This window comes from Delphinus delphis, chromosome 18 (assembly GCF_949987515.2).
Source record: "Delphinus delphis chromosome 18, mDelDel1.2, whole genome shotgun sequence".
NCBI lineage: Eukaryota > Metazoa > Chordata > Mammalia > Artiodactyla > Delphinidae > Delphinus > Delphinus delphis.
Window position 1 is genome coordinate 72885047 of NC_082700.1, and position 144179 is coordinate 73029225.

The following is a 144179-nucleotide window of genomic DNA, read 5'->3' on the forward strand; positions in this document are numbered from 1 at the left end:
GAGGCCTTCCTGAGACCTACAGAAATAACACCCAAATTTCCCTCCAATCATTTCTTAGTCCTAAGGCTTTGCCACAAGCTGAACGTAGAAAATCAAGCACGCCATGCGCTAAGAAGTTTTCAGGGCAAACATCCTTCTCCACGTTTCCTTGGCTCTGGAGACGTCTACCCAGTCCTTAGAAGCCAGCCTCTCCTTGACCTCACCCCTTGAGAAATGTCTATTTTTATTTTTACTCCATTTTCGCTCCCAGAATAAACTGACAAGCCTTTCAGGCCCCAGCCTACATTTCTATCACTACAAAGCTCAGACCCCTTTCCATAGTTCAGAAGAATGCAGGCCCATTTTTTCGACATTCTGGGCCACGTGGATAACTTGAATTCCAACCTGAAGGCATTTCTAGTTTGACTAATGATGCAACGGAGACTCAAGAGTAGTAAGAATGATTCTCATCGACACACTCACTGCAGGTTAGAACCTGGGTCTTCAGACACCAGATCAAGATAGTCTTCCAGCATGAATGACTGCCAGCCACTCCCAGCTCAAGGGCAGCAGTGAGCGCCATGGTGTGTAATGAACATCGCTACCGCGGGGAGTGTCCACGACAGAATAGTGTGAAGGCAGGAAAGGAGCTGGTATGCGCTGAACGGACCATGCATCCTGCTCTAGCATCTTCACACACCCCACTTCAAACTGTTGCCTGTGTTCTCAGAACAACAAGGTCTCACCTTGGTTCTCATTTACTGCGCGGCAGGGTCCAAGTGCTCTTTAGACAAGTGATTCTTTCTTTCTCTCATTACAAAGAGCTCCAGACAAGTACTGTTTATATTGAACAGTTAGCAGATGACATGCTGTCTACCACAAAAGGACATTTCCTGGTGAATAATCGGTAGGATGTTTCATAAGTGGTTTTAGGGAGATGCTCTAATCCATGTACAAAGTGATGCTAAGGAAAATACCTTCCTTTAGGGCTTTATGTATAAAGAACTTTCACAGATATCATTGCATTTGTAGGCAAATTATTTAGCCTCTTTGATCTTTATTTTCTCCACATGTATAAATAAAGGAACAAATGTTTAATGATATATAAACATATTTAGAAGATTATAATTCAGTTATAGGACTGACCTGACAATTCAAACACCATTTATACTATTTCTATTGGTAATGCATTTGTTTTAAGTGAGAAGTGAGTTTTTGGTTATCTGCCAATTGTGAACATCAAATATAGTCTTTTAAAAAGTCACTACATATAAGCCACCTTTAGAATATTGCTAAGGATTTAGCAAACTATTCAAAGTTCTCTAAGGATCTTATTTAGTCATGATAAAAATTATAAACTTTGAAGGTAGCAGAAGGAATAATTCCTTAAAGATAGATATTTTAAAGCTAATCCCACCTGATATTGAAAGCTTTGTTCAATCTGACATATTAAGTCATCTTATGGATGGGGTTGTCTACTGATTGTATAGAACATTCTTTCTGAGCGATCTAATCCATTCACTTGGCTTAAAATACCACTTAGCTCCCAAGGGCAACCAACTTCCTGTCTCTAGCCCAGACTTCTCAGAATTCCTGGTGCATCCACCCAATGTCATGCTTAACATATTCACTTAAAATCACTTCTTAGAATCATTTCAAAATTAAGCTATGTGAAATTCATCATAATTTGATTTTCATGCCAAAAAAGTCAACCTAGTAATATTTAAACTATCTTTTGGGGTTCTAATGAATGACATTTTGTTATAGTCAGTGGCGTTTTCTGTAAGTTACATTGGTTATTTTTTTTCCTAATGGCTTCTTTCAGAAGATTCCTGCAATTTATACACACACACACACACACACACACACACACACACACACAAATGCTCACATATGCCCACTAACATGTATAAACATACATTCCCAGGGAGGATTTTTACCCAAAGAGAAATTTTGTCAGTTTAATAACTCTGAAATTGAATTGTTAAAAGGTTTAGAAAACAAGGGCTTTTCAATCATTCTAAGGCTGATTTAAATATTGGGGATAAAGGCATTTGTGATGATGCCCCAGATCCCAAGCTGCAGGTAGGATGTTTTACAGGTTGAGTGAAAGGTCAGCAGGAGTACATTATCAGCCAAGAACAGATTTCCTGTTTGTTAGTTGAGGAACCGTTCTTGTATGTGTTGGCTGATCGCCTATGAGAAGCAATTATTTTATTAATGAAAACACAGAGGAAATAAAATCATCCATCATTATGTGTCCTAACGGTGTCTCTCAGCTTTATCATCACTTTTGCATAAGACATTAAATTCCGTGGACTGGCTATTGTCCCTCACAGACCAACAAAGGCAAGCCACGCCCTTCTCCAGCCTTCCAGAAACACCATCACACCAGGCAGCTCAGACTTTTTTCTCAGTTCACTGAGATCGTTGGGGTCAAAGTGGGGGATCATTTTACACAGAGCAGGATGTTCTTTGAAAAATTCCCAGTAGACAACCAACGAGTATGACTCCATTTTGTGGGAAAGGACACAGGATCAGAGAGGTTAAACGCTGTGCCCAACATCACAAAGCTAATCAGCGATACAGCCGGACTTGAATCCAGCTCTGTCTCCAGAGACCCTGCAATTAACAATTCCATCAAGCTCATAATGATACACCCCTGAGTTTTAAAAAATAGGCAAAGTTCACTTTGTAATCTAAGAAAGGAGGCAGAGCGCAATACCATTTTTTAAAGAATTCTCATCATCAATTTAACGTTTTGAAAAACGTAGCCTATTAGTTCAAATTTAGAAAGGCAGGATAATTGATTGATTGGTGGTCAAGAGAGTTAGGTTCTCCTGCCTTGACCCCCTTCAGACCGCAAGTTCCTCATCTACCAAATAATGGGATGAATGGAAGAGTTCTAAGATCTCTCCAAGTCCCTGTGATGAACTTGGCAGGACATTTCCTTGCCCAGCAAGCATGAGGAGGGGAAGGGTTTTAGGGCAAATATCAACACTCTCCCCATCGTAGGCACGTGACACGTATTCACACCTACAAGGGAAGCGTGGGAACAGACAAGATGTCTCCTCACCTCCCCACCTCTCATCCCCTGACCCTGGCTCTATAGACCATCTGAGACTCAGAGGTTCATACTTGCTCTTGTTAGGGATCCCTAAAATTCCTTAAATTCTTTGTTGTGCAGAAGAGAAAACTGAAATCTACTAAAGTAAGAGCTACATAGCTGGGGTCACTGCTCAGCTCAAGGCTCCGTTTTCTGGTCCCTCCAGTTGAAAGCTCATTCCGCCCCCCATCCAGGGCTTGAAGGCTCAAGCAGTGAGAATTGAGAACAACAGGAAATCCAAATTCTAAAACTCCCAGTGGGTAGCAGAGAAGAATAGAAAAGCTACCTCAACTCACAGGTCAGGACACAAGATCAGGCCCAGAGATCTTACAAAAGAGGCAGCTAATTCAGAGGCCAAGCGTTTTTAAAACTTTGCTGAAATGGGACCTGATTCCAGGGTGACTACCCTGTATTTTGCAGATGGTGACATATAATTGCGACCACATGTATGAAGTGGTCATCCTATAAGCAACAAGAAATATCAGCTTCCAGAAAATATAAATGACTTAGAAAATGGTCCTCTCATGAGACCCCGTGCATCCTGCATGAAATCCAGGAGGACAAAGGATGTGTCTGATGCAACCTTTATGCCCAGCCCCTAGCTTGGTGCCCACCAGAGTGTAAACAGTCAGTAAACATGTGTTGAGTGAAAGAAGCAAGGACCAGTCATGACTATTCTGGTAGGTGAGCGTACCAACTGTATGCAACGGGTTAACCAGCTCTCAATATGAGTTTGTTTAACTAATGACTCAATTCTTTTATTTCCTCTGAATTCCTCAGGCACGTATATTCATGTATGTTGTATAAGCTACGCTAGCTCATATTGACTTAAAGATCGCTTGAGTTATTTTGGACTCATTTTATTTTTAATTTTTTAAATTGGTTCTACCAAAAATAAGACATTCTTAATGATAGAGAGGAATTTGACAATTGTTTTGTGTGTCCCCAGTAGGAAACTGCAGTAGTGGAGTTGACCCTCATCAGATTATATGATTCATCCGTTTGGTTTTGTCTCTGCAGTGTTGGGGTACGTCAATTCAGAGACGTATTCTCAGTGCTTAAAAGAGTGCTGAGCACTTAGCAGGCACTCGATAAATATGAATGTACATGTGATTATGCCAGGTCTTTATAATCTAGCACCACTCATGAAAAACTTTCTAGTAGTCATTCTGTCTTCACACAAAGATCCCCCTTAAGAGGAACTTTATAGTGTAAATTGGGAACACGCGTGGCAAACTTCCAGTGATTATACAACAGACCACTCCTCTTCAGACACATACACAAAATTTTAATTAAGAAATGCATAGAAACAACTCCATGAATTTTGGTGTCATTTGCTGAGACAAGGAAGATTAGGGGAGGGACAGATTTGAGGGAGAACCAAATGCTCTATTTTAGACACTTTAAATTTGTCACGTACAAACTTAACAGTCAAGAGACAGTTGGATATACGGACTTTCTTTTTTAGAAATTGATTTAAAATTTGAAAACTATTCTGCAAAATATCAAATGTCTGCATACAGCATGACCCAGTCGGGGATCAAAGACAGATTTTTTAATAAGTCTTAAGTGTGCAAACTTTTCTTATATATGCTATTATGAAAATTGTTTGGGTGTATGGTCCCAGAGGAGACATCATTTTTCTTCACCCACACATTCACGTATGCATGCACTCACACACACACACACACAACTACCCAGGTGTCAAAGTAATAAGCCCTTTGTGATACCCACATACACATAGCCTAAAACACTAACATCTGTAATTCCAATAACACACCTTAACTTCACGAGCCTTCCCTTCTCAAGTGAAATTGGCTCTAGAGAAAATATTAATTCAGCCCTCTTAGAAAACCTTAACAACATATAGTGAAGGCAAGTTTGAAAAACCAACTATCTGTTCACCTTTCACAGAATTATACACATGCAGGCACATTTTGTTGTATTTTGTAGCACATTGATTTTTCCCAAATACACAGTATCAAAAACATATACCTTCTCTATATCATGCATAAACCATACATGTACCACCTGCATGAAAGAATCCCAGAAACTTCATGCTGAATTCGAAATTGTTCTAGCCCCTTTTTAAAAATACACCTACTTTGTGGTTACCTTTCATTAAATAAGGATTCTCATTTATTTTATCATAAGAAATAGCAACAAAATATCTAGCTATCCATATAAGTCTGATAAATACATGTTTTTTACAGGCATTTACAATTAATTTTGTCCTAATTTCTGAGCTTTCTTTCCTCCCTGAGTTAAATTATTGATGTAATAGCCAATCTATGTGTACTTTGTGATAATAAAAAATATATACTTAGTTTTCTATTGATCTCATGTAAGAGATACCCATGTAGTCATATTTACAATTTCTCCCATGCTTCTATTTGAATATTCTGACTGCAATTTCTGGATGTGTTTGCTTTAAATTCTGAAATAAACTGTATCCAATAGCAATTCTCTATCATTTCAATATCAAGTTCCAGGCCCTTAACCTCCATGCCAACAGCGCTACAAAGAAAATACTTCCTAGAGCATGGAGAGAAGAGTCAGCTTCTCCACTTGGCAACCGATCCTGTGTTGATGATTTTTAAAAGAATAAGTGTTCAGTTCAAGGGCCCTGGAAGAGGCTGATGATTGTATCTCCGGTCATTTGAGGGAAAAAGGAGAGAGATTTTTCAAAGCTGGGGGCAGGGGCATAGAATAAAAGACATCTCCTTCCATTCAAAAAAAATTTTTAAAGCAAAAACAAGTTTTGAGTAAGAACATATGTAGTTCCTTATAATTATATTAAAAGCACATAGATACATAGATTCATGTCTTTGATGTGTCTGGATTTCAGATCAATTATACACATGCTAATGTTCAATTTCCATAAGAATAAAGCAAATGACAATTATATGTTGGCTTAATTTTGTTACGACAAAGACACTCTTCAGACCTCTTAGTAAGAAACTTGGTTTTTTTCCAATGTGGGTTCACTCCTAGAATCTATAAAAGTCCATGAAGGAGAAATTAACTAATTTGTATAATAAACAGACCCAATATTCTCCCATCAGACTTTGGGGTCTCTTTGGTCATAAAATTAAAAGTGGAGGAAGAATCACTGTTGGTTTGTTAATCTCCCTTCAGAAGAGGTCTCTGGAGAATGGATCGGGAAAGGCACTTGGACCTTTCAGGTGCCCTGGAATGATGTTCAGGACGTATGACTGACCCAGCCTCTCACTGGCTCCTTTCCCCGACTTCTCTTTGTCTCTTCTCAGGGAAGAATGTAAGGTCGTTTTCCAGGATAGAAAAATGTTACCTAATGTAACTTTACCATTTAAAAATAATTAATTAAAAAATTAGGGATAAATTAAGAGTTTGGGGCTAGCAGATACAAAAGACTATATATAAAAGAGATAAATAACGAAGTCCTACTGTATGGCACAGGGAACTATATTCAATATCTTGTAATAAACCATAATGGAAAGAATATGAAAAAGAATGTGTATATATATGTATATGTATAACCAAATCACTTTGCTGTACACCTGAAACTAACATGATATTGTAAATCAACTGTACGTCAATAAATAAATAACTAAAATTTTCAATTACTCTGTTGGAAAAGGATAGTTAAAACTTGAGTAAGGGTGGGTTGACCCAACCCCCCAGAAAAAAAATCCCAAACCTTGATGTAATAATGAGAAAATCCTGGTTTCTGGCTAAATCGATGTGTAGCTTTGATTAGCTCACAATCTTCCTGGTTGATACAGTAGAGGGCTTCCACTAAATAACTTTTTGGATTCTTCTAGCTCTAAATGTCCAAGTTTCTAGGCATAAGGAAAGTTGTTTGCACTCAAGGGCTGACCGGCCAGAGCTGACGAGCAGTGGCTGGAAAATCTCGGCGGAACTGTGGCCTCCATCTCCAGGACAGATACAACTCAAAGCACAGTTCATCTCTGTTTCTTAGTTCTTGAGAAGGTGGAGGTTACCACTCACAGGCTCCAGAGAGAATGAAATGGACAAGGGGATGCCTTGCTGATGGAAATCTCATCTCAACACCTGCACATCCTTCTGTGTATATCCTTATCCCCTCCCCGTAGGTGAGATGGCAGTGGGTGAAGTTGGGACAGGGGGCCCTCTGCACAGGGGTTTATTTGTGTGGTGTGATGTGGACCTGCAGCCATGGAGTAAAACAGAATGTCAGCGGAAACTTTCTCTGCCCAAAGAGTCCGATACTGAGACGATCTTTGGACAAAATCAAAATGATCGCCCCAAATATAAAATGATGGGTGAGCAGAGAACCAAAGAAGACCTCAGGGATGCACACATCTCTCAGACACTCAACCCACGACGGCCACCTGGGCTCCTGTTCCAACACTAAAGAGTCTCTGCTCTTTCAAAGCCAAATCCTTCATCGTCACAGGACAGAATGCAAGTGGATGTGATGAGACTGAAACTGAAAGGCAGCTTGAGAGAAAGGCATCTCTACTTCTTTCAAACTCTGTGCAAAGAGTCACAAATCTCTGGAGGATGGCATTCATTTCCTCTCATAATAATTTCTCGGTCATTAAGTTCATTGCCTTTTACTTTACACTTTCTTTATCACGTATACAAAACCCTGTGCGATTTCCCCCAGGAGTCCGGCTGCCATATCAGAAAGGCTCACACTTTCAAAGGATTAATAACACCTCTCTGGTGCTTTTAAAAATCCCTCACTAATCTGCACACTTTCCCTTGGATGGACCCTGTCCGGTCAGTCTTCTGTGTGCTAGTGTACACTGGTATGGTCCACGGAGGGCAGTGTTCTAGCTCACCACAGGTGAGGGGCAATCACACCAGGGCAAAATGGATAAGCCAACTCGTATACTTTTTATTTCTCCTGCTCCTGGAAGGGATAACAACAGCAACAAAAATCATCCCCAGATGAATAAAGTGGCCTTTTAATGAAAGGCGTTTGAAGGGATTTGACGTCTTGTAACAGGCATCCTCAGTCAATGGACCACTATAACTTCATCCGATCATGTTAACTCAGCATACATCACCCTAAGAACTGGCTTGAGGGGCAGAAGCAGAATGACCGTTTTAAGCTGCATCCTTCTTAATGATGCGAAACATCCGTGAAGTTGATATGGACAGATCCATCTGCAAACCCTGACTATTATTATTCCAAGATGGAGATGTTACTTATTGATATCAACCCCAAATCCCCCCACACATAGTTCCTGCCTCACACATACTGGATTTGATTTGTTTCTCATCTAATATGTTGTAGTGTTTTATGAGGACATTGCAAATTATTAAAGTTTCTTTTATTTGTCTTGGTCATTATAACTCTGTTAGCAGGTATATCTTAATTAACTTCATTGGAATTTGTTCATTTATTAATCATCCAGCAGGTGACGTAGTGAAGAAAAGAGCTGGAAAGAACAAGATGGTCATAGACGTCCCCTGCCATCATGGTGGGCATCCTGGGAGCAGTGTCAGGCTTCAAAAACTGTACAACTGGGGAGAAACTCCCTCCATTCTGCTCTAGCTATGCCTTCCTATGTAATACTTTTAACATAGATACTAACTTAGAGATATGCAAACATAAACATAACAACATGTAGTAAACACATTACTTCCCATGCATTCAGCGTGGGTAATTCTTGGTTGAACCATGTTTTCTTCAGAAACCTTAGAAAAGTAAATGAACCTCTGTACTCTAATCGCTCTTTCACCCATTTATACAATCTATAAAATGGGCTAATAGTCCTCTGAGACCTTGTAGGATAGAGGTGAATATTTTCACAGTTTAAAACAAAACCCTCCCCCCAACTTTGCAGTTTCAAAAGGGTTCACAAGTAGTGTGTTGCAAAAGTAGTTAACATACTCAATTGTGCAAAGAAAGGGAGGTTTTTGTATTTTTCTGTAGTTGGCCACATACTCCTTGTACCCACCCACTGAGGGGCAGAGAAGCAAATAGGCCACCAGCTTCCAGTGCATTCTCCTCTTAGTTTACCACAGTACCTTCCAGGTAGAAAGTCAAGTCTTCAAAGCGTCACCCCTCCACCGCTCCCCACCAAGGCAGCTGATCTGTGCCACCAGGGAAGTCGCCATGCCTGTCCTTCTCTGGATTCCCACTGACCATTGGGGCAAAAGCATCCCCAGTGCCCTGCATGGCTCAGTCTGCCCTCATGCCAGGGATGCCTGCAGCTGGTGGATTCCCAGTCTGTTCTTTCTGAGCTGGATCAGAAGCAGGCGGAGCCCCCACTGGCTCAGTCCCACTGAGGCCACTCACACTGTGGAGAGACTCAGATCAGCCTGAGAATCCCATTCTGTCCCTATCCTGGCTGGCCCACGGCGCCGTGACCATGGCAACGTCCCCAGCAAGCATCATCAACTCCTTTGCACTATTTCTCCAAGGACCACAGGCCTCCTGGATACTGGCCACCTGCATGCCAGCTGACGGAGCTCAGCTCAGGCTCTCCCGTCAACCTCGGCTATGGAATGGCCAGTTTTTCTAATAGTCCCAAACTCTGTGAGGACAGAGCCTTCCGCTTTCAGCCTTCTCCATAGCCCTCGGGGATGTTAGCTTCGTACGCCTCCATCTAGTACCCTCATTGCTGCCTCTTAGCTCCTAGCACCATGCATTTCTCACTCAAGGACACTGGGACACCCCTGTGCAGGACCTCGGGGTCTCTCCAGAGTGAATTCAAGTTAGAAGAGAGGCCATCTTTCTTTTATTTGCATTCTAGCTCCCATAGACAGACTCAGCTATTGATCGGTCTGATAAAAGCCTCATTTTACAATCCAGATTCAGTAGCCAGGTCCCTGTGAGGTCTAGTTCCTCATATTCTCAGTGGCCGAGATTCTTCCACCTTCCCGGGAAATAGGCTTAGCTTATCCCAGCCACACCGAATCTCAATTCCAGCTCACCATGCAGTGTAGACGATACACATCATAGTTTGTAAATGGATCAAATGCTGTGGCTAGAGCCGTAAGGTGGCCTTGAGGGAGGGCTAGAATACAGATCCGTCAAGAAAGAGAGAATCCAAATTCCTGCCAGATGCCTTTTTTTTTTTCTTAAAGCTAAGCTGTTTCCCATCTTTAAATATAATTGTCGATTTACTTTTTTCAGAAACGTTTTGAAGTGGCAACTGTTAACGGAACCTCGTGCTCGATCTCATATGTTTCATTGACAGATGAGATACTCTTTCATTTCCTCGACTTTGGAGTATAAAAGAACTCTTTCAACTGAATGACTTGATGATAAAGTATCCTATAGAACGAAAACTGCCATTGATTCAAGCTCCCGCATTTAACTTTAGAGAAGTTAAATGTATCTCTAAGGAGAAGTTCTTCCCTAATGATGATGAGTCTTCCCTCCCCAAGACATTTAATTTTGTAGAATTAAGGGAAATGATCATCTGAGAATAATCAATTAATCAGTGAACATTTATAAACATTGGATGATCCCAGTGCTAAGTCATGGAAATTCAGAGAAGGACAAAACAGACCCCATCTTTGTCTTCAGGAAGCCTGTAGTCTGGCAGTCATTTACTAGAGAGAGAGCATTGGCTGCAAATTTAGAATAAATGGGGTCTGACCTGCTAGCCAGCCGGTTAGTATCTGTGTGATCTTGGTTGATCATTTACCCTAGGACTTGGTTTACTCATCCATAAGATAGGGGTAATGCCACCTGCCCTATCTATCTCAAGATATTATCATGAAGCTGAGATGAAACAAACCACAAGCATAAGATAACCGAGTGAAGGGCAGATGTCTCTCCTGCCACCAGAGGATAACAGAGGGTGTGCGGAAACTAAGCGGGCTCACCGCCATGCTGACAAAGTCATTCTGTGAGCCAACTCCGAAAAGGCAATTCTTGCTGGGACAATACATTTTCTTGTTCTGGTCGATGCATGGGACTTGAAGCCCTTTATAGACATTAAAGAAAGGTTCGTTTTGCTTCCAGCCAAATGGTATTGTCTCTAAAGACAGACGAAACCAAAACTATAAATCAAACCATAATGGAATACTACACTGCCATGCAGTGTTTACAAGTTTTCAAAGCACTTTTACTCCTTTCCCTCATTGAGTCTCATTTCATTCCAATCTCCCTGTGTTTTTCTGGAAAGCTCATTTTATTCCTATGTAATTTCTTTACAATGAATGTTTAAAAATGTAAAATGCAAAAAGCTTGCCCAATTACCTTCCAATGGTGTTGTGAAAATAAAATAGTTTGGCCAATTTTTAGGAACCTACACATACAGGACTGCCTCTTTTTTTTTTTTTTTTCATTGAACTCTAGTCTATTTACAATGTTGTGTTAATTTCTGCTGTACAGCAAAGTGATTCAGTTATACATATATCTACATTCTTTTTCATATTCTTTTCCATTATGGTTTATTACAGGATATTGAGTATAGTTCCCTGTGCTATACAGGATGACCTGGTTGTTTATCCATTTTGTATATAATAGTTTGCATCTTCTAATCCCAAACTCCCAACCCATCCCTCCCCCACCCCCCTCCCACTTGGCAACCACACATCTATTCTCTGCGCAGGACTGTCTCTTTTTAAAGGCAGCCTGTTCTGTACAATGCTGTGTTCTTTCACATTGCATTTCCCCAGGACTCGCAGGGCTGCCCCTGGGCTGTATCCCACTGCTGATGAAGGCTCTTGACGCTAATTTAAAATGCATCAGCAATGCCTCAGAACCTTATGGTGGGCAGACCACCGTGAGGCTCTCAATCACTTGACCCCTTGTCAAGTGGCGAGGGCGGAGGAGAGGCTTTTCTGGGGACACTTTAGTTGAGGGAAATGCAACAGCAGAAAAGACTCACTACTCTTTCTAACTAACATGGGAGAAATCAACAAGCAGGGAGTGCTGACTTAGTGGAGACGCTTGGTGGAGAGGAAGGAGGAAAGGACACAAACAATCAATTCTGTATTACACTCTTCTTGGTTCTTAATTGAAATAGAATCCAAATGCCCCACAGTGTTTGCTCTGATGTGTTATCTCTAGTTTATTTGGTTTCTATAGGAGATCTGTTTAAACGATGCCTTGAAAATGTTTCGCGTAAAAAATGAAGAGGTATATACATCTAAGTTTATTTCAGATTTACTTTCATTCTGTATTAAATCTATAAGCTTTGGGTCAAAAAGCTCTGTATTTTGGCAATATTTTATTTTCTTAAGTAATCAATAGCTCTAAAACTTTTCCTTAGTCTCTCTAGGATAAGCTAAGGCCCTTAAGAGTAGAAAATGATCAGATATCTTCGCAACCTCATGCACCCAAGGTGGTTCTTCCACATAATAAGATATTCAGAAATTGCTTGTTGAACAGAAGATAAGTTTTGAATAATGACTTTAAATACTTTCAAAAATGGCCGCTTCATTTTGGACTGCGTTTCTAAAAATCATCACAAGGAGGATGATTCTGAGGAGGGGGAAGACTTCTGAGAGTGCTTTAGGTGATTTGAGATAAAATAAGGCTATAAAAAGTGGAGGGCTTCCCTGGTGGCGCAGTGGTTGAGGGTCCGCCTGCCGATGCAGGGGACGCGGGTTCGTGCCCCGGTCCGGGAGGATCCCACGTGCCGTGGAGTGGCTGGGCCCGTGAGCCGCGTCCGCTGGGCCTGCGCGTCCGGAGTGGAGTTCTAAGGAGTGATGTTAGAACTGGAAATAAACTTACATTCCTGATCTACTTGCTGGAGATCAGATTTGTCTATCAAATCAGAGAAAAGGGAATCAGAAGTCAGAGCTCACCAGCATTAACTGAGTACACAGATGGTCAAAGCAGAAGGGGAATTTGTAAACCCGACAACCTGACCTGAGAGAAGAAAACTGAGACTCAGCAAAGTAGGGTGATGGCTCAAGACTGCAGAGCTAGTTGGAGGCACCAAGAAGGAGAAAACTGTTCATCATTGATACATCCCGAGGCACCTTACAGTATGTTACAGCCCTGATGAATTAATTGCTGCACTGGAAAGCTGAACAATTTAATGCCCTCCTAAATACTCTCAGAATCACTAAATCAATGTTAAGTTTGATAGTATTTTCATAGTTTCCAATGGTCATAGCAACATCTGTCCTCACTATACAGTGTGTTGCCCAAATTCCAGCTATTGATCTTACCCAAGTTACTCAGACTCTGATGCTTAGATATCCCATTTATTAAATGAACAAAATAATACTTCTTATGCTATGGCTGTCCCTCCACTGCTGAGCAATATTCCAATTTCCCCCTCTGGACACACAGTAGGGCTCATTGTACTTCCCATGCTCCTGAAATTAGGCAATGGCCACATCATTTATGCCAGTGGATGTGAGCCTATAGGACATGTGTCACTTCAAGGTAGAATACTCTAAAAGCCAGCATGCAATTTGCTAGTCCTTTTTGCCCTGTCAAAGTGATAAGTGACCTGCCAGGTGGTTCCAGGAGCCTCCCACAGCCTGCATCCCTGAGTGGAATGATGTGGAGAAGAGCCCTGGATGACTCAGAACAGACACATAGAATGAGCAATAAAAAGAAGAACAACAATGTTATTGTTTTCAGCCAGAGTACTGGGGGTTATTTGTTACACAGCATAAACTCATCTGCCCTGACTGATCCACCTTTGAGATTCCTCTAACACTGAAACTGTTGTGTGTAAAGTGGACACCATTTTGCATCCAACAGGCACTCAATCCAGTAGTGTCACCTATATGTGGAACCTAAAAAGTGATACAAATGAATTTATTTACAAAACAGAAACAGACTCACAGACATAGAAAACAAACTTGTGGATACCAAGAGGGAAAGGAGGGGAGGGAAAAATTAGGAGTTTGAGATTAGCAGATACAAATTACTATATATAAAATAGATAAACAACAAAGTCCTACTGTATAGTACAGGGAACTATATTCAATATCTTGTAATAACCTATAATGGAAAAGAATCTGAAAAAGAATATATATATATATATATATATATATATATATATATATATATATATATATATATATGTATGTATAACTGAATCACTTTGCTGTACACCAGAAACTAACACAACATTGTAAATGAACTAAAACTCAATAAAAAAAAAAAAATAGTGTTACCTAGTTCAAACACCAGTGAAAGAATTTTTATTTTTAAACTGGAAGAAAGAAATTTCTGAAACAAATCAGTGTTGTTTTCTTTTTAACATCTTTATTGGACTATAATTGCTTTACAATGGTGTGTTAGTTTCTGCTTTATAACAAAGTGAATCACCTATACATATACATATATCCCCATATCTCTTCCCTCCTGCGTCTCCCTCTCTCCCACCCTCCCTATCCCACCCCTCTAGATGGTCACAAAGCACCGAGCTGATCTCCCTGTGCTATGAGGCTGCTTCCCACTAGCTATTTATTTTACATTTGGTAGTATATGTAAGTCCATGCCACTCTCTCACTTCATCCCAGCATACCCTTCCCCTCCCCATGTCCTCAAGTCCATTCTCTATATCTGTGTCTTTATTCCTGTCTTGCCCCTAGGTTTTCATGACCATTTTTTTTCTTTAGATTCCATATATATGTGTTAGCATATGGTATTTGTTTTTCTCTTTCTGACTTACTTCACTCTGTATGTCAGACTCTAGGTCCATCCACCTCATTACAAATAATTCAATTTCATTTCTTTTTATGGCTGAGTAATATTCCATTGTATATATGTGCCACATCTTCTTTATCCATTCATCAGTCAATGGACACCTAGGTTGCTTCCATGTCCTGGCTATTGTAAATAGAGCTGCAATGAACATTGTGGTACTTGACTTTTTTTGAATTATGGTTTTCTCAGGGTATATGCCCAGCAGTGGGATTGCTGAGTCCTATGGTAGTTTTATTTTTAGTTTTTTAAGGAACGTCCATGCTGTTCTCCATAGTGGCTGTATCAGTTTACATTCCCACCAACAGTGTAAGAGAGTTCCCTTTTCTCCACACCCTCTCCAGCATTTACTGTTTGTAGATTTTTTGATGATGTCTATTCTGACTGGTGTGAGGTGATACCTCATTGTAGTTTTGAGCAAATCAGTTTTTTAAAGTTTGAAAAATGTGAAAAAACAAAGAAGACAACTGTCATAAGTAATGTGCCCGGCTAAGCACAATCCTATGTTTTATATTTCAATTGCTCCTAGAAGTGACAGAATGGATTTTCTCACATCTGAGTTCCATCAGATGTGGTCAATCTGTTAAGTAATAATACTAAATAGTACTCACAACAAGTAATCACACCCATTATACACAGTGAATTACACAAAAAAAGGAAATAATGATTTCATACAAGTAACACACAGCATTTTCTACCAAAAAAACTACCACGTAAGCACTACTAATTCATCTGTGTAGAGGATTTTGTCTGTCCAAGCATTTTAAAGTCTGTTATTTCACTTGATCAAAATAATTATGAAGCATAAAATCCTTAGGTGAAGAATGCTCTTAACCTATTGTGGGGCAGCTGTCCCTTATAAGAAGTTAACAAAAGTTAGCAATTCTCTTTTTGAAAAGTTACATATAATCACCAATGCACACTTTGCACATTGTTGTAGAAGACTTACAAATTCGATAGCAGAGATCAATAAAACTAAAAGCTGGTTCTTTCAGAAGATAGACAAAATTGATAAATCATTAGCCAGACTCATCAAGAAAAAAAGGGAGAAGACTCAAACCAATAGACTTAGAAATGAAAAAGGGGAAGTAACAACTGACACTGCAGAAATACAAAGGATCATGAGAGATTACTACAAGCAGCTCTATGCCAATAAAATGGACAACCTGGAAGAAATGGACAAATTCTTAGAAATGCACAACCTTCCGAGACTGAACCAGGAAGAAATAGAAAACATAAACAGACCAATCGCAAGCACTGAAATTGAAACTGTGATTTAAAATGTTGCAACAAACAAAAGCCCAGGACCAGATGGCTTCACAGGTGAATTCTATCAAACATTTAGAGAAGACCTAACACCTATCTTTCTCAAACTCTTCCAAAATATAGCAGAGGGAGGAACACTCCCAAACTCATTCTACAAGGCCACCATCACCCTGACGCCAAAACCAGACAAAAATGTCACAAAAAAAGAAAACTACGGACCAATATCACTGAGGAACATAGATGCAAAAGCCCTCAACAAAATACTAACAAACAGAATCCAACAGCACATTAAAAGGATCATACACCATGATCAAGTGGGGTTTATCCCAGGAATGCAAGGATTCTTCAATATATGCAAATCAATCAACGTGATATACCATATTAACAAATTGAAGGAGAAAAACCATATGATCATCTCAATAGATGCAGAGAAAGCTTTTGACAAAATTCAACACCGATTTATGATAAAAACTCTCCAGAAAATAGGCCTAGAGGGAACTTACCTCAACATAATAAAGGCCATATTTGATAAACCCACAGCCAACATCGTTCTCAATGGTGAAAAACTGAAAACATTTCCACTAAGATCAGGAACAAGACAAGGTTGCCCACTCTCACCAATATTATTCAACATAGTTTTGGAAGTTTTAGCCACAGCAATCAGAGAAGAAAAGGAAATAAAAGGAATCCAAATCGGAAAAGAAGAAATAAAGCTGTCACTGTTTGCAGATGACATGATACTATACATAGAGAACCCTAAAGGTGCTACCAGAAAACTACTAGAGCTAATTAATGAATTTGGTAAAGTAGCAGGATACAAAATTAATGCACAGAAATCTCTTGCATTCCTATACAGCAATGATGAAAAATCTGAAAGTGAAATTAAGAAAACACTCCCATTTACCATTGCAACAAAAAGAATAAAATACTTAGGAATAAACCTACCCAAGGAGACAAAAGACCTGTATGCAGAAAATTATAAGACACTGATGAAAGAAATTAAAGATGATACAAATAGATGGAGAGATATACCATGTTCTTGGACTGGAAGAATCAACATTGTGAAAATGACTATACTACCCAAAGCAATCTACAGATTCAATGCAATCCCTATCAAACTACCACTGGCATTTTGTCACAGAACTAGAACAAAAAATTTCACAATTTGTAGGGAAATACAAAAGACCCCAAATAGCCAAAGTAATCTTGAGAAAGAAAAATGGAACTGGAGGAATCAGGCTCCCAGACTTCACACTAGACTACAAAGCTACAGTCATGAAGACAGTACGGTACTGGCACAAAAACAGAAATATAGATCAGTGGAGTAAGATAGAAAGCCTAGATAGATAGAATGCCCGCGTACCGCAAAAAAAAAAAAAAAAGTAGCCAGTAAAATATACAATGACTTGAAATCATAAGGAAAGCAGTGTTCATGGTTCTGTTCCTTTGTACTATATAGTTCTTAGCTTCTTCTGTTTTATATTATAGCCCACTTAAAAAACGGATGCTCTTCCTTCCCCCCATGAATGGAAGTTCCGTCATTAAAGATAGAAAAAAAGTTGCTTTTTTTCTTTGAACTTCCTCTGGGCTGATCACAATACATTGAATATAACGTGTATTAATTAAATGTCACATGAATGATATGAATGTATGGATCCAATGCCTTATATTTTTACTTGAAACTTCATTTAGCTCCCAAAGTCAAAGACAAAGTATGCCATTGGAAGAAAGAAAAAAAAGAAGAAACAAACCTTTTAAGATAACTCTACTGAATTTGTCACAAATGTTTGTCATTGGATCCAGACACAGCTAGACCAATGAAATAACAAAAGATAATGATCTTGAGAATTCATTCCCCGGTATGTATATCTACTATATCATACATCTCTTTTTTTCTATCTATCTATACATATCTATCTTTTAATTAATTTATTCATTATAAGTATATTCATAAACTAGTTATGCCTATGCAGTGACGATAAGCCTGGAGATAAGATGGAAAGCTGTCACTCACAGAGGCTCTGATGGATTTTTATTCACGACATTGAGGGAAGACTTCCTACAATAATACACAAGCCATGCTAACCTAAAGGCATGTACGCAGGTTTAGAGTAGGAAGCAGAGGACATACACAGAGGGTTTGGGAATGATGCAATGATGCGTCCAAGGCGAGGCAAGAGAGCTGGTTCTTGAAATAGAGGAAGCACATTCCAGGGAGAGGGAAGAGTGGACAACTGGTACTGCGGATGAGCTAAACAACAGAAAGAAAATCACTGTTGGTTAGGGAATGAGTCTCCTGGATTTAGGATTAGGAACTGTGTGTTTCATGTTTCACTGGTACAGCTTGACGTATAGGGGTTTTTCCCCTCCTCTCTTTTTTTACTTCTATCCTGGCAAACATAAGTTCAGAGACTTTTCCAACTTTGCTTCTGTGCCACCCCGTGTATTTAAGCACATACAAAAGAGCGGCTCAGCTTTGTTATTCACCAGCCTGAGACATGGAATTCCTATTGAAAGGAGGAGGAAAGGCTTTCTTTCAGAGGCAGTCGCACTTTATTTTACAAGGTAAAAAATAACCATGTAATAGCAACGTAAATACACGACTGTTGACAATGTGAATGCCATGTAACCATCGAGTAATTATCTAGTTCTCTCCTTTTTTAAAACAAAGACCAAGCTGAAAGTCTAAGAGCTGCAAGTTGCATGATGATTATTCCGTTCATTACTTGGTAACTGGAAGTATAATTATCAAGTAATCTGCATGAACATAATTACGTATTTACATAGTCTTTGCCGTGTAATTATAGAGGAGTTCAGTGATTATACAGTACACTCCTTGAAAAAGAAAGTAATACCAAAAACAAAAAAATAAAATCTGTGTGAAGTAGTCATCTCAAACAGAAAGAATTAAACATGAGGATGATTTAACTTAGAAAAGTCCTAAATTATAACATAAGTGAACAATAAAATTAGATCAGTTTCCAATTGTGAAATCAGTCAGAGACCGTTTCATGAGTTATGGATCCCTGCTGACACAGTCAAACCATTTCATCCATTAAGGGCTCAAGGAAAATAGTAGCATTTGCTTTCCTATTTCAAAATAAAGGTTTTTTAAAATATATTTATTCATCTAATCATCTTTACCTTGGTCTTCTTTCTCCCGCTATTCAAATCACAAATATCTCTTTTAAATTCCAAGATGTTTAATAAGTAGGTAAAGAAAACTGAGAAGGGACAAAGTTGAATAGTATTGATCAATTAACAAAGTTCTGAGGCTTTTTCTCGCTACAAAAAGAGCATTAAGTACTTTGTTTTTGAAGATCTTTAATAGGAATGGTTTATAAAATGATGTTCTGGAATTTTTAAGCATTTTGATAACTACATCCTTATTTTTAAAATCTCTCTAGTGACTGGTAACTGACCACAATACCTTTGCTGTTTCTGATGGATGTTCAAGACTATAGTCAGTAACTGGATAGCATGTTCTGCAGAGTGAAGATTACCCCCTTTTAGGTCATTGTCTGAAATCACTCACATAAGACAATAGTTCAGTCTGAAATGAATGAAAAGTGACTTCTGTTGTATATTCCATATATGGATAAGAACCTGTAAACTGCAAAATATACACATGAAACCAACACAAATGGAAGCTTGTGATCACTTCAGATTACTCATTGTCCTCTAAACAGGACGTACACTGGCTTATGTTTGAGTCTAACAAGCTTGGCTTGAGGGCTTCCCTGGTGGCGCAGTGGTTGAGAGTCCGCCTGCCGATGCAGCGGGCACAGGTTCGTGCCCTGGTCCGGGAAGATCCCACATGCCGCAGAGCGGCTGGGCCCATGAGCCATGGCCGCTGAGCCTGTGCATCTGGAGCCTGTGCTCCGCAACGGGAGAGGCCACAACAGGGAGAGGCCAGCGTACCGGAAAAAAAAAAAAAACTTGGCTTGAATCTAACAAGCTGACTTTTTAAATTCTCTAAATGCTATTTAATACACCCACGGAGTAATTTACTGCTATTTTTCATAGTTAAAGCAACCTCTGAAGGTTGGTGACTAGCAATAAGGAAGTCATTTAAATAGGAGACAATTGGAATGTGAGGCTTTTGTGACTCTTCATTCCAGAAGAGTATATGGGACATTTGATCTGTAGCCATTTTGGCTGAAAATGTTACAAATTAGTTTTTATATTTTGGGTGAAAAAAGCCGACATCGAGTCTTTAAAGAACTTCTCCTAGATTCACAGCATAACAAATGTTCAAGGCCTGTTCCCTGTTTTCTATCAAATGTTTGTTTCTTCTACAAGGATAGAATCTTCTCTCCTGGGCACAGTAATGATAGCCAGAGCACAGAAAACCTCCAAATAGGTTGGAAGACACTTCCTAACTCCTTGGACGTCTGCTGCCTAATTCAGAGACTCATTGTACCAGCCAAGGAAAAGTGGTGCTTCCCTGAGAGCCTGCCCCGGGCTCTGCGGATCACAAACGCACGCTAAAATAATTTATACATTAACACACAGCGGTGGCTCCTTGCTGGGGATTTGTCCGTGACTCACACCATTCCAGGTCCCTGGAAACACTTCTTCACGGCTCTTATTCTGTATCTTTGAAACAGGATTCAATTTCGTTTGAATGCTGTAGTGGTTTGTGAGATGTGCCTCTGCTCTGCTCCAAGATAGGCAAAGCTTGGAGGTGCAGGGAGGAATTAGACAGCAGAGCAGTTTGGTGAAGAATAAACACATGAATAACATGTGGATTTCTTCCTCTGAGATTGCATACAGATGCAGTAGATCCTTGTACATGTAACAAAGTACCAGCAAATTAATAGTAACATATCAGATTCCAAATCCACATAGGAGACAGGGAAGAGCAGAATTCACACTGAAGAAAATGAAACCGGTAGCATGGAAGGCAAACTTGGAAAGCTGCCCAAGGATGGAGAGGAAAATGACAAGGAGATGGAAATCTCTAGAGAGGGACAAGTAGCCCTGCGAGACATACAACATAGACATGATTCGTACTCCAGGATATTTTTTTTAATGAAAAGGGAAGGAAAATGAAGAGGAAAAATTTCTTGAGCTAAAAAAAAGATCTACAATATTTGGTTGAAAGAATTCACTGCGTTGTCTGTAAAAACCAAGAAAACATTTACTAAACCTAAATATATCCTGGCCAAAAAGATTTAAAAATAATGACCAGAGGGGGGAAAAAAATCCTATAAACATTGGGCAGAACTGAAGGTGGAGGGAACACAAATGCAAAAAACAAGAATTAAAGTCATCATGGACTTCTGGATAACAAATGCCAAGACAATAGCTAGAGTTCTCTGGAAAAGAGGCTGTGATCCACCAATTGCTTCCAGGGCCAAGTTATCTTTCATGTGTGGACTCAACAGAAAGACATTTCCATACACATAGGGACTCTGAAAAGGCATCGCTTTGTGCCCTTTTATGAAAATAAAACTACGTGTGAGACCATCAACATTCAAAATTCACCACTGGCCACTCGGACGATCAAGGCAGAGAGGCCCTAATGCTCTGCCCCACATCGTGGTCAAAGGCTCAGAAATGAAGTCCCTCAGCCTGATTTCAATTCCTGACTCACATACTAGCTTTCAACCTCTATAAATCTAGTTTCCCATCTGTAAAGTGGGGATGGTAGTGTCTCCAGAAAATCGTTGTAGGCTTTAGTGTATGTAAAATATTGATTATAGAGCCTATCAGATATGGAGTACTCAGTAGGTGTTCAATGACATTGTTTTTGTCTCCACTCATGTATAATATTTAAGACTAAAGAGAATTTGGGAAGGAATAGATACATGTATATATATAACTGAATCGCTTAGCTATACACCTGAAACTAACACAACATTGTTAATCAATTATGCTCCAATACACAATAAAGATTAAAATAAATAATTAAATAAGTAAATAGCAAAAGCCAACCAACCAAACAAACAAAAAAGACTAAAATTAATTGGCCAGCCTTTTGAAGGAGCTACTTAAATATATGCCAATCTCTTCCATGTTTTATGTATGGAGACCTATCTTTTTACTTCTGAAAAGTACACTTGCATGATCTCCTCTTATATGAATATTTATATACATGTGTGTATATTTTGTGTATTGTTGTAAGTATTATTACTTATTATTATTGTATTATTATGTAAATATAGGCAAAGGAATAGGATGTAGCAGACCTCTTATTAACTAATCAAGGTCTATATCAACTGGTCACAAAACTAACCACTTAGGAAGAAGTGGATCACATCTTTATGGAATGGGCCCAGGGCCATCCCAACATGTACTCTCTGATAACCGAAGCTTCTGTGAGCTGCTAAGGTAGACCAAGGTAGCCTCAATCAAGATTCTCGCTCATTGACAAAAAAAAGGCAATAAAAATGATGGAATGTAATCCCTATGTTTGTCTGTGTTGGTGGTTCAGAGTCAATAGAAAAGCTAAGTGTTGAGTGATTGTCTTTGGAGCCCCACCGAGGGGTACCACCTGGCTAGTGCAGGAACCTGGACCAGCAATTGTTTCCCTGCCATGATGGATGGGAGTGGCCTAGGGAGACAGGCCAATCCCCAAAGGGACACTGTCTCAGAAAAAATAAACAGTAGTTGCTGACGCCTGGAAACAAGAATGATCTATTGCTTTGGAAACCTCAGCACAAGAAAGACACTGGAAGCTCGAGAGTAACCGGAAGAAAAGAGGATGCGACCTCATGTGTACATACCTAGAGTTGATGAATCAAGTCATACAAGTTAAAAGTGTTTGTGAAATTAACAAATACATGATAAATGTCATGAGAGTTAATGTGTCCCCACCATCCACAGCTCTTCCAGAGAAGGGTCCTGGCTAGTTTTCTTAGTTTAATAAAATCATGCCTCCAATTTATACAGTCCCCACAGTTTAATTAAACCTGACTTCTTGCCAAGACTTTGTGTTTTCCAGAGCGTCACTCTTTTTAAAATGTTATGAGCATAACACCCATTTAAAAAACAATTACAATGCACTTCCTAACATAAACCCAAACGTAGTATATTAATATACCAATACTACTGATTCAGAGTTCAAGGATAATATTCTTCTTGTCTGCAATGGATTACCTGTGTTTTGAGTCCTTTCTGAAAACCTGTCACAACTCAATTACACCCATTACATCCTGGAAAACCTCCCACCAGTTTCTTTGTAATCCATTAAACGTCGAGTCAAAAGAACTCCCAAATCCATTAAAAGTAGCATTAGACTTTACCAAAACTGAAATACAGTTTTCTTCAAATTCGGAAACAGAATTGCTGAGAAAATCAATTACTGGAATTTTCATGTTCTTCTGTGATGAAAAATGTAAATATAAGCCAATCCTGAGTGAAATTGTTAAACAGGCAAAGTATCTTCAAGACTTTTCCATTTTCAGGCACTCAGTGTTTTCATGGTGTCTAGTCTTCCCCCATCACTAAGAGAAGAATTTGTCAATTTATTCATACCAAGGTGTTGTGAATTGATATTTAGATAACCTCAGAATTGAAATATGTGTCAGAGGCCATCCAGCCCAGACTTCTACCTAATATAACAATCTGTTCTTCAATACCCTGGAAAAGCAAACACCTCTGTCACTTCCAAGGATCAACTCACTCCCCATCCCACTGCCCGGCGAGCTCTCTCAGAAAGCTCTGACCTCCTATGGGTCAAAGTCACCTTCTTTAACTTTCATCCATTACCCACCCTTTGACGCCACAGACTAGGTCCAGCCTTATGTGTGACAGCTCTCCGGGTATTTGAAGAAAGTTATTTTATCTTATGTGATTCTTTCACTGACTTAATTAACTCCAGTAATTTCAACTTTTCCTCTTATGCCATGGTTTCCAGACAACTACCAACTTGATCACTCTTACTTGAATGTTTCTTAATTTGTAAATATTCTTCTCCAAGTATGTCACTCAGTAAAGCTGCATTCTGATAACAGTTTCTGGAGAGGTGTCACAGTATTTTTGGAAAGAGCTCAGACATCGAAACCATATAGACTCTCCTAGTTTTGAATCCAGGTCTTACACTTACCAGTTGTATGATCTTGAACAAGTTACGTAACCTCCTTGTTTTCTCATCTGTAAAAGGGAAATTGTACCACCTGATAAAATATAGTGAGAACTAGAGAGAATCAGAGTGGCATCAAAGCATAGCCCCCAGCACAGGGTGGTAAACCCTCAATTAATGACAAGCATCATTATTACATATCATTTTTGTATACTAAAAAAGGGTGACATTAAAAGATTACTAAGTTGTCATATATCCAGACGGGTATGTGAATATTCTAGAAGCAATAAACTGAGTTTGTACATCCCCCAAGGATGACTTCTCTGTTTTCAGTATTCTTTGTCCTGGCTCTAATTCAAGGATACAGATTAATCCATTGTTTTTTAGTAAAGTGACACTTTCTATATGTCAAGTATTTCAACTCTGGGAATTGAACAGTAAAGTTTTCCAAAATCCCAAAGTAGTACTTGGGTTTTTAAATTTTATTTGAAATATATGATATCCCAGGTCATAAATTCTCTCAATCATCAACTAGTTCTGCCCACAGGTACTATGGGAGAGATTTGTGTTATTGCTGACACTAAATCTACACCAAACACCTCTTACCTTTGCTATAGAAATTACCATGAATATGGAACAATTTAGGAGTTCCACTTCTAAGTGTTCCACGATAGGGCTAGTGTCCAGAGAAAAAAGTCAGAGAGAGAAAGAGAGAGAGAGGGAGAGAGAGAGAAAGGCACAGCGCCATTTGATCTGCTCACGCAGTGGAGATTAAGAGCCCTCCCATACCCATACTGGTCCCTGCACAGGTGGCCTCTGTGAGACCATGATCGATCTAAATTGGCATTGAAATTGAGTCAACTGGATTTTTAAACCCGACGTGCTCTGGAATGCAAATGGATCTCATTTCAAACTTGATAGGAAAAATCTGACCTTAAAAACCTCTTCCTTTTCTAATTTTCCCGTCTTGGGATCTGCTGGTTTAGAGTTCTGAGGGCAAATGGGATGTAGAGGAGGTATCCTAAGGTTGTGAAATCCAGAGAGCTAGTCCCGGCGTACACAAGAGAGAGTAATCGGTTGGAAGGGGCTGGAATGATGGCTGGATCCGTGCAGACAATCAGAATCATGTCCACTGGCTCCAGTTCCATGCCCAGGGAAACAAGAGGTGCCTACCACCACCAGACGTCAAGGCTTCTGAAATTTCTCACAGACGTTATCTTAACATGTCTCTGAAAATACTTAGCAAACCTCCAAGCAAGCAAGACTTGAGAACTTATTAAGAAATATGAGTGAAAAGAGCAGAGTCATAGAAATGCTGTGGACTTCAGGGAGGATCTCAAGCAGAAGAATAGAAAGTGACAGAGAGGACAGTGACCAAGAAACCAATCTCCTTCCCAAAAGAGGACGTTACCACAAATAATTCATGTCTAGTTGGCACATGAGGGTTTCCAAAGTCTTTTTCCATTCCTAATTTCATTTGAGGCTCACAAAGTACAATGGGGCACAGCCCGCAAGGTACTTTCATGAATGAAATAATAGAGCCATCACAGTGGAGTTCAAGCAGACAGGGGTTCCTTCTGTGTAAAATCAGGGAGGAAGGGGGCCTGGGAAGGCTTTACAGAAATGGCGCCCAGAAGCAAAGGTCTATGTTTAAGAAGTCCTGGGTGACTTCCAAGGGCACAATAGTTATGTTCCAGAGTCTGCGATGAGACCCTTGCACTGAGAGCTTAGGTCTGCCTCCTACTGGTTTTGCAAACCGGGATGCGTCTGTACAATACCAATCACAATAGGGTCCAACCTTTCCTAATGCTCTTGGTGCTCTGAGCTCCCAATCTGCCCCTTCCCTCTCACATCAAGCCGTGTCCTATTTAAGACTCAGGTTACAGATAAACTCAGAGCCATAAGCTGGGCATAGAGGACCAGCCCCTCCTTCTGTCTGGAGAGCCAGAGCCGCTACAATGAGGCCTCACGCATCTCATGAACAACCGGACAGGATTCATGTGTCTCTAAACTTCAGGTGAGACTTAATTCATTGGCTTAAAACTTATTTATGCCCTTCATGCATGCATTTTGAGCAGATTAGAAAACACGGGTACATATCATTTTTTTCAAAAGGAGACATTAAATATCATGAGAAAATATATGCAGGGTAGGATAAATGTTAGTATGTGGAGGGAATTGCTCATTGCTTCCCATCCCGCTTGCCCTACAATTGCTTCTTGTATTTGCTTTATTCTTATCAATAAAAATATTTGGGAAAATTTTTTACCACATCCCTCATTTCTCAATTGTTTCTAGGTATTCTCTAAAAATAGCCCAATTTAATTCCTAGGAGTCAGATGGTTGAATCAAAGGGTTTGTACGTATTTAATTTTATGAAACACTGACAAAGTCTTTCTCAAAAATGTAAGATAATAATGTTCAAGAACTCTCTCCCCCACATTTTTGCCACCACTGGGTGTTATAACTATTTTTAACTTCTGCCAACACAATGGGTGAAAATTGGTATTTTGCTTCTTTATTTTCATTTTTTTTATGTTTTTTGTTTGCATGTGCATTTCCCTAACTACTGATGATATGAATGTCTTCATACACGTGTTGGTCCTTTGCATTTCTTTCGCTATAACAAATCCTATCCTTTTACCTAGATGTATGTGGAGTCATTCTTCTTTTTCCTGTTCATTTGCTTATTTTTCCCTATAAAAACAAAAGTCCCAGCCCATGAATTTACATGAATAAGTTTGCTCCTTTCAGCACTGTTGGTAATGATGGCAAACCAGGAGCAACCTGAAGAGCCATCAGTCGGGTTATATTGTTTAAGTTATGACGCACACATCTGAAATGCTTTTGGGGCCTTCAAAGATTAAGGTAGATTGATACATACATACTTGGAAGGACTCCATGATAAAATTGTAGGAAAACCTACTAATTTTAGAATGTCATATACAGAATGTTTTGTAAAACAAAAAAACAAAAAATATCTGGACATGTTTGTACATAACGTAATACGCAAAGGAAGGAAAAGTACACAGCAATTGTTACCAAGTTACTACAAGGGGTTAACACTGGAAAAGGAAAGGAGGAGATAATTTGTTTCAATTTACACCTACAACAGCTTGTGAAGTCCCTAAAATGAGCACATATTATTTTGTAAGGCAAATGACTGAAATAAATTTTAGATTATAACATAATTAAAACATAGAATTGTGAAAATTTTAGTATAAGTTTTCTGTACTTATATATGTTTTATGAGAAAGAAAAAATTGAGTGTAGAGATAGAAAATAGTGTATTTTCAAACATTGAAATATTTTCCATCAGAAAAGGAAACCTCCTTCCACTGACAATGGACCATTTATGGGGAAATATGAGAAAACTAGTTTCACAAGGTGAGCATGTTTAGAACATTGAAACATTTTTTAAATACAAAGACAAGTATCGACCCATCACAGACAGGTACATTTTAGCACCATGGCATTGCAAAAAAATAACTAAAGATTTGCCAGCGAGATAAACTCTCTGATGGGAAAGTCAAATGTCATTAGTTAATAATATCAAAGGAGTTAATTTTTTAAGACATTCAAATGATTAGTATTATCGTGACAGAGGATCCAAAGAGCCTGGAGTTTCCTCATACAAGTTTCAATCTTTAAAAATTTAACTCCCTTAAATTTGTTTATGTAATCCTGGTTTGGTATGGAATTTTCTATATTAATCATCAATATTGTTTTGATGAGGATCTGTATATGAGATGGGTCTTATCGGATCTGATAGGCTCAATTACCATCCATTGTATGTCCTGTTCAGAGCCCCCAACCCACCCCCTCCAGCCTACCCCACCCCCTGCCTCCTTCCCTCTCTCTCTCTCTCTCTCTCATCTCTCTCTCTCTCTCTCTCTCTCTCTCTCTCTCATCTCTCTCTTTCTCTGATCCCAGAGTCCACACTACCCATCAGAAACTATCTCACCAGTGCCTCCAGCTCAGCAACTGAACCCTTCATCCTCTCTCCACAACTGCTCTTCCCCCCATGTAGCTCTCCTCCTCCATGAAAGAGCAAGTTGGGGTATTTTATTACATCACTATATAGCAAAAATAAATAAATCTCCTAGGAAAGTGTGAAATGAAACGTAATACGAAGCTATGATTTTGTAGGAGATTAACACCACGATTAATTGCACATCCGTCTCACCACAGCTGCACAAGCCAGAGCCAGCCCCTCTGACCTGACCTTCCCTGGCTCTCCGCCCCGACATCCAGTCCATTGCCAAGTCTTGCCATTGTGACCTCCCAAATACCGCTCCATCCCACCCACTCATATGTCTCTCCACCGTGGCATGAACAGGACACTGTCACGTCCTAGGTAGCTCTCCCTTGTGTGGTCTGGGCTTCCTCTAAACCACGGCCCTCATTGCGCTCGGTGACCATTCCATGCACTAGTTCTCTTCCTCCCTGATAATCTCATCCTGCGGTTCTGTCCTCCCAACATAGATTCTCTCCCACCTCCAGAAATCGCAAGGTTTCTCCTCTGCCCCCAACGGCCTTCTTTCCCTTAGCTAACTCCTGTCTCTCTTCAGGTCTGGGCTTAGATGTGACTTCCTTCCTGGCCCCTTAGGACCAGCTACGTGCTCCCCAGCTGCCCTGCAGTCAGCCCTCCCCCTGCGTTTCCCCTTGGGGAAATTGTACTTGAAATTCCTGCTAACCTGTGATTTCCTCCAGGCAGGGGCTGGGTCTTGTTTACGGTTGGACTCTCTACACAAGACATAGGAGGAGCTCTAGAAAAGTTGGTTAAACTGAAGGAAAATTTACCAGAATATCCGGGGTTACTTGTACAATATTCTTTACACACAGAGGTGAAGCTTAGGCCATATTATTGGTAAGACACATGCTTTGCAATGACGCGTTCGTGAGCTCATGACTTGGGCCAGGTTTAATTCTATGACTATGGAACAGGACAAATCCATGTGTCCCTCCTGACTGGCGCTGACACCGGATTCTATTAGCATACGGAAGATAACCGCAACATCTAACACTTGTACACTGCTTCACAGTTCACAAAGTCCTTTCAAATCCGCCATCCTAATTAATTTTACCAACGTCGTGTTCCTCTAATTGTTCATTAGAGCGCCAGCGGTGCTGTAGCCTCATCCTTTTCCTCGATCGTTTCATTTTCCTCCTGACTTACCTCTCTGCCTCTAGCCCGAGGCCCTCTCATTCACTCTCCTCTCTGTCGCTGAAGCGATTTTTCAAAACCAAAAATCTGGGCATGTCACAATCTGCTTTACTACCCTTCAGTGGTTCCAGCGCTCCAAAGAGCTGACCCCAGTGTGCGATGCTTGTGATGATATGGCCTCCATCTTTCTCTGGGAGCAGCTCCCACTGTCCACTTCGCAAGCTCCCTGACCCCTGCATCCCGCACTCCAGCCACATCAAGCCATTAATCGTTTGTGAGCGCATCAGGCTGCTTCCCGCTTTCATCTGTTTTCAGACTTCTCTTTATTTGAACTGCACTCTCAATGAACATGGGCAACTCCTACTGACCCTCCAGAAACCTCCCGCCCTGTAAAGTCCTCTTTTCTCTCCAAGACTATCCCCAGTGGAACCGCCCTGGTGCTTTGTCTTCACTTGTTATATTGTGTCGTGGCCATGCGTTTACACATCTGTCATTCCTTTCCAGCTAAGAGATGCTAGAGGATCGTTCGGGTTTTATTTTCCCGGGCACACTGTAGGTGTGTTGATTACACGAATGAATGAATTAACACATCAATCATCAGAAGTAGCAGAAACTCAAACCTGTTAGAATTTTTCCAACCACGTTATAAAGGCACTGACTCTAGACACTGGCTCAAAGCTTTCACTTGGTTTTGATTAAGGCCGGAGGCCCGGTGGCAGGACCATCTAAAGAAAAATCCTAAAAGTCATTAATCTCCCTGAGAATTCCTAATTTTTCCTGCCAGTTGTTTTACTACGTCTTAGGAGTATTCACCAGTCTGGCCCATTAAAACTTATAAAGACCCTTACAAGCTGAATACTGTTCTAACTTGTCCTAAAGCACTGAAGTTACCATATAAGATGCCGTGGAAAGTCCACCATTAAACAAAGTGATACACGAACAGGAGGAAGATTACAAAGTGAGGTCAAGAATTGATCTGAGGAATAAAATGTACATTTGTCTCAGAATTCAAGACACTTCTTAAAAGGAAAAAAAAAAAAAACCTCCCACACAGAGCTCCATCAGCTAACCTTGCTGATGAATTTGTTTTCAACGGCCCTGGTACCAAGGGCAGAGTTAATGTCTATCTAGGAATTTAACATGACAGGGAGAGGGTGGGGAAAAACAGAAGCTCCTAGCTGTGTGCTTCAGCTGACACAGCTTTCCAGAAATTCCATTCGATGGAGAGGAAAATCAATCGGAGATTCCCCATGGCGAATGGTATCGTGATTCTGACAGGACACGTCCACAGGAAAGAGAAAAGTACACACCCTGAGACTTGCTATCTGCCCACAAACTCTGAGTCTTAACATCCCGTGGCAACTCACTTGGTTTAATAAACTACAGCAACTTATTCAAATGTCTAAGACGCTGCTAAGTCAAAGGAGATGATTTGACTGGAATAACGAGTTCTCACTGCTCTACAATTTAAGAGAGGGTTTACGCCACTTTCCACTGGACCCAGTGCATTCCACAGAGTCTGCCCCCAACTGTGCTAATGGTGTGACCGTAAAGCTTATACAACATTTGCTCTTTCAAAGTCCTGTTGCATTTAAAGGGAGAGTCCATCAACCAAAAATGTGTTTCGCCTGATTAGTTTATCTGGGAGGTTTCTACCTTTTTATATTATAATACATTAGTCATTGTCAATATGTGTCATTACACAGACATAGGAGATTTTCTATCAGCTCATTATAAGAAAGTTTTGTATTCACATCAAATTATTTTATCCTATAGCTATTATTGTTACCTAGGAGAAGGAGAGAGGGATGGTCAGGGCTAAGATATCAAGGTTTACCAAATCTTTCCATACTTCAAAACAGGTTTCTATTTCAGCAGGAAAAATTTTTTTAAAACAGACAAGAAAATAATTTAATATCAACAGTGAGTCAAGGCTCATCTATTGTCTAAACTCTCAACCTAGAGAGTGCAGCCTAGAATCTATGATTTGGGGCTCAGCTGACTTACAGAAGCTTCATACAGAAACCAAGGTCATTTCCTCTTTGCCTGCTATGCAAGAATATCAGTGATAACCCACCTCTGCCCATATCATCGTCCAGGTCACCATGAAAGCCCCTGCTCTTAGGGCTCATCCCAGGCTCTTTGGAGATGCCAGCAGGCAAGCTATAAAATAGTATGCATTCATTTTCTCTTAAGAATAACATATTTAATTAAAATCTAGGAATAAATCCATCTGTAACAGACAATTAATACCTTTGCTGTCAGAGAACCTTGCAAGGTGCCAGCTCCCTTGTATGGCTCAAGCTCAAAAATGACCCAAAATACATTACAAAGGGATGCAATAGACCTTATATATTCTGAGCTGCCATGGTGTGAAATCTTGAAACGATTTGCTGTCTCAAGAGGAGAGAAGGTAAAAATAAAGACCACCTTCCTTAACTTATATTTCCATGAGGAGATTCAACAAATGATAATTATTTAGGGGAAAATAACTACTGGTCTTTCATAAGCCTAAAAGTTACATTATTAAAAGTCAAAAGCTGAAATGGATTTCTCTTTGAATCTTTATTTTTCTAATGTACTTCAGATAAAAACAACATTTTCTGGTTTTTTCCAACTATAATCAGCTGCTAATGAATATGATGAATGAAACTTGCTATAGTGAAGAATTCCAGGATAACATAGATTTAAAGTTGGAAAAGTCTCAGTCTTCCAATATCAAGAATGTCATAGAATAATCCCTAACCTACATTGCATCATCTCAGGTGTAAGTGCTTCTACTTCTTCCATGTGCTTTGGATCAATAATATGAAAGAATCAGATCAATGTTTTGTAGGGTTTTTGTTCTTTGTTCTTTTATTGAGATATAGTGAATTTACAATGTTGTGTTAGTTTCAAGTGTACAGCAAAGTGATTCAGTTATATATACATGTATATTCTTTTTCAGATTCTTTTCCATTATAGGTTATTACAAAATATTGAATATAGTTCCTGTGCTATACAGTAGGCCCTTGTTGTTTACCTATTTTATATATAGTAGTGTGTAGCCTTTAATTACAAACTCCTAATTTATCCCTCGCCCCCGCTTCCCGTTGGTAACCATAAGTTTGTTTTCTGTGTCTCTGGGTCTGTTTCTCTTTTGTAAATAAGTTCATTTGTATCATTTTTTTTAGATTCCCCAAATAGGTGATATCATACATTTGTCTTTCTCTGACTTATTTCACTTACCAAATCAATGTTTAATACTCAGAAAAGAATTAATTTTTTTTAACTAAACGTTTATCATAGAACTAAAATGTGAAATAAATTAACTCAAACCTTGGTTTTTTTCTCCTGCTTTGAGATTTACAATAAATATAAAAATGTAAATAAGTTACAAAGTAGAATTTTACTTAAGTCCATTCAAAGCCTCATACTGAACAAAGATTTTAAATCTATAGACCAAAAAATAACTCACAATATTTCCCATCCAGGCAACACTTAGGTTATAATTAGGAATTTTTAATGAGTTAAAAATGAATTTTTACTTGCTCTAATGCGTTCATAAGAAACACGCACTATTGCATGTAGGTAAAGCTCTATTGATCTGAAAGTTTTGCTGATGTTGTTTTCTATATTAAATAAGTTCCTGTAAAAATAAAACAAAGGAGCAAAATCAATATTATATCATTGTGAAGTTTTAGGTAACAGATACTAACTGAAATTAGAATTCAATCAGGAAAAGCCTTTCAAGGGAAATTTAGTACAAGACTTTTAAATAGGCCCAAGTAATAAGACACTCAGTAAATTTGCTTTCCTTTGTTTCCTTGCTTTCGTTCACTATACTTATTTTTTAACGAAGATAAGAGAAAGAGCGACAACTGCCCAAGAGTAAGAGAAAAGGGACGTTAACAGTGTTGAGAAAGTAAGACTGTGGAAAAGAGAACTGCAAAAACGAACTGCACCTTTTGGTAAACATTGAGTTTAACAGAAGAGATTTCTGACATCTCTAACTTGTAAATCAAAATTAGGTTCTTCATCCTATATTAACATAAAATAAGAGATGCCTAGGTTTAGGTGGGGCAAAATAGGAAGACACTGGTTCTGGTCCAAGGAGAACTGGGCAACTCTTTTAAGCAATAAGAACACAAGACCCTCTATGTCAAAACAAGGAGGTTGTTCGTGTCCAGTGAAAAAGTAGGTACTGGACTCTATTTTTAACATTGCCAATGTTGTAAGGAAAGCTGCCTGAGGATGTGATAATAACTAAGAAAATGTCCCAGATTGTATTCACTAGCCAATAAGGTGAAAAAATATGAACCTCGATGATTAGCTCACATTGTGAAAAATGGACCGTGGAAGGAAGGTCAGCCACCAACTGACCAGAAGCTCTAGGACTGCATCCATACCAAGACATGAGCAGTGGGCCAGGTGTAATAATAAGGCTGAATCCACTTCAGAACAATACCCCTGGCTACCTCAACTACAGAGCAGAAGTGTATCCCGCCATGTTTGCAACCCTGAGTGTACAGTGTGTCCCAGTGGCAGCAGAGAACAGGTGAGCATAAAAACGTGGGACTTCCACATGAGAAAGAGGCAACTGGGAAACACACCTCTCCCTAATATGATTCATATTTTCCTTCTATAATTTAATTCAGTAAGTTAAGTAATTTAATTCAACAATGAGACGGCACAACCAGAACCTGTTTATGAAATACTACGTGTAAGAATTTAGTAAAATATTTAGTAGAATAACTAGGTAAGTAGCTAAACGTATCTTTTTAGTAAATTATACATATATTCACACATTACCTAATAAAATATAAAATATACTGGAACGTGATCCTACAATAGGGAATGTTTGGACTCTTTTTTCCTTTTTTTTTTTTTTAAATGCTTCTCCTGCATGAGATGCGCCTATTATCATACATAAAGAACATTTGCCTTTTCATTCCTGGTGTACGTCAGTTACTCATATTAAATATAAATCTATTAGAATGGAAAATACAATCTGAATAGCATTCTTGTCACCTATGAATTAATTGCAAATTTAAAACTATATGCTATTGTACTACAACACATGAAAGTATTTAGTATGCTAGCCGAGTATTTTTTAAGTCCTTACAGTAAAAATCATTTTACTTAGTACAAAAAATTTGCAGTGGAGTCTACATAACTATAATTATTCATGCAAAATACTTCATACAGCTTCTTACAAAAACAAAGTGATTAAAAGGCTGCCATTGTGCGGGGGAAGAAAAATATGTTTATAAGCTTAGTCGTTTGGTTAAGATCAAAATGTATATAAATTCCAGACTTAAAAATGAAAATTTTGATTTAGTGAAGTCGAAGCTTTGAATCGTGTCAGACTGATGCTCCTTAAAATTTAAGACACATTTTTTCCAAAAATCAGTATCAGAGAAACTCCCATCACCTTCTTCTCCCATCACACACTTACTCTCCAAAGAGCAGAGCTTTCAAGCTTGTCATAATTCACTTCCGGCCCAAGACGCTCTTGAATGTAGCACTGGCTGGCATTACTAAATCGATCAGGAGTTGCATTTAGAATGCTTAGTTACTAGCAGGTAATGTATTACCAGGCATTCTTTCACCCAGACCAACACCACCAGGCGATTCTGACATAAATCCCACCAAGCTTTCCTCTACATCACTGGTTCTCCAAGTGTGGTCCCTAGACCAGCAGCAGCAACATCACCTGGGACACTGTGGGAAATGCAGACTCTCAGTTTCTACCCAGACCTATTGAATCAAACATTCTGGAGGTGGGTCCCAGCAACCTGGGTTTTAACATGCCATCCGTGTGATTCTGCTGAGCTAAAATTGGAGACCCGCTGCTCCACATCATATAACAAGCAACCTGCGTAGGTCCTGAGAATGAAGTTGGGATGAAAGATGAGCTATAGGAGGCACCTTTGATTTGGTTAAGAAATTCGAGGTTTTGGTTTCAAGGTAGCCACAGCTGTTTGAAGCCGATTCCTCCCTTATAGAAAAGAACTAATGAAATGTTACTGGTTTGCCCAAAGCCCACTCCGGTTGGTATTCCCATGACCCATATAACCCTACTCTCTGCCCTTAATTTCTCATTCTCATCTAGAAAAGAGGCCTTTTCAGGGCCATGCACTATTTACCTGTTTCTCTCCTTTCTCCAGTCACGTACGCCAGCACAGAGAAAGCTTCTGAGGGTCGGCTGGTTGGTTTAATTTAGCCTGTCTTTCTAACTCCGGGGAGAAAACGGGTCTTCTCAGTTTATCTTCTCCTGCAGACACAAGAGACATCGGGGCCTGACATAAACCTACCTCTGCAAACCCTATCCCACCCCCTTCTCCTCCACGACCCTCCAGACCCAAATGTCCCTTGAATGTCCCAAAATCCTCCCCCCTCAGACACTTAGTACTCACTTCCGTTTTTCTAGATACGTTTCCACGTATTAGTAGAAATACTGTCATCTTGACATAAAAACGGCAATCACTTGGATATGAGTGTGGGTTCATGTAGAAGACAGAGGAAGGATGTTTTTCTATGAATGGACATGTGAGGGGAGCCTAGGTGGCAGACTTCAGGTTCATCCTCAGGGATCTCAGGGATCTCCTGCAGGACTTTCTCTTCATTACCCCTTCTTGCTGACGGGCCAGGTCATCCCTTGTGGACACAGAGACGAAGTCTGTAAAAGCTGCTCTAGACAGAATGGTTCAGAGACATACATGAAGAGCCTGTTTCTCCAGTCCTAAGACTAAATAAATGATGGTAGCCCAGAGAGAAAAGGAGGAAGAGAAGCATGGGGACAAAGGAGGCAGCAGGATCGCCTTGAAGCTGGGAGGGAGCAGACCCTCAACAAGGCCCAGGTGGGACATGGGAGAAGACGCCCTCCACGGCCGACTGTGCCCTTTCTCCCATCAGGGAGATCCTAACTCCCAAAGAGACATGAAGGGCAGAGACACAAAGGGCAGCCCCATGGGGACTAACTTTCGCCACAAGAATTCCACCAACCACAGCCCCCATACAAACCCTCACCAACTTCTTGATTGACCGTCTATCCATTGGGCACTTGGAAGCATGTCCAGAACTTGGACCCTTTCTTTCTGTAGATCTAAAATCCTTCAAAACAATTTCCAACAGCTAATATTTTCAGGCCACACAGAAGATATGTGATTTTTTTTCATTCAAGAATTCTTCATTAATATCATAAATTTAAGCATCTATTAATAAATCACATGTGCAGATGTAACAGTATTTGAGAAATTGCCACTATCTGAAGCAACAGGACTCTCTCCTCAAGTTATAATAATCTGACAAAATAAGAGGCTCATAATAAATGCAGTTAAAAATAGGATTGTCGGGCTTCCCTGGTGGCGCAGTGGTTGAGAGTCTGCCTGCTGATGCAGAGGACACGGGTTCGTGCCCCGGTCCGGGAAGATCCCACATGCCGCGGAGCAGCTGGGCCCGTGAGCCATGGCCGCTGAGCCTGCGCGTCTGGATCCTGTGCTCCGCAACGGGAGAGGCCACAACAGTGAGAGGCCCGCGTACCGCAAAAAAAAAAAAAAAAAAAAAAAAAAAAAAAAGGATTGTCGTTATATATTTTTTAAAATAATCAAAATACCTACCTTGAAGTTATGTTCTCTTATCACTGGACATGCTCCAGAATTTACTGTCAGATACAGAGTGATATTTTTTAAATATTTCAGTATGTGGCCAGGAAAACATTGTCTCATTCTTTCCAAGTCATGCAAGACCAAAGATGCTGAACTTAAGGCAAATTGATCTAGTTTCATCTGTTGGCCCCAAACTCCTGAAACCAAGGCTGCTCTTGCTGGCCCAGACTTGATTTCCCATCGGCCACTCAACTCACAACAGCTTGGATTTTGAGACCTTTTACTTCATTGTGGCGCTCTGTTAGTATCCACCCTCTGCTTCTCTGGAGCATGACTTTGCCTCTGCTAAGAGTTACACCAGCTGAGTCTGTATTTTAACGAGAATGTGTGATTCTGTGCTCCGCTTCATCCCCATCTGAGCCACAGCACTTCACAGGCGTGTTGCAAAGGAGAATTTCTGCTGAGGGGATTGGGTCTAAAATTACCTTCAAAGACTCTTTAAAAACTAAGATTTTTATGTGCCACCGAATGCATGAATAGTCAAGAGAAGACCCATTCAGTTGCTGGTGATATGAACAGACTGTGTCCAGGTACCACTCCTCGTAAAGTTGCAGAAAGCCAAGCGGGAGCGTTCCCTGAAAAAACGTGGGTAAAGTCATTCCCTAAAGGATCAGCTGTATCTGGAAACCATAAAGAAAAGCCAGGCATCAAACTCACATCTGTGGTAACTCCAAAGATTAACTCTGTCATCATTGCCCTCTTTAAATATGAATAAAAATACAAAGCGTGGTTGATATTCATTTTGCCTTATAGAGTCCTAGGGAAGATGAGATATATCTTGTTTCTTATTATACATCAATGTTTTTAACATGACTTGCAATATTGGATTACCTCATTCTTGAAAACATGCAAATGTCTGCCAATGACTAAAACATTTTCCAATTTAAACGTTGTACAAATATTTATGAATAACCATGAAAAATAATAATTTTAAAATTGAGCATGCCTCCTGGTTGGTCACATGGAAATAACACATTGACGTTAACAATGCTGTGAAGGACCCTAAACACAATAGATTATTTGAATTTACAGTAGCAACTCAATAGCTGTGCAATTCAAGAACATAGTTTTAATATAATTTTGTTTTCTTTTAGATCCTCCAGAGGTATTTCTGCACCACAACTTATGTTTTAAAAAATCCCGAAGTTGTCATGATACATACCGGAGTCGTGAGGCATCTCCCACCTGGGGGTTTCCGATGTGTTTTGCTGCATATTACCGTGTCTCTTCAATGAACAAAAATTCATTTGATTTTCCTTATCAAATCCTGAGTCTACAGAAGTGGGGTGAGGTGGCCTGGGGGGAACCTTTATATATTCCTGCCCAACAGAGCAAAGTACAAGTTTCATCTTGAGCAAAATTCCACTCCGCCTTACCCACCACACTCCCAAATTTTAAACAAATGTGTGAGGTTTATCCATGAACCTCCAGCTAAACACACAAGGCATAATCATCATTCCTAGGCAGCCAACTGATGAAATTGCTCGAGAGTTTATTTGTATTGCTCTTATTCTGCTTAAATAGGACTGAGTATGTCAGTTCCTTCTTGCTTCCTAATCTAGAATGCTGAAAAGCAGTTTCTGCTGCAGTCAACTCCGTTCAGTGTAAAACTACTGACAGCCGAAGAACAGTGTACAATCCAACTGCTTCAGCCATTAACAAAAGTTGCCCTACCAGTATGCAGAACCATGGACCAAGATAACATATTTGACTGTTTACCTGGGTAACCGTTGTCAGGATGAAGATAACGCATGTTTTCTGTAATGGACACAACCTTAGCCAGAGCAGAACGGAGCTGGATGGGTGTAATTACCCCACTTACTTTCCCCCAACTTCCTTACAAAAATCACACATTCTGGTTAAAATACAGACTCAGCTTGTGTAACTATATATATTCCACATTTTCTGTGATCAGCCAGCATATCATATTTTGAGTGATCAGAAGTATTGGCAAGCAAAGGATTTCATTTTTCTGGGCACTTATATCCATTTCTGATCACAGAAATAGAATTTTTAGAAAGTACTGTCCAAAAACGTATTGTTAAAGAACAACCTATAGAAAGGAGCTATTTCTACACAATCGATTTGGTCACAGGGGTTAGTTTTTTGCATGTAACAACATGAAAACAATTTTGATAGTGCCTTGGAAAATATCATAAACAGGCAACGAATTCATAAACACACAAACCTTTTCTAATATTCTTTTCTATTGTCATGTAGTAGGCACTCTTATGTTTTCTCCAAACCAATTTTGTATCAAATATTTCAAAAAACATATTCTAAACCTCCAGAAAATACCTCAGATGCTTCTATTTAAAACCAGCTTGGCCACTAGGGAACCGTTACTTTATAGTGGCTATTGTCAAATAGAAATTTGAATGACCTTGGTACCCATTTCAGGAGACTCCATAATAGTCAGATACACATGACTTTCCAAAGTTAGTTTACTTTGGATTACAGCTCGATTCCCCAAAGGTTTGGATATTTAACAAGGAATTACTACTGACTTAAACAAGTTTATGAAAGATACCAAATAGGCTACGTGTGCTCCACACACAAAACACAGTCAAGTATCTGCGATGGCCAACATTCCAATAAATGTGCGATTCATTTTAGTCTAATTAGCAACGGTTTTCAAAAACGGCTTCATTAATCCTTACACCACCACCTCCCACCTCAACCCAGAACCAGGGAAATCTTCAGCTTGTTTAAGCTTGAAACTTGAGAAAATAATCTTGCACTCTATTGGAACCCCAAATGCAGCTGTACGTATCCCTCTGAGACTTTCACGGGGCTGGTAGACACTTCAGTAAAAGAGTTTTATTAGCATTTAATTTACTTAATTTTGAAGGGATTAGACGAAATGTTAGCATAACGGACAGCCGTCCACATTCCACCATCACCAACCTTCTACCAAGAAAATGACCGTGTATTTTGAGAATGCCTTTCTATAGTTAGCAGGTTTTGCAACTTAGGGTTTCTCTGCAAGGAAAAAGAAAGGACGAATGCTTTGAGGTTTTTCAGCTAACTAGCTCCTTAAGAAGGAAGCAGTCATAAGCCAAAACCTCAGTGAATCATGTCAACCTGTTTCAAGGCAAATCCGTGTCTTTCCCATTTCTAGCTAAAAACCTTATTCTTCTCAATTTATTATACAAGTTTATGTTCATTTCCATGCATCATAAGGGTTACGTACAAAATTAGAATGCATCGGGAAAAAAGAAACCTTCAGGTTGTAACTGAGCATTTAAACAGCTTTTGCGATTTCACTGGCATAGTAAGAAAAGCATTTACCCTCGCAATAAAGCCTTTCGGGTTCAATTTTTCAGGAAGCCAATCGGTCAGAACACACATGAGTGATATATCTCACACACACAAAACAATCTTGATGAAATGCATTTTTTACTGATTGCTTCCTACGTACCTGGTACTTTATGTACCAATGTATCACGGACACAGTATTTCTGGAGAGTGTTTCCGGCCAGAAAATTAATTGTGAATCATGAAAGGGGAAAATAAAATCATCCCTCCAAACAAAGAAAATTACCTGCTGGTTTCATACAAATCAGAGCTGGCATTGGAAGCACAGGATTCTGGCTTTTCTGGGAGCATCCAGTTAGGCTGGCATCTGACGGCGGTGAGCCCGTTGCCAACATCAGCCTCACGCCAACCCCATCACTAGTCAGGCTGGCAGCCCTGAAATAAAACAAAGACCAGATTACTGGCCTTGAAAATATCAAGAGGGAGGAACTGCTGCTTAAGAGACATTTGAATAATCTTCTTCTGTTTCTTAACGAGATTACCCCTAAAAGCCCCTGAGAAGCCAGCTCCTTCCTGCCCCATGTTTTGTGCTCTCCTGGTTAGAAAGCTTCACTGAGACCTATTCTTAGCACACCTCTCCTCCAAGTGTAGAAGTTAGACCCCACCAGCTTGGCTTGTCACTCTTAATAAGGATGTTGTCAGACAACCGAAACCCATGCCGAGAGGCTGAGGCGTAATTCACCTCTCATCCAGCCAACAGGAGGGACTTGGCTGGCTGGTATACTCCGGGGCCGAACACAGGTTCCTCTTATTGACCTAGCATTTTCCTTTTATGGGAATGCATATCTTACCCAGCAAACCTATGAAGCAAAATGAAGGTTATTCTCCCCATTTCCAGTTGGAAAACATTGGGACGGTAAGAGCCAGGTGGTTTGCTGGGAAGTGTTTTTTTGCACTGAGCATCACATCTCTACCTGGGAGCTCCAAGACTTCTCCCGGTACAGTTGCGAATGGAATCGATTCACACAATGTCTCGATGGCAAGTGCATGAGAGAATCATACATTTTAGTCATATTCGACATCAAGATGGCTGGTGCTTCCCACTTTAGGTTACAAATGTCAGCTTAAAAGGGCTACTGGTATACCACTCCGTGGAAATAGAGAACTCATCCCGCAAACCATCTTCATGCAGGATAGAACTCCCCTTCCAAATCCTGGCAACTCTGTTAATTACTTTTAGGATTAACTAAATCCCTATCCTTTTAAATGCCTATCGTTCTACCAAATGATTTCTCAGAAAGAATCTTAAATAACAGAGACTCTAGACCGTTCATGGGAAGAGCCATATCACCTCCAAGTTTCCTAACATGTTCTATAGAATACCATAAAGAATTGCTTTTAGGATGATAGCACATGACTATAAACCATGAGAATGGAGTTCAGGTCATTTTCTATACACACAGCCATAGCCTGTAAAATCCACTAATGAAAACGCCCCCCTCCGCAAAAAAGATAGGACATAGACTCTAAAAATATAGAAACATAGATCAAGTCCGCGGTGGGATATTGAATTTCTAAGATTAATGTTAATCCTCAATTGCTCAGAAACATTGTTTGCCTTTAATTATTATAATATTCTCATTCAATTAAAAAAAATTAGGTGCTATAATTCAAACTTTTAATTAAGCGAATTAGCTTTTGACATTTTCTTGGAAAAAGATGTTCCCAATGTGCCTTTTTCCCTTTACTTGCAATTAAACCTTCCTTAGCACTATTTAAATACTTTGGTAAGAAATATGCAATTTATAGCAATATGCCAACTTTTTTCAGACACTGACGAGGCAGCTATTAACCTCAGGCATCATACATTTTAGGGACAGGTGGAAACTTGCAATGAATCTGAATGGCTTTTTCATAGTGATGGATGCAAACAGCACAGCAGTACCTGTAGCAAAATCGTCTTTTGATTCTCCATACAAATGCTACTGGCCCTCCTAAAACTGCTGCCCCGTTTACTGAGGCGTATCTTGCCGTACCTAAGGATGTCTTCACTTTGCTTTCATGTCTCAACCATACATTTCTGCTGCCACATCCTGTTGTTTCTCTTACTTCAAGTTGTCAGAGGAGAAAGTTAACTCTGTCATGGAACAAAGGCTTCTTTATATTTGCCTGAAGTGTAGCTGAAGGAGTCCTGTGAACTGAGCAGTAACTGCAGGAGAAGGATTGCTTTGGCCACATGTGTTATAAGTCACATGAGATCACACTGCCCCTCATAATCGGTAGGGGACAAACAAAACCGGCCATCAACTGTGGAGAGATCATTAGCAATATAGTCTCGCTTCCTCTGTCATTCGAGTGTTGGCTTTTATGTTGGAGCTAATAAGTTTCATTCTTGGAGCTCACCAAAGGTAAGTCTTCGTATTTTAGCAAAAAAAAAAAAAAAAAAAAAAATCATAATAATAATACTTTATTTCTCTTGTGGTAAGTAACCACTCTGACATTTCTCTAATTAAGAAGTTAGACTCCTAGAACATGTTCTGTTTGCCGCCTGGGTACAAAAGCTTCAACAGAATGAGGACGGTTAGTGAGGTGTGGTCTTGAAATAAACACTTTTGCCTCTTGCCCAAGCCTTTCATTGAAACGCCCGTTCCATTTGGGTTACTTGATTCAGTTCAGGAGCACGGAGAACTGATCTGTTATGACTCATAAAATATTTGCTCCTTCAAAAAGAATGAAGGAAATAAAACACAAGCGATGGTGTAGATGTGTATTTGTGCCTTTTTGAAATCAAGCTCTTTGATATACGATACCGATCTTATCACCAGGGAAAAGAAACAACATTTTAAAGAACTCTTTTTTTAAAAAAAAGGTCCCACTTCGTTTCATAAAACGTAAAAAACTCTAGAAGTCTATCTAGTTATTGATCTTTGAAGTCACCTGCTCAGTCAAACATTCTTCGCTGTGTATCTCTGGTTTCAAATGTTTGCTTTTGTAATAAAACAATTCTAACCTTATGAGACTGTCAACTCTACAGAATCAGATCAGCTAACTGAAAGCTTTTGCTTTAGCTCTTCAACAATGCAGTAGAAAAAAAAAATGAAAAGGAAGACGAGGACAAGAATCACATGGTATTCAAACGACTCGAATGCATATGGCAAAAGAAAATTAGACTACTGAAGCTATTGAATAAATGGTCTGTGATCTTATCAATTTTCATAAATTAAGCAGGTTGAAACTGGTCAGTGTTTAGCTAGCAAATCTGAGTGACCAAAAAAGAGACTGATGAAAAGTAAAAACCATCAACTCGATTTTATCTGTGGGCAGATTTACCAACCTGTGGGTTAGCAATGCTATCTGATCTCTCGCCCACCAATGGGCCCTTGTATTGTTCTGAAATCCCAGCCACCTGGGGCTACCAGGAAACCTCTTGTCTGTCCCCACTGGACCACACTGGCTATTTACACCAACTGAAAAGCATCTCCCCTGGCCAATCACTGCAGTGAAAAGAACGAAGGGAAATTACTTCTCCCAATTCAACACCATAGGCATGATTCCCCATGTTTTGGTGTGACACCTCTCCTTTTAAAACAAGTCAATTCTTGCACACTTCGCGTCAGGCACTTTGCCAAAGACATATGTATGTATTATCTCATTTAATCCTCACAACAACACTGTAACAAAGAAACTACTATAACTTTTATTTTAGAGGCGAAGACAGTAATTTCAAATAGAGTAATATCACACAAATAGTGGATGGGAAAGGGAGGATTAGAACCCATTTGTCTTATTCCAAAGCACTTTTGAAGAGGACATCTATAACTTTGGCCCATTCACAATTTCTTGGCCCTTTCTTCTGGTACCTCCCACTTTCCTTTGGGAAATGATATCTTTCTCCTTCTGTGTGGTAGAACCCATGGTCTCAGAGGTGGCTCATGGCCCAGGCTGGGCTAGCCGGATCCTCCTGGGCATTTGTATGCAGAGCACAGACCTTGGGGCAAGAAGGGAACTGGAGGTTAATCACCAGGTGACTGAACGAAGAGAGTCAAAGAGCCGTTACAGGGAGATCAATGAATTGCTCTGGTGATCATCTTCTCGTGACCTGGTTGTTCACCTCTTCATTTGATTCCAGGAGCCACTCGGGATCTTTCCACTAAACCCCTTTTCTTGTGTTATTCAGCATTGGTTCTGGTACTTGTGAGCAAAGGGTACCTCCCAGAGGCTCTGTCATAAGGATGTTCATAGCACATGTACTAGGTACTTGGTACCCAGGAATAAGGAAGACGTGTTTCAGCTCCTCAAGGAATTCAGAATCTAGATGGAGAGACACACTTGGGTCTAGTCCAAGCTCTCTCAGCTGTATGAAAATATATTATCTGAGCATACTTGAATCAACAGCTAATTCTGCTTAGCAAACTTCAGAGAGAATGCACAGAGAAAAACTGGTGGTTAATAGAATGTAATAATTATATTCTCCTTAGTACATGAGATCCCCTGGCTGAAATATCATACCTCTTTGTCTGGAGCAGCAATAGAACTTGTTCATTGACTTATTTTTATATATATATTTTTAATATTCACATATTGAGCAACTCTTTTTTTCTCTTGGATCTAGTACTATAAGAACAGGGAATGTTAAAAATAAATAAATAGCAATAAACAAATAAACCTACCTTCTGGTCTCAAAGAGAGACACACATGTATCAAATACTTCCAGCCTACCTGGTAGGCTGAGAAGCCATTGTAGAAGGAGAAAAGAGGACAGATTTTACAAGACAGGCCTGAGTTCATGGGCTGCTCTGACATTAGCTCTGAGTATTTAGACAAGCAACCTAAAAATCTCTGAGTCTTGAATTCTTCATTTGTAAAATAAAAATCACAACCCTTGCCCCGTATACTTGTTGAAAGATTCAATGAGAACACCCGCATCTGTAGGTTAGATGTCTGACAGGTCTCACCGGGCTGAAATCAAGGTGTTGGCAGGACTGGTGTTGGCATTCCTTTCTGGAAGGTCTAGGGGAGAATTTGTTTTCTTGCCTTCTGGTGTGTAGCAACTTCCCACATCCTTGGTTCAAGGTCCCCTTCCATCTTCAAGCCAGCATGGTTGGTCAAATCTTCACACTGTATTACGCTGACTCTCTCCATTTCTTCTTAGTGCCTCCTCCACTTTGAAGGACGCTTATGATTGTGGTGGGCCCGCCTGGATAATCCAGGATAATCTAAGATAAGCTCCCCATCTCCAGGTCAGCTGATTAACGACCTTAATTCCATCTGTAATCTTAATTCCCCTTTGCTGTGTAACCCCACATATTCACACCTTCCATGGAGGATAACATAAACATCTTTTAGGAGCTGTTATTCTGTCTACCACAGTAATGAAAAGTATAAACCACAAGCAAACCGGTACATATTCTAAGAATTACGTTTACCATTGCCAGATTATCTATTTAAGAGTTATCAATATTTAGGAAGCCTGCTTATTTTACCCATGCATGTGTGCTCACTCATACAAGTTTTGGACACAGTACTCTAAATAAATTTTGCATTGTAGAAAGACACTAGCACCGATTTTCTATCACATGACTTAACTGACGGTATGTTTCTGTTCTGAAAGTCTATTCTTTCTGTGTGCACATATTAAAACTGGTATCATACAACTTGTCTTTTGCTTTGTTGGTTTGTTCATCACTTTGGTCTAATCCACTTTCCTGCCTTTAGGAAATCTAGCAGAACTACAATTATCATATTTCACCATTCCCTAAAATACACTTTGAAATCATTGAAGTGCCTAATAAGTAGCTGAAACAAAAATATTTCCTTCAAATGAGCTTGACAATTGGCCCGTGTACTGATAAGACATGCTAAGGAAATTAATTAACAATGTTTTCTTGATTAACTCCCAAATTGTAGTTTGCCATATAAAACACAGTCAGTTGCATGTGGTCCTCAGAACACTTTGCAGAATGGGGAAATGATCATTCCCCATGTATAAGGGGAAGATTTGGGATTAACATATATGCACTACTGAATATAAAACAGACAAACAACAAGGACTGTATAGCGCAGGGAACTTTACTCAATATCTTGTAATAACCTATAAGGGAAAAGATTCTGAAAAAGCCTCTGAAACTGAATCACTTTGCTGTACACCTGAAACTAACATGACATTATAAACCAACTATATGTCAATGAAATAAAAAATTGTCACAAAGTTTCAACTTTGCCTTTCTAAGTCAAATAAGAAAGAAGATTAACCTTTGGCTTAAAATTCTTTCCCTTTATAAGGCAAAACACTATTACCTGTTTAGTAGCTTTTTGCTAATCAATGACACATAGGGCCATGGTATTATTTTAATATCACTCTTTAAAACTGAAGCAGTGAATACTTCTTATCGGATGATTATAATGTCTTTAAATACCAGTAAGTCCCCTACATATGAACCTTCAAGTTGTGAACTTTCAAAGATGCACATGCCTTCACATGTCCAATCACGTAAGTTAGGGTCTGGTGTACATTGTCACATGCATGCATCCTCTACAAGTGGTTGTGCTTCTGTGTACTTTACTGTACAGTACAGTATAGAGTACAGTAGTAAAGTATCTTTATTTAAAGCCTAGGGTGTCCGGAAGCAAGTGTAAAAGCAGTGGTATAGAGCCGATTGTGTTAGTTGGGTAACTAGGCTAACTTTGTTGAACTTACAAGTAAATTGGACTTAAGAACACACTCTCGGAGTGGAACTTGTTCGTATGGAGGGGACTTACTGTATTGGTAATAACATTTCTAAATGGCCAAAAATTCAGCTGAAGTGTTTAAGTAAAAAATAAATACTAAATACGTAACTATTTATACAATTAAATCTTTATCAACATAGGATGTTAAAACTAGATATATGATTCAACATCATACAGTGTTGCATCTTTTTCTTTTGCCTCCTTAATTCTCTGAAAAAATAACTTAGAATAAATATGACTAGTGCTATAAATATTCAATTAAAAGAGACACACCTGTCTTTTATTTTTTTAATTATACTTTAGAAATTGTAATATTAGTTACAATTAGTAACAGAAAAATCGTAACAGGAAAATAAAGCTGCTCGCCCCCAAATTATATCAAGTCCATGATTCATTTGTCCCGGAAATAAAAGTTACTTCTCCGTATTTAAAGGGAAAGTATAGTACTAAACTTCAATACAAAACTTTGATCAAGTTCCTAGTCCCACAGCAATGCTATATGTGGTATGAAAACATCTATGGATGAACAAAAATGAAAGCTATCGTAATACATTCATCTCAACGTCTGTCTCAATGTTTTTCTCAAGCATTTTTTCATTATCACCCCCCATCTAAAGAAACTTTTTAGATTCCTTTTTTCCGTAAGTGCCCCCCACCATGAACTTGTAATGCAGCAGGTACACCGTATATGTTCTATATGTATACCTGTGCTTTATACATAAAAAGAGTAAGCTCTTTCTGCTCCCCTCCCCCAACCCAGAACTGGTACTGTCTTGTGGAGAAAGCATGCTTAGGTGATGCCTACCTACACTCACTTGTTAATTTACCCCACAAGTGTGTATTGGATGCTTCCCATGTGCCAGGCACTCAGTAGTAAACAAACCCCATATTCTCATTTTAGTACAACAGTCAGATTAAGCACATCAACATATAATGAATCCTAATGTTGATTTTAAGAAGAAACTGTCAGGAGCAATGAAATGTTCCTGTGGGCAAATCTCTTGGACAACAAGGTCCTACGGTACAGCACAGGGAACTATATTCAATATCCTGGGATAAACCATAAAGGGAAAGGATGTATATGTATGTATAACTGAACCACTTTGCTGTACAGCAGAAATTAACACAACATTATAAATAAACCATACTTCAATAAAATAAAATTTAAAAAAAAAAGAAGTTGATCGCCTGCCGCACTCCCTTGCTATTATGTCTAAGGAAATAGTGGATTCTTGAAAGTAGCAGGAGGCTGACACTAAGAGGGGTTTCTCAGAGCTCTGGATTTGTGAGGTTCCCCACCTCCTGTTCGAGGCTGGCTCTGTCACGGAGGGAGGGTCTTGGTCCAGCCCATTCTGGAAGGCACAGAACTTGGAGGGACAAACAATTCCTGAAACAGGACGGTAAATAAGGTTGAACTCTATGACGCCGGCCAGATTCCTCTTTCTTCCTTAACGATGTTGAAGACAGGACAATGAAATCTATAATCTATCATTAATTTTTAAAATAGTTGAGAACTATCAGGAAGACAGAATCTGATATAAAAAGAAAAAATGACCGTATTTTCGAGTGAACAACCTCTGGCATTTTCCAGGGTTTTTTTAAAGTGTAATACATGAAAACGTCCATTCCCTTGATAAAATTTAGAAGATAGAGAGAAGTAGAAAAAATGAGTGATGACCTCAGAGTCCTAGTCCACTAATAGAAGCAAATTTAATATTCAGTTTGAAGCCAGGGAGAACGCACATCATCAGGAAGCAGAAAGCAGGAGGCAGAGAGAAGGGAGAGGACCCAGGAGCCAGTGCGGGGAAAGGGACATGGCCGGACGGGCTGAGGCATGAGCCTGGTGGGACACCGCTGGTCACCGAGCATCATGGCCACTGCCAGCTGTGGTCAGTGCAACTGCGGTGCCCTAAACAGCAATGAGTCATGTTTGGTTTTCCCGCAGACTAGCCATGAGGGTGCTGAAATGTCCTTTGTCTTGATGGGGTTAATCACCCATTAACTGAGATACCCAGGCTGTTTCTCTTCCTTGAACCCGTAAGTGATTAACGCAACCTAATTTGTCAAGTGATTCCTCTTCTAAAGGAATCCCATTTCATTCAACCATTTGACTCAAGATATGAAAAATAAGTTGTGTTTCTTTTCCCTCTTTCTTTCTTAAAACAAACTTCTTTTCTGATATAGTTGAGTACTTTCAGCACGAGCATCCTCCCTGTCTGGGCATGTGGCCAGCCAGCTAGGGGGAACACTGAACCAGTAAGAGAATCAGGATGAGTTCTAAGTGGGGAAACCTAGAAATGAGGTGAACTGGCCTGAACCTCCGGGGTGGGGAGCAAAGGGTGATGAAGTCCAGTTCCGGGAAAGTCTAGAAGGATGATCTGATGCAAACTGACTTAAAAGGAGCCACAAAGCCAGACAGAATGAAGAACAGGCAGCATACAGAGTCACTTAGAGGGTAGGTAGACCCTGGGCCCTCACCATGCGATGGATACTACCTCTCACACTTATCATCGCACACACCTGGACAATTTACCCAACTTGTGTACTCAGTTTCCTCTTTTGCAATATGTGGATAATAGATAATAATAATTCATCTCATGGTGTTGCTAAGTAGTAAATACTATGGATTCATTAATTATTAGTAAATTACTTGGAACAGTGTCTTGTACATAATAAATACTATGTATAAGTGTTAATTAAATAAATTACACTCTGTGGTGCATGATAGCCCGTGGAAAACAGAAGTTTCGTTGAAAAGCAATATACTATTACAATTATCACAATGATTAAGATAGCTTATTATATCTTTAGATTATTATATATTTTAGATGTAGAATATGTGTGTGTGTGTGTGCGCACCAGGCTTTGTTAGCATTAAATAAACCCAAAGAAAAGTTCTTCTGTTTTAATTAATACGTGTAGGATAAAAATCTGATGAGGAAATTTTAAGTGTGTTTCATTAAGGGGAACCTGTCACAATTTTTTTCAGGTGCTATTTTCAACCTCCCCTTCTTGCTCTGAAGCATCTGGTATAAACAATATCCTTTCTCTTCACACCTTTCTTGAAGCTTGTGAGAGTGAAGGTGGAAACAGATCTAGGTGGAGGGAGCAGAGATGTGCAAACCTCCTTGCTTTCCCAGCCCTGATTAGAGAATGGACTTGAGGACACAGGGAGGGGGAAGGGTAAGCTGGGACAAAGTGAGAGAGTAGCATTGACATATATACACTCCCAAATGTAAAATAGATAGCTAGTGGGAAGCAGCTGCATAGCACAGGGAGATCAGCTCGGTGCTGTGTGACCACCTAGAGGGGGTGGGATAGGGAGGGTGGGAGAGAGACGCAAGAGGGAGGAGATATGCGGATATATGTATACGTATAGCTGATTCACTTTGTTATACAGCAGAAACTAACACGACATTGTAAAGCAGTTATACTCCAATAAAGATGTTAAAAAAAAAAGTAGTGTTCATTTCACGTTGGCTCCAGGAAAGACAAGAGCCCATTTTGCCCACACAACCAACGCGACTGACGTTAATTGGCTCTTCACCGAGCTTAAGAAAAAGAAAGCTCAGGAGTCAATTTAACTATTGTAGGTAAGTTATATCTTTCCTAAGGTCCAAACAACTTCTGAGGTTTTCAAACTTTGAAGTAATCCTCAAAGCTTTTCACTTTATTTTCCCATCCGTTACTTTCAGAAAGAAATATATATTTCCTGTGAAGCTAAAAGTAACCTAAGGATTATTGTTTTAAACAGCAGATTAAAAATTATTTATTAAATGGAAGAGTCCAGAAAAGATCATCCTTTGGATGAAATAATAATTTAGAATTAGACATGGTTGAATAAACTTTAGAGCCTTCTGTCGAGTTTCTCTAGGAAATAAAATGAAGTTCAGCACCCATTGTACCTAATGACTTTTAAGAGTGCATTTTGAAAAAAAAAAAAGAGTGCATTTTGCAACTGTAGCTTGGTTATTAATTTAATTTGAAATAAATTACAATAATGGAGTTTCTTCAACCTTATATACGTTAGAAACTTTTTCCATTGGTCTCAAAATGAGAGTTTACAACCATTCTTATAATAAAAAATTTGATAAGAAATGAAGAGCTTAAATTTCATTATGTATAAATCAATTTCTTTCTTTATTAGAATTTCTCCACAAAAGGTAGTAGGTAATTACCCTGTTGTATTATAACTCATGCACATAAGGCATCTCAACGATGAAGGTTAATTGAGGCTCCCTCCTCATCTTTGTAAATGTCTCTAAACTGCTTTGTCTTGGGCAAATTAAAACAAAAGATATTCTTTAATAAATGCTCAGAGAAAACTGATAATGGAGCAATACTAAACTCATAAATGATATTCCCTGATATATTTAAAGTTTCATTTAAACTTTTATTTTCCAGACTTGTTTTATATCAAACATAATGCATGCAGACAGAGCAAATAAATTTATGGGTCACATTTTATTTTCTTAATATAAAAATCCAAAAGAGAAATAAAAATTACTAAGTATCTTTCTAACAGTTGGATTTTACCAGGTACCATTTATTTCCCTTTTTTCTTTTGATTTTATTCGAAACTTGTGCAAATAATCAGCATACACTAATATGTATAAAATAGGTAACTAATAAGAACCTGCTGTACAAAAAATAAATAAAATTCCAAAATTCCAAAAAAATGACTTTTTCTAATGTGTTAACAGTTTTATCATGTTTTCCTAACTTTTGTTATTTCGTAGTGGAAACTTACTTAATTTGTTATTTTCTTGTATTTTGTGAACTTTTTAAAAGTAACCCGAGTAAAAATGTATAGTGATTTGTCCTTTTACTTAGAAAAAAAAAATATTAGCTGCACATACATTATTTGTTAACATGTCATTAGGGGATGCATATATTGTCAGGAACAAATGTGGTGTTATCTGTCTCTTGGGAGCAGGAGGGATAATTCATCTAATATTATGCCTTTGGAATCTTTTTGTAATAATATATCTCTCCCTTGCTTATTATAAAGGCTGCTAGATATGACTCTAGGAGAATAAAGCAATTACAAAAGAAAATCACAAAGAAATAATTACAAGTTTTCACCTATTACATAAGATTAATTTAAAACTGAACATCAGTGGAAATAGAAATATAGGAAATGTCTTTAAAGATTCCAACTCAAATTTCAAAGAATTGACAAAAATAACCAATCCAGGGAAGTAGCTGGGTGTGGAGGAGGGGCAGGGAATCTTTGCCTAGATTGTCACTTGAATGGCTAAAATAAAACAAGGTCCTCCAAATCGCTGTAGATTAATATTATTAATAAAGTTACTTTTTCCGTCTTTCTCTCCTCTGATACCCAGTTTTATTTCAAGTCCTGATGAGGTAAAAAAAAAATGCCTGAATTTAACACGAGAATAAAAAGAAATAAGTTCTCATTAACCAAAAGAAACCCAGCCGTCAGTAAGACACTGCAATTCAGACAGAGATATTTCACTCGTGATTTACATTCGTTAAATTTGAAGAGCATATATTTTCAGGCACCTCTGTTGTCAAGGTTTATTTATGAAGATGTGGCCTGCTTCTCAATGGAACTTCAAGCACTTTTTTTTCCTTTTAACTTAATCCACCAGGGCCAGGAAGTGGAATCTTGATTGGAAGTTTCTGTCAAAGCTCGTTTGAGTGATAGCTGCACTTTTCATCAACATATTCCATAATCCCCTTTTCCATTGGCTGCCATAATTCATTGTCACAGACACACACACACTCTCTCCTGGGCTCAGGGAAGGAGCCCATCTCCCAAAGAAAACATGCTTCTGCGTCCAATTCTGGAGCCATTTGCAAGCTCCTGCCGCTGATATATAGGCTGATGTTCACAAATGATCTAGTCAGAGCCTTCCTAAGAAGCACCTGCACGCTGTAATTCACTGCCGAATTTACAGCTTGTCAGGAAAGCCATGCCCTTACCGTACTGTGTCAATCATGGCCTGAAACCTTTTACTCAAAACCTCCTAGCTGTTTCTCACACCACCCAAGGAAGTTTGACATCTCATAAAAATCCAAAATGAATTTGTGTCATAGAGAGAAAAAAAAAGAGACAGGAAGGCTTCCTGATTCAATGAAGACGAGACCCATGAGTTTCAATACCAAGTCCATTCTCTTATTTCAAATGCTAAACTTGATAAAATCTTGATCACAGGTTCGTCTCTTTTCTTATTTTATGTATTTTATTTTACTTTTACTCTTTAATAGCGAAAGGGGAGATATACAGAACTACACTGGGTCGCAAGTCAGAATTCTATTGAATGTGATGAGTTGGAATTACCGATAATGACAGAACAAGTGGTTGTGTGCATGTGTGTGTGCATGTGAGTGTGTACCAGAGTGAAGACAGACACACCTTGATATATGCTTATTTCGGGGGAATTGAAAAGGGGAAAAATGTTTGCTGTCCCTCCCAAAAGCAATGTTACCGACATGAGAGTTGCTGGCTTTATACCCTCGGGCTTTCTAACAGGAAGTGCTACCATATTGTATTTCGCTAAGTGTCCCATCAAGTGAGAGACTGGGACAGGACAAAAGGTGAGCAAGTGCCAGCATCACAATTCCAATTAGCAGAGTGGACGATGCAGCCAGGGACCCAGGGGTTGCTGGCTGCTTGTGGGCAACTGAGGATCCAGGAGCAGCAGAAAGAGAGATCTGAATGGAATACAGAGGAGGAGACCTGGGGCCACAGGGCCAAGGCCCTCACCTGAGCCTCCTGCGAGAAAGCAGCTCCTGGGATATCCTCACCTAGAGTTGGGAAAAACGGAGCTGCCAGGCAGCAGGACTTTGGCTGACTTAAAGGGATAAGCTCCATCCTCAAAGTGACCTCTCCCTCAGCACAGGGTTCCGCCAAGGCAATCAACATGCAAGAGAGCGTCCCAAAGGAGGGTGAAGGCTGAGCCAGCTCCCATGGATCTGCAGCTATTATTCCCCGGAGTCCAGGCAGCCTCAGCTCTCTCATCCAGTCCTCGGAGGGCAGCCCAGTCACAAAAGCCCGCTGCTGATGCACTAGCGCTTCAGAGCTGATGGATTAGTGGACGCCTCGCTGGAGCATCTCGGAGGAAGGAAGCAGCAGAAATTCCCCTCCGAGTCACCGATTTTAGGAGGAAGTGGCTCTAAGACTCCTGATCTGGGCTTGAGGGCTTTGATTTCAGGAGCTGTCCACCGCCAAGAAAAAAGACACTTTAAGTCTTAAAAAGACAGAAGTGTGTAATTAAGAGGCTGTGTGTCTGGGTTGTCACCTTGACGGCTAGGATGTCGATTTTTTTTTAAAATAAATTTATTTATTTATTTTTGGCTGCATGCGGGCCTCTCATTGTGGTGGCTTCTCCTGTTGCAGAGCATGGGTTCTAGGCACGTGGGCTTCAGTAGTTGTGGCACATGGGCTCAGTAGTTGTGGCTCGCGGGCTCCAGAGTGCAGGCTCAGTAGTTGTGGTGCACGGGCTCAGTTGCTCCATGGCATGTGGGATCCTCCCGGACCAGGGATCGAACCCATGTCCCCTGCATTGGCAGGTGGACTCTCAACCACTGTGCCACCAGGGAAGCCCCTAAGATGTCGATTTGACTCATTGCTGAAAGGATGCTCTGGACAGAGCTTTTCCACCAGAATTCTTGTTTTTCTTTTTTCTTATTCCACATACTAGTGAAAAGCTTTCATTCCGTGTGAACTTAGGAATTCTAAATTATTGTGTGGCATCAATTTGAAGTTTTCTTCCTGGGTTCATGTAAATCTGTTTATAAATATATTCAAAAAGTAGTTTTACCACAGAGCAAATGGCTCAACACAGGTTCTCACTAAATATATTAGTACAAAGAGCATGGCTAACGCTCAAAAAATGCAAAACTTAGTAGTTGTGGTTATAAAACCTAAATACAATTTAAGAGCTACCTGTGAATACATCTTTCTCATTTCTTTGAAAAAAGGTGTCATTCTAAATAATAGTTGTGAAGGAGAGAATATACCATCATAATTAAATATAGTTAAATATTAGGCAGTAGGGGATAAACAATAGGTAGATGAGGCCAGTTTAGTAGCGAAAACCACATACTCTAAAGCCAGACAGGCTGGGTCCCATCCCAGGGCACCAGTTACTACTGTGCAACCTTGGACAGGTGACTCAACCTCTCTGTGCCTCAGATTCCTTATCTGTGAAACCATAAAAGCAGAAGACTCACAGCTTTGTTGTGAGAATTCAATGATGAAATATATGTTCCAACACTTAGAACAGTTCCCTAGATGAATTGGGAGACTGGGGTTGATATATATATACTAATATGTATAAAATAGATAACTAATAAGAACCTGCTGTATAGCACAGGGAACTCTACTTCACTTCGTTGTACAATAGAAACTAACACAACATTGTAAAACAACTAGTCCCCAATTTTAAAAATTTTAAAAAAAGAACAGTTCCCTAAATCAACATTAAATAAATCAGTTTGGACATCTTTCAGGGAATCCTTTCAGGAGACCCAGGAGGTCAAAATCCTTCATAATGATTTGAAGATATTTCCCTTTTCCATTGTCCTGACAATTGCACTGATGAACCAAAAACAAGGGTGGGTTAAACTGCTGTCACCTTAGCCTGAATCACGCCACTAGGACCCAATGGTACCAGCAGACATGTTATTCTTCACCACGTGCCCTCACAATAAAAGAAAATTACGTTTTCGTCTCTGGTGTACTTGACGGAACAGTACAAACTATTAACTTTATAAATCTCAACCTTTGATTACCTGTCTTTTTAATATTCTGTGCTGCAAAATGGAAAGCACTTCTGTGGCAGACCAAAGTACAATGGTTGTCTCAAGGAAAAGTGCTCAACTAGTCAGTACTTTTTTCAGGGAAGACAATTTTACTTTAAAAATGGACAAAAGAGCCACTCAAAGTGCAAGACAGACCAATAGGCTTTGATGTAACGTCTCAGGAAGTTCATTTATGCAGTTTCAGATTCCACATGATAAGTAACTTGTACGTCATGACCAGCTGTTGAGTTTGGTGTAGCGTCCATGTAGATCGATCCTAATTACCTGTTCCCACCACACATCTGGGTGAGGCTGGATTTTCTTCATATTCTTCAACCAAGACAGCATATGGTAACCAGTGAAAGAGAAGCAGATATGAGAATTCAGCAGTTCTTTTCTTCATCTCGACATTAAAGAGAGGTGCAGATATGTCAAAAATGTCATTCTTCTTACCATTTTTTTTTACGTTAGAAAATAGTTATTTTTTCTTAGAATTGTGTCATTATACCCTAAAAGTCTCAAATTACTTGAATCACAGGGAAAGTGAAAACACTGACCATGTGAATGTGGATAGTGTGGAAGGAAGCAGTAACAAATACTGCCAAACCCCCAACAAGTTTTTCACCGGTTATGAATTTTTGCTATTATCACGAACAAAGGGGCATCAGTCTCTTAGTTTCATTTATTAATGAATTTTCTTTTTATGTTTCTGATCTCTAAGCACAGCAAAAGTCCCTCAAGAATGAACTGAAATGACCTGATTTGCTGGTTTCTGAGTCTCAGTGTAAGAATGTTTGACGAGGCTGGGGGGAGGGTGAGGAATGTCCTTGCAGTCCTGGTCCCTCATGCAGCTTCATTTCAGACAGCTCTTTTTCACTGCAGGTAAAACGGTTTAAGCCCATCCCCCTGTTATGGACTGAATTTTGTTCTTCCCCAAATTCATGTGTTGGAGTCCTTACCCCCAGTACCTCAGAATGGCACTCTTTTGGGGCCTTTAAAGAGGTGACACAGGTAAATGAGGTCATATGAGTGGCCCTAATCCAATATGACTGGTGTCCTTATAAAAGAAGATTAAGACACAGACAGACACACACATAGGAAAGACCTTGTGAAGACACAGGGAGAAGATGGCCATCTACAAGCTCAGAAGGGAGGCCTCAGAAGAAACTGATCCTCCTGACATCCTGATCTCAGACACCTAGCCTCCAGAATTGTGAGAAAATGAATTTCTGCTGTTAAAGCCACCCAGTTTTTAGTCTGGTGTCTGTTATGGCAGCCCCAACAAGCTAAATACACCCCCTTGCTTTCTCTTCACAGCTGAGACCCATCCAGCACCACGTCCTAAGCAGACTTTGGAATGTGGAATTTTCACAGTTAGAGATTTATCTAAATGTCTGGTTTAGACGTTTGTTTCCCTGATCTTGGAATTTAATCATAAAAAAATCATCATAAGCATGTATAAATTCCAAATAACCCCCATTCATTTTCTGTTCCATATAGTGTTTCCTATTCAACTTAACCTACCTTTTTCAAAGAATTAAAAATGGCTTAAAATAAAAACCGTGTCTATAATCTTGCCAATGGTGAAGAGAGGAGATTAGAAGTCATGGAGTAGGAAGACGACAGTAGACACGATAAGTAAGGAGACTTGTAGGAACTGGGCAGAAAATCAGGGCTCTGAGCTGTTGTAAACACAGAGAAGTATAGACTTCAAAAAAAATCTATCAGATATTACAGAACCCCAAAGATTTCTTTGACCTCAGGGGGATTATAAATTAATATTGTTGAAATACTGAAGCTTAAGTTTTCAGTTCCCAAATTATTAGCACTAAATGCATAACCTTCAATTCAACAGGTTTTAGTACTTTCTTGGAATAAATAAATCCAAGAAGCCTAAACATTTCTTCAACCTGCCACACAGACCTCACCATCTCTCTCTGGCTTCAGAGAATACCTGTCACGTTTAAAATACCCTGTGCTACCATAATACAGCAAAACAAAGTCCATTACGGTATAATATCCTAAACAAACATGCCTTTGCTTGTCCAAACAGGGCAAGTGTTCCTTAACTTCAGTTCTCATCAGATGGTTTCCAAATGGTTTCTCATATGTATGATTAAAAACAAAAAATAATTTGATATTGACCTTGACCTCCAAACCTCCCTGCTTTTCCTTCCCTCTCGGATCATGACAACTCCATCCCTCCAGCTACCTTGGAATCATCCCTGACAACACAATTCCTCTCATACGTGGAGCCAATCCAAAATGAAATTCTGTCGGCTTCACCCTCAAAATATATCCCAGTGCTACCACTGCTCTTTACCTCCATTGCCGCCATCCTTGGGTAACACCATCTCCAATGGGGTCTATTGCAATTGTTCCCCAACAACATGGCTCACTGCTTCCAACCGCAGTCTCCTCGCAATATGTTCTCCATGCAGCAGCAAGAAAGATCTTGTTAAAATATGTCAGATCACGTGACTCCTCTGTTTAAAATCACCCAGTGGTCTCCCATCCCATTCAGAGTGGACTCCAAATTCTCTTTCACGACCTACAAGACTCTACCCAACCTGGTCCCCTGCTACCTGTCTACCACATCTCTTTAATTCTTCCCCCACTCACCCATTCCACTCCAATAGCCAACATGTTGTTCCTGAAGTGGTCAGGCTTGCTGCCAGCTCAGCAGCACATTCTTGTCCTCCTTTGTCTGGAATCATTGTTTTCTCCCAAATGTGCATAACCCATTCCCCTACCTCCTTCAAGTCTCAGCTCAGAGGACACTTTCTCAGTGAGCCCCCTACCCCTTCTGTTTAATAACGCAACCTCACCTCTACCACACATGCTCGTGACCTTCACTCTGTTCTTCCTTTAACAGCACTTCATAATTCCTAACAAACTCTGTAATTTCTAACATACTATGTAGAAATAATGTATATTTAGAAATAATCTCTTGCCCACTATGTACTTTCCTCATTATAGTCACCGTCTATCTTCACCCACTAGAATGTGAGTTCCACAAATGTAGGAATTTTTGTCTGCTTTATTTGCCAAGGTACCCCCAGAGTCTAAAAGAGGGCCAGCACACAAAAGAAGCTAAGCGAAAAATTGTTGAATCTGTTCAACCTTTCTATACGCCACTCAAGCTCAGTTTTTCATCACAACAAGAGTTCCCGCAGAGCAGAAATCAAATATTTTATTTGTTTTCTTTCCATAGTGCTTTCTGAACAATAGGAAACGCCAAACAGCCAAACACATCCATGGAAACTCCAACAGGCATTCAATTATTCAGATGACTGGTCTGTCTCAAATAAAAGTGACACGAAGTATGATTTTTCAGAAAGAATAAGATCCTGGGCAAAAATGTCTTCAATCCCCATGATGTAAGTTCTTTGCTACTTCTCCAAATATTCAGGATTTTTCAATTTCTATCCGGTTGTATAGAGGCCAACACATTGTAGCTCAGAGAGCTGTCTCTCCTCCAAGAACCTCCAAGTAACTCTTAATTCTTGGCAACACCCTCCCCTTAACCAAATGCCTTTGTACTCAGGGAAATTGCACTCCCTAAGGTATTTTGGAGAAAAGCAGTCTTTTCAAGAGTAGCTATTTTAAGATGCAAATGACTAACAGGGTTAACCCTTTCTTGCACAGATGTATTTTAAAAAGAGAATTTAAAAACCCAGCTAAATGTCTGCTTGTGCAGACAGGGGACAAATTTCTGATCGTCCTTTCTATTCCTGGCCCTATCTGGTATGCCAAAAAATAAGTTTTTCTGACATAGTATGCATTTCTAGAAAATTGCAAGTCTCCAAAAACTATGATCAAACTTGGAAGTCTGGATACTTGGAAGGTTACCTCCTCTTTGATACCATTGCTAACATGATCACAGCAATGAGAAAAGTATCTCATGCTCATATTTGAGCTTGTTGGGGGGATGTTTATATTTGCTGTCAAAACATCGTGAAGTGGATATATTCTTTCAGTCTGATAATTGGTCTACATTTAAGTATCAAAGGGGAGAGAGAACGGGAAGGCAAAGTAAATGTGAAAAAATATGGTGTTTAGTGTGAATTGGGGTGAATCATTACAGTACTCACCTTTAAACTCTAGTGCATTGACATTGCATATAAACCTAACCACACACATTTGTGCACCTGACTCTTTTAAAAGTTTTAGAAGCCTTTCTTATTGGCATGATTTTGCTGCATTCTAAACAGCCTTTCAACTTACATGTGTTTTAAAAAGGTCAAATGAAATGCTTAATCGTGGTAAATAATATGTTAACAACATTATATGTGTATTAATTAAATAACTACAATACAGAAAATGCAAGTCGAGTATTCATTTCTTCAACAACTTTTATAGTTGTTAGTAGTCTAGGTGCTAATCAGTGTCTTTGGGATTGTTAAAGGTATTTTTCCATTCTTATGGTTAGGATATTGTTGATTTGATTTATTACAATTATTTATTTTCTGTCTGTGATTACAAAATGGCATATTTTCCACCATGCTGTGTGACAAAGGCAAACAAGAAATCCAAACTTGAATTTGTCTTCACTGGAATTTTGTTGAGGCTGGTAGAGTTCCTTTTTTAAAAAAGTACTATATAAAAGTGGGGAATTTTACCACACAGAAAGGCAATGCGATATTTTGGTGAAACAGCTGAGTGTAGATATACTAACCTAGGTTCACAAGATGGCTTTAGCAATAGATAGGTGATGACAGGAAAAAAGGCTGTGAACTTGAAGATAGATAAATAGAAATTATATAATTAGAAAAAGAGAAAATAGTCTAAGAAAAAAATGAACAGAGCCTCAGTGACACATGCCGTAATAGCAAGTGGTCTAACATGCGCATAACTGGATCCCAAACAGGCAGGGAAAGAGAATGGGGAAGAAAAATATCTAAAGAATTAAGGCAAAATTTCCCAAAGTTAATGGAAAACATCAATTTATAGTTTTAAGAATCTCTGTGAACTCCAAGCAGAATAAACACAAAGAAAACTACACTGTATGAGTTTGCTAGGGCTGCCATAACAAGATACCTCTACTGTGTGGCCGAAACAACAGAGACTGATTTTTCTCAGTGTTCTGGAGGCTAGAAGTTCATGATCAAGAGGTCGAAGGTTTGGTTTCTTCTGAGAACCCTCTCCATCATTTGCAGATGGCTATCTTCTTGCTGTGTACTCACATGGCCTTCCCTCTGTGCATGTGCATGCCTGAGCTCTCTCTTTATGTGTGTTTCCTCTCCTTATAGCGATACCAGTCAGACTGCATTAGGACCCACACTAAGGGCCTCATTTTAACATAATCACCTCTTAAAAATGCCCTCTCTCCAAATACAGTCTCTTTCTGATGTACTGGGGCTTAGGACTTCAATACAGGAATTTTGGGAGGACACAATTCAGCCCATAACCCACCCCTAACCCTTTTATAGTCAAAATGCTGAATACCACCAAAGATAAAGAGAAAATGTTGAAAGCACTCAGAGAAAAAAGACACCTAATTTATACAAGAGCACTGGTAGAAATGGCAGCTTACTCTTCAGTTAAACAAAAAGAAGCTAAGAATAATGACATCTTCCATTATCACCTCAGAATTCTATATGCTGTAAAAATATCCTTTAAAATGAGGATAAAATAAACAGTTTCAGATAAACATAATCTGAAAGAAATTATCACCAGCAAACCAGAACTGCTAAAGGAAGTTCTTCAGGTAGAAGGGAGATTTGGACCTACACATAAGAATGACGAGCACCAAAAATGGTAAATATTTGGGTAAATATAACAGCTGAGTGTTAAAAGTAAAAATATTAACACTGTATTGTGGTATTTTTTAATGTATTTGAAGGCAAGTATATGACAACAAGGGAACAAAGGTCTAAGGGGTAAATGAAATTCTGTAGTTGTAAGGATTTGATAGTTTTTGTAAAATGTTATAATATTAACACTAAGTTAAGGGTGAATATTATAATTCCCAAAGCAACCTTTAAAAAAGAACGTAGGGCTTCCCTGGTGGCGCAGTGGTTGGGAGTCTGCCTGCCGATGCAGGGGACGCGGGTTTGTGCCCCAGTCCGGGAAGATCCCACATGCCATGGAGGGACTGGGCCCATGAGCCATGGCCGCTGGGCCTGCACGTCTGGAGCCTGTGCTCCGCAACGGGAGAGGCCACAGCAATGAGAGGCCCGCGTACCGCAAAAAAAAAAAAAAAAAAAAAAGAATGTAAAGAAACACAGCTTAAAAACCAATAAAGGAATTAACAATGAGAGCTAAAAATATTCAATATTCAATTAACCCATAAGAAGAAAGAAAAAAAAAAAAAACTAGGAAAACCAAAAATGGATGGGAAAATTAAAAAATAAATCACAACATAGACATGAGCCCAAATATACCAATAATTACATGAAGTGTAAGTGAACTCAACAGTCCACCTGGGTCAGAAATTCTCAGATGCGAGACGGGGAAGGGGAGGGGTGAGCAAGGACCAACTCTTTGCAGCCTGCAAGAGACACACCTGCATATAAAGACATAGGTTAAAAGTAAAATGATGGGAAAATACACCAAACAAATACCAATCCTAGAAAGTTTGTGTAATTTAGGAGTTGAGGTCCTTTTTCAACATATATTTTTGAAGTTTTTCCAGGTTTTTTTTGGGGGGGGGGTGGTAAAAACCTTTCCTTTTCCCATTTTCTCCGGTGGCTGCCTATGAAACATGGAGACTGGTGGTGAGGAAGCATGAGAGAAATCGGCAGGGGCATGCTCTATATCTTGATCGGGTATTGGTTAGGAAGATGGAATATGTGTGTAAAAACTCATCACATCACCCATTTAAGATGTGTGCACTTCATTGTATATAAATTATTCCTCAGTTTTAAAAAAAGAGAGACTAGAAGACATATCAGCTGATCCCAATGGATAGACTTTATTTAGATGCTGAGTTAAAATTTAAAAACCTAACAATTGGCATGTCTAAGAAAAATAGAAATAGGGCTCTTAGATATCTGATGACATTAAGAAATTTTGGTTTGCTTTGGCCGAGTAGTGGTATTTTATTTTTGCTTTTGTTTTTTAGGGTCCTTATCTATCAGAGAAACATTTTGAATATGTAATGGTGAAGATCTAATGTCTGGGATTCAATTCTAAATAATTTGAGAGGAGTTAGCTGTGGATAAGAGTATATACGAAACCAGATTGTTCAAGAGGTGATGATTGGTGAAGCTGGAAGACAGACACACACACACCAGGGTTTAGCATACCATTATCTTCCTTTTTACAGTTATCTGTAATAAAAACATTTAAAAAGAACAAACCAACCACGTCTTCTTTATTCGTTCATCTGTCGGTGGACATGGAGGTTGCCTCCATAACCTGGCTATTGCAAATAGTGCTGCTATGAACACTGGGGTGCATGTGTCTTTTCAAGTTATGGTTTTCTCAGCGTATATGCCTAGGAGTGGGATTGTTCGGTCATATGGTAGTTCTATTTTTAGTTTTTTAAGGAACCTCCATACTGTTCTCCATAGCGTCTGCACCAATTTACATTCCCATCAACAGTGTAGGAGGGTTCCCTTTTCTCCACACCCTCTCCAGCATTTATTGTTTGTAGACTTCTTGATGATAGTCATTCTGACCGGTATGAGGTGAAACCTCATTGCAGTTTTGATTTGCATTTCTCAAATATGTGGGATATACATATATATATATATACACACACACACACACACACACACACACACACACACACACACACACACACACACACAATGGAATATTACCCAGCTATAAAAAGTAATGAAATAATGCCATTTGCAGCAACATGAATAGACTTAGAGATTATCATACTAAGTGAAGTAAGTTAGACAGAGAAAGATAAATATCATATGATATCACTTATATGTGGAATCTAAATGATACAAATGAACTTATCTACAAAACAGAAATAAACTCACAGACAGAGAAAACAAACTTGTGGGGGAGGAATAAATTAGGACCTTGGGATTAACAGATACAGTACTATATATAAAATAGGTAGGGGCTTCCCTGGTGGCTCAGTGGTTAAGAATCCGCCTGCCAATGCAGGGGACACAGGTTCGAGCCCTGGTCCGGGAAGATCCCACATGCCACAGAGCAACTAAGCCCATGCGCCACAACTACTGAGCCTGCGTGCCACAACTACTGAAGCCCACGTGCCTAGAGCCCGTGCTCTGCAGCAAGAGAAGCCACCGGAATGAGAAGCCCATGTACCACAACGAAGACCCAACACAGAAAAAAGTAAATAAATTTTTTTAAAGAAATCTTTAAAAAAATAAATAAATAATAAAATAGGTAAACAACAAAGGTTTACTGTATGGCACAGGGAACTATATTCAATATCTTATAATAACCTATAATGGAAAGAATCTGAAAAAGAATGTGTGTATATATATATGTACATATATATATACACACATATACCTATATATATACTAAATCAATTTGCTGTATACCAGAATCCAACACATCATGGTAAACCAACTATACTTCAATTAAAACGTTCAATTAAAATTAGAAGGACCACAAATACAAAACCTCTGCCTTTGTACCCAGTTTTTTCTGACTAGCAGGTCTTTGCACTCACTGTCCCATTTAAAGTGTGGCAAAATGCTTCTCCTGCTTTAAACTCACTCTCAGGTGTCACTTCCTGGTGAATCATTTATTCTCTCTTGTCCCCATTCTTCCTCGAGCATAATCTGTGACTGCTCCCCAATGGTTTTCATTACTCCGAGTTAGTGGGGCCCTGTTTCCCTTCAAACCAGCACTTCATTCAAAGTGAGGAAACAACCCCAAAGAGATTCTTGAGTCCAGATAAAAAGCTGAATGATTTTTTATGTTAATAAATCCCTACATGCATCATCAAGAAAACTCTTCTTTTAATAAATATCAAGTATCACCTATATGCTTGACTGCAGCCATGTTTCAGAACTAATCCACAAGGTTCAAAGTCAGAGTTACCTGGGAGTCCAAACATTTCAATAATGTAAACACACACATTCTGGGACAGATGTACACAAGCACACTCACACTCACACACACACAGTGTTTAATGAATGTTACCAGTGTGGATGATGGGATTCCATCACTTTTAAGGTCTTCGCATCCTTTCTCTCCCTGAATGTTTGTAACTATTATTGACCACTTTTATAATCAGAAGACAGAAGAAAACTAGTTTTTAAAGTCAGATGAATGTTTATCTTTTAATCAGTTGATGATAAGAATAAGGCACCATTCATTAGACTCGAGATAGGAAAGAGGTTGAAATACAGTTAAAGACAGTTAAACAAATCCAATGTAATGACGGATCTTAGCATGGCTCATGCTGGGACAGTCATCATGATGTGTCTCCTATGTGACTTAGTGTAAGGTCACGATGTCATCTGTGGAAAATCTCTTGCCAAAAATATTTCATCTAAATGCAATTAAACCTTTAAACCTAAATTTCAGTTAATAGGATATACAGTGGATAGAGAAGCAAGTTCAACACCCTCATGAGGAATCAGTCAGACAAATTCAGAAGGTCAGATATTCTATGGGAAAGCAATCCAGGACATTTCAATGCCAAGGGGAAAGGAGAAAGACGGGGAGCGGAAGCATTCACATCAAATGGGATATGGAAACCTTGACTGTGAAACTATAAAAGACATTTTGAGGGTGAATTAGGAAAATATGGGCACAGACTGGTTGTTAGATGCTATTAAGGAATTGACGTTAATTTTGTTAGGTTATGGAATTGTGATTATGTAGGTATATGTTCTTGTTTCTCTGGGATGCAACCTGTAATATTCAGGGGTAAATGTCACACTGTCAATAACATAATATATACAGCAGAAACAATAGGGCAAAAATTAAATGTAGGTTATATATTGTGGTAGGCTGAAAAATGGCTGGTCCCTTGAAATATATATCCACATTCCAATCCCTGAATGTTACCTTATGTGCCAGACAAAGGGAGCCCTTAATGATGTGATTATGTCAAAGGTTTTGACCCGGGGAGATTACCCTGCATTATCCAGGTCAACCCTAAATGCAGTCACATGTATCCTTATGAAAGTGAGGCAAAGGGATATTGACACTCACAGAGGAAAGAACAATGTGAAGAAGGAGAAGAAGAGATTAAAAGATGCTGGCCTTGAAGACTGGATTGATGTGGCCACAAACCAAGGAATACTAGCAATCACCAAAAACTGAAAGAGGCTAGGAACAAACTCTCTCCTGGAGTCTCCTGGCAACACCCAGATTTCAGGCACGTGATACTGACATCAGACTTCTGACCTCCAGAACTATAAGAGAATAAATTTCTGTTGTTTTAAACCACCATGTTTGTGGTAATTTGTTACAGCAGCCCTAGGAAACTAATACATATATTTATAGAAGTTTACTATGATTTTATCTCTTTCTGAATGATTGAAATTATTGATAATAAAAAGATTTAGGTCTGTAAATGCTTCATTTTTAAAAAAGCAATTGTAGCTGTTTTAGGGAGAAACAATTTTAAAACTCCTTCAAAGAGATGATACTACATACACCAAAATACAGGCATTAATAACATATCACTGTCTAGATTACTTGTTATTAATGACACAAAAAATTTTTAAATCATCCTTTTCTCCGTTATTTTTTTATTTATTTATTTTTTTCGCGGTACACGGGCCTCTCACTGCTGTGGCCTCTCCCATTGCAGAGCACAGGCTCCAGACGCGCAGGCTCAGCGGCCATGGCTCACGGGCCCAGCCACTTCGCGGCATGTGGGATCTTCCCGGACCGGGGCACGAACCCGTGTCCCCTGCATCGGCAGGCGGACTCTCAACCACTGCGCCACCAGGGAAGCCCTCCGTTCTTATTTTTAATACATCTTTCTTATTTGACAATCATGAAGTATGCGTGAGCTGGTGAACCCCATATTATGTCATGGAGATGAAGTATGAGGAGCTAACCTTTCCAGAGCCAATTACACCCAAGTGATATGAAAAATGGCATCTGTAAGCTTTCTGGGTTTTTTAATATTGTGGATTCCAAGTCATTCTTAATTTGTAAACTGTGTTTTTTGTGAATTTCCTCTCCTCCAAAAATTATAACATAAGTTATCCAAATTTACTGCCATAATCCGAGTGTATTTTGGCAAAGAAAGGTATTGGCATGAGATGAAAATTGTGGCTAAGGAAAGTTTGGAAACCCCTTCATGTGATCTATCATATTTTGCATGAGCTTTTCTCCCCCCCATCACAAGATATTTTGGCCTGGAATTTAATAACCTAGCAAGAACAGATGAACCGTTATATCATAACACACTAAAGGAAGACAGAATAGAATACATCTAATTTATAATGAATTTTCAAATTAATTTCCTTTTTTAATGGCACTGGATTTTGCAATGTCGATTACTGGTAAGAGGTTGGCACAGATGTACAAGGGTGAGCCACTAGAAATTTAGAAGCAGCTTGAAAAGAAAAATTATACACTCACCCTTTTTTAAGCCAACTGTTTTTTCTAAGAAAGAGCACATATTTTAATCTGTGTATGAAACAGTATTATAGGTAGGGAATTGGGAAAGAAGGAAGCTGGAAGTGGAGTGAAGTTGTGGAAATATTTAAAGACAGTGGATAATCTCAAATGTAACTGAATTTAGAATGCAAATTCACTCTTACATTTTAATGTAAATGTGTCTGATGTCCTTGTAATTCACAACACATAAACAGAATTACAGATGCACATTTTGCCAGGACAACTAAGTCTTGAGTTGCTGGGAAAAGGCCCCCCTGTCTCCACTTTCCCGTATTTTCACCTTCTCTCCACTTTGCTGTCTACGTTAGGAAGGCTTAGCCCATCTGTCAGGTTGACATGATGCATTAGGGAACCACTCCCCCCTCCAAGATCACTGTCCCAGACCCTCCGTTTATGATAGGTAGAAAGAGTAGAGAGAAATTCCCGTTTCCTGACACACAGGGTTAACAGTGTTTGACTGGACTTATGCCACAAGCTCTGCTTGATTCGTTATGTATGTAGTGACTTAGGGGCCGCTCACGTGCAAATCAAAATCCATGCCAAAGCATCGCGTGGACACGTGCATGAGGGCTCTCAACATTTCCAAACCATCGTGGAACCGCCTCGTACAAGGAGAGGATTACAAATTGGCAGAAGCAAAATCTTCAAGTCAAATTCAATTCTGCTGCCATGTCTGAATATTCTGTAAAAAGAGTCCCAGTCTAATGTAATATGAAAGTCCAAGGCACCAGATCAAGCACGCGATACAATTCTCCTGAGTAACATATAAAAGTTATCATTTGTTTATGAATAGGAGTACTCAATATTGTGAAGACATAAATTCTCCACTAATTAATATGATGGTGAAGCATGATCATGGTCAAATGTCTAAAATAATATATTTTTAGAATTTAATAAAATTATTCCAAAGTTTATTTCGAAGGATATGTTCTCAAATAATCAGAAAAATTCTGAGGCACAGAGAACAACAGAATTCTAAATAATAATTAAAATGGCACAGTGGCGATACAGAGCAATCGTGATGGGAGAAAATAGAGAGTCCAGAAACATCTACGTATATGGATATAGTAAACAATCAAGAAAGCATTGCAAATGAACTGGAGGAAAATGCTTTTATTTTTACAGTGTTGACAGAGTTCACTAGCGATTTGAAAAATAAATGAATAAATCTGCATTTTTTTTACCTCACTTTCTTACGCTAAAATAAAATCCAAATGGAATTAACACTTAAAGGTAAAGCATTAACATACCGGAAGAAAAACATCTGAATATTTTTGTTATTTTGGTGAAGTAAAAGTTTTCTACACCCAAGGCAAAGCTTCTAAAGTAAAAGATGTATATTATATAATTTATATAAATAGATCTAAAAATGGAAATTAATTCCGCGTCAAAGAATAAACTTTAAAAAGTGAAGGGAAGGACATCCCTGGTGGCACCAGTGGTTAAGAATCTGCCTGCAGGGGACACGGGTTCCAGCCCTGGTCCGGGAAGATCCCACATGCCACAAAGCAACTAATCCCATGCACCACAACTACTGAGCCTGCGCTCTAGAGCCCGCGAGCCACAACTACTGAGCCCGTGCGCCACAACTGCTGTAGCCCGCGTGCCTAGAGCCCATGCTCCACAACAGGAGAAGCCACCGCAGTGAGAAGCCCGTGCACCACAACGAAGAGCAGCCCCCGCTCGCCGCAACTAGAGAAAGCCCACGTGCAGCAACGAAGACCCAAGGCAGCCAAAAATAAATTAATTAATTAATTAAATTTATTTTTAAAAAAAGGTGAAGGGCGAAACTGAGAAAAAATATTTACAACACTTCTGACAACAGCTAATTTTCTTGATATTATGAAACCTTCTTATAAGTCAATAGAGAAAGGATGCCTGATCTATTTTTAAGTGGGAAGGGATATAAAGAGTTATTTCACAGAGGACAAAACAGAAGTGGCCATTAATCATTTGAAAACCAATCAAACTCACCAATGATTAAATTCAAATAACAATGAGAGATCATTTTTCAGCTATCAAATTGGCAGTGGTTAAAAGATTAATAATTCCCAGGGTTGGCAAGAATATGGGAAAACAAGTTCTGTCATATGCTGCTAGTGGGAGTACAAAAATTTGCTAATTTTTTGGAGGGGGAAATTGCAATATCTATTAAATGTTTAACATTTGCATTCTTTAACAATTTCGCTTCTAATCATTCACCCAGTTGAAAAACTCACACAAAGTTACAAAAAAAAAAATGGACGCTTTTTCCAACATGGTTTCTAATGTTGAAAAAAATAGAAACGATTTGAATTTTTATCAGTAAAGGATACTTAAATACGCTGACACAGAATGACATCCAAGATACAATGCCAAGTATAAATAGTTACCGAACTAGATAACCTCTATGAAACCATTTTTGTTAAGAAACTGTATGTTTGAATGTTTATGTGTATGCAACATACATATATTCAGATCGGAAATAATACACACCAAACTCTTAACAACAATGGTTTCTGAATCTTAAAACTGTGAAAGATATTTCTGGACAAACTTGGAATGTGGAAATAGAAAGTATAAACTAGAAGACCATGCAGGAAGGTGAAAACAACTAGACCAGGACAAAGGCAGCCCCCCAGCACAGATAAGAACAGAGACCTGAGTCAGCACCACCCTCCAGCCCTCACCCCCTGTGTGCCCTTGTCCTGACCTTCCCCAAAAGACGGAGCCTTGGGCTGCCAGCTCCGGGAGGCACTGGTGGGAAACTGGAGAACAAGGAGAGAGAGGTCAGGCTACTTCCTGCCCACTTCCTTCCTGTTTTGGGGCTGTGTCTTACCAAAATTAAAATAAAATAAAATAAGTAACTCATGAGAACAGACTGTATAGCACAGGGAACTCTACTCAGTGCTCTGTGGCGACCTAAATGGGAAAGAAATCCAAGGAGCAGGGGATATATGTATACGCGTGGCTGATTCACTTTGCTGTACAGCAGAAACTAACACAACACGGTAAAGCAACTCTACTCCAAGTTAAAGAAAAAAAACAAAAACTGGATTTAGTAAGGAGAGATTTTATTCAGAAGCGTCACTGCAAGGGGTCAAGGAACTGTTGCCATGCAGAGAATGTCCTGGTAAGAGCTCCAGGTATCGCCAGAGTTGAGCAAAAGGGGGTTCCCTTTTTTCTAGAAGGGCGTAAACAAGGCTAGGAAGACCCAGGTGTCAGGGGAAAGGGGGGCTAATCAGATAGGAGATCAGAGAATGTTCTATGGGGGCCAGCCTGTTCTCAGGAGGAGCCGTCTGTTGGCTCAGGCTAGGGATGGGCAAAGTTCAGGCCCCTGGGGCAGGAGAGAAGCTTAACCAAAGTTTAACTAACAGACATTTTGTTTCCATTGATCCATGGGAATAAGCAGTTCGGCTAATCATTTATGAGGCAGAGAATGGGCCTCGGAGGGTCTGCATCTGGCCTTGTCCTGAGCAGACAAAGAGGCATCTGAGCCTTATCTAGTCCCATCGGGAAGGAAGCGGCTCCCAGAACACAAAGGGTGGAAGATCTCTTAACTTTTGCTGTTTCCCAGGGTCGCAGGACCTAGTTAAAGTTCAAGACTGTGGGCCCCTGGCAGCGTCTGCATCTCTGCAACCAGAGCTCTCCGGGGGTCCCCCTCCACACCCGGGCTCACCAAGCCTTGAGGACGTTTCCTCTGCCTGCCTCCCTGGCCTGGAGATGGGAGGCTTCCCCTGATTGCCCATGCCTCTGCATCCCTTTCGGCTTCCCGAACCCCGTCTAGAACTGTCCTCCAAGAAGCCCTCATCATTTGTCTGGGTTTAATCACTTGTGCTGCTGTGGCCCTAGCGGTTTGTAACAAGCGCTTGCAAAACTGATGCTGCCCTCCATTTGTGGCATGAAGTTTCTTTTGGGAGGGCAGCCAGTTACAGGAAAAACAAGGTTGAAGTTGAGGTGCCAACAGAGAGAAGAACCTTGTTTCATCTATTCCGGAAAATTCCCTAAGATATCACAGCCGTATCATGGTCAATATATTGTAGAATAGTCTGAGAAGTGGAATGTTGCCTGCCACATCTGTAAACAAAGGATGTCACAGTGCTCAGCGATTGCAGCCGCAGCCTGCAGGGAGCTGGTGAGCCCTGAGGGAACACAGGAAGGAAAGAATACCTGCCGTCTAGCAGCCATCAGACTGCAACCACTCCCTACCATGAGCCCTGAGGAAATTCAGGATGGGAAGACACAGGGTACTGGCCCCAGACAGCTGAGGGGCATATCAAAGGAATGATTTCAGTGAGCCCAGGCTCTTGCATCTTCCATATGTAGAAAAGCCTGAATTCCTTAACTTGGGAAATCTGGTTTTCTTTAACAAGAATCTTTTGATGTTCCCAGCTACCTGCCCTTTGTTGCAAAACTTCTATATAACCCTAGCTCCCCCCTCACCTCCTCGGAGCAGTTTTCTCAGGGTTACTTGAGATGCTGCCTCTGGGCTTGAAGTCCTAAAAATTTCCGCTGAATAAAACATAACTCTCAATTTTTAAGTTGTGAATAATTTTCTAAGTCCACAGGTCCTAATTAGCTTTCTGCTTAAATACAATACTTAACCATGAGCTAGCTCATCATTATCAAAAAGTGTTATGAGACGCCTATAGGAGACACTATTAATTAGAAGCATAAAAATAAATGAGTAAGTAGGGCACTTTAGGAATGATAGGGTTTTGTTGTTGTTTTTCAATGCATCACTCTCCCCAGACTGAAGCCAAGGAGGGGGGAAATTGGGAACCACCTCTGCTGGCTTACCTGGCCTCCACCCTCTCCTTCCTCTCCTGCTGCAAGAGGGAAGAGGCCCTTCTTTCCCATCTTTTGCATCATGCCCTCCTCTTGCCCCCAGAAAAGCCTTCCTGGTTTTTCTAAACAGCAAGAGACGCTATCAGTCACAGTCTCCAAGCTCAGTTGTTAACATGGCCAATGTGGAAAGAGGTGAATTTGGAATTCCATTCTCAAAATAACAGCCTGTCTTACCAGGCTATCGTTTTCCGAAACGCTTCAGTTCTGAACATCAAGAGCTGAGTGTCTCCTTGGTCTTTCCCTCTGCATCCCTTTGGTAACAAACCTTCACCTCTATCCAAGCAGAGGATGTCTCAGGTGATGCAGACTCAGATCATACTCATTATGGCAAAGAAAAAGCTGCGTACATGATTTTTAAATATTACCGTCATTGCGTATCGCAGCGAAGCACAGCATCTGAGTGGAAATGCGCTGGTGGTAATTATTACAATATGAGGATTCAAGAACACTCCAGCTACGTAACAGAGGGCAGTGCAGGCAAGACACACACAGCTCATCCTCGCGTGTGATGCGGGATACCTGTGTTTTTTAATTGAAGTATAGTTGATTTACAGTGTTGTGTTAGTTTCAGGTGTACAGTAAAGTGATTCACTTATACATATACATATATTATACACACATATATATATTCTTTTTCAGATTCTTTTCCATCATAGGCTCTTACAAGATATTGACTATAGCTCCCTGTGCTATCCAAATAGATAAACAACAGGACACCTTTTGTTGTGATCAATTAAGGAAGAAGAAGGAGGTGTCAGAGTAACACACAATGGAATTACAATTCAATTACAATTCTATTTACACAGACAACAATTACGTACAGAACTATCCCAGCTAAAGTTTGTGTGGCATGTTTTTGTTTGTTTTTTTTGCAGGTACACGGGCCTCTCACTGTTGTGGCCTCTCCCGTTGCGGAGCACAGGCTCCAGACGCGCAGGCTCAGCGGCCATGGCTCACGGGCCCAGCCGCTCCACGGCATGTGGGATCCTTCCAGACCGAGGCACGAACCCGTGTCCCCCGCATCGGCAGGCGGACTCTCAACCACTGCGCCACCAGGGAAGCCCTATGTGGCATGTTTGTATTGACACAGCAGACATAAACCAACAAGAATTACCAATCCTTAGTAGATATGAAACAATTAGACAACAAAGCCCCCGGGAACCTAACATCATATTACAAGACACTTCAGGAAGCTTGAAAATGCGATGGGTTTGTGGCCTTTGAACACACAGCCTTGGAGGCATCCTGCATAGCAAACTCACCATCACTTTTGGAAAGCTTTTGCATTCAAAGGGAGCAAGAGATTCACATCTCTCCACTTGTCTACATAGTTTTATGCAACAGGAAGAAGAACAGAACAACAGAGCAATGGAAATGAAGTTTATTAAGTTTTATAGTTGTGACAAAGAGGATCTGGATCTGAAGACTGGACTTTAATCTTCTGCAAACAAGGCAGAAGATCGTGCAAACCAGTGTGAAGCCAGAAAAAAAGAGAAGCATGGACCAGGGTTATTATTCATCCAAATTCTGAAAGCTTCAGTGATCTTGAAACTATGTCTCCTTGATGCTCACCAGTCAGTCGTCAAGTGGCAACACCCAGTTTCAGAAATCCCCTTCTGTGTGGACTTCCCTGGTGGTCCGGTGGTTAAGAATCCACCTTCCAATGCAGGGGACATGTGTTTGATCCCTGGTCAGGGAACTAAGATCCCACATGCTGCAGGGCAACTAAGCCTGCACGCTCTAGAGCCCGTGCACCAAAACTAAAGAGAAGCTCTCACGCCGCAATGATAGATCCCACGTGCCACAACTAAGACCGGACGCAGCCAAAAAAAAAAAAAGAAAAAAGAAAAAAGAAATCCCCTTCTGTCCAAAGCGCCATCAGTAGGTGATCTTCCCAAATCCCTCTTACTCGCTAGCAACCGAGGACCTATTTTATCAAGTTGAACCGTCAAGGAGTTTTGGCAGTTTCCTTGTGAGAGACGGCCTTCCGGTTCTGCAAATCCACTAAAGCTGCCTCAAATCATGGGCTCCTGTGAGTCATCAGTGTCAGGGTCTGAGAGCTTATAAGTAACCTCAATGTTGGAACATCCGTTTCCAAATGATCCTTCTTGGTAGAGGTTAGTTGCTGTAACAGGACACAGCGGACCTGTCATCTCACCTGAGACACAGGCTGCTCTGGTCGTCTATTGAGACACCTTGCAAGTGAACACGGCAAACTGAAGACAGAACGAAGATGACCAAAGACAGAAAGCAACCACCGGACACAATCCTGGCCGGTGCTGTCTAACAGTTGCACGGATAACCACGCAAGAAGAGAGGTTTTTAGTTAACCTACGATCTGCGAGGTAATTATGCCATAAATTATGTATCATTTTCTTCAAGTATTTGTACATGATTTAGCTCTTAAATACCTCTCTGGAGTTCTATGCGGTTCATCCCCGAACGGGAATTCAGTTCTTCACGACTAATCCTTTTGTTTTTCTTTGAACCCCAAGTTAAAAGAAGCTACTTGGATATTACAACAGAAAGTTACCTCAACTTCTGGCACCATCCTAGGGTCCAGATTAAAAACACAGAGTAGCACCCAGCCCATAGACAAGGGGGCTCAATTCAAGACTGTCCCTCTTTTATCAGCGCATAGAATTTCAGGAAAGAAGAAACTCAATCAAACTTATGGATGTTTTTAAAAGCTATAATGAACATCCAAAGCATTAGTGCTATGACCCAGTCACTAATTTCTTTCCGCTATTTAATTTCAGGGATTATCTTCAAAGAGTTTTGATTCATAAATAACCCCAAAGTGGAGAAAACTGAAACACAATTCATAGCTATATCATCATTTGCATATGATGAGAAATTGGGCAAAACAACTCTCTTAACCAACTTCTGAATAAATCAACCTGAGGGACTTGATAATTGTCTGTGCTTATTTCATGTAAAAATAGGATCAGTAGTCAAAAAAAAAAAGAAAACAGTACTGAAATGTTAGGCCAGGTGAGTACTCTTATTCATTATAAAACATTTTTTTGGCTGCGTTAAACAATGAACTTGTCCAATTCTCCCACTAGCCATTACTATCTTATTTTATAAATGGAAGAACAAAACTATTCATACAACTTGACATCAACCTGGCCAGAGAATGTCACTCTTTTAACAAAGATTGAAATGTATTTGATTCCTAGTCTTGCGTTAGGCCATCTCTTAATACAAATGCATGAAGAGCATATCATTTGAAATCTGTTCTGATGCGTTGAATGTAATGATCTAATCACACTTTCGTCCTTATTATGAAGACCTAACACTTGTCAGGTAATGGAATTAAATTCAAATAGAAATGCTCATATTTTTAACTGCTAATTTGGAAGAATAGGGTTTTAAAATTCAAAATTCATTTAATAAAGAACTATTGAGTAATTATGTTCATGAATATAGCACTCTAAGAAACACGTGAGTGTTTTAAACATTGAACATTTTCGAGGCACACACTAAAAAAAAAAGCCATCTGTTTTAATACACCTGCCCACTATTCGGTTGGTTTCTATCTCAAATTTTCCTACGGTCTGACGGATCTTGCGACCCTCTTTTTTCCTTAGAGCGGATCTGCGCAGCTCCTGAGTTCACTTTAGAACCGACTTATCATCCACTTATGCCAGTTTCTCGTGAATTAGGTCAGCATTTTCGTATCTCCAATCCGAGTCCTTTTCCCTCTCTTGGGCTTCCTTCCTCATCCACTATGGGAGATGGAGGTTATTAAAACCCTGAGTCTGTTTCATGCAATGGGATAGGAATAGATGACAAGTGATGCGGTATCACAAAGGGTCAAAGCTAAGGTAAGAAGTGTATCCTTGTGCTGCAGCTGACTCATTTCAGTGGCTCGCAAAAGCCAGCTGGTAAACTTTCAGGAATTTTGCAAGCAGGCTGTTAAACCATTGGTAGCTTGAAATTGAGCATAATAGGAATATTTAGACAATTGTCCGCGTGGAAATCAGCAAGCATTACAACCAGGGTTTGAGCGAGGGAAGGGGAGCCCATTTTTAAGCATTTACCAGCACACCACTACGTTAGAGAAGCAGCAGTTTAATGAGTGTCTACTATAGAATGTGCCACTGTCATTAAAAAATCATTGTACTTAATTCTCACATTGACACTGCAAAACAGGCACTGTTACCGCCAATTTTTTTTTTTCAGTTTTCAAACAAACTGAAACTCAGGGAAGGTACTTGCCAGAATGTAAACTACTGCCCGAAGGGTTATAATGTCTAAACTAGCTGTCTGCTTTGCCTCACTAATTTCTATCGGCTTCACCCTTTATTCCCATAGGCTTTTGGGACTTGAAGACACCTTAAATGTTCTCTGGTCTGATCAGCCGGTCACTCAGATCTGCATTATAATAAATCCCAAATGGTTGTCCTGCCTATGCTCCGACACATACAGGGACAGAATTCACATTGAGAGCCCCTGTTCTTAGAAAGTGCTTTCTTATTTTGAATAAAAATTCCCTTTTGCCTCCACCCATTGGTTGCTGTTTTTTATAACATCTTTATTGGAGTATAATTGTTTTACAGTGGTGTGTTCGTTTCCGATGTATAACAAAGTGAATCAGCTATACATATACATATGTCCCCATATCTCCTCCCTCTTGCATCTCCCTCCCACCCTCCCTATCCCAACCCTCTAGGTGGTCAACCATTGGTTCTTGTTCAACCCATAGAAAATTCCAGAATGGTAGACGCTCTTCAGGTTTCTGTAAGCCTAGCATCCTAGGAGACCAACAGATAGAGCAGAAACAAAATACCTTGTCTAAGCTTCACACCTGCCTTCACATGCTCCCACCACCCATCCTGCAAACATTTGTTCATCAGCTAATCAGAGACATTCACCAGACTACGTGCTGATGTACAAAGATGAGTACGATAGTGCCTGGCTTGAGAAGCTCTCCTGCCGAGACCCTGCCGCTTCAGATGTGGTCCTCAGATGAGCAGCAACAGTAGCGCTGAGTATCTTGTGAGAAACGCAAAGTCTCAGGTTTCTCTAAGACCCCCAGACCTCGTGAATCAGAATCTACATTTTATACAACACAGACGAACTTATCTACGAAACAGAAACAGACTCACAGACGTAGAAAACAGACTTGTGGTTGCCAAAGGGGAAGGGGTTGGGGGAGGGATGGAGTGGAAGTTTGCGATGAGCAGATGCAAACTAGTATATACAGGATGGGTAAACAACAAGGTCCTACTCTATAGCACAGGGAACTATATTCAATATCCTGTGATAAACCAGAATGGAAAAAAATAGTTTAAAATGTATATATATGTATAACTGAATCACTTTGCTGTCAGCAGAAATTAACGCAACATTGTAAATCAACTCTACTTCAATAGAAAAAATTTTTAAATGAAGAATCTACATTTTTTTTTTTTTCTGTTTTTGTTTTTTTTTTGCGGTACGCGGGCCTCTCACTGTTGTGGCCTCTCCCATTGCGGAGCACCGGCTCCGGACGCGCAGGCTCAGCGGCCATGGCTCACGGGCCCAGCCCCTCCGCGGCATGTGGGATCTTCCCGGACCGGGGCACGAACCCGTGTCCCCTGCATCGGCAGGCGGACTCTCAATCACTGCGCCACCAGGGAAGCCCAAGAATCTACATTTTAACAAGATCTCCAAGTAACTGTTTTGCACCATAAACGTTGAGAAGTCTTAGCCTCGGCTGAACGAAATACTTTACTTCTCTAAAGCAATTTGCTTCCATTATTCTCCATCATGAATATTTTCATGAGGTATTTTTCTTCAGGTCCAAGAAGCACCTACGTAACTGTGGAGCTGGTGGTCTGTATCTACATAATTCTCTTTCTGTTTTGAAAGCGGTTTTGAAAAGGTGACAAACTTATTCCACAAGCGTTTCACCTAAAGTTCACATCATTTGTCAGAGTTCATGGACAGTTTTCAAGGACCATCGTAAAAAGCACCCAAGTGCTGTGATTCCGATATATGATGCATGGATCAGGGGTATTTTTATAGCTGTATTTGATTGCATGGGTATGTTCACACTGCAGTTTGCCTTTGAGGGTGTCCTGCAGGGAAGGACACTGCAAACGGGGGAATTCTCTTCTTTATCACACAGAAACTGTCAGCCCTTCTTAAGGAAACAACGGCAAGACCCATCCAGAGTCAGAAGAGACCGGTTTTCTTTTTTGCTCTTCAGGAGTTACTAGACACATTTATCTAGTCTTTGAAGAAATGGCCTTCGACCTGGGAGTTCACCCCCTAAGAGGTCAGAAGTCTTTTCAGTCTGTGATGGTTGACTTAATACTGAAACACGGAGATAGAAGAAAAAAAATCCACAGTAAATACACATGACAAAGCAAGGCAGGGTTCGAGGTGACATATTAACCTGGGACCTTTCAGCACATTTTAAACGTACAGGTTTGCTTAAAAACCTAACACATCACAAGGAACTACCCTCAGCTATACACACACATCACTGTTATAATAAAGGTCATCTGCTTTCAAGCCTGAACATACACACGCGCTCTGCACCAGTAATAACATAACCAATAATCTGCCCTTTCCTCTAAGAAGGAATTTTTATTGCTAGGATTACACTCCTTTTTCCTCTGATACATACTAATTAAATTAGTCCTGAAAAGTAAGAACATCACATTTTGCATAAGAAATCTTCAGAAAACTAGTCATTCTAAATGACTAAATTTTTAGCCCAATTTACATCCCAAACCACTTTTTGGTTTGTTTTTTATTCAACTCACTTTTGCTTTCTTTACCCCTTTTCATTCTTGAAGTAAACGAAACACAATTCACTGGCAATAATACCAAGCCCTCACTTTGCTATGTGGAGTGGTCTACTAGGGCCACCATAAACAACACGCCACAGACTGGGAACTTACACAGCCGACATTTATTTTCTCACAGTTCTGGAGTCACGAAGTCCCAGATCGGGTGCTGGTGGGTAGGGTCGTCCTGTGGCCTTTCTCCTTGGCTTGCATTCGGCCACTTTCTCTGCTTCTTCACACGGTCCTGCCTCAGTGCATTCGTGACCTTGGCATCTTCCTCTTCTTATAAGGACGCTACTTATGTTGGATTGGGGCCCCACCTTAACAGCTTCGTTTTAACTTCATCACCACTTTAAAGACCCTGTCTCCAGATATGGTTACATTCTGAGATACTGGGGGTGGAGACTTCAGCAGATGGATCTTGGGGGGACACAGTGCAGGCCCTAAAACTCTGCCAGGCACTCCCTATGCTTCACAGTAGGAGCCCATTTAACTGCTTGACAATGATTGGAGGTAGACACGGTGAGCGCCGCCACCTCACAGACATGAGACCCAGCACAAAGGCATACAACCAACCCCAAATCTGCAGGGCCAGGAGCCTGTTCTGGGGTCGACGCCCTCAGCCACGCTGGCTTTGATTTTTATTCAGAGCATCAACCGCATGTAATCAACGCCTGTGTCTACACTGAGAAGAACAGCTATTGGCTGCCATGTTAACAAGTCCAGAATGCTGAGGTCTCTGTGGCCTTCGGACAGTGCTTATTGTTTTCTGGCTCCTTCTTCAATGTGGTCCATTCTTGCTACTGTCTGTACAGAAGCCTGTGGGAGCTCCTGGTGCCTCCTGGAAGCTGACCACGCCCTTCTCTTCCCTCCCCACCTTCAGTGACGTCATGCTGGCAACGTGAAAGAGGCCGTGGAATGAATATTTACACAAACACCACAAATCGGGGCTCATGCTTTGCTAGAACGCAAACCCTTTCCCCTTGTCATTTGCTCATAAGAAACGTGATGATCTCTAAGAAGAGCCCCTTGTGATGAATCCTTACCCTGAAAGTGTGTTTATTTCATGCATGAACTTTGCCACAACTTTTAATTTTTCTCTTTAGAGATGATTTTTTCCTACTTCATCTGTTAGTAAAATATATAAATATTCATGGTGCTGATTACAAAATGTTACAGTGTGTGTTCCTTAAATGCTATTTAACTACCCTTTGTTACCTACAGATAACCAAAATGTCATGATGTTACAAGCTTTTCATACAAAAATTTACATGTTATGTAAATACATGTACATAAATACATAGGTACATGTGTATAATATATGTACCAAATTCATTTAATCACGTTCAGTTAATGTAGAGTTACGTCACTGAATATAATCCTAAATCGATTACATCAGAATTATCAATATAAATTTTATATCACAAATGACTATGATGAGGTTTTCTTCAGTCTCTGATCATATACACTGATTTCTCTATTAATAAAGTAGACGAACATCCCTGACATTTTTGGGGTACGTGTGCATTACTACAGAAAGAAATAACAATGCCCCACACTGGAAGTATGATTCTAGGAGGGCGCCAGAAGAGAGGACCTCAGATATCCCATTTGGCACTATTAGGCTAAGATTTTCCCATTGCGGAGCACAGGCTCCGGACGCGCAGGCTCAGCGGCCATGGCTCACGGGCCCAGCCGCTCCGCGGCATGTGGGATCTTCCCGGACCGGGGCACGAACCCGTGTCCCCTGCATCGGCAGGCGGACTGTCAACCACTGCGCCACCAGGGAAGCCCTAAGATTTTTATTTTTCTTTTTAGATCTAGAGTCCTTCCTATCTGGTCATGATACTAAGTCTTGTTTCTTTCCCAACCCACATTCCATGAGGTCCTCCAGGGTAAAGGAAACAGCTCAGAACCCCTGGCCTAGGATGGTTCCTCATCCCAACCACCGGTGTCATGCAAACTCCTTGCTAAGTTGCCCCTGGTACTAGCCCCACACTAAGTGCCCAGACATACTCCCATCTGTACACACACTTTATTAACACACACTGGGTTCAGAGATATTGTGTTTAATTAAGCCATCTGTATAATAACTAAGCTTAAAAAGGAAAACTGATCTCAAATATTGAACTTTGTAATAAGAAAGGACAGAATTTCCAACTCTTTTTAAAAAATATTTTATTTATTTATTTATGGCTGCATTGGATCTTCATCGTTGGGTCTTCACTGCTGCACGTGGGTGGGCTTTCTCTAGTTGTGGCGGGCGGGGGCTACTCTTCGATGTGGTGCACGGGCTTCTCATTGCAGTGGCTTCTCTTGTTGCGGAGCACAGGCTCTAGGCACAAGGACTTCAGTAATTGTGGCTTGTGGGCTCAGTAGTTGTGGTGCAAGGGCTTAATTGCTCCATGGCATGTGAGATCTTCCCGCACCAGGGATCGAACCTGTGTCCCCTGCATTGGCAGGCAGATTCTTAACCACTGCATCACCAGGGAAGTCCCATAATTTCCAACTCTTTAGCTTGTATTAGAAACCTACCAAAAGGCTGGGCCCTTGTATTTTGGTCACAGAGGGCAGGCAGGAGAAAATCCACTTTCCATCTCTGCCACCTTCACAAACAGGCTACACTCACTGGCACGTTTGCTGAGCACCTACCATGTGCCAGGCTCTGGGACCAGGGCTTCCTCACATCATCTCACTTGGTCCTCAACGCAAGCACATGAGGCAGAGATTACATTTTCATCTCGTGGAGGAAGAAACTGCAGCTCAAATGAACTGACTTACTTGTTCCGATTCAAACCCAGAATTATCCCGTTCCAGAGCCCGACCTCTCTCCCTCAGTCACATCACCTGTAATTCTAGAATCCAAGGCAGAATTTTAAAACTGGAAGGTCATCAAGTACAAGATCCTGGGGTCCAGGAAAATCAGAGGTTTGGAGGGAAAAATCCCTGTGGATGGGATGAAATGGATCTCTTTCCTTACACCTTTGAACAGACAGGGGGGTTCCTGCTCTGTCATTACCCCCCTGTGAACCTCAGTGGAGTCCGGCTCTGTATTCCTTTACTCATTTGTAAACAAGATTCATTCTTACCCCCAACCTGCTTCACGGGTGGTGCAGATGAAGTATATAATGTCTGTAAAAGTCTTTGAGCACATCAAAGACAGCACTGCATAAATACTATATTATTATACACGTTCCCATAGGAAGCATCTCCAGGACCCTTTGATCCATAAATATTTCATTGACTCAACCCAGCCAAAGCCATCTTAGACTCTGAGGCATCTTAAGGTAATTGACCACAGAAAGAGTTCAAAAAGTAATGCATTCTGCACCCGTCTCACAGCTGTCTCTCTTCTTAACTCTTTAATTTCAACTTGTTTATTTATTTTAAATAATTTTGTATCATTTTTCATATTTGAGGGTAAGCATGTACCTACACATAATATATGTTCCATGAAAATACAGTGAGTATGATGCTAACACATAAAGTACATACAATACAAAGGGTGCTGACACACAAAAAAGTATTCATATTTTTAAGGGGTAAGAAATCCTAAAATATTCAGGTCTCTGCCCTCAAAAGTAACATTTGATACTCCTAGATCTATTTTTTCTGCTTTTATAGCTTTGGGGATTTAATTTCATTCCATTTCTAAAGGAAAGGCAGCAAATAGATTTTCACATCATTTGAAGAAGGAATAAATTTAAATTATACAATTTCTTAAGAATCAAATTCATTGTTACTTTCTCGATATCATTATTGGGATGCTCTAACTTATGAGAAAAATATAAAATATGTTATATTTAACTAAATTAACTTCATTTAGTTAAGCTCCCCCCATCTTCAAACCCAAAAGGAGCCCTGGAACAATTAGCAGTTGGTGATAATTTTTAGAGGTGACTATTCTTCAGCAAAAATGACAAATTTTAGTGAACAGATTTAAATGCAAGTCATTCTTGAAAAGTACTAAATATTAAAGAAAAATTTCAGAATTTTGAAGTAATATTCTAGTAACAGGTTAAAAACAGTCTTAACAAATACAAATGTCTGCAATTCCAGGAAAAAAGAGCATAACTAAAAGCTACAGTTAGCTGGTTTAATCTTTTCATCTCAACCATTTATCTGGCTTCTACTCTGCTGACTCAAAAAAAGAAAAAAACAAGGAAGAGGAACTGATGAGGGTGAGTTCATTCCCCTACAGCTTACATCAGTGGGAGTAAGAGTTCCCACTCAGCTTTGTAGCAGATGCGGACTGATGCTTGTAAAGAAATGTTAATCATCAAGACCATTACCAAAAAAAAGGAAAAAATTAATTTAACAAGCATGTATTTGCATATGGTATTCTATTAGACCAACATGGCCACAGAAAATACAGATTTCTTTTTATCTTCCTACTTTGATAAGTATGGAAAGTTCTAGAAGAATATTGTATTATTAATATTAAGAATATTTTATTCTCCTGCCCCCACCCCTGTTGGTCTCCTGTTTTATTCCAGCAATACCTGTTCTTTGTTCTCCCAGCCAGGATACCCAATTTAGAAGTGTTTAGTTACCCATCGATTCACGGACGTATCACCAAATCCATTACGACAAAAGGATCATGCTTAAATAAACGATAACATTTTAAGGACATGAATGAAACTTCACATGCAATTCACAAGCCACTCAGGCTCGCATGTGCATGTTGGGAAATCTCCAGCAGTCCTGTGAAATGTTGCCTCCTCCGGGACTTAGAAATGCTGCCTCGTGGTCTCAGCTCTCACCTTGGACCATGGCCAGTATAAAGAATAGTCATATGTTCACCAAAACGTGCTCAGTATACACCAGACACATCAAATTTGTCATTTTTATTAGCCCCTAAAACACATCCACTCAGTCATTACACAAATAACCATTGAGTATCTGCAAATGTTCTGGGTGGTAGAGATATAACACAGAACATGGAACCACCTTCCTGGATAAGGGCATGGGTCATTAGCAAGCAGATAAATTGTCAATAGTATAAATGCAGAGACTTGGATCATTCACGAAGGAACTAAAACATGATCGGAGGATATGGACTGTCTGATGGGCTGAGGAGGTTTTCAAGAAAACTTGCCCAAGGAGGTGACATTTCAGTGGCAACTTGAATGGAGAAAAGGACCAGACTGTACAGAGATCTGTCGGAAGAAGTCCGAGGTCAGGCAGAGCTGGAGTCCCACCTAGACAAGAGCGTGATGACAAAGGGAAGGGATTAGGTTGTAGAGGAAGACGAGGATTTGATCCTGTAGATGCATTAAGGTTTGAATTTTCATTTCAATGTAATGGAGACCCTTTTGAAGCTGTATGCAGGAAGTGAAAGAATCTATTTTACGTGTTCGGAGAATCGTGATCTGTGTGACAAATAGACTGTCCAAGAACAAGGATGCTTGCCAGAAAACTATGTAAATGTTACTGGAGGGAGCGGTCCAGGAGAGAAATGATAGCAGCCTGAGGAGGGAGGTCACCGTGGAAACTGGGGGCGTGTTGATCTGGGTTTCAGAAGCAGAGGCCAAGATGGGATACACTGAGCAAGGATTTTTTTTTAATTTTTATTGGAATCTAGTTGATTTACAATGTTGGGTTAGTTTCTGCTGTACAGCAAAGTGAATCAGTTACACATATACATATATCCACTCTTTTTTAGATTCTTTTCCCCTATAGGCCATTACAAAGTATTGAGTAGAGTTCCCTGTGCTCTACAGCAGGTCCTTATTAGTTATCTATTTTATTTATAGTAGTGTAAACCGGGCAAGGATTTTATCACAGGAAATGCTTTCATGGAAGGCAACGGAGAGGGAGTCAGAATAGGCTGGGAGGGTGGTCAGAGGGCCATACAAGTGACAGTCTGGGTGGAAGCATCCCGGACCCCGCAGTCTCCGGGAGGCGAGCCTGCGAGGAATCCTTGAGCCAAAGTCAGCCGGCAGAGAAGCTCATGTCTCCCGGGAACGGCTGCTTTAGTAGCTCTGCCCCTCAGGCCTTAGCATGGAGCAGCCCTCAGAGGCTTGGTTTTGGCACAAACACAGCAAAGCCCAGCTGGGGCCCTTGTTCAATTACACTCCCTGTAGGAGGTCTGTGAGATGCGCTCAGGGCCACCAGGGCTAGAGGTCAGGGCCAGTGTATGGGGAGGGGGTGGGGGGTAGGCCAGGGCTTGGGCTCTGATTCCAGGAGACGTTAAATGATGGTACATCCATACAGGAGATGACTCACAACAGTGGAGACAAAGAAAACGTTTCCCGCAACCTGGCAAGGAAGGATTTATTGCGTGAGAAAAACAAGGTGTGACATCCATACGACAGAATGCTATTCATCAATAAAAAAGAACATACTACGGATACCTGGTCGATCTGGATGGAGAGGTAAAGCACGCTAAGTGCAAGAAGCCAGCTGCTCCAGATCCTACATCCCCTCTGGACCAGGGCAAAACCGTGGCAATAGAATTCAAAGGACAGGTTGCTGGGGGAGGGCTCACTTCAAAGAGGCACGATGGAAATTTTATAAAGGGTGATGGCCCATTCGATATCTGGATGGTGGTGGTGCTTACACAATTGTATTCATTTGTCAAAATTCATTAAAAAATACACATGTTCAAGGTCCATTTTACTGAATATAAATTACACTTTAATAAAACTGACTTTAAACGAGGTGCAGAAAAAGAAGACGTTTCATGTGCTACCTTTTGGGTAAAAAAAAAAAAAGGAGAAAATTAAGAATATAGGTTTTCATTTTCTTACGTAGTTATATAAAAGTCTGGAAGTATAGGTAAATGAACAAGAGTGGTTATTTGTTGGAACCGGGTGAATAAAAGGAAGGTCGGGTCTTTTATCGTTATTGATCAAAGGGATAGTTAATTTTATATGTCAACTTGCCTGGACTAAGGGACACCCAGATAGCTGGTATAACATTGTTTCTGGGTATGTCTGTGAGGGCGTTTCTGGAATAGATCAGTATTTGGTTTGGTAGACTGAGTGAAGATCACCCTCACCAAGGCAGTTCGTGTCATGCAATCCATGAGGGCGTCAGTAGAACAAAAAGGGACCCTTTGCTTGAGCTGGGACATCCATCTTCTCCTGCGCTCAGATGCTGGCCTTCCTGGTCATCAGATCTTCGGACTCAGACTGAATTACACCACCAGCTCTCCTGGGTCTCTGGCTTATAGGCAGCAGATCGTGGGGACTTCCCAGCCTCCATAATCGCGCGATCCAATTCCTATAATAAATCCCCTCTTATCTCTGTAGCTCCGTATCCTGTTGGTTCTGTTTCTCTGGGGAACGCTGACTAACTGCGATGCCTGTTAGACTTCGGATGGGGTGGGTGAACAGGTCGGGATCTGTACTCTCGCATTCAGGGGCAAGCTCCAGGTGGGAGATGATGTCATGAGCATATTGCTGGTGTTTGAAGCCACCAGACAGGATGAACCCTTAGAGACAGGAGATGTAGAGAAGGAAGCTGAGGCCTGAGGCAGTCTCCCAGAAAGCATGCATGGACGAGGATCTGCTGGTGATGTCAGGGAGAGAGCTGTCCCGGGGTCAAGTGAAGACTGTGTCTTAAGGAAGAAAGTCTGGTCCAAAGTGTCAGATGCCTCTGAGATTCCTAACCAAAGGAGAACCAGAGTTGATGGCTGAATTTCCCGTGACACTCATTGGTAATTCTGACAAGAAATGTCTTAGGGCAAGAGGTCGGGGCAACACTGGGTTGGAATGAATTTATTAAGGGGAAGATGGGAGGTAGAGATTGGTGGCAGTGAGTACACACCACAGAGCTGTCCCTGTAAAGGGATATTAGGTTAAGAAAAATTGGTTTTTGTCTGAATCCTGTCACCCCGTGTCTGTGCACTGACAGAAATACCACAGTGGGGAGGAATAAGAGTTTGCAAACAACCTAAAATTCCCAATTTGAGTGAAGTTATTCTCAAGATGTTGTCCCATAACTTTCCATATGTAAGTTCTGTGTACCCAGTATATTGCCTGAAAGAAATATTCTGCTGTGGGTTTAAGTATCTATTTGTTATGGCCTAAAGCAGCGCAACCTCAAGCTCTTTCAAGATGTGAGATTCCGTACAGAAGCAGCTATTAATTTTCAAAGTCTCAAGTTAATTAAGGTCTTTCCAGCTATTTCAATAATATAATTTTCATTTGCTTTGAATACATCTCAGCGTTTTTCTTTCTTTGAAACTAGGTGACCTTTTAGGATATATCCTCCTTGGGCACAATGGGTCTACAATAGCTGTCAAACCCTTTACCTAAAACCAAAAGTATTCATTGTAGTGTGGCTTTTATAATAGTCCTTTTAAAAAATATATTTATTTATTTATTTGTTTGTGTTGGGTCTTAGTTGCGGCTCACTGGCTTCTTAGTTGCAGCACATGGGCTCCTTAATTGCAGCAGGTGGGCTCCTTAGTTGTAACTCACCATCTCCTTGGTTGTGGCATGCAAACTCTTAGTTGCGGCATGTGTGTGGGATCTAGTTCCTGGACCAGGGATTGAACCCAGGCCCCCCGCACTGGGAGCGCAGAGTCTTAACCACCGCCCCACCAGGGAAGTCCCTGTATTAGTCATTTAAAAAAATCATTCTTTCAGACAAGGAGCACAAGAAACGTAAAAACAGGTAAAACAATATCTTCCCATAGGAAATTTATCATCTGAAAATGGGAGCTAAAATATATTCATCAATCCCTAAAATATGTTATGTGTTAGGTTCCATAAAAGAGGGACAAATCACTCCAGGGACTTGGACGGAGGAGAGATCAATTTCCAGCCAGCGTGAGGAAGGAAGATGTGGCAGTAAGTGTCTCTGGAGAAGACAGGGCTTGCAAGTTAGGGAACTCTGAGAGTGTTTATTTACAGAAGGAGCTCTGTAAATAGAGGTGTGGGTGTTGGGAAACCACAACCCGGTACCCTGGGGCCAGCAGCAGGAGCTGTTACCGCCCGAGCTCAAAGGGACAAGCGTTCACTCAGAGGTGAACAGAGAAGGATGGACTCCTGCAGAGAAGCAGCGATCTTTAGTCAAAAGCTATCACCAGCCAGAAGTGACCTCACAGTGGGAGCCAAGGACAAAATACCCTGACCTCCCACCAGGGTTCCCCACAGGCCTGGGGCCCTGTCCACGCAGCCCAGACAGCATCCTGAGACCCAGAGATGGGGGACTCGGAAGGGGAAATGGAAATAGCTGGAACAGAAGATTTCATGAAGGAGGTAGCATGAGGCCTGAGATGTAAAAACGAATAAAGGGAAGGAAATGGGAGTTTGGGATGAGCAGAGGCAAACTATTATATATAGGATGGGTAAACAGCAAGGTCCTACTGTATAGCACAGGGAACTATATTCAGTATCCTGTGATAAACCAGAATGGAAAAGAATCTGAAAAAGAATGTATATATATATATATATATATATGTGTGTGTGTGTGTGTGTGTGTGTGTGTTGATACAAGTGAGTCACTTTGCTGTACAGCAGAAATTAACACAACATTGTAAATCAACTATATTTCCATAAAATTTTTTTTTTAAAAAGACCTTCACACACACACAAAAAGAATAGAGACTAGGTGTGCTCTTCGTCGCAGAAGTCATAGCCTGACCAAATGCTGAAAACTGCAAACAAGAATTATGGTTTGCCATCAGCTTTGAATACACGAAGGGTTAGATACAGAACGAAGAATAGGAAATACAGTTCGGAGGATTTGGACAGGGCAATAAATACTGTGCTCAGGGTTTGAGCTTGATTTTGTAGAAAATGAAGAGTCACTGAAAATAACTAGTCTGCCAGTGAAGCAAAGAGAAAAGGAGAGAAGCAAGAGATTAGAGGCCGAGGAAAGAGAGAGAAACTACCTGGGAAAGTGCCGAGATGTGGACCATTGTATTTCTCTATTGTTCTCCATAGAATAATCTAATTAAAATCATTTTCATCTGAGCAATAATTTAAATGAATTTCCCAGAATACCAGAGATTCAGCTATAATCAGAACATTTCCATTACCATTAGCATGATGAATAAGAAATATTTGGAGGAAATAAAATGACTACCTTCGTTTTACGGCAAAATGAACTTTAGAAGTTGACCAGATTCAGAATCCACATTTTCACTCTACAAAAATGGTACAGTTGCTGTGGAAAACAGTGTAGCAGTTATTTAAAAGGTTACACGTAGAATTCTCACAAGACCCAGCAAGTTTACTCCCAGATTATAGAATCCAAAAGAGGTGAAATTAGGGGCGCCAGTAGATATTTGCACCTCATGTTCACAGCAGCATTATTGACAAAAACCAAAAGGTGGAGACAATCCAAGTGTCCATCAACAGCTAAATAAATAAACAAAATGTGGTATGTACATATAATGGAATATTATTCAGCCATAAAGGGAATGAAATTTTGATATATGGTACAACTTGGATAGACCTTGAAAACATTACACTTTGTGAAATAAATCAGACACAGAAGGACCAATATTTTATGATTGCACTTAGCAGAGGTATCTGAATTGGCAAATCCATAAAGACAGAAAGTAGAGTAGAGGTTATAAGAAATGAGGGAAGGGATTTTGACTGTTTAATGAGTACAGAGTTTCTATCTGGGACAATGAAAACATACGGGATATAGATAGTGGTGATGGTTACACGGTATTATGAAAGTATTTTATGCCATTGAACTGCACACTTACAAATGGTGAAAATGACAAATGTTATTTATATTTTACCACAATTTAAAAAGTAAACTACTGGGACTTCCCTGGTGGTATTTACCACAATTTAAAAAGTAAACTACTGGGACTTCCCTGGTGGTATTAACCACTTCCCAGTGGTTAATACTCTGCCCTCCCAATGCAGGGGACTGGGTTCGATTCCTGGTCAGGGAATTAGATCCCACATGCATGCCGCAACTAAAGATGCCACGTGCTGCAACTAAGACCCAGCACAGCCAAATAAATAAATATTTTTTTAAAAATAAAATAAATAGTAAACTACTGACCCATATAACAAATATATGCATCAATATTTATTTGTGCAACAAATACGTGCAACGAGTCTTGCAAGCAATATGGATATAACATTACATCAATATTTCTTCTTGATGTAATTTGCATCAAGGAGAAAGAGTCTCTGTGTTAGAGTGTTTTACTCACCTTTTTTCTTTTTTTTGTTTTTTTTTTACAAAAAGAAAAGTCTAATTTAATTGTGTGTGTGTGTACCAAGGATTAACAATGTGCAGTAAAAGATTTATAAACGTTTTCCCTTATGAATAAATTCATTGAGTCAACTTTGTCAAAAAATTGTAATATAGCTCTTTTTTTAAAAAAAAAAAAGCACTGTAGGTATACACCAAGTCAAAAACATATTTTTCTCAATGAGTGTGTTTTTGTTGGTTTTTTTTTTTTTTAGTAGCATTTCTTAAATTACCATCCCCTGTTAAGGGAGTGTATACCAAGTCCAGGCATCCATTGCTCACACTGTAAATTCTGGAACACCACTAATAATGCCACTGTGTAACAAGCGTATTGCCCTTATTCGCTTGTAAACAAAACAAAACCACACACACACACACACACATACACACACACACACACACACACACACACACACACACCAGGAGGGGACTCCTTTCTTTCCTTATTCTAAGACGCTATTCTAAGAGACCAATTCACATGGAAGTAACGACCTAGTTGTACAAACTGGTAATTTTACAAACCACACACTCTCTGGGCTTCCGTTAAGGAAATACTGTGATTTTTAACGTTACACAAGAAAACCAAAGAGGGATCATTCTGATGTAAATAGGTCCTTCCAAGCCATTCACCAACGGAAGGCTTCTTGAATAGTGCAAAAGTTGAGTTGTTAATAAGGTTTGTTTAATTGCTTTTACTTGTTTCCTTTATGTTTTTTTTTTTAGTCTGTTTTACTTTAATCAGAGTAAAAAAATAACAGAGAAAGAAAAAGGGGTTAAAAAACCTGGTGCTATAGTTCAGAACTTTTAAAAGTGTCTATTTTACATTACAAGACACTGGAAGGCACATTTCCAAGTGGAGGAGGGAAGCCAAGAGGGAGAATTGAGTCTGGAAGGAAATAGCTCTTCCTTAAGTCAAGACAAGGAGAAATCACCCCGCAAAAGCAGAGACCTAATTTAATAGAAGCATCATTACGTAGCCTGCATATTTAAAATCTTTTCTTAGTCTTTCAGCAAGATTCATTTTCTTCTACTCAAAGAATAAATTTAGAACTTACACATTAAAGACCAAAAAATAAAAGACGGACAGCATCTTTATGTCTAAAAATGGCCATTTCTTCTATTAGTACGTTTTCTTTTTTTAAAAAAAAGGTATTTCAAAAACATCTACTTTATCTTTTGTAAAGATAAATGAAAGGCAAAGGTAACTTTGTTTTACACCTGCCTAAACAATGACAAAGGTTGTTTACACCAAATAAGCCACAGAATCTTCACTGAGAAATGAGTGACAATTTCATAAAGGAAAAACACTAACAACTTTCTAATTTATTTTAAAGAACGGTGTTTTTAAAAGGGAAAATTTCTCTAATATACATAGACATAAAATTTTTTCTAAATAAGTACTTCCTGTTTCACTTTTACCCACCATAAAACAATCCTAAAAATATTAATACTGATTCTTTAGACCCATATTGATAACAATAAAATTTTGCCTCTTTGTAAAGGAAAGCACTGAGATTAAATTGTTTTTTTAAAGTGTTGTCTTGTTATCCAAACCCATACTTGATCCTATGGTAAGTTTTGCAATTGTGCCTTATAATTTTAGGATAGTCACTGACGAGGAAGATTCTCAGTTTCCTGGGTGAATTTCCTTTCATAGCAATTCTGTTTTCCATTTACTCAGCTCTGAGCAGGCTCCTGCAGTTAGAAAAAACAAGGAGCACCTTGGAAACTGTTGCAGCACATTGGAAATCGTAGTCCACATCCGCAAGATGTTAAAATGGGTCCATCTAAGCAGTAATTTTTTTAGTGTCGAACTTCAGAATTCTACCCTGGTTTCCTTTCCCCTTTCTTTTTGATTCTTAACTGATGAAATAAATCTCCTGAATGACTTATCATCAGTCAAAAAAAACTATCTTTGCGATCAAATGGGCCACAAAGGCAGGAAAGATGACTCTATGGGAGGTCCTGGAGGGACCTGAAATACCATCTCTTTCAGGTAGCAACATTTTGGCCTTTTGAATACAATGGGATCTAAGAATTTGCAGCAAAAATATTTTTTAAAGAAAAAAATAGACATTCTGTACATGAGTACTCTGATTTTTAGCTTTCTCCTAATTTCTCGAACAAAATTAAATTTCAAGGACAAATATTAAAATGCATGAGAGATCATGCCTTCACCTAACAAATAATTTTCTGGTTTACACTCCTCTGACATTTTTCCCCAGCACAATGGCTTGTGTAATGACATAACCAAAACAGAGATGATTATTATTCTGGAAACCATCACTGATCATAATTTAAGATTAGATTATTCATAGTTTTCTTTAATGATTACTTTAGGATTAAAATCTAAATTTTTCATTATTTTCCTTATCAGTTAACTATTTTGTGAACGTTGATTTTACTTTTCTGAGCTCTGGGTTAAATGTGGTAAGCTACCTCCAGATTCTTGTTTCATATTCATATTAGAAGTCTGAAACTTTTTTAACTTGGCAAACTGAGAGGTATTACTGGTTCCAATCAAGTTTGTTGGCCTCCTTACCTCCTAAATATATATAGTAATTGTACTCTTGCTTATTTTTTAAAGCTTTCCATCAGCTTCAGTGACAATTATATAATTAAATTTTGGAGCAATAGATATTATTAATAATGTAGGTTTGCCTCCCATATTTTAACATAAGCTAGATGTCCCAAGTTTGCATTTATGCTTCCTCATAATTGGAAAATGTTACTGCTATTTGTTCTCTCAAATTTTAAAAAAATTATTTCATAGTTCAAATAATCTACAATATTTATTCATTTGCTATTTGTAGGAAATAAAATGTAATAGTGTTTTATTCATGTTTTATATTTTTTGTTTATTGTGTTATATTCATATTTTAACTGATGCTAGAAAATTTTGAATACCCTTCAAAGAGTACCATCAAATGTCCTTTCAACTTTTTCTATATATGAATAATGCCAATAACTAGCACCCAAAGTCATGGAATGCTTTATATCCATTTTTCTATTACTCTCTGAATTATTTTATATAGGTACTTTTAGTAGAAATATCAAAGGCAAAATGAATACAAATACACACTAACAAATATTTATTTCACTTTCTAATGCCAGGAAGAATCACTCCATCTTTAAACGTCCCTCCAATTAAGTGAAATAATGTCCTCTACTTACCTTCAACTTAAACTGACTACCCCTTAAAAGGCATTAACAGATTTTGAAATATAAATTAACCTAATATTGGTGGGGAAAAAAACCCACCTCCATAACTACAATGTCCACAAACTAATTATCTTCAATATAATTTAAAAGGGGAAATCTTTGAAAGAATACTTAACGGGACTGGTTTTTTCCCCTTCATATTTAGGGTTATTATCATCTTTGACCTCATTCCTTTTTTTTCCCCTGAAACATCCAATCACTGTTAAGATTTTAAAGCACACTCTTCAGCCTGAGTCCATATACCCATCTCATTTCAAACAGCACTTCTATAAATGTGCGTCAGCATTCCCCATGTACCTTGGGTTTAGTACTAGCTCAGTGGGAACATTCTTTAATTGAGACGGTTGCATTCTGAACTTTTCCATGAGATCTTAAATTAGAGTAGAGGAGAAATGTTATTCTAAACTATCTGAGTTGGACTTTCCAAAATTACTACTCTTTTTAAAATAACTTTAAAAAATAAGAAATGCCTTGAAGAAATATAACTCTATTGCCCAAAGTGGAACTACACAAAACTCCCCAGAATCTTCACTCTTTATTGTCATTATATATTTATAACAATCTTTTACCAAAAATATGCTGAGAACTGGAGAATCTTATTAGTGAGAGGGTCATTTACCTTTAGATGATCTTGAAACTTGAACACCCACAATGTTGACAGAAGGGTTATTTAAAATGCAGAGGGTGGGGTAGATAAACAGAACATGACAGAACCAAGGGGAATTCAGCAGCATGTGCTTGTCTTTATTTATTGAAATGTTTTTGGTGCTGTTTAGTCATATCTTTTGAATCCATTTAGCATTGTCTGAGAACATATGACCTGACATCCAAAGAAAACCACAAAAGATGTATAGAGTTCATGTTTTCAGAGAACCAGAGAGGCAAGTTTTTAATCACTTGTTTAGTCTAGTAAAGTTGATATTAAAAGGTAGAAAATGGAGGGCTTCCCTGGTGGCGCAGTGGTTGAGAGTCCGCCTGCCGATGCAGGGGACACGGGTTCGTGCCCCGGTCCGGGAGGATCCCACATGCCGCGGAGCGACTGGACCCGTGTGCCATGGCCGCTGAGCCTGCGCGTCCGGAGCCTGTGCTCCGCAGTGGGAGAGGCCACAACAGTGAGAGGACCACGTACCGCAAAAAAGTAGGAAATGAATAATCAAGAAGAAACATACATGTACACAACATTTTAAATCAACTATTAATTTAAAAAAATTTTTTTTAATGAAGAAGAAACATACATGCAATTGACCATGGTTCCACATACATTCAAGATTTCTACCATTAGAGCTGATGTAGACAGGAAGCCAGTATGTGAAGACCGTTTATTTCCAGGTCTATACCCTTGCAGTTTGCATTTTGAAAATGAGAAGTCTAAAGAGGAGAGGTTTACTTACCGTTCACACCAACCATCAGTCATATCATATCTGTAAGTTCAATCCTCCATTGATTTTCTCCTCTCTTACATGTACTGTTCAGTCTCTCCTTCAGCTAACAGCCCCTACCCTATGATTATATTTAAGCTCAAGTCTCCCCATTTGTTAAAGATAAGAACAACAAAAGGCAAATGCGTTTTTTAAATTCCCTGAAGGTTACAAAGGAACCTGATAAAATCAAATGCTTTGGAATAGAGAAATTGAACGGCTGAGGGACACGTGTGGGAAAGCAATTTTTCACCCTCTATCCTTTCGTACCTTCTGAACCATGTGAATGTATTGCCTACTCAAAAACTAAATAAACATTTTTATGTGCGAATTCCTGGACCGAACCCCAGACCTATTGACACAGAATCTCTAAAGGAGGGCCCTGGAATCTTCATTTTAACAAGCTCATCAGGTGACTCTGATGCATAAGTAAATAAGCAACAAATTATTGCAAATATAAACACAGATGGCCCAGCACTGAGAGGCCCTGGGTCAGGTAATACAAAGAATGCTGAACAACCACCACTGTCAGAAAGAACCCTCCTCGCCAGCCTGCTCTGATGTCTGAAATTCTTTTGTTAGACGTTCTGTCTCCAAGATGTGCTTGTAAAATTGTGATGTCGGGGCAGGGTGGAGAGAGAATTCTTGACTTCACCGAACTCACCCTTCAATCTACTTTCCCGATGTTATCTAATCAGCACAAAATCTTCTTTTGAGAAACAGGTTATGCAAACTCTCCATGATTTCATCACCTTTACGTGCCCCCTGCCGTCACTTTTGATACTTAAGACTCGGCTGAAATGCTTTTCTTTTTTTTTTTTCTTTTTTTTTTTTTTTTGTGGTATGCGGGCCTTTCACTGTTGTGGCCTCTCCAGTTGCAGAGCACAGTCATCCAGACAGCGCAGGCTCAGCGGCCATGGCTCACGGGCCCAGCCGCTCCGCGGCATGTGGGATCTTCCCGGACCGGGGCACGAACCCGCGTCCCCTGCATCGGCAGGCGGACTCCCAACCACTGCACCACCAGGGAAGCCCTGAAATGCTTTTCTTGAAGGTCACCAATGATCCTCCACACACCGCGGCTTTTTCTCATTCCTGAGTCTATAGACTCCATTCTTCTTGACACTCTCTTTTCCCAGGAATTAGATCATACTGGGTGGTCATGATTCCCCTCTTTAATTAATGTGTGCTTCTCCAGAACTCTTCTGCCTCATTCCTTAAGCCATTCTTCGGACCTCTTCTCTCTACACCATCTTTCTAGCCATCATTTTCATGCCGTCATCTCATACATAAGTATTTCTCACCCTGGGCTCTCCCTCTTGAGATAAAGAACTGCTCTTCCTGTCCCCCTAAGCATCTCACCTGGACTGTTTATGGAAAACTCCACCTCCACAGCTGTATCCACTAGCTGTATGCCAGGCACTTGTCTACACATTTTACAAATATTAGCTCATTTAATACTCACAACAATGCTATCTGAAGCATGAGGGAACTGAGATACCTAAAAATTAAATTACTTTATTCAGGTTGCATCGCTATTATATGGTAGATCAAAGATTCATACCCAGGCAGGCTGAGTCTAGAGCCATATTCTCATTGATCATGTTATATTACCTCTCAGCATTAGTTTAACATTTATCAGCAAAACTTCAATCACTTTCTGGTCAGAAACTTTTGACGTGGCCTCACTGAATACTGAGATGTTTAAAAATCTGTAATTGGGAACTTAAACCTGGAATCTGATCTTATTTCTACTTAATTTTACAGACATATCTCCCATTATTCTCTTCCACACAGAGTAAGTATGCTAAACAATAAATAATATTGATTATTTACTGGTTTCAGGATTATAATTTAGGTGTAAGTATAAAATAGGTGCAGGAAAAATAAAAATTCAAACCAGAGGGACGGAAGCATTTATCCTCTCAACTGAAATAACTAGTAAACCAGAAACATACATATGAAATGATGATCTGCAAGACCTCAGACACTAGACGGCAAAGAACAATGATGCCAGAAGACACAAATGGGGTGAGTTCTCTGATAGCTCCAGCTTCCTGCCTGGAGGAAGTTTCCAAGCTGAATCACTGGAAGGGAAAACCCAGGCTGAGTCTGAAGAGCTCTCTGGGTTGAGGAGAGAAAGCTGGATAAGTCTGGAGGTGCTGAGGGTGCTCTAGTTCTCAGGTAGAGCATCACCCAGCTACAGGACAACTTCAGGAGTCCTAATGGAAGTGTAATTGTGGCCCCCATAAATAGAGGGGAGAAGGAGAATGAAAAAAAATCAAGGAAGTAATAGCCAAAACCTTTTCAGATTTGATGCAAACTGTATATACACACATCCAAGAAGTTCAACAGGCCCCAAGCAATTGAAACATGGAGAGAACTACACAGAGACATGTCAAAATCAAATTGCCCAAAACCGGAGAAAAAGAGAAATTCTTAAAAGCAAGAGAAAAGAGATATACGATGTACAAAGAAACAAAATGAGAATGATAATAGATTACTCCTTGGAAACAACGTCAGAAGACAATGGAACAGCACCTCTAAAGTAATGAAGGAAAAAACTATTTAAACCTCTTAAAAGTAAACAGACTGTTTAAAGCAAAAAATAATAATGTATTGGAGGTTTATAATGAATGTATAAATAAAACATGTTTTAATAATAGCACAAAACCAAGATGCAATAAATGGAAATGTATGGTTACAAGATTCTTACACTATACATAAAGATTGTTATAAGTTCCAGTCATACTCTAAAGCATATACCAACCACCCAAAAAATCACAACGAAGAGTTATTGTTAATAAGCCAAAAAGGAGATAAAATGGAATCACAAAAATCACTAATTTGGGGTCACAAAATCGACCCAAAAGAAGGTAGGAAATGAGAGAAAATAAAACAAGGAACAGATAAGTACAAAACAAAAGCAAGATGGCAAATTTAAACACAGTCATAATAACTACATTAAATATAAATGGTCCAAACATATCAATTAAATGCAGTAATTGTCAAAATAGAGAAAAATGCAAGTTCTAACTCTGTGCTGCCTTCAACATACACACCTTAAATACAAAACACAAGTAGGTTAAAAGTAAATGGATGGGGCTTCCCTGGTGGCGCAGTGGTTGAGAGTCCGCCCGCCGATGCAGGGGACACGGGTTCGTGCCCCTGAGCCATGGCCGCTGAGCCTGCGCGTCCGGAGCCTGTGATCCGCAACGGGAGAGGCCACAACAGTGAGAGGCCCGTGTACCGCAAAAAAAAAAAAAAAAAAGTAAATGGATGAAAAAGATACCATGCTGACTCTATCAAAAGAAAGCTGGTATGGCTACATTAACATCAGACAAAGCAAAGAAAATTATTAGAAATTTTTTTTAAAGTCATTTCATATTTGATGAAAACTATATAAATTCACATATCCAAGTTCAACTCATATATCCAAGAAGTTCAACAAACTCCAGACAAAAGAAACATGAGAAAACTACACAAAGGCTCAATACAATCAAACTGCCCCAAACAAGTGATAAAGAGCAATTCTTAATTCCACACCAAAATCAGCAAATGCACACACCATCTAAAAACACACTTCGAAGCAGAAATGTGAAAGCATAGAGGCTTATGTATGGCAGAAAGAGCTACCAATGGTTCAGTGCTGAAACACGTGCCAGATTTGTAGGACACGGTGGGGGAATAGGATAACAGGTAAGAGTTAGCAGTAGCTGGGATTGGGGGAAAAAGTAAGGGCAGGTAGGGATGTGAGTGGTAGAAAGATCAGGGAAAAAACTATTATAAAACTCCAGAAATAATGAGCCTCAATTAGAGTCTAACTTCTCAATGGCACAGTGAACATGGAGGGCAAGGAATGTCTTTTATCTTTCTCTCTCCAGCACCAAGCACAAAGCTTGCCATACAGATTTGCAGAACAAATACATTAATAAATTTGATTAAGATTTGTATTTGTATTTACTTCTTAAGTCAGAGACTCTAATATTTATAATTCTAGAAGCTTCTCATTTGTAAGTTTTGGGGAGAAATAATATGCTCCATCTAATGTTAGTCCTATCTTTTCTTAAACGTTGCTCAGATTGTGTAAGTAATCAAATACGTTGCAGATTTAACTACAATAAAATGATACATTGTATTGGTATGACTCAAGAACAAAGCCATAGGTTCGGTTCGTGTCTTTTGAAAGCAGTACCATAATTGTATTGTTTCCTTGGGAAATATCACACCCCCTAGTACACAGGAAAACACACACACACCTTATTTAGAGCAAAGAATGGAGGAAGAGAACAAGAGAGAAAACTTTTTTAGTCATAATTTCAGGTTAAAATTTTACCACTGGCAACATTCCCGTTTTTCATTGAACTTTCTTTCATCTCTACTAAATTGAATATCATTTTAGAAAAGGAAACTTCAAGAGAAATTAAAAGGCGTTAACTAAAATTTGGAGATGTTCATGCTGTGTTACAACTTTTGCATTTGAATTTCTCCCCAATATAAAAATGTTCCTTTTTTAATCTCAACTATTTTTCAATCATTTTACTACTTTTTCACCCAATCTCCTAAAAGTGTGCAAAAATCACACTTTCAGCAGAAATAAATACATCCTTAAGCATAATGGAGGAAAAACCAAAAAATGGAAAAGAAAAAGAAAGCATAGTGGAGGAGATTTGCTCATGATTAGAGATCATATAAGAGAATGGAAAAAGCCAGGCTTTGGAATCACAAAACCTGGTTCTGTGAGTTAATAGCCAGGTGGCCTTGGTTACTCTCTGAGACACTCAGTTTCCATATCGGTAAAATGGGGATGTATTAGACATTTGTACGTGACTCCAAATATTCTCTACCCCACCTCTTATTCCTGCCACTACTGGAGAGAACAGTTGGGCCCAGCTCCCACCAGCTTTGAGGAGGTACAAGGGAAGCATCTCAGGTCAGGCCTGTTGTCAGGGTTTCCTTGGCATCCCTGCAGGCGGTACCCATGGTAACATACTCAAGCAGGTACAAATGGGAGGGGTGGGGCAGTTACCAGACGTGACTGATGGGAGGATGGAAGCTGATGGATAAACATTCCCCCCTTTGCACCCCAAGTAGACAGTTCCTGAGTGTGTTTCTCAAGCCTTTTCAAAAGGCCGCAGGGAATCACGCCCAACCTGATGGTAGACAACAACGTGCGTCCTTACGTTGATTTTCCCTCCGTCCTTGTTTCACCCCCCAATCCTTGAGGCCTGCTCTCAGGGATTATTTACTGGTCACAGGTTTTGCTTTTAAAGGACCTCAGGCTAAGGCAGAAGATAAGGAAGAATGCTTCTAAGCTCACAGGGCGGGTAAGGATAAAGTAAGATGATTTATGTGCATAGAGGACCTGCAACAGTCCATGCATTGTTTTAAGTGCTTTGTATAACATATGTAAACCTCGCAACAACCCTATGAGGTGTGTACTACCATTACCCCCTTTTCGTAGAGACGAATGGCACAGAGAAGTTAAGTATCTTATCCGAGATCACACAGCTATCGAGTGGCTCGGTCCTCTCAGCTGCTAAGCTGCCAGATACGGGTGGCTTAACATTTTTAGGGTACTATTTCAGACTTAACAAGGGCTTTGAAGGTTGGGAAATTATGAGGAACACGAAGGAATATAGAGCAGTTGGGAATATAAATCTGCTTCCACCATAAATCGGTATCGGAGTCCACTTTGATCTCTAAGAGATGAGACATGAAGCTGGGGTCTGTTCCGTACACTGGCAAATAAAAATAGTAGTAAGACTAAATTGATTTAGATGTTGACTTTCCTGATTAAATTCCACTTATCCTATTGACTTTAAACATAGACTTTTGCTTTCAGTGTAGATTTTCCCCATCATCTATCCCCCAAGGCAGCTCCCAGGAACAGATGTCTATCTAGCGCCTATATACTAAAGCTTGAGGTCCAAAATCCCCTTATCAAAGGAGATTGCAGCCTTTTTTCCCAGTTTAAAGGCAACTGATATCTAGGTACAAGACATAAAGATAGAGCCCGGCAAGTAAAACCCACGGCCCCCAGATCCTGGCTGTGTAAGCCAGATACTGCTCTCCTGACATGAAATAAAGATAAGAAAAGCTTCTGGGGTAGCAGCAGTCACATCCTCGCTTCCCTCCAGAACTCTGCCCAGTAGACACTCAGTATCCAGGTATCTAAAAATCCAAACCCAGGAAGTGGAAACACGGTAGCTGTTCCTGAATCATCAGTGTTACCGTCAATTCCCTTTCGGTCACAAAATCTAAACATCAAACTGTCATTTTTGAATTTCCAGGCACCATAAAACTGAGCCCACGGGGGTTCCCAATCTGAGTCAGCACTCAGATCTAGCCAGAGATGCAGGCCCACTTCACCTCTGGGACCCACAGGAGCTCTTTTTTGGTCTTTTACATGAAAAAGGAAAGACATTGCACTTCCTCTTAAGAGAAGCAAATCAGAAAGACAAAAAATTCAATTTCATGATAGGCCTTTAAAGTTATCACCCAAGACCATAAAAATTTAACACTGGATAAAGAAAAACAGACTCATAGAAGACGTGCAGTCGGCTGTAAGTTTATAGGATTTCTCAGGTTAAAATGCTGCTTTTGATTTGTAAATGGAGAAATTCTATAAAATATTTGGCATCCAGAGACAAGGAACTAGCAAGGGTTTTCATAACTGAAAATAGGGCTGCTTTCATTTTTCAAAAGGCTAATAGCTGTCCTAATAGATCCAGGGGATGTCACAGGCTATTTGGTCCTTGCCCGGCCACAATTCCAGCCCTGCCTTCAGGAGATGACGCTTGACAGGCGCTGGGAGGTTTGTTAAGGAACATGCAAATTTAAACAAATTAAATTAAAAAGAAAATTACATGTCTTAGGACTGCATTTTCTTCTCTGAAGCTGTGCCGATTTTAGAAGGAGGGAAAATATCTTCTAAATATTATAAGGGAAAAGACAAGAGGGCAGATTAACCCACCTGATGAAGAGCTACTGCCCTGTCAGCAGGAAAAGCAATTTTCCAAATATAGCCCAATGAATCTGGTCACGACCTCCACGTTACTTTTAAGTTCGTTTTCATGGAAAATGATCAAAATTTCAACTCGAATGTTTTCTGCAGCTGCTGTTGCTCGCTGTTTCCTGAAATCTGGAATCTTACTTTTTGAGAAAAGATAATTTCTAAAGGATCTTTTTTCAGAAGTTTATAGTATATTCCCCCTGGACATTTCTTTTTTGAGCCTATAAAATATTACCATATAACTCAGAAGTGACACTATGAGTATACATTTGTCCCCGGCAGAAATATGCACATTAAAGTTTAAAAATAAACTAAAGAATATCAAACATTAAAAATAAACTTGAGGGCTTCCCTGGTGGCGCAGTGGTTGAGAGTCCACCTGCCGAACACGGGTTCGTGCCCCGGTCCGGGAAGATCCCGCCTGACGCGGAGCGGCTGGGCCCGTGAGCCATGGCCCTGAGCCTGTGCGTCCGGAGCCTGTGCTCCGCAACGGGAGAGGCCACAACAGTGAGTAGCCCGCATACCGCAAAAAAATAAAATAAAAAATAAAAACTTGATTGTAAAACATCTGAATTTACCATGACTTGAGAGACATTTACAGAGTCTACATTTGCAACAAATATATTTTAAAACCTGCCATGACTACTACCACAAATCTGAGAAAAGCTTTGCTCTCCCATTTACAGACTCCATTTTTATAGAAAGTAAAATCAAATAAATAAACCAAACCAACAAAAATTCCTGTATAATTTACCTAATACTTTACCACCAACTAGAAGAAGGAAGCATTTTACATGAAATTCTCTTAGTGGACCAATCTAATCATTTTCACCACCCAGTTGCTATTTTAATTTAATTCATGGGGAAAATCAACTTACAGCACAAAAAGTTTAGTCACTGACAAGGTCTGAACTGTTCCAACATCAGTAACATGTCATTACTGTTAGTAAAACCATTACTTTGAACAGGCTCTAAACCTTATTTACACCATATGAAAGCAGGCAATGAGTTGTGCCTTCAGCGGACCCTCAGGTACAGCTTCTGAAGCAGGTAAAATGCAGCAGAATGCAGCGCTCTTATATAAAATAAACCGGATCGATAACCAGAGACTTTGTCTTAGCCCCAATGTAAGAAGTTACCTTGTAAAATTAGTAAATACACAATCAGTATATTTTAAAATAATGAATTATGCTTTACCCTACAAAATAGTCTTTGAGAATGTAATACATTCAAAATCTGTGTTACTTTTGCCAAGACAAATAGGTAATGATGAGCATTCTAGAGAAATATGTATGATATCTGCTTCAAAGTCACTTAGATCCAGGAAAGCTTTGCCTTCACCTATAAAAACCAAGCCGGAGCTACGTACCAGGAATGGCAACCAAGAAGCAGTCCAACACAAATGTTAAGTTATCCAGGAATCCTAATTGCTGACCCTTCTTTATAAAGGTCTTGCATTTGATTAAAAAGATTACAAAAAGGTTTTCTGTTTTACCTAAACTCTAGCTTTAAGGAATAATAATAAAAGTAATTAAAAAAAAGACTGGTATCAAAAATGTTCAGATTCAAATTCTGCATCCATTTGAAAGCATAATCTAATGATTAGCTTAGGAAAGTCCATACCTAGATTTTAGAAGTTGGTGCCTTGTGCCTCTGGTTGGAAGGTATTTAAACCTCACATACAGCCTTTGCCTTGTAAAAGGAAATTATGCTGAAGCACGCAATGTGCGGATTTGTTTTAACAAACGGCATACCATTCCCTACCACCTCTTGGAACAGACTCAATAGGTGTCCTATGCATATACCAGGTGCATAAGTATTGATGCTTTTAATGACAATCACAATTATAAGCTACACTTAAACACTATTTGTTAAAGTGACTTTGTTAACATGCATGATGTGTGTATTCTACTGTTACTCACTGCCTTTCATTTATATATTAACTTAGTGCCAGCGACGTATGATGACTTAGTGAACAAGCAGAACCCATGATGTGAAAAGAATGAAATAAAGAGGATTTTACTTCTTTGTTTTAATACAACTTTGGGTCTAGATTGAAGAAATAGTAAAGGGATGAGCTGGGGAGAAATCAAAACTGGAAAAAATAACAGTTTCATAAAAGTAATACATAGGTTGGTTTCATTGAAACAGTCTTGATGGGAGCATTTAACTCAAATTTTGTCTAAAATTCTTTTTAACTTACATATTTTTTAAAGCTTTTTATCCTCATCTTAGCAAGCCTAGTATCAAATATCTTTCAATAAAGCGCAATGATATTAAAAGGTCATCTGTAGTCATTTGCATGATGTCTGAAGAAATATTAAGAAATTGAGAATATTAACTTTATATTTTAAATGCTTCTACTAAAAATTTGGCCAATAAACAGAGTAATGTAAAATAAAAAGTAAAAGGATATTTTAGTTTAATTTCAGTCTTTCTAGTTTTCTAGGACATGAGAAACTTTTAGTCTTAATCTCAAGTATTCTTCACAAAATTGATTATTTAGGAATTTTTTAAACAATCTATGGTTAGAAAAGGGTCATAAGAGCAATGTAGCTTTTGAACTGTAAGAATTCTTACCCTCTCCAGGGAAAAAAAAAGTCCCATTTCCCACAATGCCAATGTTGCACCACTAACGGAGCTTGCCTGGTAAAATTAATAATGTCATTGTATTATTTTCTATTTAAAATGGACACAAACAAGTAAAAAAAAAAAAAGACAGAGAGAGAGGGAAGAATCTGCCACTTCCAATTGATTCTGGCCTCTACTAATTTTTAAAGGTCTCAGGTTAAGCAACAAACACGCATTTAGTTTCTGACAAAAACATATCTTCTCTTCCTTTCTCTATTATTTAACAAATTAAAGTACCAGACCTGGCTTGTGCGAAGCGTTCAGCCATTTGAGTTCCTGGAACTGACAGGAAATATTTATTTTTAAAAGCTGTTTATCAATCTAAAAATTTTGACAACTGATGATGCCTTTCTTTTAAAATATGGATTATCCTTTTTTTTTTTTTTTTTTTTTTGCGGTACGCAGGCCTCTCACTGTTGTGGCCTCTCCCGTTGCGGAGCACAGGCTCCGGACGCACAGGCTCAGGGCCATGGCTCACGGGCCCAGCCGCTCTGCGGCATGTGAGATCTTCCCGGACCGGGGCACGAACCCGTGTCCCCTGCATCGGCAGGTGGACTCTCAACCACTGAGACACCAGGGAAGCCCTGGATTATCCATTTTTAAATAATGCAAACAAGAATTTCAGCATGGAATACTGTTAATGTCAATTAAGTGAGTTCACAAATAAGTTGTTCTTATTTTTAAGTTCCATAAAGGACTAGTATTTCCCCCTAGTCACTGTGAAATGTTTGAATAACAGCACTCCCTATGTGAATGTCTTTTTCTTTTACTGTCTTAACGCTGTTTCAAGTTAATTAGTCCATATGACTAATTACAAACACACACACAAACAGATACTGTTGTTTTTAAGCTTGTTCTCACAGATGAAAAGAACCAAGCTCTTGGTATTGTGCAGTGTACAACCTATCTGAATGTATAGGGCAGACCTGTTAATTCTAGATTTAATCATTTTATGATTATTATTTCAAGCAAAATTGTGATGCTATAACTAAGTCCCTTTTGGTCAGGGCCATACTTTAGATATATTACCTATATTGTGACATGCCACAAAAGAGAACACAGGGCTCACAGCAACAGAGGCAGGATAAATGCCTCGGTGAGATTCCAAGAGCATGAGTCATTTGACAACTTGCGCTTGTTCACGACAAAGCAAGGGCAAGCTCAGTACCTTCTGATACACTAAAGGACAGAAGCAGACAAAAGGCTGATAATAGAGTCATGTTTAGGAACAAATGACAACTCTTACAATGTGCCGTAGCTCTGAAATGCTCGAGAAAATATGAAAGTAATTTTCCAAGCTTATTCCTTGATGTTTCCTTTTTAAAAGAAACATGATCTCTGGAGCCTTTGATTAAAGAAGGGTGGAATCGTTCTTTTTAATTCACTCTGATTTCACCTCAAAAGGGACGCCCAAGTTCCCTTTATTCCAGGTTGGCTCACATCAAACCAGAGGAAGGCAAAAAAAAAAAAAAACGTCAAGTGAATTTGAAGAGCCCTTTCCAAAACTGACATATACTCACATACTCAACTGTACTGTGAAAAAAAAAAAAAAAAAAAAAAGAGGAAGAAACTGATGGTCCTTATCTGCTACGGGATAAGTCAGAAGAATTTTTAGAATTTTCGTTTAAATAGTGTAACACGGAACATACACAACTCTTCCTGGCATATGGAATAACGCTTAAGTCAGGCACCAAATATGTATACTTCAAAGGTCACTCCCGTTGTGTATCTGCATTCGCTCATATCTCTAGGGTGAACATGGATTGCTTTGAAAAATAATAATAATAATGAAAGTTGCCCTTATTTAAAAAAAAAAGCTAATGATGAATTATATATTGTGTTTGGAGATAAAAATCTCAGAATCAGCATTCATTTCGGGGCCAGAGGTGAGAGATGCTGCTGGATACAGCAGGATGCCAGGAGGAGAAGGAGAGGACCGTGGTCCCCGCGGTGTTAATTGATAAATACACGGCCGGCCGAATAAAAGAATGGAAAGGGGCTGGGAAGCCGGGGCAGCCAGGGCAGTTAACACTCCGGAGCTGGGGAGCCTGTCCAACTAATCGGCCCGTTTGTTTTCACAGCTTTGCTGGGAACATTTGCAGGGCTGGCCCGGCACTCCCTGCCGAGCCTGAGAACGAGTGGCCAGCCAAGATACCAGCAGCACATTGTTTCACCTGCGCTGCCAGAGACTCGGGCAGAAAAAACACACACCACTCTGTCAAAACAGCCGTGGCCGCCGCGCGCTCGTTTTTCCCCGCAGCCCCGGTCCAGGCTGCCAAGGTACACGGCCCGGCTTTATCTCCGCGCCGAGAGATGCTCTGTGAGATTCCCGGCCAGGCGGGGGGATGTGACTTAGGAAAGGAACTGGAGTGCCCTCCCCCCCCCGCCGCCCGGGGATGCCGGCTCTACCTGGGAAAGCCTGTGCCAGACACATTAAATCAGGTTCCCATAGCCCTCAGCCTGAGTCAGCACCTGGCCGTGAAATGACTCAAGACGCAAGGAGACCAGAGGATCAAGGAGGGGCTCCCAGCTGCAGGGCTTTTTAATTCCCCTCCTACTGCTGGAGTCACATGATTCAAAAATAAAAAAATAAAAAATTCAGCCCGCACAGAAACCTAAGGCAGAACTGGTCTCCTTTTGTCTTCCCTTTGTCATCCTGCACAGCCAGCCTCAGGACTGCCTGTGTTGGGTTTCCAATCCATCGGCCACAGAAGCCCCTGTGATAAGAGCTTTCTGATTAAGCCCTAAACCTTTGGTACATACCAGCTATGGCTACTGATGAAAGATCTCATGATATGTTCTTGTGTTTTTCTGACAACCACATGTTCCGTCTCCCGGAGGCATCTGGGAGTCCAGAGAGAAACCGACACGACATCTCACGGTGCGGGGGCGGGGACCTCCCTTAAACCCTCCACACGCAAAGTAGGCTGAAGTCTTCATCAGACACACACCTAGCGGAAGAGAAAACAGCTTATACACCCAAGCCGTGTGTTTAAAGTAAATTTTGTGTCAGGTAAAAAAAAAAAATCAAGTGTTGCTTGGCAATTAAAATAAGCAGAATGAGGTTATCTTTTAATTAACATTCTTCTAGTGGCAGGGGATGTTCAGATGTTGCCATTGTAAGATTTCCTGCCTCATTTTCTGTCTTCTTTAGATTATGTATTTCTAAAAATACCTTAGGTGACAGTTCAACAGGCAGGAGACTGCAGACGGTTGCACTACACATATGGAAATAAGCTCTGGCGTGATACCTGGAGCAATGATGGCAAAATCTGTATCAAAGGAGATGGGACCTGCATCGCTTTCCTTTTGTGTGAGGTGTGTGTCAGCCCAGAGCTCCGGCTGGAGATGCCACTTGGAACAAATGATTCTGGGGGTCCCCTCCACTCTCCACCCACAGGCTGCCTGAAAAGTACACAAAAGGGGCTTCTCCGGAAAGAAATTTACCGTGTACACTTGATCAGAGCACAGGCATTTGCCTTCCCTGAAACAGAAGAGACACCAAAAAGCTGTCTCTGTGCCGGGGACTCCAGGGGACTTCCTCCTTAGCCTTCTGGGGAAACAATTATGCAATCCCTTCCCGCGACATGCTTCAAAATACACTTTTTAGAAAACAGTTGTGGGGTCTTACACGGAATTCAGAGGATGTCCATGAAGCCGTTTTGGTCACAGCCTCTGGTCCGAGACACTGGCCAATTGGCTCAGTGACAGCAAATAAATAGGTGAACCCTCTCCCCCTGGACCCGAGCTTTCGCTCAGAGCATCTCACCTAAGAACCTCACCGCCACCTTCTCCTCCACGTACATTCCAAGGAATATGAAATACAGGTAATATCCAAATCGTTAAAAGATTAAAAACAGAGGACTTCATCCAGCTCCATTTTCCAGATGTTAAAGTCATTATGACTGCTTTTGCTAGCTCACCATGGAGCTCGGGGTTGTACCTCTTCAACTTCTGGACTCAGAAACACTTGAAAAGTCGCAATCCTTTGACTCTATTGTTGCATATTTTCTGGCCTTTCACTAAATTAGCTCATTGAGATCTGCTATTATAAAATTGATATTTTTAAAATTATTTTTCCCGGATTGAACAAATAGTTGGCTTTTGGTTTTTTTTTTTTTTTTTTTCGGTATGTTATCACCATCAGGTCCAAAGTTTCCATGAAAAAAATTTTTTTCTCTGAGGTATGTGAATTGTTTCCAGCAAAGAGCAACCTTTAAATCCCTGAAGCCCTCCAAACGTTAAGTTTCACCAGGAATCGAAAGAGATTTCCCTTTGCCCTGGAAGGATCACCGTCCATCAATTCCTGGGGACTGGTGTCTGCTGGTCCCCTCAGTGCCTGCACGCACCTCCTGACAGCAGAGCAAAAATCACTTTCACTGATCGAGGAGAGGTGATCCCCGATCTTGAAAACAGTTTTCAAAGCTTCAGTTAATCGTCAGAAATGGCCTCAGATGTGCAGCTAATCTCAGCATTCAAATTTCCTGGTTGTTCTGGTTTTCCCCGCTTGATAAGACTTTATCAGGCTGGAATGGAACTTCACTCTGATCCGGAATCAGGCACTGCAACGAAATATATACATACCTTTCATATCTTCCTTTTTGGAAAGCCAGCGAATTTAATTGATAACGTGCTAAAATATGAAGCTGGAGTCCTGAAGTCTAGACTCAGTTTCAGCCACCAAACTGTAACTCGGTGGCTTCGTTTGGTATTAAATAAAACAACTAGAAAAATGTGCTATCCTGGGCTTTCCTAAGCTAAGTATGGAAAGCAAAAGGGAAAAATACAAAGAAGAAGTATTTACAAGGAAACTGGAGAGCGCTTTTGTAATATTGTATTAAAAATAAAAATTTTAAATTAACTTTAAATTTATTGATACCTCTAAGAAATTAATATATGCAAAAAAACTTTAATTCTTGTATTTGGAACAATATATATATGCTCTAAGATGTCTCTTTTTTAAAAAGCAAAATATAGGCAAGAGAATTAATAGAAGACTCATAAATGTTGTGAGCACCCGACTAACAAAAAGATTGAAACCAGGGCTGTAAGTATGAAAACAAAGTCCAAAAACTTAATAACCACTTCGGAAGACTGGTGATTTCTTACAAAATTAAACGCACTCAATACTATAAAATCCAGCATTTGTGCTCCTTGTTATTTCCCAAATGACTTGGAAACTTATGTCCATACAAAGACATAAACATGAATAGTAGCTTTATTCCTAATTGCCAAAACGTGGAAGCAACCAGGATGGACTTCAACTGGTGAATGGATACACAACCTGTGGTACATCTGGACAGTGGAATATTATTTAGCAATGAAAGGAAATGAGCTATCAAGCTGCAAAAAGACTAGGAGGAACCTTAAATGCATATTACTGCAGGAAAGAAGCCAACCTGAAAAGGCTCCACACTGTATATATGATTCTAACTATATGACCTTCTGGGAATGGCAAAACTTTGGAGACAGTAAAAAAGATTAATGTTTCCCAGGGTTCCGGGGATGGGGTGAAGGATGAAGAGATCAGGTACAGGGTTTTGGGGGGCAGTGAAACTATTCCGGGTGAGGCTGAAATGATGGATATATGTTGCTGTACGTTTGTCAAAACTCATAGAATGTCCAACACAAAAGACTGAACCCTGTGGAAACTACACTCAGCCTTCTGTATCTGCGGGTTCTTCATTCATGGATGCAAAAAACCTCAGATCAAAAAGAATTTTTTAAAAAATCCCCAAAAGTTCCAAAGAGCAAAACTTGAATTGGCTGCACACCTGGGCAACTAGTTACGTAGCATTTACATTGTATTAGGTATTATAAGTAATCTAGAGATGACTTAAAGTATATGAAAGGATGTGACTAGGTTATGTGCAAACAATATACTGCTTTATATAAGGGGTTTGAGCATCTTGGATTTTGGTATCGTTGGGGGTCGCGGAACCAATCCCTCACAGATTCCAAGGGATAACTGCATGTATTTTAGTTAATAATAATGTATTAATATTGGCTCATCAATTGTAATATATATACCCCACTAGTGCGAGACGTTAATAATAAGGGAAACTGGGTGAGGGAGGAGAGTGAGGAAGGTATCCGGGAACTCTGTACTTCCCTTCCAATTTTTCTCTAAACCTAAAACTCTGCTAAAAATAAAGCCTGTTCATTTTTTAATAAACCGTCCTCAAAATATACACTAAACGTAAAATGTCATTGAAAGTGTCACCCCACAAATAGGCCTTCAACGACCTAGCATTTTTAATATCTATTGTTCAGATTGGCGATGAGAGTCACCACTAATTCTTCTCCTTCCCCAATAACGTATTTAATTATTAGCATGGGGAAATTATTATTATAATTTGGACCCCTAAAGTTCTCTATTTTTATCACCTAAAGGAAAAAAGAGTTTCAGTACCCCTCTTTCCTTTACCAATATAAGCCCAGCTCAGTGAGACGGCTGCCACTTGCCGTACTAAATCTGTTTACTGTTCCACTTTGACAGCTTATTACTTTGTAGACACAACCTTACCAAGAATGCTCTTAACCCCATCATCCTATTCAGTGACGGATTATTATCCATCTCTCTAAGACTGACCTCTCGTTACCCTTAATCAGTGTGTCCGCACTGGCCAATCTACCGTCAGTGCATTAAAAACCAGCTTGCAGCAGGGGCTTCCAGTGGCTTTCACGTGGGGCCTGGGTCAGCCTCTTTGTGTGTGCCAGTCCTCCCCCCACCACCCTCCCTGAGCTGGAAAGGAAACTGGAAGGGTGTTCGGGACCCCTTCTACTTTCTGTTTTCCATGCTGAAGTTCCAAGTAAAATTTCTTTCGCAAAAAAAAAAGACTCTACTGCCAAGATGCTTTTTTTGAACCATTCATATAGACCATCTTATCTGCCTTATCATAAAGAAATTAATAGAATTTCCCTTTAATTTGCTGTTGAAACTGCTCACTCTGCTACTAAGGTCAACTGCCTCTTTAAAACAAAATACACCAATGACTGAAATTGTAGCTGGTAGCTACCACCCAGCAGGACATGTAAGGACAGCACTGGAGCAGCTCAAGGCAGTAGACGCTGACCTAGAAAAAGTCTGGGAGCTGGGGACCTAGAGACTTGAAAAAGAGAAGGATTTCCACGTTACTTAAGATTAGCAAGTGGCAGGGGAACACTCTGTGAAGAGAGGGCAGGTAGTAATAGATATTTATCCATCTCAGCAAAAAGATTTTGCTGGAAGGAAAGACAACGTATACCTTGGTAGAACCTATGTCAGTTTTCTCACTGATACACCTGGGTGTCCTGCCCACTCAGACCCTCAGACCATCCAGTCTTCTGGTAGCAAAGTGATGGCCCAAGCCCATATCCCACATAACACCAAGAGATAAACACATGTACATTCACATAGAGAAAAGGCTCTGTAAGGACACAGCAAGAGGGCAGCCATCTGCAAGTTGAGGTGAGAGATCTCAGAAAAAAAAAACTCCGCCAGCACCTTGATCTTAGCTGTTCCGCCTCTGTGCTATGGACTGAATGTCTGTGTCCCCTCATAATTCGTATGTTGAAGCCCTAGTCTCCAGTAGGATGGTATTTGAAGGCGGAGCCTTTGGGATGTGATTAGGTCATAAGGGTGGAGCCCTCATGAATGAGATTAGTGCCCTAAGAAGGAGAGACATGAAAAATGATCACTCTCCCTGCCACGTGAAGACACAGCAAGGGGACAACCTTGTGTAAACCAGGAAGAGCACTCTCACCATGAACTTCACCAGGCTGGCACCTGGACCTCGGACTTCCAGCCTCCAGAACTGTGAGAAAAGAAGTTTCTATTGTTGAAGCCCCCCAGTCTTTGGTATTTTGTTATGGCAGCCCTAGCAAACCAATACAGCTTTCAAAAGGCTGATAGTCCTAGATATCATTCCATATCCATCCAAGATAGACTAAACCCCAGAAGAGAAAACTTGGAGACCAAAAAGAGAAGTCCTTTTCACATCCACAGGGTTGTGAGGCCAAGGGTATGGCTGACAGTGAGACAAAGGAGATGTTTTCAAAGGCTGAGACTCTCCCCAGCTGTGGCCGTTCAGCACCCCACCCTCCACGGCATCCACAGGTGGACTCAGCACCCAGGCTCCTTCCCAGGTAAGACTCTCATCCCCATGAGAAGGTCTATAAGGAGAGTCAAGAAAAGCAGTGACAAACAAAGCTATATTTACTTGTAAGAAGACAAAAAACGATGACTAACACCTTCTAGGTGTCTTGTCTGTTTACCTCTGGGTCTAACACTTGTGTTCATCCCCTCCATTCTCAGCAGCAGGGGCAGAGGCCTGTGTGCTTGTCTTAGAGGCCTTGGAGCCAAGCAGAGAGCTGCAGATGTGGGCAGAGGAATTCCAGTCGGAAGGAGGCAGTTAAGGGGAGAAAAGGTCCATCACATGCCCGAGGCCTTCGTGAGAAAAGGGTGAACAAAACTGCCCTCAGGGTTTGGAGGATCAAGAAGGAATTGCCTGGATTGGGTAACAGACCTGAATTCTGAGGGAGAATTACCTCAGAAGCAGCCTGCCGAAGAGGATCCTTTCAGGAAAGATTACCCAAGGGTAGGATGCAGAGCGGAATCAGGTAATAAATCATCAGAAGGAATTTAGAGCAAAGTCAGAGAAGAGCTGAGATTCTCAAGGAATTCAACGTCGTATTAAAATCCACAAAGACCTGGAAACAATATTAGGCTTCTAATTAGGGTCTTTGAATGCAATTAGGGATAGGATATGTGGATAAAGGGATCATTGAGACAAGGAAGAAATAATAGAGCTGTAGCGTCAAGCAGGGTTCCAGTAACAGCTGGTAGAGCTCTGACTGAAGCTCATTTAATGGAGGGCAACGTGGAGGATGTGGGCAGGGGCCGGGCAGCACGCAGGGATGCTGAAGGCCGATGTCAGCGCCGCAGGCCTGGCGGGACAAGGCAGGGGCCTGGTGTGAGCAGAGCAGAGCCAGAGCTACATGGAAGGGGGGCCGCTGGGGGCCGGAGCTGGACCCGTGGAGAGATGCGGCTCAGCCAGAACTTGGGGAGCCATCTACTGGGAAGCAAAGGGTGTAAATCAATGGCTGCCCCCATCCCCTCCCACCCTCTAAAATCACACGGTCCTCCCATCGGTCAGCTGGACTGGAAGCCGCAAGGCAAGAGAGCCTGGGGCTCTGGTCCCTGGGCAGGACCTCCCCATGCACGCAGCAGGGCTGCACGCGGCAGGCACGGGTGGGCTAAGCAGGGGGACAAGAGGAAGGGCCAGGTGCCCAGCCTCCTGTGTTCGATGCCTGCACTATAAGAACCCAAGTACCTTGACTAAACGTTGGTTAACTAATAAGGAAAACAGTCTTCTCACAGACAAGGCGCCAGACAAAACCCTCCGGAAACCTTGCCCCTTCTCTCTCCCCAGCGCACTCAGCATTGACCTCAGGCTGCAAGCCCAGGACTGCCAGGAGGCCTCCCCGCAGCAGAGACGTGTCAAGGGCGAGGTGAGGGGCGACCGCCTGCACAGGGAGTAGGGGGTGCGTGATCTGTAGTGAGTATGAAAACAATAATAAAACCCACCCAAAGCCCAACTCAAAGTTTTCTGTTATCACCCTGAGCTGGCAAAGCTAAACAGTGTCCGTGAAAAGAACGTTTCCCCCAGACCAAAGCTTTTGTGCCACAAACGCTAAGCCAGGGCTGTAGTAACTGTTGAATTTTAGTAATCCATGCGTGCCTCAAATTTGCACAATGTTTAGAAATCGAGGTATAGTTAATTTACCACATTGTGTTAGTTTCAAGGGTAATTCCGTTATACATATATATATATTCTTTTTCAGATTCTTCTCCTTTATAGGTTATTACATTATAGGTTATTAGTTCCCTGTGCTATACAGTAGGTCCTTGTTGTTTACCCGTTTTATATATAGTAGTGTGTGTATGTTAATCCCAACCTCCTAATTTATCTCCCCACCCACCGAAAAGAAAAGAAAAAAAAACCCAAAAAGTATGTTGCATGAACTTTTTTCCCCAAGTGAACTATTAGCTCAGTAAGGACAGATAATGTGCCAATTTTTGTGTGTGGGTTTTCCTTTCTACCATAGGAATTTCTACATAGTTGGTATTGATAAATGTATTGAGGGATGAATTAATTCAGAGAAAAATTAAAAGCCTTTAACACATAAAAACATTAGCACAATTTATTACTTATCCCTTAACAAACAAAGTATCAGAAAACCCCCGGGGATATACTTGGTCCCTGATACACCAGGAACCAGTACCGCACAGAAGTTTCAAGAGGAACTTCCGAAAAATTTGGAATAGTTTGAGCTCACGTCAGACATAGCCCCGTTATCCCCAGCCCCTGAGATGCTAAATATTCCAGAATTTAAACAGGGGCTTGAAAATGATCCATGAAAATGCAGAGATTGTATAATACCAGAATCTGAGATACTTCACTTCTGTCAATCTATGTGAAAACCTTGAGAGATTAAAATCTCTAACAGTGAAACAGTACAAACCCAAGATGTAATATTTTTATTCAGTAAGCGCAAACTTTATTTCATACATGAACAATTTCATGGAAACTGACTACCTTTTAAAATGGAAGCTTCTTTTTTTACATTGTTAGCTGCTCGTTTCAAAACTAAAGAACCGATCAAGACAATGATTACTATGATTCTTAAATGATTATGGCAGAAAACATTTTGTCAAATGGGGAGGGGGAGTCTTAGAAATGGATTTGTTCCGTGTGTCAGATACGGCCACCAGGCTGTATCAGCCATGTATCAGCTCCCAGGCTGGCAGCTCCACAATTCCGGGAGGAACATCCACACCCAACAGGGGGCTGTAGGAGAAGGTGTCACCTCTTCTGGGGAAACTTTTTATCTGCCAGAAAAAAGTCTTACAGAGCTCTTACCAGACTTCCCTGGGGTCTCCTTTGCTGAACCTGCCCTCGGGAGGAGGCTTTCGCCCATCATGTGCAAGGGCCATGGTCCACCTGCTGGACCGAGGCTGCCCAGGACCTGCCCAGCCTGCGAGAGGCCCTGCCTGCTGCTCCCACAGCCGAGGTGGGTGCTTGAGGGGGGAGGGGGAAGCTGAGGTCGCAGGCAGACCCACCGTATTCATTGTCGTCATGTTATACCACTGCTTTAAGAATCATGCTCAACACTTGAAACTAACAGAACACTGTAAATTAATTATACTTCAAAAAAAAAAATCATGCTCAGTCTCATTTACTGTTTATTATTTGCATACCTTTCTTGTTTTAAATGACACGCCGGTGCCAACTTGGGTCTAGACCTGGTGTTGGAATATAGGTGACAAACGATATCTCACCACTTGGGCTTGGAATTCAGCCTCAAGGCCCTGGGGAGATACAGCACAGGTCAGGCACCTGGGAGACAGCCGAGGATGCCTGTCAGGGCTCCTGAAGGTCCCAAGGGAGCTGCAGACAGAGCTTCATTACATCACAGGCGTTTGCATTACTACAATCAGGGGAGGTGAACCGTTAGAGTACCGTTAGATCCCCTGTGAAACGCCCCCAGGAACCCCCAGAAATGGGGAGTGGGGACTCTGGGAGGGAGGGGTCTGAGGCACTTTGCCATCACCTCCAGGTGCACAAGTTCACGAAATTGAACGTTTCCTGTTGATGGGATCTCATTAATATCCCCAGGCTCATGAGACCTGCAGTGAACTCAGGTTACGGAATAAAGTAATAGATATCTTTAATATACATAAGGAATGGAAAATATATGATTTAATCTGGGTGACCCTAGGACAGAAAGCCTCCATCTTTAATCTCAGGAGCAGATGTGCTTTTCCATTCAAACTCTGAAAAGGCACAATACCAACCGATGGATAGCAACATAGTCACAGCCAGCTACTAAATGATTAAATCTGTTTGAATCTCAAACAGAAAAGAATAAAAAAAAGTTGAATTTTGGGCAATTTTTTAGAGTTAAGGGAAGTACCCCTACTAAGTGCCTTTTTGAAATGTGGGCCGTTTATTTAATATTTCTTCCTTCTTATCTGGCACACCACTTTATCATCAAAAAGATAGATGCTTAGGAAATAACTTCATACACATGCATCAGCTAAGAACAGATTACCTGATTAACAGTAACCTCCGTGAACAGATTCAGACATGCGGAAGTCGGTGGCCACTGGTCTAGGTTCAGCAACTTGGGCTAGTGTCTCTCTAACTTCCTTGACTTTTCCTAATGACTCTTGCTTCAGAATCACAAGATGGCTGCTGCACCTCCAGCAATCAAGTCCAAATGTGTAATAAGATGAATGGTGAGGGATGAAGGGCTTTCTCTTCATAGGGCTTCTACCGATTATCAGGGAAGGACGGTTCTCCCCAGAGATACACTCTTGAATGTTATTAGCCCAGAACTATATCCTAAGGCTATCCCAAACTATGAAGGAGACTAGAAAATCAAGTATTGAGCTTTCCAGGTTCTATATGCCTTCCTTCCTGAACTGTAAAAAACAAAAGACAAAACAAAAACCGAATTCACTCACTTCTCTTCTTCCATTCCCATTTTTATCACACTTGGACTTAATAGGTTCATTAGCAAAAGCCAGAATTTCTGAGCCATGAGATGACCCTGTTAACTCTGAGTACAGAATCCTCAGGCTTTGCTGCACTGGGGGTAACAAAGCCCAAAGCCCAGGACGTGAGGTGAGCCCTGAAAGTCTGTAGGACGTGCCGGACACGGTCCTGTCATCTGATGGCAGATTCAGGATGCTGGAGGCCTGTTTAGGGGTTCTGGGCTCCAACTTCATGATGTACTAACTGGATTACACTCTGAGTCTCAGTTTTCAATCCTATAAATGAGGAACAATAGCCCCTCCCTTTCCCACTGGAATACAGGGAGGTTCAAATAAAATATTTCCAAATGGTTATGAAAACCAGAAAACATTACAACAATGCAAGGTAATATCAGAGCCTCCGTGTTAAAATTAGTCCTAAAACAAGAGTAAGAAAAAATAAGTAAATAAGCATGGCCGTATTTAGCTCACTGCCTCTGTTGAGGGCCTTCCCCATCCATTCCAACTTCCTTTACAATCCAAATGCTCACCTTTATCTTCAAATGCATGTGTCACTTCCCAGACACAGCCCAGGTAGCCCTGCTTCCTTCCTTTTCGGCACATCATCTTTAGTTCTCTCTTCTCCCCAGCCAGCCGTCTACCCCCAGGAGAATTCACTCTGCAGACGTACTGTTATTTTCATAAACAAAACCGCCAGCTCTGCACGCCTGGAAACAGCCAATACCCTTGGGGCTGAGTCGCACTGCCTTTCATGTCTGAACAGGACGAGTGACACAGAATCAGTATTCAGATCTTCCAGAAATACCCTCCTATGGAGTAAGATAACCGCTCTTCCATCAGAATATCATGAATATTAGGTGAGATAAATATACTGTCAAATGTAATGACATCCTCTTCCCAGCTCCCTCGTAAAGAAGTATTGAGAACATGTAATTGCCCTCAAAAGATGTCTGTTTTATGATAAATCATTACCTAAATATTACACACCAGAGACCTGTACTATTAAAGGGGGTTGAAATTACTCATGAAATATTAGCTGTGTTTTACTTAAGCTCTTTGGACCTAATTCATAAAAATTAATTCATGGTGTATAAGAATAATCTCTAGTCCTTAATACAATACTTCTGTAATTCATTAAATTCTTTAATCCCATCACCCCTGATCATGTACATTTGAAGTCTAGTCCTTCAGAAGGGAAAAAACTACTAACTCTCAACAAGCAGAAGAAACATCAGAGTTTTCAAACGGGACCCACATCTCAAAAGATCACAAAGAAACTTACAAAATATGGAGAACTCGGAGTGAAACAAAAGCCAGACCAGTTATATCTCTTTTCAAATTGACTTTTGGAGAATAAACCTAAGTTAACAAAAATGTGAATTTCAGAGGAATTTCTCGGGGAATTACGTGGATCCTGTCTAAGGAGGGAAGCGTGATTTCTAAGTTTTCATGGCATATCCCAGGTTCCCTATAATCACGTCACTGGGTTTTTGGTATTTTTAAGATGTTATCAACATGGAGCTCTGGGCCCTTTGGGGCGACCGTGGGCCTGTGTGTGTCAGTCAGCTTTGCACCAGTGTCATCAAGAAAACAATATTATAAAATATCATTTATTATTTCCCACAGTTAACAATTAAGGAATTGTTTGTTCAGTTTATTGACTCACGTCTCCTCTACCTCTGGGCTGTGACGCCCATGAGGGCAGGGCCTTCTTCTGTCTTGTTGACCTCTACACCCTTTGCCACATGATACAATTTCAATTAGTATTTTTAAATCGAAAGCTAACATATTTCACTAAATTTACTCTTGTCCAGCCAGAGTAAGTAATGTGAATTCAAGTCACAATACATTTATTGATTTTCCACTAAAAATAAAGGCTTATAAAAGGGAGGAAAAGAATCCCTTACGCTTGTATTATCCTAAAGAGTTGACTAACTTTTCGTGTGTGTCATGGAGTGTTACACTCACGTTAACCCTCTGAGGAATTAGGGTAGATTTTTTTCCCTAGATTTTATAGGTAAGGATACTGAGATTCTGGGAGATAACTGACATCATAATGCAAACCAGTTACGCAATGGGGGAAAGGTAGCTGGGTGAAGCAGCAGCATATATGGGTTCCGGATCCATATGCCACTATTCACATCAGACAAGTCACTGAATTTTGGTGTCTTCATCAGAGAAATTAGGAGGATCAAGGTGGCCCTTAAGTTCCTCTCTAGTTAAATTCATCTTTGCTGAAGGACACTTGTTTTGAGAGATGTTCAGAGCGAGAGAAATCCAGGTGTGTACGGTATCTCCAGGATGCTGCATTTGGCCTCACAGAACAGGATCTGAAGGTAGGAGTGTGAGCAAATAGGGGCTATTTTCTCACGTGACTCATGGTCCAGCGGCCAGCAGACCCAGGCTGGCCCAACTGCTCATAGTGAGTCAGGCCCTTTCCTTCCTCATCCTTACAGGGAGATTCCCAACTTCGTGATTAATGGTGACCACTCCATTTTCAAGAATCTAAAAAAAAACCTCCTGGAACTAACGAGTGAGTTTTGTAAGACTGCAGGATACAAGACCGACACACAAAAATCAGTCATATTCCTATATACTAACAAACAAGGAACAGTTGGAAACCAAAATTTCAAAAATCAATACTATTTCCAAAGATCCAATTTCTTACAAAATTAAACACATACTTACCATATGATCCAGCAACCCTGCTCTTGGGTATTTACCCTAGAAAAAAAGAAAACTTATTTTTACAATGAAAGACGGACACAAACGTTTAAAATAGGTCTATTCATAATCACCAACAACTGGACACAATCCAATGTTCTCCCACAGGTAACAAACTCTTGTACATCCATATGATGGAATATTACTGGGCAATAAAAAGGAAGAAACTATTGATACACACAATTTGGATGAATCTCAGAGCCATTAATCTGTGTAAAAGAAGCCAGTCTCCAAAGATTTACACAGCATATGAGTGTGCTTAGATGGCATTCTCAAAAAGATAAAACGATACAGTAGTGCCACCTGACTGGTCAGTGGTCGCCAGGGGTTAGGATGGGTATAACCACAAATAAGTAGCTTTGAAGAGCAGTAGAATTGTCCTGTTTCCTGATTCGGGTGATGGTTACACACATGTTAAAATGCAAAGACCAAAATAATGAAAGGTCTACTTTACTATATTAACATAAAATTTTTTTTAAAAAACATCAATTATATATGCATCTTTAGCGGATCCATAGCGCATACTGAGAAAAGTAAGAAACACAAAACCCGAGCAAAGATACCATTATGAGATCTGAGTATTTTAAAATATTCATTTCAGAGGCAGCTCTTTCACCCATCCTGCTACTTCTATCCAGCCCATACATACATTCAGCCATTAGTTCAATAATCCCAGCATCTTCATCCATAAAAACGAATATATTTGTCTCAAATTTTTTCTAATTAATCAACTCATTTGATTTAGCCTGGTACACATAATCCCAGAAATGAGGAACATTTTAAGTATTGATATTCATTTATATTTTACTAGGAAGAGATTTAAATGACTCTTATTATTAGCGAGCTTAGTGCCTTGTATACAAAGTAATAATATATTTCCTTGAGTAAAGAACGGAATCTGGGACTCACTCCAGCAGGTTCCCCTGAGACCAGCTAAGACGACCAGTGGCTTCCGGGTGGGGCTGGGCCTGAGCAGTATCACCAATCGGGGACTGGTATTTTACCAAGCACTACATGGTAGCCTAGACCACATTTTCTTTTTAGGTTCTGTGACTCTGCCTGTGTCAGAATAATAGCGTTAGACAATTCTTCCAAAATGGGGAGGAAAGAAAAAAGGGAGTAGCCAAAAGTTTCCCCGTGTTCTCATCATGTTCAGCTATTTTTATTATCCATTTCTCAGAGGAACCGGGACGCACAGCAAGAGGTGAGCGGTGGTGAGCAAGGGAAGCTTCATCTGTATTTACAGGCGCTCCCCATCGCTCGCATTACCACCTGAGCTCCGCCTCCTGTTAGCATTATGGTGAGTTGTGTAATTATTTCATTATATATTACAATGTAATAATAATAGAAATAACGTGCACAATAAATGTAATGCGCTTGAATCATCCTGAAACCATCCCCCACAACCCGGGTCCGTGGAAAGATTGTCTTCCACGAAACTGGTCCCTGGTGCCAAAAAGGTTGGGGATCGCTGCTCTAGGATCATTCCTAGAATGGGAGTAGCAGGAATAGTTCAGAGTTATGAACATTTTAAATTATACTAAATATTGCCAAATTACTCTTCAAAAGTCTTCTACTAGTTTACATACCATTAATAACATATCGGACTGCCTGTTTCCCCAAACCCCCCGTAGAGAATGATCAAATGTATGTATTAATATTTGCCTTGGGCTTCCCTGGTGGCGCAGTGGTTGAGAGTCTGCCTGCAGATGCAGGGGACGCGAGTTCGTGCTCTGGTCCGGGAGGATCCCACATGCCGTGAAGCGGCTGGGCCCGTGAGCCATGGCCGCTGAGCCTGCGTGTCCGGAGCCTGTGCCCCGCAACGGGAGAGGCCACAACAGTGATAGGCCCGCGTACCGCAAAAAATAGATAAATAAATAAATAGGGAATTGTTGAGGAAAAGAGAAGAATGAAGGGGTCACAGAGGTGAGGAAGAAGTTATAAAAAAAAAAAATATTTGCCTTTTCAACTCTAAATATGTCTTTTGTAGTGATTTGGATTTCCTGAGGTTTAGCATGTTTTATATTAGGTATTCTTATTTCTTATTCTGTGAAGTCTCTGCTCATATCATTTCCTGTTGGAGAGTTTTATTACAGACACTTAAAACCTCTTTGCATACCATAAAGAGTCATTGTTCCCCAGGATGGCTCAATATTTGTTTCCAGTTCTTTTGTATTTTGACTTGGAATTTGAATTTTGCATTCAGACCAATTGATCGACTTTTTTTACGGCTTCAAGATTTGCCTTCTCATTTAAAATGTCCTCCTTACTCAGTTATGTTTTCCAAGAGCAACAGTGAGCCCTCATTTCAGTGGTTTCTGCCATCTTGGTAGGAGCGCATCTGTCCCCTGATGTGGGTACAATTGTCTCCAGGACGTGGAGCATAAAATAAGCAAACCGAGTTTGTTAGCTTATTATTTTAGTTGTTGTGATTCAGAGGGTTTGAATGTTATCTGTACTGCAAAGGCTTCCAGCTTCTCCCGGGGAGCCCCAGACTGGACCTTGGCTCAGTGAGAGGTCTTCAGAGCAGATGTATCCACCTGTAAACTGAGATTACCATTGGACAATGGATAACATCAACAGACTGAGTAGACAAAAACTTGCTCCCAAGGGAATGCATCCTCTTGCCCTACAACACTGTCTCAAGTATGATCTTCATCTCTGCTCTGAAAAACCCAACTGACTTTTTACCAGTTGGAGACAATTTCATCACTTGGTATAGAATTCCTTAGCGTCCAAAACAGTGAAGGCTGGCAAGTGAAAAAACAACACTCAGTTTACCTGTGGCTACGTGGTGTGTGTACATGTATGTGTGTATATGTGGGTGTATACACATCTGTCTGTGTTTGTATATTAGCCCTTCTCTCATTTTCAATGGGATTCTCATCGCAAGAAAACCCTTGCTGAAGTCTTCCTATTTCAAAGAACCAAGTAATTTGGTTGGGAATAGTTGAATCACTGACCACCATCATACAAAAACTCCTTATGCACATATGAGAGTTTCTCTTGGTTTCTTGGTAATAATCAAAGCGTAATCATAGCCCAGTTTCTTGAAAATCAGCCTCCATCTGCTTGTGTTCATGCCTGGCAGTGGGAGTTGCATCTTGGTCGTTATGACCTTTAGAGGAGCCTGCAGGAAAAGGATGAAAGTTCATGGGTCAAAGCGTCCAGATTTTAAACAGAGTTTAGCTTTTTCTTCCTGCTTCAGCCCAGTGGGGGTATATTTCCCATGAGAGACTTGTTTTTTTCTTTTTTTTAAGAACAGTCATAGGAACTGGATCACCTTGTACAGGATTAGTAAAATCTCCCCAGGAAGTGTTAATTTAGTGCAAACTATTGGGTCCTGGATGGGTGGATCGCAGTACAAACTTCCCCCTTCTCCCTGCTCTTCCAGAAGAGACACAGGAGGACTCAGGAAAACAAATAATTTATGAGGAGCACTGACCACATTAAAACACTTTGTAGTTGTTATTTTTAAAGTCCCAAGCTTTCAAGAGGAAAGACTTGTTTTTCTTAGGAAAGATTAACAGTAAGATGCTAGGCGGGTGATGGCCAAAGAGAACATTCTAAGGGATTACATAGTCCCTTCTGAGCACTTAGGGAAGCAGGAGACTTTCCTGCGTTTATTTGGAAAAGAGTACTAAAAGCAAAAAAACTGAAGTTGTTTGAGGTAATATTTAGAAAAGCGTTTATTTAAAGGAAGGAAGGTATCGCAAACTAGTGATGTTTTTATGTTGATCCTTCGGATGAAAAATTTGTAATCAACAAGAAAGAAATATGAATAAAAGAAAAGGTTGTATACCTAATTAGTTTGAACACATTTAATCTGTAGCTTAACACTAAAGCTATTAGTGAATTTAATGGTGGTTCTGCCTACTGATAAATTACGATGAATACCAAACACATATTCCATTAGCCGTGGTAACTCGGGGTTAGACTCTTGGATTAATTGGATTCATTTGAATTATCCCTTAAGAATATCTATTGAGAGTCTAGATATTAATCCTGTATACTTTTGAATGGTTTTCTATGTAATCAAAGCAAATGTATATTAATCCTCTTAAATGAAATATTTTTCCAGAAATAGACAATGGTAACAGATTGAAATGTTTTGGAAGCGTGATCTGTCTTTCAGAGTTGAGCAAATGGTAGATGACAACCTTGAAACATGGGGGGAAGAAAATACTTTCTGTCTTCTGTAACTGTTGATGCTTGTCACATTTGAGATGTTTTTATTTAAGAAGTTTTTAAGCATGTTAGCCGGTTGTCTGAATTCTGAGGCATCGGTGTCTGTGATCCTGAGAATGTCTGGCCAGAGCAGCAAATGGACTGGTCAGCAGAAAACCAGGGGGTAGATCATCAGGGTCCATGGTTATCTTCTGGCTGCCATCTGAAACCTAAGGTCTTCGCCACAAAGCCCAGGACACGGGGGCCCCAGAGGAGGCACGTGTGAGGACTGCCTCTCCTCCATGCTATGCCAAATCCCTGTGCTCTGCTGAGGGGTCACCCCGAGGCCTAAGTGCCCGGGGCCTCTCCAACCAGCAACAAAGAGGCAATTTCCGGAAAAGGGGGCAACTCCGTCAGCTGCGCAGGGTACACATTCCTGCCGACGTGGCAGACGCTCCCCCCGCAGCGGGAAGGGCCAGCAACCCACTGAGCTGTCTCCACGCGGGGAATCAGTTTCAGCAGAAGAGAAGAACTTTGCTAGTTCCCCAAGCCGCCAGTTGAGATCACACTCGAAATAGATACAAAATAAGGAAATAAACAAACACGTGCAAAGGAAGAGCTGGCTCATCAGAGGATAATCCAGGATGACAAAAGCCTTGCCAAGAGCGGGCTTTGGAGGGACATAGCTGAGGGCGGTGGACCTCTCTAGAACAGGCCAGAGACACACCCATCCTCGGGCTTAGAGCAAAAGAGACCCAGGAGAGATGTCCCAGCTCCACAGAGAGCTCTGGACATGATCCAATGTCCGTAATATGATCTTATGGTTGTCAATTGTGACTTGTTTCAGGCAAAATTTCAGAAAATCGTAAATGAAAGAACTGGTTAATATAACAAAATCGCCCACTTTTTGGTAACCGATAAATAACACCAAGAGAACAGGCAGATTTCACTTTAAAAATGGACATATTCCTTTCCTACTTCTCACAATGCCAGAAATACTCTTTCATCAATACCAAAAGAGAGGAAATCGATTTACCTAGATGATTTTAAAGTGTAATTCTTAAAGGGCCAGTAACTATGTTCAGGCAAAGATAAAAGTAACAAATATCTGGGTTCTTTTATCATAAAAACATAATAGTTCTTATTGTGATTATAACTGTGTGAACAGATGGTTTTTAAATGTTTTACAGCTAAACTTAGTAGTTAAAACATGTTAAATTTGTATCTTTTTCATAGTTTATAGTAATTGAATCCGTGAAAACTATTTTACAGCGCGATCCCAACAAAGTAACTGATAGAAAAAATAAGAGGTTACAAATAACACAAATATCCTGAAAAATCACAACTCCCACCAGATCCTCGAACACAATTCCTGCCATGAAAGGACAGCTGTGTTCGTCTGAAGACTGTATTGGGCCGTGAGCGATAAAAGTCATGAGCACTCCAGGAAGCCAGTAAGGAAGCCGGATTGTTCCTCTTGGTCATCCCTGATTCACTCTGCCCTTTTGTCCTGAGCCCTCAAATCACAGCCTCTAGTTATTACCCTCCTCTCCCCGAGCCAAAAATAAACCAAGATCTTATTGTATTGAAACCTTATTGACAAAAGAGGGTCATCTGCTCTCTCCCATAGGCCGTTAAGAACCGCCACATGCATTATAAATACACGGGGTAGGAGTGGGGAGCCCAGCTGGACATAGATTTCCTATCCCACGGACTTGGAAAAAGAAAAGGGTGCTTTCAATATCATTTGTACCAGCATCAACACTGCTGGCTTTTTGAGTGTTTCAGTGCTAGAAAATTACACAGTTCAACCCACATCTGCCAGTGGTATCTTTTTCACTCGTCTGCCTATTCTGGAGGTGTTACATCTCTTGACAATACCAAATCAATAAACCTAATTTGCAGCAACATACCACATTACAGCATTTTTATATCACACTTCCAAAAACCAGAGCTCTAGAATCTTGAAAATTTAAGCCACATACCAACTCCCAACATTTAGATCTTTTCCAGTAAAAAATATAATAATCAAGTTTTTTTATATACAGTGCAGTTTCCGCCTTTCCTACTTCTGTCAATAGTATCATCTCAGTCACCTGGGCTTCAGACTTTGTAGCTATTACCTTAGATTCCCTCTTCTTCCGTGTGTCTGTATCTGATCAGGCGCCAGGTTCCATCACTTCTTCAGAATGTCTTCTACCTTTGTCCATTCCATCCATTTCCAGTGGCATTTTCCTCCTCCAATGCCCCACCATTTCACACCTGGATTAGCACAGTCCTTTCCTAAGCCATCTCTCTCTCTCTCATCTCTCCCAGCTCCAATTCATTCCACTTAAGCCCTGCCTGACTGGTCTGCAAGAAATCTTAATTTTTCATTTCACTCGCCGTCTCAAAAGCTTTCAGTGCCTCAAAGTGGCATTCTCATCCCCCCAAGGTCTCCCCGGTCCAGCTTTCCAAGCGACTCTCCCCTCTCTCCAGGGTCGTGAGAGAGCAGACACTGCACGTACCCTGAGCACCGCATGCCAATGCTTCACACCACACATTTATTCACAGGCTGCATCCCACCAGGACGTGCTTCCCAATCTTCCCTCTTTATTGCAAGTGTGCCTGTCCTAACAGGCTCATCGCAAATCCAACCCCCTCCATAAAATCCTCAAGCATTCCTGCCCACAAGGATTTCTCTCTCTGAATTTCTCCTGCCCACTTTCTCTCCAGACATAACCTGTGCATTTAAATGTACCCATCCTATCTCTATTATCCATTCACATACGTAGATATACACGTATGGATAGTGTATATCTACGTATATACATCCATATACATATATAAATGTATATCTATTTCCTTATGTAATTGTAAAGGGAAGAACAAATCGGACTCCATATTGGATCTATTTCTTTTAGCTTAACCTTTGTATTCTACTGCTTTTGCTTGCAGTTAAGAATGTTGCCTAGAGCCTGAAGTATACAGGATAGCCCAATTCTCAAGGCTCTGACCTTTAAGGGTATAACACTTTTCCATTCATATAGAGATACAAAGTTACAGAGCAGAGAACAAGATTTATCTTGTTGGACGTTTACAGGAACATCCTGACCTGTCCTACATGGACTGCTCAAGAACAAAGGATTGTGACACCAAGAAGTTTGCAACAATCAACCACTCGCCTCCACATTCTGGGAGAAAAGAAGCCTGAATTCTGACTTAGGGAAGATGGTTCTCTAAGACATTAGTTAGCCGTCTTCTCAGACTCCCAATAAAGTCATTATTCCCTGGCCCATAACCTCATTGCTAGATTTATTGGCCTGTCTCACGGCCAGCATAAGGAGCTTGGACTCAGTAACATAATTGCTATTATATATAAATATTGTTATGTAACTTGTTTTTATTTTCCTTTTTTTTTTCTTCTTTTTTTTCTGGCCGCACCCACAGCATGCAGGATCTTAGTTCCCTGACCGGGGATCGAACCCGTGCCCCTTGCACTGCAAGCTCAGAGTTTTAACCACTGGGCCTCCAGGGAAGTCCGTGACTTGTTTTCTTAATACGCTACCAATATATGTTGAAGATTAGTCTCTATGACACCTGTGGGATAATGAGTGACTATTTCTTTTTTATATGTCTTTACTTTTCAATTTTTCTACATTTATCATGTGTAAACTTGGTAATGAATGAAAAAATGTTATTTTCAGACCACAAAAACAAGCAAAGAGAACATTTTGACATAAGGGATCATGATCTCAACTTTCTAGCAGGGGAAAAAAGAGAATTTCTATCATGATAAAAATGGATAAATGGAGAGCACAAAAGTGTATCACCTTCGTAATCCAAAGATTTTTGTAAAGGACCTTAGGGTAGCTTTTCCATGACAATATTCACATTTTTGCTCAATGTACATTCAAGTACCTACTAGGCTCAAGGATTGCGCGGTCCCAGTGCAGAAATGAATCAGCCCCAATCCCTGCTCCAGGGGGACGGTTTACAGAAGTTTGCAGTAGTAATCCCACACATATTTGTGTTTCTTTCATGGGAGCTCTCATTGCAAAGAAATTATATCTTTTGAAATAAGGTCATTTGACAACAAGGGCTAACCTACCAACTAGTCTTACAGGTGAGTCTATAATTAAGCAACATCTAGAGTTAATTGCTTGATTTTAATATCTAAATATTGATACCTTAGGCTTAAAGTGCTTTTGACTTTTTAAAGCATCTTTATAACTATTACCTCATGTTACATTCACAGCAACCCTTGCAGTAGGTAAGGTATCAGCCTTCTGTAAATAGGAAAACAGACAAGAGGTGGTCCCAGGACTTGCCTTAACTCACAGAGTAGCAAGACAACAGCGGAAATCTCCCGGCTTCTAATCTGTAGTCTTTCCCTTGAACCAAGCCAAGGAATGAAACCTTGTGTTGACAAGAAAAATTCAGTCCTGGTCCCAGAACAAATTTTAACATTAGAGCTAAGTTATAAATAAGTCGCATGGTGAGGGCTTGGTACACAGCAGTCTCTGTTTTATGGCCAAGATCACGTGGCATGCTGAATGTTCTGGCCTGCCTTTCCCATGACGATCCTGGGTAACTATGAACCAGAAAAGAGATTTGTTCAAGCATATTCTATTTGACAAGTGCAAATAAATTTATTCAATTACCTATATTCTAAAAACTATCCCAGTAGCACCACCATCGTATAAATAAAAGCAGCCAAGTTGGAAACAAACCTGTAAGTTCAGGAACATGAAACGCTTCAAAAAATACTGATTTTAATATCTGATCAAATGCTGAGAGTGAGTGGGAGTAGGGCACACACACACACACACACACACACACACACACACATACACAGACCATCTGTTACTTATTTAAGCCATTCTTAGACAAGAATATATTACTTTTCAGGGGGAAAAATGTTGTTCTTTCCAGAGGAATAGGAATGTGATATAAACAATGAGATGAGATAAAGCTGTTTATATCAAAGGATGAATCAGTTTATAACACTGAAAAATAGTACACATTTCCTGTTATTGCTGCTATAAGTAAAACAGTATTTGAAAGACAAATTACCATGTTACTATTCTTGAAAACCCCAGGCTCTTCTGTAAGTAATGACATCTTGGTAGACATGAGACTAACCAAGGGCAGACATATCTCCATCTACATAATTTAAGGGAGAAAAGTCAATCATCTCTCCCTCAAAGAGAGAATACTTTTTTCCTTTAAAACTTAAGGAATCTAGAAAAGCTTACATTTAAGACAAACAAAAACCACAAACAGGGAAGGGAGATACAAGCAGCAAATGTGCTCACAGTGGGACTGGATGCACGGCCACGCCACGAACAGCAGGCAGGAGGACAGAGCAGGTCCTCAGGTCGGAAGTGTCTGCAGCAGTTCACCAGCCTCCACGACCACAGCTTCAACAAGACTCGCAACCACAAAGACTGACGTCCTCACCTGTGCGTCCTCACCTGTGCATCCTCACCTTTGCACCCTTACGTGTGTCATCCTCATCTGTGCCTCCTCACCTGTGCGTCCTTACCTGTGTCATCCTCACCTGTGCATCCTCACCTTTGCATCCTTACCTGTGTCACCCTCACCTGTGCATCCTCACCTGTCCATCCTTACCTGTGGCACCCTCACCGGTGCCTCACCTGTGGCACCCTCACCTGTCCATCCTTACCTGTGTCATCCTCACCTGTCCATCCTCACCTGTGGCACCCTCGCCTGTCCATCCTCAACTGTGCATCCTCACCTGTGGCAGCTGACAGATCACTTTCCAGAGCACACTGACACACATGCGGTCGGCTCCAGCACTCAGACCTGGGTGCCCACAGAAACCACCTGGGTCTTGGCATGGACAGATGCTGGTTTCAGCAAGAGCTCAAGAACAGGCCCCACCCCAGTCCCACTCCCACCCTGCCCCCTCTTATTTGGAAGCTCACCTCACCTCACCTCTTAGCAACTCCCTGATTTCCCAAAGGAGAGAAACAATTGCAGCAACAAGCCTGGGATATCCGCTGCTCCCTAAAGTCCGGGGAGAAGCTGGCTCTGTGGACTCCTCCTTTCTTGCTGCCGATTGGGGGAGCAACAGTGTCTCAAAATTAAAATGATCATCTAGCAGCCAAAGCCATTTTGATTGACAGACAGCCTAACAGAGAAGCTACATGGTACCAACCGTCCAGATTGCCCTAAGCTAAGGGGCTTCCCAGAGCACAGGGCTCATTCCCCAGGAATGTCCTGGCAAACATGGACTGTCGGTCTCCCCATCAGCATCATCTCTGGGATGTATCAAGGCCCTAAATCGGCTCACAGGGGCCTCACCTCCGGGGGTCCTTCCTGGCAGATCCGTGATGGCCTTTCTGCTGTGAGGGAAGAGAGACTGCTCCAGAAGCCCTGGGGGACTTCTGAGTGTCTGTATGTTTCTGACTCCCCAAGGGACCGTGCAGTTACCAGGGTCTGACATGGCTTTTGTTGGAAAGTAGTTCGTCTCTCCTATGTAATCCATAGTGGTTTGGATGATCACAGCTGCTCGGGCAAATCCTTCAAGAAGAAACGTCCATGCGCTTGGCCTGGAGATGAAGCAACAGGTCTAGAGCAGGGTCTTCCAATTTTGCCCCAGGGGACATATCTGGAGACAACACTTTCAGTTTTCACAGTGGGAGAGAGGGTGCTCGCAGCCTCTCCTTGGTGGAGGCCAGGGTTGCTGTTATCCATCCTCCACTCCAGCCTGGATCCCAGCAGGGGAGATACCTCTGACCACCTTTCCCAGGCATCCTCCGCCCGTCACCCTGCAGACAAACCAGACAGGAGAGAGGAGGCGTGTGGTCACCCTTCCTGCACTATGTCCAATCCATTTCACTCTGAAAAATGTGTTCTGTAACGTTAAAAGAAAGCCCAAATTATTTCTATTGAAATTCTTCAAAACTGGGATCACTAATCAGTTTACACATCTAATCAGTAGTAAGTTCAAACTTTTAAATTAGTTTGCCCCATTTTGTAACCCGCCTAAAAAATATCCAAAGTGTAGAATGAGCACATTTCCTACTTAGAAAACTAGAGGATCTGTCCACACCCTGGTTGCCCTTGCTCAGCTCCTGAGCCGGGACTGGATCCGGCCGGATGCTGCCTACGCTGCCCGCAGGGTCCCCAGGCTCCCAGCTTGACTCATAGCAGTGAAGCACCTCAGTCCTCAGGGCCCTTCCCCCCGGGTGGTTCAGGAACATGACCTATAAGACAATCGTGTGAGCATCAGGGCTGGGCTGCAAAGGGGCCAGCTCATTCCCCATAGTTCTCTCTTGTTTGGCGGAAGATGTGTAACTTAGCAATGACTCTCTCAAGACAAGGGCCCACCTCTATTTCTCAGAGAGAGGCTTTCTCTGTAGAAGAGGATTGTGTCTATGTGTGCGAGGGTGTATATGTGTGTATGTCTGTATGTTTCTGAGTGTGTGCATGTGGGTGTTTGTTTCCGAGTGTGTGTGTGTACCTGTGTGTGTGTCCATGTTTCTGAATGTGTGTTTGTGTATGTATGCGTGTGAATGTGTGAGTGTGTATGTGTGTGTATATGAGTGTCTGTATGTTTCTGAGTGTGTGTGTGTGTATGTCTGTGAATATGTGTATGTGCGTCTGTATGTGTGTGAATGTGTGATTTTGAATTTACATGTGTCTGTGTGTGTACATGTAAGTGTGTGTGTGTCTGTATGTTTCTGAGTGTGTGAGTGTGTGTGTATATGTAAGGAAGGGTGCTTTCTTTGTTCCCGTGGGCCCAGGTGAGAGGCCCCTGTGGTAACAGCACCTGGGCCACCGTCTGTCTACACCCCTTGCTCCTGAGTCAGGCCCTGTGGTCACGAATTCTTTCTTCAGAAATTACTCATAAAAGCAGGCACGCATGACTAACGAGGGGATGAAGCGGAGGATGTATCTCATCTGCCGGCATGTCAGCTCAGGGCTAAACAGGGAGATCCTGCCACCAATTCCCAGGGTAGAAAAAGGCAAGGAATTTGGAGAAGTCATCATTTTCATGTGGGTGGCTCTGTGCCGTCTCTAAAACCACCACCTCCCAACCCTTTACCGGCTCCCCAAGGCTTGTTCGGCTAAACTCTCAGACTAAAAAAGACAGAAACGCTTCTGTGTTCTTCCTGCCCTCAGAGAGTCTGCAACACCAAAGTCCCACATTGGTTAAAGGCCTCTCCCCATCCCCTTAAGTGCAACTGTGAAAGTTATTTCTAAATGTGTTATGCAAGGGATGGGGTCATTTAGTTGTAATTTATCAAACCAGCCAGTCAAAATATGCGTTCATTCATTCAGTCATCAGTCGATCATTCAGAGCTCAGGTATATAAGTGACTGTCTCCGGATTTTGGAGTCAGAAGGACCACAGTCAGAATCTTAGCTCCACCACTTCCCAGTTTAATATTCCGATCCTGAAAGAGCTATTTAACAATCTGGGCCTCAGGATCATCACTTGTAAAACTCAGGAAAGAACACCAACCTCACAGGTTTGTTGTAAAGATTAAATAACGTAACGCATGCCAATGCCCGGCACAAAACAGCCACTCAGCGGAAATCACTGCCTTGACCCAGAATTCCAAGGTAACGGCATGTCAGCCATTTGCATCAGAGAAAGGTCCAGACTATCAATTGCGCATAATGTTGACATCTGATGTGCAGAATCCACGTTCCTCTCGCAGGCAGCTCTCCCCTAATCTCTGCTTCACATCCAGCTTCTTGGTGTTTTCCTCAGCCCTCTGACCTCAGGGCTGTTTCTGGTTTCCCACCTCGTCTCCGGCTGACTCACCATTTCCAGCCGAACATGCTCATCTGTGCTTCTCACCCTGAGTGGAGGCGCTGGCCAAGACGGGACCACCCTTCCATCCTCAGCTCACCCAGTCACGTGGGTACAAACTCAGAGGGAAAGGAGTCGCTCCAGGCTGCAAAGGTCCTGGGCACCAGCTGGACCGGGCAGTACGGGGTCCACAGGGGCTTTTCGCTCTGTAGAATTTGAGAAGGAATTTAAACGATCCTTTACTTGCAACTTTCTCATTTTCAGGCAGGAAGGAGGTCCAGAGAAGTGAGGGTCCCACGGTTAGTTAAATGGCTAGATTTCCCCTCCGTCTGTTAGACGCAAATCGTCTCTTGATGCACCCTGAACCATAATACCTACACCTCAAAACATCAGGCGCTTGTAGAAGCAATATCACATACACTCCGTGACAGCAACTTCAGGATTTCCTGACAATACGCAACAGGCCCCAGATGATCACTAAACCGCATTTTACATTTTGACAACTGACACAATTTGGGAGCCAAGCACAACGTTAGGAATTGGATTCTGGTTAGCGCACGCCCGAGGTGACACACCACTCCACACTGCCCCAGGGACGCCTGAAGTGTGTCTGCCGCAGGCGGTCTCCACGTTCAGGGACAGAACGAAGACGCTTCCAAGAGTTTGCTTCACATCTGTCTACACCCTGAAATCCAGTAGCTTCTTTTAGTATAATAAGACATGGATAAATTAGGAGTTTGGGATTAACATACACACACTACTATATATAAAATAGGTAAACAACAAGGACCTACTGTATAGCACAGGGAACTCTACTCAGTATCTTGTAATGACCTATAATGGAATAACCTGTACCTATACATACGGAACTGAATCATTTTGCTGCACACTTGAAACTAACACAACATTGTAAATGAACTGTACTTCAGTAAAAAACTTTTAGAAAGAAAATAATACATGGATACAGTTAAAAATAGAACAAGATCATAGTGTATTAGTCAGGGTTCTCCTGAAAAATGGAACTATTAGGACATGTAGCTATATAGAGAGAGAGAGCTATTTTAAAGAACTGCCTCATGTGATATGGGGGCTGGTAAGACTACGATCTGTAGGGCAGGATCGAATTGCAGGCGGGATTCCTATTCCACAGTCTTGAGGCAAAATTCCTTCTTCTCTGGGAAACCTCATTGTTGACTCTTGAGACCTTCAATTGATTAGGTAAGGGTCAGAGTAAGGGGGTAACTTGCTTAACTGAAAGTCAACAGATGGTAAAATTTAAAAAAATTTTTTTAATTGAAGTATAGTTAAATTGCAATGTTGTGTTCATTTCAAGTGTACAGCAAAGTGACTCACATATATATACATTTTTTTTCAGAATCTTTTCCATTATAGGTTATTACAAGATATTGAGTATAGTTCCCTGTACTAGACAATAGGTCCTTGTTGGTTATCTCTTTTATATATAGCAGTGTGTATGTGGTAATTCCAAACTCCTAATTTATCTTTCCCACTGCCCCCCACCATCTCCTTTGGTAACCGTAAGTTTGCTTTCTACGTCTATGAATCGGTTTCTATTTTGTAAATAAGTTCATCTGTAATGCATTGTAAATGTGAATCACATCTGAAAAATACCCTCACAGCAACTTCTATCTACCTATCTATCTATCTATATACAAATATATATATATATATATATATATATATATATATATATATATATATACAGTAGCCAGTCATTGTTGACCAAACAACTGGGCACCACAATCTAGCCAAGTTGACACAGGGAGACAATGAAAGAGGAGTCCATCCACCCCAGACCCTTTCTTCCTTTCTCCAGAGATCAGCCCTTTAAATGACCAACCTCATCCTTTCAGAGACAGACATTGGTCCTCAGACCAAAAGGTCTAAGTTTGTAAGAAATCACTGGGGGGGCCTCCCTGGTGGCGCAGTGGTTGAGAGCCAGCCTGCCGATGCAGGGGACACGGGTTCGTGCCCCGGTCCGGGAAGATCCCACATGCCGCGGAGCGGCTGGGCCCGTGAGCCATGGCCACTGAGCCTGCGCGTCCGGGGCCTGTGCTCTGCAACGAGAGAGGCCACAACAGTGAGAGGCCCGCGTACCGCAAAAAAAAAAAAAAAAAAAAAAAAAAAAAAATCACTGGGCTTTCTTGATTCTTGACATTTATCTGTTCTTTGCTCTATGCCAGTCCCGGTGATGACAAGAAATTTTCAGTCTGCTGACAGAAACACAAAACCATTTGAGCCATCTTTACTAAGGAATTAGAGGCAGAAACGACTCCAGAACAAGTTTCGAAGTCATCTTTGGCACCAAATATTATTTAAAGCACTAGTATTCTCGAGCCCCTGAGTGACACCAGAGGGACCTAATCCGGGCCTTGCTTTATTCATGTCCCTGTATAGGCAGTGGTCTTATTTTAAATTATTGATTATTTTGTGTTCCCAATTAAGCTGTAATGTGACAAGCCAGCTATTTTACAAGGCAATAAAAAAAAATAATCATGCTCCCTGGTGAGTAAAGCACAAGGCCAGAAGGTGAGCTGTTAATATTGGTGAGAGAACCATATTACTGCCTTGAAAAATAGTGTGTACGTCTTGTTATCGCTGCTACAAGTGAAAACAGCTATAGAAAAGAACAAGATAAACTGGTTACCAGCCTCCTTGAAAGCACCTATTTTTGGAATAATGACAAAACTGTCTATGTTTGCATAAAGAGCAAAAGTGATTGATAGATGGTGTAGAAGGAACCAAGTCCTAGACCTGAATTAGGGCCTCGGGATAAAGGGAGGCGTTGAAAGGCAGAGCAGAGAAGACGCTCCCTGGGTGTGTGAAGGGCAGAAAAATATAATGGTCCATTAACCTGACTTGAGGGTCCCATCTTCTTCACATGAAGAATAAAATAGATCTCTTCAAATTAGCCCAGCTATGGAAAACGCAAATGGTACGATGAACTCTGCCTTGTCATTACTGTGGCTCCTGGGAAGCCAAGGTGGCTACATATGGCCACCAGACGGCAGCTGGTCTTCCAAACAAAAACAAAATACACCCAAAGCTCTGCCCCTCGAGGGAAGCCAGAAGAACTTGCCTGCTGAGAGAGGCTCCATGCAGTTCAGCTGGAAGTAGCTGGTGACAAGCGAGCCCAGGCAGGAGAGGAGAAGAACCGGCGGAATGAGTTACAAGGCATTTTCCTCTCCCTGGGGAAGGGGAGGGGGGTGGTACAGAGCCCTTTGTGTGCTGTGGGTTTGTGTGTCTGGGGAAGTTGCGGGAAGCAGGCGGGAAGGGGGTGGAGAGGAAACGAATGTGGTTTTCATTGATTGAGCCGTGACCATAACAGAAGAAAGTACCCTTCTCCCGTTCGAATGCAGTCTCTCTGAGAAGGGACTACCTGCTCCGTCTTGTGTTATTCACTCTATGCTCCCACTGTCAAGAGCAGGGCCCGGCCACAGAAGACACTCCATGCCATTTGTCACATGCAAGGAGGGTTAAGTGCCAGGTTGAATCTAAGAGACTTGTACTTTCAGCCTCAAAAGATATGAGTCCTAGTTCCCTAGTCTGTGAAGAAATTTGGTCTCTTAAAAAGTGATCCCCGGGCTTCCCTGGTGGCTAGTGGTTGAGAGTCCGCCTGCTGATGCAGGGGACACGGGTTCATGCCCTGGTCCGGGAAGATCCCACATGCCACGGAGCGGCTGGGCCCGTGAGCCATGGCCGCTAAGCCTGCGTGTCCAGAGCCTGTGCTCCGCAACGGGAGAGGCCACAACAGTGAGAGGCCCGCGTACCGCAAAAAAAAAAAAAAAAAAGTGATCCCTAAAGAGCTTTCCCTGGTAGGGGGGGTGGGTGATGGGGACGGATGGATCGAGAATTTGAGATTAGCGGATGCAAACTATTACATATAGGATGGATAAACAAAAAAGTCCTATTGTGTAGCACAGGGAACTACATTTAATACCCTGTTATAGACCATAATGGAAAAGAATATGAAGAAAAATGAATATGAAAAAGAATATATATGTATAACTGAGTCCCTTAGCTGCACATCAGAAATTAACAGAGCACTGTAAATCAACTATACTTCAATAACATTTTTTTAAAAATAGAGAGAAAAAAAAAGCTTTTCCTAATACATAGAAGAGAAACATACTGACATGTCCTCCTAACTTTCTGCTGGAACCTCTCACGGGTGTCCTAGTTAATTTCTTCTCAAGTAGCCTCATCTTTTGTTTACTCCTTCCATGCTTTTAGGCTTCCTTGTTTCAAAAGTTAGCTCATGTTATTTTTTAAATCTTTGTTCACACATCCTCAACTAGGGTATGATCTGCCTCTGGTCAGTGATGTTTGTAGACCCTGCCCCACCCACCAAATCCTTGCCTGTATCAGGGCTCCAATAAACGGGGTTGGGTCACAAGGGAGAATTACCAGCTAAGAAAACCGACGGGTTACGTGGACTCTGTCAGTTTGCAAGAGAGAGGGCTGTGCTCAGGATACCTGGGGTGGTGAGGTGTATTACTGCAAACATAGAGTGTCAGTTAAAACTAAATACCACAGATGGGACAGTTTAAACAACAAACATTTATTTCTCACAGTTCTGGAGGCTGGAAGTCCAAGGTCAAGGTACCAGCAGATTCAGTGTCTGGTGAATTCACTTCCTGGTTTGCAGATGGCCATCTTCTTGCTGTGTCCTCACATGGCAGAGAGAAAGACCCTGTGTCTCTTCTTTCTGTGAAGGTACTAATTCCATCACAAGGTCCTCACTCTCATGAATTAATCTCACCCTAACTACCTCCCCAAGACCCCACTTTCAAACACCATTGCATAGAGGATTAGGGCTTCAACATGTGAATTTGGGGGGGACACGAACATTCAGTTCAGAGCAGATAGGCAGTCCTCCAGGATGGCCACCATCGATTCTTTAACATGCAGAGGTAGGACCTTTTTCCTCTCCCCTTGAATTTCGACTGGCCCTGTATCTTGCTTTGAGCAACGAAATGTGGAAGGAGTGAAGCTATGTCTCTTCCAAGCTCTTAAGCCTTCTCTGTCCTCCTTCTTAGAAGCCAATCACCTTTCGAAAGGTCTGACCACCCCCAAGCTGGCAAGCAGTGAGAAGCCTGACCAGACGACATGGGAGAGAGAGGGGGTGTCGAGGGGCAGACTTGTGAGCAAAGCGCTATTGGCCCTCCCAGTTCACTCCCGGTGAACACAGGGATGACAAGCCCAGCTGGCCTCAGGTGGGGCAGCACCTCTGAGTTCCTCACCCATAGAATCCTGAGAAGTCATGCTGCTTCAAACCACTAAGTTTTGAGATAGATTCGTAGGCAACAGTAGATCATCAAAACACACAGCAAGGTTAAAAAATGTTTAACCAGTAACCAGGACTCATGGACTCGTGGACCCTGCGGTTCTCTGTGTGTTTCTTCGTCTTGTAAAACTCCCAGGTCCCTCTCAGTGGGTCTCCATCGCAGTCCCTAAGAAAGGGTCAGGTTGTCCAGTCACCCCGTGTGTCTGAGTTCTAAAGCCAGGCTGCCTTGTAGGGCACTGCTCAGCTTAGGGATGGCTGTCACCTGAGGATAAGGTGGTGGGACACACAGTCACCATGCTTGGGAAGCAACTCCTGAGACTTTAACGGACCCCAGGAGCTGGAAGTGTTATTCCCTTAGTCTCCTCAGGCTGAAAGTGGTACAGAGGCCTGGGCCACAGCCAGAAATGGGTCACGGCCTCCACCTGCTCCTATATTCACCTGGATCCCCCATGATTTGAAGGGCCTTCTACATGGGACCAAAGACACAATCAGGAGTGAAGCGGAACAAAATTCTTGTCTCCAAAACACGGAACAGTCGCCTTTCTTGTACTAAGAGATGTTCGGCTTCTTCACAGCTGGATGTGGGGCTGTCATCCTGGAGCGTCTTCTTCAGTTTTCACTAAAGTCCTGGGTTCCTTTTGTGAGTTTGGACATGGACGTGACTATTTTCCTGTCACTGGGAAAACAAATTAAGTCTAAGAGAATTGCTTGGAATTGCTAAGACTCTCTCTACCAACACAGTGCAAGTAAGCAGCATGGGATAGATGATGCCTTGTGTTTGAGGCTCCATCTGTGAGGCGTCCTTGGAAGGTTTTTGACTTGGGATTTCTCCTTGGACGAGGTCATGCCTCCTGGATGACTCCTGTGGTCCTTCTCACATCCAATGTGCCTCTTGTCATTTTAAAAAGAGATACAACCCGCCCCCAGACAAAGGCCATCGTTTCCTAAAGGCACACCTGGAGAATGAAATGTTATTCAAGGGATGGAACACTGATTTTAGATTATTAATCCACTGCAGGTCCTGTCCTTTCTGGTAGGCACTCTCCGGCCAAAAAGCCAGTTGTCAGTACTAAAAATTGAATATTCACGCAGAAACCACTACTGATTCATCACAGGCAGCACCCGTCTCCCCATCACTTCATGAAGTTCAGTCTTTCTGGTTAAAGGAACCAGAAAGACTGGGGATTTCACAGACTTCCCCGGGGAATAAAAGAGAAGAAATTCACTCCCACTCCCAGAAAATGTGAATCCTCCCAGATGGAACTAATTGTGCAAAGCTACATAAAAGTAAAAAATACTTGGGGTGAAGTCGATTTAATGTTTACCAAATGCATTTATTAAACAGACTTTCTCTTACTGAAAATTTCCATCGTGGGCCTGGAAAAAGATCAAGCGCAGTTCTCATTAAAAAGCCTATTTTATGCAAACTTCCACGTCAGTCCGCCAAAAACAGTTATAAAGCATTCGCAGAGGGAGGGGCAGCCCTCGCCCTGGTCAAACCCGTGAACTTGGCCAACTCTAACTCTGACACCTCCAAGTTCCCTTTCTCACCCCATTTCTTCCCTCCCGGGGGGCCTTCACTATGTTGTTCATGATGGGGTCATCCCTGGGCCTGCCTCCTACAACTCTATCCAACCCGGATGGTGCAGCAGACACTGACCACGGAGAGTGAATGCAAGCTAAGGACTTTTTTTTCCCTCCAGTTAAAGGGAAGGCAACGGGGTGGAGGTGGAGTTTCCCAACATCACATCAAGGAAGAGGATGCCAAGTCTTCTCACGTGGATGCCTGACTGTGGGCAGAGCCACACACACACATGATGAAGGAAGAGTAATTGTGATCAATGTTACACCAAAAAGCACAAGGTAAATGCATGAAACAGGGAACTTGAGACTAGTAGGTGGAGACTGTGGCAGTGGTGGAGAGCTGGGGTGCACGGGAAGGTTTCCTTGAGTGGGGGATGGAGCTCTCCAGGTAAGAAGCTCTCCAGGTAAGTGGAGGGGTGGGTATAAGGTGTGGGAAGGTCTGCAGTGAAAAGGAGCCAGCTTGTTCAGGAAACTAAAACAGCAAGATGACATGATGGCAGATCAGGCTGGGGGAAGGGCGGACCAGGCCAGGTCCTGAGGCTGCGCCCAGACAACCGCACACAGGCAGGAAGGAGGGCTGCTTGTACAGGGTCCCAGAGAAGAGGCACAAAGCACACGGCTGGCAGAACTTCTGAAGTGCAGGTTCACAGAGCTGGGACCGTCCACTGGCCCCGGCAGCAGAACAACAAGAATAGTGTTGGTGGGTGACAGAACTTCTGGTTTTCCCAGAGTAGTCCTGGTTTCTACTTCTCGTCATTCCCCTTTCACTATGGAAAAGTGCTCGTTTGCCGCTCGGACGGTTCACAATAACAACAATAATAAAGCCTATAGGTGCACATAAGAGAAGAACAAAACAGCAAATGGGCAGCACATTCTAAGTAAGCGAATCTGGAAAGGTGCGGGAGAGGCACAAATGAGTTTGGGATTAACAGATACGCACTACTAGATATAAAACAGATATAACCACAGGAACCCACTGTACAGCACAGGGAACCCCACTCAATATTCTGTAATAACCTACATGGGAAAAGAATCTGAAAAAGAATGGATATATGCATGTATCCCTGAATCACTTTGCTGTACACCTGAAACAAACACAACATTGCAAATCAACTATACACTAATACTATACTCTATAGAGTATAACTATAATATAAAATAAAAACTAAATTAAAAATAAATAAAAAAACAACAACACAAAAAGGAAGTGAACCTGGGTTTATTCATTTCCTATTGTTGCTGTAACCAATTACCACAAACAGTGGTTTCAAGCAACTCACATTTATTCTCTTCAGGTTCTGGAAGCCAGAAGTCTGACGTTGGTTTCCGTGGGCTGAAGTCGAGCGGTCAGGGGTCGGCAGGGCTGGGCCCACTGGGGGCTGTGAGCGGAGAGCCGTTCCTGTGTCTTTTCAGCTTCCAGCGGCTGCTGCTTCCCTTGGGTTGTGACCCCTTCCTCCATCTTCAAAGGGCATCACTTCCACCTCGACCTGTGTTGTCACGTCATTTCCACTTCTGTGGTCAAATCCACTGCTGCCTCCCTCTTACAAGGACACTTGTGATGACATTTAGGGCCAACCTGGGTAGTCCAGGACAACCACCTCTGCAAGGTCCCTTTTTGCCGTATGAGATGACACAGGCTCCAGGGATTAAAGCCTGCATAACTGGAGGCGGGCGCGGCAATCATTCATCCTACCCCTCCTAAGTACAGAGAAAACAGGAGCTCTTTATAACTTTTTCTTTGTGGTAAATTTTCTATGTGTTTGAAATTATCTTAAAATGAAATGTTTTTAAAAGCTGAACACGTTTAGAAGCTAAAGTATATGGTCAGCCTAATAAAGGACATAAACTTCCCTTTATCTGGCCCCTTCAATCCTTCCCCCCTTATTTCATGAAAAATATTTATTAAATCTTACATGTCCCGCAGCATCTTGATTCTAACACCCACAAGCTTAGTTTTACTTTAAAGGCAAATGCTAACAGAGCATGAGCCCAACTGCTATCTTTCTAAACGGCTGAGAAAAACCTTATGGAAAGTTTTCCCAGCCTCGAAATTTATAAATTGAACACTGTCAGAGAAGGCATGCTTCTACAATCTTACAAAAACTCTAATAATTAAAGAGCTAAGAGAGAGTCTCAGGGGCTTTTTTTCTTCCCTGAACATTCTCGCCTGCGCAGTGAACTAACAACCCAACGCAATTATAGATGTCGCTCTGCATCTGCTCTGGGTCTCTGCACAACTGCTCATGCAGGCCTGCAACTGGAACATCCTCAGTGCTCTTAAAATCCTGGACAAATAACTGAGAGATATTAAAATGTAGTGTAGGGTCATAAAGGTATTTTGCAACTTGTTCCTTTATAGTATTTCCATAAGAAAAGGAAGTCTTAAGGATTTTTGCCCCAACTATTTTCATTGAATAAGAACTATTGTTCAGCGTTTTGCTTCTCAGCGTGGGGAGGACGGGGGAGGGGGAGGGCGGAGATTACTGTCCAAAATCCATTTTGCTGAATACACACAGAACCCCCTTTCCTCAGTTCAAAAGTCACTTGCTTTCCTGAATTGCATTCCTTTAGGTTCTACCTTACCAATTTCCCTTTCTATGATCTTCCTCAAAATCAAATGGGAAAAATGACAGCATCAGCATATGTGAATATTTGTCTTCTCTTCTAACTATGCAATAGACGAATGTTTGTGTCCCACCCCCATCACCAAATTCATATGTTGAAACTCTAACTCCCGATGTGATTTTTTATTAGAAAGTGGGGTCTTTGGGGGTGATGAGGTCACGAGGATAGAACACTCATGATGGGATTAGTGCTCTTATAAAAGAGAGCTCCCTCTCCCCTCCCACCAGGTAAGAGCACAGCAAAAACCAGGAATCAGGATCTCTCCAAACACCAAATCTGCCAGCAACTTGATCGTACATTTCCAGCCTCCAGAACTACGAGAAATAAATTTCTGTCCTTTATAAACCACCCAGTCTATGGTATTTTGTTATAGCAGCCTGACTGGATTAGGACAAACTATAACAATTTTGTTCCTTTATCTGATGAACGACACCCTAGGGATGGCTACTCAGACTCCAGACATTTTCCAACTGATACTTTAAGAAGAACCTGGTAACTGTAACAACTAGGTTACTATTAATACAAATGCACTGTCAGCAAAAACAGCTAGTACTTTCCTTTTTGCAGACATCACCTTTCAGATCTCTGCCATCTTCTGTTGCACAGAATTAGAGGAGAGGAGGTTCATTTTTTAGTCTTCGGTACACCTTTATCTCACTCTGGATTCAAGGAACTCTTAGGTGACCGGAGTGATTTGAACCTCTTGCGCTCTAACTTCATCTCTTCTCAGATCAGAATCACAACCTATGCAGTCAGCTAGCTGGCTGCCCTGACTCATCCCTCCGGACCTGCAGGACATTTCAGCAAGGTACCTGCAAGCAGGAGGTGGGCTTTGGCATTATCTAATTGGACATAAAGACAAGTTATGACGACATTCTCTTTCACGTCAGTTTCTTTCAAGCCGCACAGAGAGAGGACTTGTGGTACCCCAGACTCTCATCCTTGCCTGTCCTCTCATTTTCAAACTAAAAAACAAACAAAAAAGCTCAAACTTCTTCCTCCTTCCCCTTTCTCCCTCTTCCTTTTTCTTTAGATTGGTTAATGGACAAAAGGACAAATGCAATTTTATAGATGCACATGAATATTAATGAGTTCATAGTTAGTGTGTTATATAACAGTGTCTTACAGAAAACTACTTTCTGTGACGATGTCAGGATTCAACAGAGAGGGGTTCTTGCCAAAGCAAGGCCTGAAGAGGCACTGGTATCTTTAGATTTTTAGCTTTCTGGCCCCAGTGCGAAGGTTAGTGAAGAAAGCCGCGTGCTTTGTTCCTGGAGATCCATTTGTGGGGTTTGTTCCAGCGACAGACATGAAAGATGCTCCACTTGAAGTAAGTCTCTCGAAACGTGAAGGATGGGTGTTGTGCTGTATCACTGGTAAGAGCCGTGAAGAGCAAAGCTTGATGCTGAAATATGGACAAATGTACAATAAACCTCTCAAAACACAGTGAACCTACCACTGTTAAACAACTGACTTACAAACTCAGTTTTTAACTCAGCCACCGAGCACAACTTCTTCTTTATACACACGTCTTAACCGTATGACATTCAAAGCTCGCTTATTCAAACGATACCAAACTTGAGAGCAGGTTGGTGCCTCTTGGGGCTGGGAGGGAAATCGGTTCTATGCCCCTCCCCTTGTTTCCGGTGGTTTTCAGGCAATGTTTGGTGTTCCTTGGCTTGTGGAAGCTTCACCTCCCCTCTATCTTGATGTTCACATGACATTCGCCCTGTGTGCATGTCTGTGTCCAATGCCCCCTTTTTAAAAGGGTACCAGTCATATTGGATTAGGGGCCCACCCTGCTGCAATAGGGCCTGATCTTAACTAATTACATCTGCAAGGACCACATTTCCAAATGAGGTCACACTCTGAAGTCTTCAACATCTGAATTTGGAGGGGACCCAAATTCAACCCACAGCATGCAGCATCCTTTCCTCGCCCTCTGAGACACTTAGGGAAGAAAAGTCAATTTTGCCACCAAGGTTGCTAGAACCTTCCAATCACCCGTCGCTCCCCCACACACTGTAAGGGCCTCCGCAGGACCTCTCTTCCTAAGCAGGACTGCGCCCTGTGCACCCCACTCTGAACAGCCCCCCACGTTAAAACTTGCTTTCCACAGCTGTACTGTCTGATAACCGATGGGGTTTGTTATTGAGACAGCCTAGGTGGAAAACTTGTTCTCCTCAATTCCCTGCCTCCAAAGAGCCAGCACGTAATTGGTGCAAAGGAAGGGGGAGGGGAGGGAGGGGGAGGGGAGGAAGGGGGTGTGTTTTCCCAGTGCCCTGCAAACCAT